The sequence below is a fragment of the Xenopus laevis genome, chromosome 5S, assembly GCF_017654675.1.
Source record: "Xenopus laevis strain J_2021 chromosome 5S, Xenopus_laevis_v10.1, whole genome shotgun sequence".
Classification (NCBI taxonomy): Eukaryota; Metazoa; Chordata; class Amphibia; order Anura; family Pipidae; genus Xenopus; species Xenopus laevis.
In genome coordinates, this window is record NC_054380.1 from 33,873,146 (window position 1) to 34,017,324 (window position 144,179).

Below are 144,179 nucleotides of genomic sequence, written 5' to 3' on the forward strand. Positions count from 1 at the left end.
GGTGAGTTTAGCACCAGTGATGGAATAATAACCTCTGCTTCCCATGCAATCATTTTTCAGTTTGCTTTACATGTTCTATGGAGAAACTAAGCTTCCTCTTAGTCACAACAATGCCTGATGTTTCCATGGTAACACTAGGGATGTTTTTCAGCAATATTAATATATACAGTGTAACCAGTAGAAAAAAGTGTTGGCATCTTGAATGGCTTGTGCATCTAGAACATTGGAGCCCTGAATGAATTACTTGGCATAATAATTACACTTGTAGACATCTTTAGGAAAGCTTTACTCTGGACAATTCACAGTGCAGCTTTATACTGTATATCAAATACAAACAGTATGCTTTTGTTATAAAGCTTTCACTCCTCTTCACTGCCCACAAACTGTCATAGTTACAGTATAAGACTGTTGATTAACTCTTGTACATTATTGTCACTGTTCTGCAGCCATCATACTGAGAATAATGTTTATTATGTCATTTAAAATGAGGGCACAATGGTGTCAATATAGTGTATACCTACCAAGATTGAACAACGCCTATTTTTAAGATGATTTTATCCATCTGTTTGTGTCCATCTTTAACTGTAGGACTGTAATTTTTCCCAGGACTAATTATTTTCTATGATGAAAATCGAATTCTTTATATTCATTCCATTCATCATTTAAAGGGGCGGTTCAACTTTAAGTTAACTTTTACTATGTTATTAAGTGGCCAATTCTAAGCAACTTTTCAAATTCTTCTTAAATATTTTTTTTTAAAGTTTTAAAGGAGAATGAAACCCTCATAAAGTTAAAAGCCCCCATCCACTACCCTCCACTGGCCCCCTCCCTATAGTGTTCTGCTATAAAAAAAAAAGTGTCCCGGGCAGAAACACTGACTTATATATGCAGAGTATCGCAGCAGAGATTATTAGTTTCATGTTTGGTAACTTCGGATTTGTTTGTAAAGTGACCGCTGCCACTTGAGCATTTGGCGAATGCACAGTTGGAGCCAGTCCGTAGTGGTGGCAACCAAAGAGAATAAAGAGAATTTGTAAGATACCAAAGCTACCAAAGATGTCGTCCCTGAGCTTCGCTGCGCTACTCTGTATAGATATATGTTCAGTGTTGCTGCCTAGGACACTTTTTCTAGTAGAACACTATGCGGGGAGGAAGCAGGGAAGGTGGCCAGTGGAGGGTGGTGAATGGGGGCTTTTAACTGTAGGGGGGTTTACTTCTCCTTTACTGAATTGCCTTCTTCTTCTGATTCTTGTTAGCTCTCAATTGTGGTCACTGACCCCATCCAAAAACAAATGCTCAGTAAAGCTACAAATGTATTATTACTGCTACTTTTGATTACTCGTGTTTCTTTCTAGGGCCTCTCATATTCATAGTTTAGATTATCAATGCATGGTTGCTGATAAAATTGCAAACTGAAGAGCTGCTGAATAAAAAGCTAAATAACATGAAAAAATGAAAAACAGTTGCAAATTGTCTCACTATCTAGATACGGGCATATATATATATAGTTTATGTGAGTGTATAGAGGGGTCACTGTGAGCTTGTATATATGTATGCATGCTGGGTTTAATTTGGAGGGGTTGAACTTGATGGACTGTGGTCTTTTTTCAACCCAACTTATCTAGGTACTATGTAACTAGGCACATCATTAACTCAACTTAAGTCAAACCATTTAAGTCCCAAGAACATGAAATCACGGGTATGCCTTACATTTTTGCATGCTGCAGGTACCCTGATTTTCTTTTGGTATTGTGGGTGACATGCAATTTCGCCCAGGGGAGCAAAAGCTAATAATTATTTAAAAAATCCCCAAATGCCTTGAAACAAAGACATAGCGTACAAAGGTTAAATGCTGGTAATGCATACCGGCTACAGGCTCATTTGATTTGCTTGTTTTATCTCCCAAATTTGCAGCTTAAGCCTTGTGACACTATGCACAAGCCGCTGGAATGTGCTTTTGACATCAGAATGTTTTGAAAGTAAGTTAGCCAGATTGTATTCAGCACTGCCGGAGCAACACAATGTGTTCTACTTATGATGTAGCAGCTTATTACCAGATAATAAAATATGTCTTTACTGTGGTTCCAGTATAAAACCAAACCTTGGTCATAGCGATTGTACTTGGAACAAGGAGAATGCAAATCAGCCTCTGCCTTTTGCTTGTCAACAGCTGCTTGGAATCTTTATCCCTGTCGTCTCTAATGGAGCAGTCTTAATCATGTCATCTACAGATTCCTGCAAATCGAGGCCAAGAAAAATAAAAGCAAATTACCACTGCTTATCAAATTTCTGACAATGAGGAAAAAATGTCAGCCATGCCTTGAATTTGTGGAATGTGCACATTAGCCTATTTTCACTTGTTATATTTCAATCTCATCTCATTCCAGAGATCACAGCCCCAGCTATTTCATGGCATTTAATATGAAGCAAAGAAAATGAAGGCGGATCTTAATAATCTGCCTTCATTTTCTCTCAGGCTCAAGTAGTGTCTCTACTGCTTCTCTCTTTTGTTGCTGCCGTAAAGAGATGCAAGACAGCCAGAATACACAGTGACTATAAAGGTTTTAATCCAAAAAAATCATCGTTGTTTATAGGTGGCCAAACACAGGCAGATTTAAGCTTCCGATTCGAGTCTTAAAAGAGATATTAACACCAGAAATTATAACTTTTTTACATCTATCATAACATTGTACCTGAAGAATAATTATTTAGGGTCAGTATCACTGTAAGACTGAATATATGGGGCCCTCTGCCAGGCCTCCCCGGGGGATATCTGGCCAAAAAAGTCCAGATCTTGATCAGGCAGGCTTGATTTTCTGTCGGAGAAAGGACAGCATCACGTTTCCACTAGGGTTGCCACCTTTTCTGAGAAGAAAAATACCGGCCTTCCTACATATTTATCTTGTTTCCCTATTAATAACATTGGGATCAGCCATCTTTTTACCGGCCAGGCCAGCAAAATACCAGCCAGGTGGCAACCCTAGTTATCACATCCCCCACCCAAGGTAGGCCTGTAGGAGGAAAGAGGAGGAATCTTATAGTGTATGGCCACCTTTACTCCTGTGGTAGTCTCTTTACTGCTCTTTTTCCTTTTGTTCCTTGAATATTTCCAATGACCCCTAAGGGGCAGATTTATTAAGTGTCGAATTGAAAATTCAAATTTAAATTTTCAAAAAAAATTGTTCAAACTCGGTTCGAGTTTTTTTTAAAAAAAATGTAATTTGATTTTCAAGATTTATCATGCTATCATACTTTATCATACTTTTTCAAGATTTATCAACAAGAATTCAAATTTGACTATAAACCTGCAGAATTACTGTTTAAGTCAATGGGAGAGGTCCAGGGATCAATTTGGAGATGTTTGCAGCCTTCCTGACATTTGAGTTTTTTTCGGAGAAAAAAATTGAATCGAGTTTAATAATTAATAAAATTAATACATTTGATTTTATTAAATAAATGAATAAAGTTGAATTTGAATTCATTAGCATTTAAGGGAGTTTACAAAAAACGAAAAATGAAATTTGACCCTTGATAAATGTGCCTCTAGGTGTTGCAAGCAAGAGCACACTGAGCATGTGCAGAGTCACTGACACTTAAAGGAGAACTAAAGTTTATCTAAAGAAGTAGGGTAGAAATGTTGGACATTATACTTTTGGCTTCTCTACCAACCCAAGGCAACCACAACCCTTTAGCAATAAAGATCTGTGTCTCCAGCTCCTCATCTTCACCTAGAATGAGGCCATTGTATAATAAAATCATTATGGCTCTGTTCAAGCTTGAAATTATTAATTATTTCTGTGACCAATTTGTCAAATGTTTGAGAAAGTCACTTCTAGTAATATTTATATAAGACAGCCAAAGCACAGAGATAATAAATGAAGCTCTTTTCTGTTCAATCATTCAATATTTTCACAGCTCATTTTACAGCGTAGATGCTATTTTAAGACCTGTTGAAGGTCACCCACTCAGCTTCATGCATGAAAATAAGAAACAAAAATAATAAAAGAAAAAAAAATCTTCAGGCCCAAAGAGAGGGAGTCAGAAAGACTGTGGCTCTGTAGGTTAATGTCAACTAACCTACAAAAAATAGTATTACTCATAAGAACATTTTGGAAACGGTTTGTTCTCTAGGGTTTTACACACCTAGCAGAATGTCTAGGTCCTTCTGTCATCCAGCATTCTAAAGTCACATGCTTTTTAGGGTTCCAATTTAGTTCAGCAAGGAACTAAAATGTGGCTGAACCTGAATCCTCCCAAAAAAGGCTCTGATTTGTCTGAATCCCAAAAAGGATCTGGGATTCTGGGCATCCCTAATATTTACAGAGGTGCTATATTGTACTAAAGCGTGTTATCAGCAATTTGTTCTAATTATTCTAACACAAGTTAGAAAATAAAAGGAAAAAGCCCGATTGGTTGCAATGGTACAACGGTACAGAATTTAGCACCCATGTCTGTAAACCTGCATCTCTTGCTGTCTGAAGCCCTGCACTACACTGACCATAGACCAGCTATATGTGTATCTAAGTGTTTCACAAAGGAGTGTAGCGCAAGTTTTCTAATGCACTGCTGCAGTTACTGAGCAGTTTAAAATCAACCTTTAGTATGATAGAGAGAAGAGAATGATATTCTGAGTAGGGATGCACCGAATCCACTTTTTTGGATTCAGCCGAACCACCGAATCCTTCTTGAAAGATTCGGCCGAATATCGAACCGAATCCTAATTTGCATATGCAAATTAATGGTGGGAAGGGGAAAACATTTTTTACTTCCTTATTTTGTGACAAAAAGTTATGCGATTTCCTTCCCTGCCCCTAATTTGCATATGCAAATTAGGATTCGGTTCGATATTCGGCCGAATCTTTTAAGAAGGATTCGGGGGTTCGGCCGAATCCAAAAAAGTGGATTCGGTGCATCCCTTCTCAGAATAGGGAATGCACCAGGCAGAAGGATTCGGCCGTATCCGAATCCTGCTGAAAAAGGCCGAATCCTGGCCGAATCCCAAACCGAATCCTGGATTCGGTGCATCCCTAATTCTGAGACAATTGGTTAATTGGTTTTTATTATTTGGTTTTTTTTTAAAAAATTTTGCCTCTTGTTCAACTCTTTCGTTTGGCATTTCAACATACTGTATATCTAGTTTCTAGAGTCTAAATTACCCTAGCAACCAGGCAATGATTTGAATGAGAGAATGAATTGGAGAGGGTCTGAATAGAAAGATAAGTCATGAAAAGTAACAATACCAAAATTTTTGCGGCTGCTGTGTCAGTGACCCGATTTAAAAGCTGTAAAAAGTTAGAAGAACAAGAAGAAGAAGGCAAATAATTCAAAAACTACACCAAATTAAAAAAAAAGACCAATTGAAAAGTTGCTAGGAATGAGCAATTCTATAAAATACTAAAAGTTAAAGGGGTGGTACACCTTTAAGTTAAATTTTAGTATGTTATAAAATGGCTAGTTCTAAGCAACTTTTCTATTGGTCGTCATTATTTATTTTTTTATAATTTTATCATTATTTGCCTTTTTCTTTTAACACTTTCCAGCTTTCAAATGGGCGTCGCTGACCCCATCTAAAAAAACAAATGCTCTGTAAGGCTACAAATGTATTGTTATTGCTAATTTTAATTTCTAGTAAGGTCCTCCCCTATTCACATTCCAGTCAATTATTCAAATCAATGCATGGTTGCTAGGGTAATTTGGACCCTAGCTATCAGATTGCTTAAAATGCAAACTAGTGAGCTGATAAATAAAAAGCTAAATAACTCAAAAACTTTAAATGATAAAAAATGAAAACCAATTGCAAATTGGATCAGAAAATCACTCTCTACATCATAGCAAAAGTTAAGTCAAAGTTGAACAACCCCTTTAACTTAAAGGTGAACTACCTATCCAAGATCACACATTTTTATATTGTATTTAGATCTATTGGTCAATAAACTCTAAGACCAGAGAAGAATCTTTTGTGTGGCTTTAAATGAGTAGTTCACCTTTAAGTTAACTTGTTATTGTTACTATTCATAACTTATGTTTCTATTCACACCATCTCCAATTCATATTTTATATTCAAACTACTGCCTGGTTGCTAGGGTACTTTAGACCCTAGAAACCAAATAGATGCTGAAATGCCAAACTGGAGAATTGAACAAGGGGCTAAATAATTTAAAAAACCACAAATATTAAAAAATGAAAACCAACTTCAGATTGTCTCAGACTATCACTCTCTTCCCTATACTAAAAATAATTTTAAGGCGAACAACCCCCTTTAATGCATTGCAGTATTTTAATGACAGTTCATGCTTTGCATTTTAATATTATGTATATGCTTTATCCATGGCAGCGGAAGAAAACCTCTACAGAACTGTATACAGAAAATGAACACATGAGCGAGCATGCGATGAGAATACGCTAGGTGTGACTTAGCCCTTAAAGACTTTAAAGAAAGACGCTTTAGAACACATTCCGTGCATAAGTGCTAACTAAAAAAAGCCTTGTTTTATTTGGAAGCAGGTGAGTCTTTAAATAGCTCTGTGGGTTTACAAAACGTATGAAATAAATGCTAACACATGCCAAGAAAACAAAAATGTGCTTACATTCCACATATATTTCCTGTAATCAACTTTTATGCATCCCCTTTTCTAAAGTTCTACATTAACAGGGAAATAAACCTTCCATAGCAATGTTTCCCCACCCAAAAGTTGCTGATAACATTCCTAGCTTTTTCTCTATGTATATTTCACTCTGTATTTTTGGTTAGATAGGGTCATAGACAAAGGCATTAAACTAGGGATGTACTTAATCCAGGACTCGCTTCGGGATTCTGCCTTTTTCAGCAGGATTCGGATTCGGCTGAATCCTTCTGTCCGGCCGAACCGAATCTGAATCCGAATTTGCATATGCAAATTAGGGACGGGGAGGGAAATCGTTTGACTTTTTGTCACAAAACAAGGAAGTTAAAAATGTTTTCCCCTTCCCACCCCGATTCAGATTCAGTTTGGTATTCGGCCAAATCTTTTGCGAAGGACTCGGGGGTTCGGCCGAATCCAAAATAGTGGATTCGGTGCATCCCTACATTAAACCATTTCTTCCTGGCTCTGAACAGCTAAACACATCATATTTTAGCTTCTGGAGATCATTACAGTGGAATACAGGTGTTGGACCTGTTATCTAGAATGTTTGGGGTTTTCCGGATAATGGGTCTTCCCGTGATTTGAATCTCCATGTATTAAGTCTACTTAAAATCTTTTAAACATTAATTAAACCAGATAGAATTGTTCTGCATCCAATAGGGAATAATTATATGTTATTTGGGATCAAGTTCTAGGTACTGTCCGGTTTAGGGAGGCTTTATGTCCACGTTTAGACTTTGTTAGGTAGGGGGTTCGAACGAATACGGGCGCACATTGGGTAGTGCTCAGCAGCTGTACCGGGAGGGAAGCTTTGTGGGTGAAGGGGTGGTTGATGAACCGGAGCTTTTTTCTGGGTGAAAGATACTTCATTTACGGCACTATCGCCACTCTTATTTTTTATCTAGCCAGATCGCTGGGAGGGGTAAACGGAGGGTGAAGGGGTGGTGGTTTGATTGGGGTCCGTCAGTGAACCAACGAATAACGGGACAGATGTGTCTGATACCCACCTCTCTCTATGTGATTAGTTAATGATCCTCATTTCTACCCCGTTATCATTCTAATACTCCATTACTGACCTAACAGGTCGGTTCTATACCTACCCCAAGACCTACACATTTGGCACAACCCATTGTCAGTAGGTTCATCCCCCTGTTACTAACTATATTTTAATAGTTCTTGGACCTACCACAATATTTTTTATCAGTTTCTATTAATAGTTAAGTTGTATTTGGTTCCTTGAGTCATCCGATTTTTTGATGGGGCGGTGCAATCTTTAGGGTTAGCTTTTTCCTCATTTCGTTACTTTTCCTATAACCCTGCCCACCATCCACTGCGGTGCTCCCTAATCTATATTTATTCCCACTTTTAACAATACTTTTTATATTTTTACAAGTGCCACATCATATTCAGCATATGCATTTAACAAAATCCACTTGTCTTATGTTTCTATGAATATCTCCATTCATCATCAATTTGTTTACTTAATGTAACATCTGTCACACACACTTTAACTGACCACACATTTGCACTTATTTCAGTGCTTTATAGGCATTCTTCATTTTGGCACTTTTTACTCAACATCGCCACCTTCTGCTTACTTAGGACACAATCGATAACCTGTAAATGAGAGATGCAAAAGTAAGAAGCAGATTTATTATGTGGTGTAAAAAACAGAGGAATAATTTGCTGTTTAAAAAAAGGTGTAAAAAATAAAACACCACTTTATAAATTCCCCATTTATATTATGCAGCTTTATCAACTATTTTTTTTTTCTTCTTTTTTTAGAATTTCATTTTGTACAGCAAACCAGAGGGCGCCGGGCCAACTGCAAAAAAATGTATGGCTGGGCCCAGGCCCTGGAGTGCAGATCAATCGCTCCTGTACCGGAACCCTCCCCCACGTTCACGTACTCAATGCTTATACCTGGTCTTTTTTCTATTGCATACCTCCCAACATTTTGAAAACAGAAAGAGGGATAAAAAGTTTTGCTGGCAGCGTGGTGAAAATTTTTGACCATTCCCATTTTATGGCCACACCCCCTAATTGCCTTGACCAGTTTACCAAATTTGGCAGATTATGGAAAGTTTGATCGCATTTCTGGGGGTTTTAAGGTCAGGTTTTATGTGTTATTGCAGTTTTGCTAATGAAGGTGAATTTCCCTTTAAGCTGCAAGTTTCCCCAAGAGACTTGCTTATCTTAAATAGTTACAATTGTTTCTGTGCTTATCTTAAATTGTAACAAATGTGTCTAGCTGCACCTGCTACATATTCTGGGCTCTCTGCCAAAAGCCAATTAAGTTTTAGAATTATTTTTCTGGCTGTTCAGTGCAGGAGATTAAAGAGAAAGTTGGGACATTTCAGTAACAATCCAGGACTGCCAGTTGAGCTGTCAAAATCGGGACTGTCCTGCGAAAAATGGAACAGTTGGGAGGTATGCTATTGTGCTAACTAGAGGAAGTAGACTGCGGTTCAAGCTCCCCTGTTCCCCGGGCTCCCCATCCAACATGAGGGTCTACTTCCGCTGTAAGTAAGCCACTGTTACAAGATCTTATACAGGATTCAGCATCAATAACATTTATAGCACAGCACAAAAGTAGAATACAGAAATTGTTCAAATAGCATCTACATAGTCTGCAATGCTTCACAGAGATAATACATAATGTATTGCCCCAGTGAAGCTTACAATCTAAGTTTTTATCACCTTTACACACTATGGTCAGGAGCCAGTTAAGATGCCTGTATGTTTTTGGAGACTGGGAGGAAAATAAAGTGCCCAGAGCATACTCACAAGTACAGGGAGATCATACAAACAGTGAGCTAAGTTCTCTGGGCCCACTGCAGGTGTGACGGGAAATTGTGGGTTAGCTGCGCACGTGAAAAACTGTCCCCTGTATGGAGGAAACAGAGCTATCTCTCCCTCCACAGTATCTGCTTCTCCTATAGTTACACCCCTGCATACAACTCCTTGCAGATAGTGCTGGAATGGTCAACAGTTGCAGGTTTTGCCATATACAAGTATGGGACCTGCTATCCAGAATGTTTGGAACCTGGGGTTTTCCAGATAATGGATCTTTTCATATTTTGGATTTTCATACCTTAAATCTACTAGAATATCATGTAAACATTACATAAACCCAATAGACTGGTTTTGCTTCTGATATGGTTTAATTATATCTTAATTTGGATCAAGTACAAGCTACTGTCTGGATTAAAATGGAGTCTATGGGAGACAGCCTTTCTGCAATTCTGAGCTTTCTGGAGTGACATGGATTTGTAAGCAATGAGCTTTGAGGGGGGGAGGCATGGGTCACATCCACTAGAAAAGAATAGCAACACTAGGGTTTATGTAGGGATAGTGACATATTCCTGTTATTAAAGGGTATCTATGGCAAAAATAAAAATGTAATATAAACGTCATCATACTGAATTAAGAAGTTTTCTAAATATAATCAATTAAATATTCCCTATAATATATCTTATGGGGGGGGGGTCCTTTTGCCTAGAGCTTGCCCTATTAAAATCCCCAGACATCATGTCTCTACATGCAGAATTTGTGCAAAAGGCAGTTATTTTGTTTAGATTTTGTTTAACTGGAATCAGTGAGCTCTAATACATCTGCTAGGAGCCCCCCTATAAGATATATTGGATCTAACTGTCAATGATTATCTGACACCCATTTTCTATGTTTTTCTAATATTGAAGTGTAAAATGTCATTTTTCACCTTCTGAAGCAGCTCTGGGAGGGGGGGTCGCCGACCCTGTAAACAGTTCTTAATTGATACATTTCTTAATTTTGTCCCTGCTGAGCAGAATCTCTGGGTTTCATTACAGGCAGCTGTTAGAATTGATACAATAGTTGCTAATACTCCAGAGATGCGGGAACAGTTTAGAGTCTGCACCTGTATTACTAAGCTGCCAGACAAACACCAGAGACAGGAACATTCGACTTTAAACTTAGATTTTGGAAAAACAGTAAAAAATAAATAATGGCAAGCTATTACAAAAAAGTCTTTATTTCTGGGGAACAATCTAAAGACAACTGAATTGAAAAAAGTGTTTGGAAGGTGAACAACGCCTTTTAAGATTCGTAATGTAATAAAAGCTTAATAAAAAATATTACATTTCAGACAAATTTTTATTTGCAAAGTTTTGCTTTTTGTGAACTTATTTAATTTCCTCCTTAGTACATTGATTATGGGTGAGTCCAGAGGAACTCTTGTTTTTACTGTATGTATACATTTTGTGGACACAACTTCCTCATAAGTTTAAAATTTAGCTGCGGGCAAAATTTCCCCCGTTTTTTTTGCTATAATCTATGAAATCTACCTATCCATCTGTCTGGCACTTGAAATGCACATTGCAGGTAAATCATTAACCATACTCCATAAGTTTTGATTTTCCATAACTATTGCGCATACAAATTTGATATATGAAGTATATACTGTAAGAATTTCTGTTTGGCTGTGTTCAAGCTTTGTGCCATTCTTTGCTTTATTGCAATAACAGTTAAGCAATTAGGCATCAATTATGCCGTTATTTAAACCTTTACATTTCGGCACTGGTTTTAGTAATGAGACTGGCTGCGTTTCCAGAGGTAACCAGAATCTTCCATTTAATGTCCTTTTTGAGCAAATATTGGTACGTTTCTGTAAGAAGATATCAGTGAAATCATGTCTTTATTACATCCAGTCTCGGGAAATTATGTTTTATAGGGCAATTCTGATATAATAGGGTCATTGTTCTTGTAAACTGGAGATGAATGCACTTTAAACTGAGCGTGCAGTCGTCTATTCTGTGTTCCGGCCAACCAGGGATCTGAACAGTGAATATGAGAATGGACTCATGAGATGCAGGTATTTAACATAGAACTTGCCTTTACTAATTTTCCTTTCTAGAATATTTATTACAGTTATTAAGTCATTTGAATGGCGGGGTCACCTTTAAGTTAACTTTTAGTATTGGCCTTCACTTTTTCTTATTGCTTTCTTTATAGCTTTCAAATGGGGGTCACTGGCCTCATCTAAAAACAAATGCACTGTAGGGCTACAAATGTATTGTTATGGCTACTTTTTTTTACTCATTCCGGCCCTCTCCTATTCATACTCCAGTCTGTTATTCATTTTAATGCATGGTTTCTTGGCTGTAGCAACCATGTTGCTGAAATTGCAATTGCAAATCAAACATGATGTGTTTGTCAGACCAGGCAGAAGAGCTCAAACTGTGAAAGATGCTGTGAGATGTAGTTTGAGTGCTGCAGGATGCCTGTGTCAGTTACTGTAATTTGCAAAGGGGCTTGTCACACATTTACGGGAGAACAAAATACAATGGCACTTTCTACTTTACAGTTAGTTGTATTCTTATATACTATTCCTTCTTACTCTAGAACCTGTAAGTCGGTGAGTAGGTGGTGCAGCCCCAAAATACATTCAGAAATGTACACCTGTGTAACGCTTTCTTGGCCTATTCTGCCAATTAGGAGTTAAGGGTGACCAGCTAGGTAGTGAGCATGGGTTACATTGCGAATCCTCACCCAGGGCAGAGCCTTCGCCAAATGGAAGCTTCCCCTTTAAACTGTAGTTGAACTACAACTCACAGGCATATAAGTGCAAATATAGAATAATGGACGCCAGGAGGTTCTTTAAAAAGGTAAAACAGGAGCACAGATTTATGACCACAGGTTTACTTACAAATATACTGAGGACACAGCAGGTGGAATCACTTTGGACAGTACAAGGTTCACAGTCAAACAGGTGCGACTCCCAAAGGATATTGCAGATGGGTTTACATCAATTCCCAGTTTAACCGACGTTGCACAGTGAGGGGATCGGGATCGATCAGGTAGGGTACAGGTAGTCCTTTGCTCACCTAGATGCCTATCAACTGAGTTCCCTGCTCTAAAGGCAAACAGGCCTTGTGGGAAGCTACTTCCTCCTACAATCCTCGTTGGAGCGACAACTGCTCTTTCTGCTACACCTCTCTGTCTTACTCTCCTAGAGATTCTATAACAAGTTCTTACTATATTAGCTGGTCCTCGATCACGGGGTTACTTGGTCCCCGATATCAGGTCCCTCTGGAGTAAATGCTTACTGGGGCCTATGGTGATCCCAGGCTCAATGGGGATTCACCTAGCAGCAGCACCAGGAGCCAAAGAGGAAGAGGACACTCCCAGCACAACACTATATAGCAGTGTGGCAGGGGAGTGTCATTACACTTTTTGTCCAATAGGTGTGGGTGTTACACTTTACCAGTTACAAGGGCGTGGCCCAATAACAAGGGAAAAGAGAACTACATACAAAAGGTTGGGGATTAACTCTATAGGGATAGGATATCCTATAGGTCCCTACACCTGGAACAAGCTATTGTGAAGCTTTTTGCTCAGCAGGATTTAACATAGCAGATGTGTCCCTTGTTGACCTGTGTTGAACTTTAATTCACAAATAAAATGTGCTCCATTTCTGTCTGCACTCACATCGCATCCACTATTTTGGATTCGGCCGAACCCCCAAATCCTTTGCGAAAGATTCAGCCGAATACCGAACCAAATCCGAATCCTAATTTGCATATGCAAATTAGGGGTGGGAAGGGGAAAACATTTTTTACTTCCTTGTTTTGTGACAAAAAGTCACACAATTTCCCTTCCCGCCCCTAATTTGCATATGCAATTTCGGATTCGGTTCGGCAGGGCAGAAGGATTCGGCCGAATCCGAATCCTGCTGAAAAAGGCTGAATCCTTGCCGAATCCCGAACCGAATCCTGGATTCGGTGCATCCCTAATTCAGGTGTCTGAATACTTTTGGTAAAATAGTAGTGATGAGCAAATCTGTCCCATTTTGCTTAACCAAAACAATTCGCATTAAAGTCAGTTTTTCTTAAGGCAACTTTTTGTCCAAGTGCATTAAAGTCAATAGGAGTTTTTTCTCGAGTTTTTCTCACTCCAAATGCATTAAAGTCAATGGGTGTTTTTTGCTTGTGGTAAATTTTTTTGTCTTGTAAGATTTTTTTTTTTTGGCAATTTTTTTTCTCTGCAAATTTTTGTCTCAGTTGCACAAAAAAAGTTTGGAATTTTGCGGCAAATCCATACCTGGTGAAAAAATGTACTTATATCCCTTATGCAGAGTCCTGTTGTATACATCTAAATATTGGGAAGGGGTTTGTTACAGTGAGAGCTGTGAAGATGTGGAATTCTCTCTGTGAATCAGTCGTACAGGCTGATACATTAGATAGCTTTAAGAAGGGGTTGGATAGCTTTTTAGCAAGTGAGGGAATACAGGGTTATGGAAGATAGCTCATAGTACAAGTTGATCCAGGGACTGGTCTATTTGCCATCTTGGAGTCAGGAAGGAATTTTTCCCCCTCCGAGGAGAGGCTTCAGAATTAAAAATACTGCTATATTTAGTTACTGAAGAAATAACCAGAGTTATTGAGAAGAAGTAAATATTCTGTAAATTTAACTGTTTGGTATTAGGATAATTTATGTGCACGTTATTTGAACATTTTATTTCTAATGCATGGTCTTTTTACCTAGATAATGTCATCCCAGCCCTCTCTAGCACATTATTAATGTCAACATGCTCTTATAGGTGCAAAAGCTGTTGCTAGTTTTTATTCCTATTAAATATGTTAAATGCTCTGCATGTCTTTATTACTTTGGTCCTATATAAAGTATAATTATACAGCGGGATGCTAGTATATATACAGTATATATATATATATATATATATATATATATATATATATATATATATATATATATATAAATATATATAGATATAGATATAGATATAGATATAGATATAGATATAGATATAGATATAGATATAGATATAGATATATAGATATAGATATAAATATATATGAAGTACAGGTGCCATTTGTACCTGCTATATCTTGCACTGGTACTCACACACCCATACCCATATTGGTTTGTTGTCTTTTGGCAGCCCCTAGTGGCAAAATAGAATACAATATTTCTATGTCCTTTAACTTTCACCCATTGATAAATACGCTTCTAAAAATCCCATCGGGATGATTAAAAATTGGGCAAGTTTTTGTATGGATGACACTTTGATAAACCTGCCCCGAAAAGTCGAATTATGTGTATATTCATTACTTCTGAATAGTCTGGTAAACTGGTTTATGGTATCACCACTGAAAAGAAGAGACAGGATACAGGTTATATGATAAATACAGTACAGATATGGGACCTGTTATCCAGAATGCTTGGGACCTGGGGTTTTCTGGATATTTGAAAATCATGAAAACATTTAATAAATCCAACAGTCTGGTTTTCCTTCCCATAAGGATTAAGTATATCTTAGTTTGGATCAAGTACAAGGTACTATTATAATATTAAAAAGAAAAGGGAAATCATTTTTAAATATTTGGATTATTTGGATAAAATGAAGTCTATGGGAGATTCTGTAATTTGGAGTTTTCTGGATAATGGGCTGTTGGATAACGGATCCCATACCTGTATAATGATGATTTCCTGTTATTCAATCCAATTATTATACTGGTGTCTTTTATGTAAATTAAGGTTGACTGTTGACTTTAAATTTAAATTTGGCAGTGCATTAGCTCTTATAGTACACAAGCAGTTGTTTTGGACACAGAAAACATTATATAAGAAACTGTGTGCAATTTTTTTTTTTTTTTGTTTCAATATTTCTTTATTGCAGAAATTCAATATTTACAACTCAGTGCAGTGATAAGAAAGAGAAAAAAAAAAAGCTGTGTGCAATTTTTAGTTGTATTCATATTTTCTTTGCTGCTGTTTTTCTGATTGGTGTCTGGCTCCTAAGGTAGAAAGCCCAGCTTATAACTTTTTCATAATTATGTGCAAAAAAGACCATTCAATTGTATATGATAATAATAGGTTAATGTTTCTCAGACTATAACTAAATACAAATAATTATTATCCCTAATTATATTTGCTGTATTTTTACAGTTATAGAATTATCCAGAATAGTTAGGACCTGTAGTTTCTAGATATGGGATCTTTCTATAGTTTGGATCACCATACCTTAAGTTGTCTAAAGATCATTTAAACATTAAACGATCCCAACAGGATTGCTTTGCCTCATAGTTTTTTAATTATTTGCATTCTTCCTCTGCCATTTTCTTTAGCCCCAACTAAAAGACTCCAATGGAATTCGAAAAACAAGTTTTCCCCTGAACAAAATTTTTTTGAGGGCCGACATTTTTTTTCTAAGCGAAACTTGGCAAAAATTTGGCTCATCGCTATTATTAACATCTTCAAATAGTTCAAGGGACTATTTACCATTAACTTCTACATGAACTCGGCAGGTTTTAAGTGTAGAATAGTCGAATTAGAGGGTCAGGTGTACATTCTAATTCAAATTCGAGTTCGTGATTTTAAATTTGAATTTGTGTGTTTTGACCAAACACAAAATTTCGAAAAAATTCGAATTTACCATTCAAACCTTAGTGAAAATTCCCTTAAAAGTTATTTAAAGATGAACAGCCGTTTACCTTAGTTACCTTACTGTATTGTGTCAATATGTACTTGGGGAAAAGGAGAAATACCCTCGCACACTCTGGCCGTCCGAATAAATGCGAATCCCAGGTGCTTGGCAGAAGAGGAATTGGCAGCCTCAAATTCGTCATAAAAGAAGGAAACGCCGGCACATCATGGGTAATGCTAACAGGAAGAACCTTGCTCGCTAATTGCAGATGCAATGTTTCGGCTAACAAAGGGGTTGCATTCAAACTTGAGTGCATTTGCAAATGCTCTCCTGATAACTAGAATTCTTTAACATGGGAAGGATGCTGGAAACTTTCAGCAGTAGTTTCTGTATTCTATTGTCTTTCAAACATACAATTCTAGGAGATCCTCTTTAATATGCTCCGAACACCAGTCTGTGCAAAATGTTTAGCTTTTCAAAATTCTAATTTTCATCCCAATATTTTAAAAATAATCTTTTTTTTTCTTCCCAGTTTGGGCAAACATTCTATTTATAATTCCAAAAGCCTAAACTAATCATGCACATGCTGAGCAGAACAAACTCCAAAGCTACAAGCGATCCCTGCCAATTAGCTGGTGTTAGTGATGTGTGATACTTTCATTTGACTGAGCTCCTCTATGCTCGCATGCAATGGCCATAATACAATAAGGCTAATGAGCTCTTTGCGTGCAAGCTTGTTATAAGAGGCAAGAAGTAATCGCAGTAAAGTTGTCATGTGCCCAAATCAGCTTGAATTCAGGGAATGCTGGCACCTCATGTTGGGCAGGCTAGTATGAAGGCACGCCAAGTTCCATTTGTAAGAATTTTAATTAGCAATAAGCAGCATAAAATCAATTAAGCTGGTGAAAGTTTACAAGTGCTACTGTTTGGGATTTAAAGTTGAGGCCTGTTAGTGTAGGCTCCAGTCCAAACAGAGGATTAGCCCCCTGGCGACATGTTATCTACAAAACTTTTGGTCAGGCCCGTAATCCTATTAACAAAATCCTAGGAAATATTAAGAATGCATTTATACTGAATATGGGAAATCTATTAAAGCATTTTGGGACTAACGTGGTTTTAGCAGCTTAAAGACCCCTGCAAAAAAAGAGAAACTTAACAGCTAATTTACATATATATTAATCCATCTTGATCTTTGTCCTGTAGATCCTCAGCATCACTGCTCAGAATGCTATAACTTGGCATTAGGGGAATGCTGGGAGATGCTTTTCAGAGATAACTGGAGTCACATGTAAAATACACCTGAATACGCCTTTTATAATCTGTTCATAATGTAATAAAGTTCATAATTAGAGCTGATACACAAAAACGTGTTTGTTTGATTATGCCTCCATTTTTTCCCCAGATCCGGCCACCTAAGAGAAAGAGCAATCATGGTGGACCTCAGCCTCTAGCTGATACAGTCATCAACATTAACAGGATCTTTCACTCAGCTTGATCAATAATACAAGAACAGGGGAGAATAGTAAAAATTATGATTGGGGAGGATACCAATCAGGAAGACCTTTCTTGGCCACTTTCTTCTCTGCATTTTAATCTAGGTCTACATCTGGCTTCACACATGGCACACAAATGTTGCATTTCTTTCAAAGCAGAGAAATCACATGCACCTTAGCATCTCCTTCCCCAAACCCCACCCCAGTTCACCTTCTTGTACAGCAGCCAATGACCTGGTTCTATACAAGTATTAAAACATCATTTTTAATGGTGTTGGAACACAACCACCAACAGTTTTTGTTACTGGATGTCAACTTTGGACTGTGGGTAACCAGGGGGAATCCACCAAATATTGTGGACATGGCCTATTGAGATAGCCTGTTGGCATCACTGCACATGTCCACAGGCCCTACTTATGTCATTGAATGCTTACTTTGTGAGATGGGGAAAGTTCTAAAAGACATGGAAATTGCATATAGTAGGAAGAAGGGGCTATAATCGGGTAACTCCCAAAAAAACACAGGGTCTAAGGTACTCATACTGTGGATGCCCTTAAATTCGAGCATGGGCCTTCAATTATACACACATAATGTATCCTTTTTTTCATATTGCACCAGCTGAAAAATAAAATTTCCTGGCAAAATTTATGAAACTTCGGCACATATGTAGTTATTTCTGCATCATACTGTTATATATGTTTCCTGCAGCAACTATGCCATCTACTGGATAACTAGTAGTAAATATCATTCAGAAACCAATCCTAAAAAGAACGGTGTGTGTTGTATTAGCATGAATTGCCACTCAGGTCTGTAACACATACAGATTTTTATTTTCTTTAAAGAATTTATTATTTTCCCCCGAACAAAATTATATTATTATATATCTGCACTGCTGGGCCTGGGTCCGGTCAGGACCGGTGCACAGTACCTGCGGGGAGAAGATTAGGTGGCCAGACAAGGCAAGGCATGTGCGTGACTGATCAATATAGCACTTGGCAGTTTTGCTTTGACCCATCCCCATTGTCTGTACATCCCAACCATCCAAGAATAAATGCACAATAAAATTCATAACTTGAAAATGATCAATGTCATAAGACAGTGGAAGCACTTGTGTATATAAGTGGAGGGGTAACAGGGAAAATATATCCAGTATTATAGACTTGTGAACAGTAAGGTGCACTTACCAATACTAGCTCAAGCCCTAGACCTTCAGCTTAGGGAGGTAATGTCATACATATTCTATTCACAAAAACTGGACTTCACTCCAAAAGTGATGCAAATAAAAATTGTTTTATTACTCATCACTTTTGGAGTGAAGTCCAATTTTTGTGCTGGCTTACAAGTGAATAGAATATGTAGTGGTAGCACTTGGTCATATATTATCATGATAAAGGCATGCAGGGAGCTGTAGTTCTGCAATGTCAGGGTTGTATTCTTAATGCAATATTGTTCAATAAACTCTCCCTAGCCCATGACAGTGTACTATAGTAAAGTTAAAATGACACAGTGCTGGTATTTGGCTTTCACAATTCTCTTTCATCTATAGTTAAGATTTGGGTCAGCAGAATTTTCATTGGGGAATTGTTTTCCATGTGTATTTGAGTTTTTCAGTAACTTCTATACAGAATGAAGGGGTGCAGCGGGACAGATTGGTTATTGGTTGCAGCCCTGCTCCACACTTGCTCTCAGCTTAGACAGAAAAAGGAAAACCAGGAACCAAAACAGCAGGAATGCCCTTAACCAAAATGTCGACAAAAGCTGGTTACAACATTCCTCCCTTTTTAGCAAAAAGTAGACAGTATATAAAATATGAAGGAGAAAGCGGCAAAATTCTGCACACCAGACACCGGACTGTACGTTTTAAAATTGCTACTCTTTATTCAATCCATATTAAAACACGCTGCTGGCTTGACGCGTTTTGGACACAGCTGCCCTTAATAATAAGCATGAACAAGAACATGGTAAGAACATTGTTTAAATAGTATACACTGACAGTGACCTCCGGTGGTGGAATTTGGTAATGAATTCCTTAATGAATGGATAACTATAGTATACAAATGCATCTATCTACTCAGCAGGTTACTAATCAGAAACAAAATTACAATAAAAATATTTTAAACAGAAAAGGAAAAGTAAATATAAAAAGAGTCAACATATAGCTGGGCAAATGACTAAAGTTTCAATTCATATAAAGTGAGAAATATCAAATCTTTTGTTCAAACCATGCAGACTACGTGTATGTAGAGTCACGGGTATTTAGGAGGCATAGTGGGTCTCCCCCTCTTAAAGGGGTATATACTTTTTCAACCACCTTTACTCCTAAATCCAAAACACCCCTTCTACTACAAGAATGAAAGTGTTTATCAATTGGAGATTTATTATCGCCTTTTTCTATTGCATTTAAATGCTCTCGAATCCTATCTTTAAGAGGGCGAGTTGTACGACCAACGTATTGTTTGGAACATGATTTACATTCTAATAGATATACCACATGGCTACTACAGCAATTGTTATACATGCTATTCTTGAATGCTTTCTTTGTGACATTCGATTTAAATTCGTAACTAGCAGATATAACTTTACGGGGCAGATTTATCAAGGGTCGAATTTCGAGGGTTAAATAAACCCTCAAATTCGACCCTCGAAGTTAAATCCTTCAAATTCGAATATCGAATTCGTAGGATTTATCGATTTATTCGATCGAATAAAAAATCATTCAATCGAACGATAAAATCCTTCGAATCGAGCGATTCTAACGATTTTAATCGATAGAAAAGTGCTGGGGAAGGTCCCCATAGGCTAACATTACAACTCGGTAGGTTTAAAGTGGCGAGTATGAAATCGAAATATTTTTTAAAGAGACAGTACTTCAACTATGGAATGGTTGAATGGTCGAATGATTTTTACTTTGAATCGTTCGATTCAATAGAATTTGACCAATTCGATGGTCGAAGTACCCAAAAAAATACTTCGAAATTCGAGCTTAGTTAATCTGCCCCTAAATTGTCTTGCAGGGATATTTCCCACATTTGTAAGTACCTTTCATAGACATCCAATCGCTGAGAAAAGGAAGAAGCAGGACTGGAGACCATGCTAGGTAATAGCTTCCTACCCAAAGTGGGAGATCTCCTGGAAATTTCATTTTCATTGAATTCCAGACTATATTCTATATTCTGTACTGAAATAAATTGAGTTATTTTGGTCTTTTTGATTACTGTCTTTTTTCTGTATTTTGGTCTTTTTGATTACTGTTTTTTTTCTCTTGCAAATTGAACTTGAATTTTTGGATTTATTTTTGCACCTATAAAGAGACTCATTCTATCCCGTGATCTTGCTTTAAAATAGGCCGATTCTACTATATCAGTGATCCCCAACCAGTAGCTTGTGGGCAACATGTTGCTCTCCAACCCCTTGGGATTAGGGATGTAGCGAACCGCCGATAATGTGTTCGCGAACGCCGTTCGCGAACACCGGCAAAAAATGCGAACAGTTCGCGAACAGTTCGCGAACTTCGAACATCCGAAAATCGTTCGATTCGAACGATCGAAGGATTTTAATCGTTCGATCGAACGATTTTCGTTCGAATCGAACGAAAATCGTTCGATTTTAGCGACCGAATGGTCGAACGATTTTGACGCGAACGCCTATCGGCGAACATCGCGCGACGTTCGCGAACTTGCGGCGGACGCGAACAGCCGATGTTCGCGCGAACAAGTTCGCCGCAGAACAGTCCGCGACATCCCTACTTGGGATACTGTCATGGGAAAAAAGATTCTTTCAAAAAGCATCAGTTAATAGTGCTGCTCCGGCACTTCTGCTTACTTCTGCTTTGGAGCCTATGATTAAGTATCTGAGTGATGTGAAACGCGTAAGGCTGTATTTTTGTGTACTGAAATAAAAGCTACTTATGATTTGACAAGTCTGCCTGGAAGATCGGTCTTTGCAAGTGCCTGCTCTTTTTCTTGATACAGTGATCCGCTCCCTAAGCTGAGGGTTCAGGGCAGTGCAACTGGACCTCTTCTCACAACTGGTGAGTTTTATTGAAACCTGAGAACTTTCTATTTATATATTACTACTATCAACAAGTGTGTATTGTCTATATGGGATAATGTTACTAGCTGTCATTTCTATTTCCTCAAAACAAGTCATTTTGTTTAGAATTATGTGGTAGTAAATAAAAAAGCTGCTCCCTTCTATTTACTGACCAACTGTTGCAATCACTAATTTAAAATCGCATCCAAGTCAGACGTACATAGAGGTCCCTTTGGGGGGGGGTGATGATGGAATTAAGTTAAACAATTAAGCTAATGTAAAACACTTCTTAAGGGTTAAATTCTGTTCTTTCTCCTAAGTGTTTGTACATGATCTGAATGATCTGTATTCTGTGGTTGGATATCCAGTCGCCAAGTAACTATTTTCTTCTTTATACCACACCTATGTCATTTCATATTTGCCAGTATCACATATGGTCCTAACTTTTTTCCTTCCTTTCATTTGTGGTATTCTAGTGATCTATTTGTAAAGCTGCATACACCTTACATGGTTTTGTCTATTTTTTAGACTTGACAATTTTTGTATTGCACTATACTCTTAGGGCTTTAGCATACGGGCAGATTCGGGGGGATTTAGTCGCCCGGCAACTAATCGCCTGCTAAAATGAAAAAATGATTGCGACAATGCACTTGTGGCGTATTAGTTTTCCAAAGTCGCCCAAAATTGCCTCACGAGCGCCGCGAGTGCGTTGCCGCAGTCGTGTTTTTCATTTAGCGGGCTGAAGGCAGTTCGGGGAGATTGCCACCCCAAAGAAGAGGCGATTAGTCGCCAGGTGACTAAATCATTCACTCAATTAATACTCCCTACCTAACTGAATGGAACTATACAACACCAATGCAGAATATAATAGTATAAAAAGTAATAAAACAACCTGTTTTAATAAAAAGACACCGTATTTGTTAACCTTGTAATATTGGAAATAATATTGTAGGAAAGATATTCTTAAGAAGTTACTCCTGCAATAGAAAATTGTAATGGAGATGCATACCTGTTTTTTTTTTGGGGTTACTTAGCTTCTTCGAAACGTAATCAGGTCTCCATAGTAAAAGGTTAACACTGTTTTAGCCACTTCTACCTCAGAAACTGAGTAAACAGTTTCTGCTTCACGAACATAGGTACTATTTCGCACAAGTGCAGTTGCAGTGGTTATAGTAAGCAATGAGCAAGTAATATTGAACCGTTTACCCAAACTATAATATAATAAATAATATAATAAATTATAAAATAAACACATAAAATGACACTTAATTAATTTCTACTGTTTGCTCCTTTGTACTTGAAAAGCCATCATTTGGCTCTGTGACAATAACTCTTTTTTTGTACCATCTCTGGAGTTAATATTATTATAACAGATATTTATAGAGCGTTGGCATAATCCACAGTGTTGTTTAAATTCAGATTAAACATGGGGAGGCTCATTTATCAAAGGTCGAATTTCAAATTCAAGTGAATTTATTTCAATTCGAATATAATTCGACTGGGAGGTTATTTAATTTAAATGGTTCCAACCCGAAAATTCAAATCGTATTAGATTTGTACGATCGAGTCTTTCTCCCGAAAAGAACTCAAATGTCAGTTTGGCTATTAACATCTACATATGGATCAACTGACCTCAGCCATTAACTTGTAAATGAACTCGGCAGGTTTTAGGTGGCAACTATTCGAATTAGGACTGTTTCCATGGTCGAGGTGTGATAAATTTTACATTCTAATTTACATTTGAATAGGGGGATTACATTTCGAATGTGTGAATCTTGACACTCGAAAATTCGAATTTACTATTCGACCCTTGATAAGTCTGCCCCTAGATGTTACACAGCAGCGCTACCATTAGAAATTATTTGGCCCCGTACAACAAATTTTTTGGGGACCCCTGGGCCCTGCACCCTGGCCCCCAAGCCCTATCCCAGATCCCGCCCCCCTCTACATCACAGTTAAAAGACCACACAGACATCAGCGCTAAAAAAGGTAACCCCACCACACACAAGTTATAAAAAGCTATTGGTGACCAGGGCCCCCCCTATAAGTTAAAAAAAAAATAATTGGCGCCAGGGCCCCCCTTACAAGTTAAAAAGAAATTGAGGCCCCAAAGAATATTTTTTAAAAAAACATTGGCAGCAGGGGCCTAAAGAGTATTAAAATAATACATTGGTGGCCAGGGGATTAAAAAAAAAAACACAGTGGTGTTCAGAGCAATTGAACTTCAGGACTTCAACTTTGTCTCCTTTCATGGCTCTGGTTCTTTTCACCACTTCAGGACTTCAATTTTGTCTGTTTTTGTGACTTCAGGTCTTCGGGACTTTGGCTTTGGCTATTTTCGTGGCTTCGGGTTGTAATGTCAGTGAACACGTCAATAATGCCTATTACTGTATGTACCCACAATGATAAACACACCGATTAATGTTGTGGCCTTTGGCATTTATGTTATGCTTTAATTTGACTTTATCACAGAGACAATTAATCTACAATTAATCAACATGTTTCCTTGTATGGCATGCAGGCAATATAGCACAGACTATATCAGAAATACAGGTCTATGATCTGCCACAGCTTGGGCTATGGGTACCCTTGCTGAACTATATGTAAGTGACTCCATATTCCATAATTGCAGTATTATTGATAGATTTAGTAGCCAGACTGAGAACAGCGATAAATGAAGGCACATATAAAATCTGATACTATCTGTACACTGTATTAACCGTGTTAAAGGGTAAGTCAACCCCAAAATAAAATTTGCCTAATAAAAGAAAACATAATGTGATTAGCGCCGGTGTTTTTTTTTTCATTTTAGCCGGCGCAGAGTCAGGGAAGGCGTTTGGTGAGATTGGTCGCTGCAAAGACGAGGCGATTAGTCGCCAGGTGACCAAATCTCCCCAAAACGCCCAGTGTGGCTTTACCCTTAAACAATCGTTTCAAGATAATCATGGTCTCATTATAACAAAAAAACTTTTAAAAATCATCTATGGCCAGCTTTAGACATCAAGGCTGAGAATAGAAAGGGACAAACACTGCTTTCAATAGCAATACATATACAATTAAAACCATAGAAAATATGTAATGAATGTTTATTGCGAAGTTGCTTAGAATAATGTTTGCTTTTATTAGGCAAATGTCTATCTTGGGGTTGACTAGCCGTTTAATGACAATAAGACAATTTTTTTGTAAATCATAAAAACTTTACACTTTAGCAGGGGTGATATATGTGAGGGCAGAGCTGCGGTGTAATAATACTAAAGTTAATATCGTGAGAGTGTTTGGTAAATAAAATCAAGTGGAAACATTTTATTCAGAATTTTATCAATATTATGTTACACCAGGATATTATTAAAGAGTTATGTTTCTGTTGTTTTTAGGATTCCATATACATATATATATATACTGTATATATATATATATATATGATAATACTAGTACAGGTATGGGCTCCATTATCCAGAAAGCTCCAAATTATGGGAAAAGATTTCCTCTGTCTTTGTAAGAATTAAACACTACCTTGTACTTGTTCCTAACAAAGATGTAATTAATCCTTATTGCAGGCAAAACAATCCTATTGGGATTCATGTTTAAATAATTTTAGTAGATTATGGTATAGAAATCCAAATTCCAGAAACACCCCTTAACCCGGAAACCCCCCGCATTCTGCAATGAAAAAATTTGCACCAGTTAAACATCTTACAGATGCAAAATTATTATATATTTAAACCCCCTAAATTGCAAGGGTTTTTCACACACACACATTAAACCCTGTAATTATTTCTTGGTAATGGCAAATAGTACAGAGTCTCTTTGCGCTTCCTGCTGGGCACTGTGCATCAGAGACACAAATGAAATTGTAGCTGTAATCATTATTTTATATATCATTTATGTTGTACATGATAACAAGGCTACATTGCAAAGAAAAACTATTGAACCATTAACTAGGACTTCAAAGAATGAAATACTTTAATGTGCACAGATTGTATTCCTAGAGTTGTTTATGGGAAATACAGTAAATGCTGGTGGAGCAATGTAATGTAAAGAGCAGCTCATGAGAGCCTTAACACTGCCATGTGAATCAGCATGCTGGGTACATAACATGAAATGTTTGTAGGCCACAAAGAAATTTTGGCCAACTTTACTGCAAGGCAAAGCTCTAAGCTCTAAGCTCTTTATACCTTCAAAAATTACTTTTATTATTATCTGTTTTTAATATAACGCCAACACATTTCCGCGGTGCTTTACAGAGATTATTCATCAGTCCCTGCCCCAGTGGAACTTGCAGTCTAAGGTCCCTATCACATTCACACACACTAGGGTCAATTATATAATGATCCGTTTAAGCTGCATTTCTGAAATGTGGCAGGAAACCAGAGTAACCAGAGGAAACTCAAACAGAGAGAACATACAAAATCTTAAAATAATATATTGTACATACAAAATATCTGCGGTTTCCAGAAACTGCTTCTGATGTAGGAGCCATGTTATCTCTTGGAGAGGACAGGGGCGTATTTATATTAAGGCACCCGAGGGCCTGTGCCTAAGGCGTCAGGTTTTGGGGGGGCGGCCCTCGGGTGCCTATAAATTTATTTTTTAAATAAAAAAAAAAAGGTTCCTCAGCTTCTGCCACTGATTTCCATTGGAAATCCATTGACAGAGCTGGGGGGTGGATGGTGAGGGGTTAGGGTGCACGGCATAGGGGCCCTTGCTGGGACTACTAAAGCATATTTGTTGGGTGCAGCTCTAGTCTCAGTCTCTATAGACAAGTGACAATATGCTGTGGCAATAGGCTGCAAGCTTCAAGGGATACTATACCTTTCTATGTCTATTAAAGCCTCTGCCTGGTTGCTAGGGAGGTAGAACATTTAAAACAGGAAATCTATTCCAATTCAAACATAAAGAGCTGTAAAAGAGTAAAGTGAAAAAAACATATCCCCAACAGAATACTACTGTCTGCCTCAGTGATTCAATAACTGTATCTCTCTAGCCACTGCTAAACTACAATTCCCAGCATTCAAAGCCAGAACCAGTAGCAGAGTTGTAGCTGAGAGGAGATCTCAGCAGGACCTTCATTCATTGGGCATGGGAGAGTCCAGTCAGGGACCAATGAGTTCTGATGGTGGTCCAGGAGGTACAAAGGGGTACAACTACAAGGAAGGGGACAATCAATGATGGGGCCTTGAAAATGGTTTCTGGTGGCAGCTCGGCCCCTTCCCAAACTACTAAAACTTGTGGGTGCCAAAGTACCCAAAATCTGCCTGTGTGCCATTGCTAAGGGGAGTGAGACAACAAGAGAACTTGCTGTCCCACTGATTCTAAAAATGTGTTTATCGAGCTGTGCCTTAACTATAATTCCCAGCACCCCCTGTGGCTGACTTGTAGTTATAGAATATAGTGTGTTTGGTATTCCTTGTTATCTTGTTACAGCTTTTGAAGTGTTGGACCATTTACTCAGCTGCTCTTAAGCTGTTAATGTCAATGCCATTTTCCAACTGCCATTGGCCAACTGTCCCACTCATCACTTATCCTAGTGGCCTCAGCATTAGATTAGATGATGGGTAAGGGAGGACCTGAGAAGAAAGACAAGTAGCACAAACCAGAACAATAGTTACATGCCTAGAATTAGGGTGCCTTGTGTTATGGGTGCAGGGGCACTGATCAGAGCTTGACTGGTTATGAAAAGCCCCAGTGGCCCATTACTTACCTGGGCCTCTAATGGGAACCAGTGTCTTCTGCCCCTATAACACCCTGCCAGTAACATACAGCTTTACAGTAATGGTACAGAGGGGGATTTGGGATGTTTTGTCCCCATGTGATTTCCAGTTCAGTGTATGGTCAACCAAATGCTCATTCCCAAATGATCACTCCTGTTCATTTCTAGATTCAATTTAATTGAGCCCTGGTGAAAGCAATTGGCATAGAAATGAATGAGGGTGATTCCAATGTTCATTTTCCTATTAGTTTGTGCATTGTGCCACCAGGACCCAACCTTGGTTAGCAGGGGTGTCTAGGGCCCTTGATTGCACCAATAAATTCTGCCTTTCCCAATCAGCTCCTTCATTCTATTAAACTTGCTGCTGATTGGTGTTACTGGCTATTTATGAGGCACAACTATATTCAGTAGCGCGGTATTGAGCTATTAAGGGAAATCCAGTATATACAGATATATACTGTATGGCAGAGAGGGTTCAGTTCACAATCTCTTCTCTCTCTTTCTTTCCCCATAAAGTGAAATACGAGCGATTCCTAGTGATTCTCAGCGATTCCTAGTGATTCTCAGCGATTCCCAGGAGCAGAAGGAGATAAAGAAGAAACACAAAAGTCTTTTTAAAGACTATCAACATTCATCAGGAGCAGAAGAACAACTTGCCCAACCCATTGTGGGTTATTTGGAGGAAGGCAAGGGTCCTGCATTTTCCCACTCAGGGACACCATCAGGGGGGGACAGGGGGGACAAGTGTCCCGGGCATGAAGGGGGGCCCAGCAGTGCTGCACTTTTGAAAGAGCCAGGCCCCCCCCATTTTTTAATTGTAAGGGTGGCCCTGGCACCAATGCTTTTTTAAAAAAAAAACTAATAAGGGGGCCCTGACCATGAATAGCTTTTTATAACTTGTGTGTGGGGGGTTACTTTTTTCGGCGCTGATGTCTGTGTGTTCTTTTAACTGTGATGTGGAGTGGGTGGGATCTGGGGTGGGGCTCGGGCGTAAGTGTGGGTCCCCGAAAATGTTGTTGTATGGGGCCCCGTGATTTCTAATGCTGGCCCTGTTCCCATCTGTAATATGTATTACACAGTAGATGAGGCTGAAAAAAGACACATGTCCATCAAGGTCTACCTTTTTGTGTAACTGCTGATCCAGAGGAAAGTAGGGCCCTGACAGAAATAATGAGCTGATTTGTGCTGATTTGTGGACCAAATAAAATGGGATGGTATTGTGTTAAAATGGGGACATGGGGAGCTGGTGGGGAGGGGCATTCTATATACATAAGTAAGCATTTGTTTCTAATTGGAACCATAGTAAAACCATAGTTTCAGAATGAAAAAGGGCTCTTATTAAATAATGTGTAAATATGGTGCTGTTATTACCCCTGCTCTTTATTGTGTTTATTTGGGGGTCTTACATCTTTACGTTAACTCTAACCATCTCAAATCTCTATTTTATATTACAGGAACATTAAAGATGGGCATGAGTGCAAGTAGCAGGCTTTACTACCAGTGGCGCTATGAAAAGGTAAAGGTGCTCACAGCTAATTTCCTCGTTTTATTTTCTGACTGCTGAGAAAGGTATCCAAGGGGTTAAAGGAGGGGCTAACCCAATGCTAAACATGGCATATCTTCTGTGTAAATACAATGAAACAGAAATTTGACAGGGTTTAGCATGGTGTGTGCCCTGACCTCAATGTTTTCTTGCTTCTTACATTTTTTCTAGCACTCACGGTGGATCTCGTCTGATCTGGACATCTTTGAGATCAGGGATTTTGAGGATCCACTCGCGGGCCCTTATCTCGAGTGCATCAGGGACAAGATCACCTGACATCAGGTTTGCACTTTATTATCTGTGGATGGCCAAGGACTGTGTGAAGATTACAAAGTGGTGGAAATTACACCTTAAGAACGAGTTCTAGCAGGACTACAGATACATCAAAGCCCACCTGAATCACCTCTACAAAGACCTAGAGAAGATCAATAAGGCCATACTGATTAAGAACAATGAGAGATATTCAGGTGCAGTATATAATCCATCCTTTTCTCTCCCCCACTTGGTCAATCATTTAATTTTGCTTAATCACCTGATTTGTGCTTAATATGCTCCTATCCGGAATCCGGAAACCCATTATCCAAAAAGCTACGAATTACGGAAAATCCACCTCCATAGACTTCATTTTATTCAACGAATTTTTTAAAAATGATTTCCTTTTTCTCTGTAATAATAAAACAGTTTCATGTACTTGATTCAAACTAAGATATAGTTATTGGAAGCAAAACCATCCTATTGGGTTTATTTAATGTTTACATGATTTTCTAGTAGACTTGAGGTAGGAAGATCTAAATTACAGAAAGATCCGTTATCCAGAAAACCCCAGGTCCCAAGCATTCTGGATAACAAGTCCCATACCTGTATAAGGATTTTACAGGGATATCACTTGCTAAGGTAAAAAAATACATAGTCTGAGTTATCTTGTTTGGTTTTACAGATGGTCCTCGGAACAACTCACAAACGGCACATGATACCAGCACCACCAGCAGTTTCCTTGGTACCAAATACCGATGCACCACAGTCTAGGCACCACATCCTCAGGAAACAGCAGTAAGTATAGTGCATCTCAATTCCACCAGTGATGCCCCCCTTTCACCCACTGCACTTTCACCAGCGGTGCTTTCAGCCACCATAATTCCACCAGTGGTTCCTCCCCTTTATCCAAAATATGGTGTTATACACAGGAACTCCTTTAAGCCACTTGGTAGACCCTGCATTCCTTTTCATTCCATCCCTCAGACTGCAAATGCTGGGGTCTGCAGGCTGGCCAGGGTCCAATGGAATGGAAAGGAATGCAGCATTCATCGTGCGGCTTAAATGTGCCCATGTTTATGCTGCCATATTCCCTTCTCTTTCTCATCCTTTCACCGCTGTCCCTTACCATATTCCCCCTCCCTCTCCGCTTTGCTTGATTCAATGTGGCGCATTGATCGTGGGAGCAAATCCGATCGCCTTTAAGGGGTCCCTCTAGTGAAGGAAATTTGCTTTTCAGAGGTTTTTTGCCTTCCTTGCGATCAAAAAGCGCAGTTTATCTAATTATTAATAAAGCTGTGGATTACACAGATTAACCACAAAGTCATTGTGTGTATTTTTATTGTGGGTATTGGGCTAGGGATTTGGCAGGGATAACATATAGAGGGGGAGGGAGAGAAGTTAGAATAAGGCTCTTATAGAGCAGGAAATGGTCGCATTGGTTATATTTCTCCTTGGTTCCTAACAATGAAACTGAAACAACTTATAACTGCTGTGTCAGTCCTACTATCCTCCATGGGATTTATGGGAACCTATGTAATACTGAGAGCCAATAAACATCCTTCCCAAATCTCACCCTAACTGGCCTTTGGACAACTCTTCCCTTTGGGCCTTTGGAAAAGGGCTGGCCCCACAGTTTAGAAGGGCCCTGATGGTCTGTGTTGGTTTAAGGAAGCCATGGAAATTGAATATTTAGAGAGAAAACCAGTTACATGCAGATCTGCAACCAAATTCTGTTTTAAAATCATCATCTCATGCTCTTTTACCTTAGTTGGCTAACATTCCCTGGAATTAGGAAGGAACCTTCTAAAACCTTCAGTAGATGATAACAAAGGCAAGTTATACTGGGTTGCAGCTGGATTAGGTGGGATATTTATATAGACTTGACACTGCCCAGCCTTTATCACACCCATTTGTTAGTGTAAGAAGGTATAATCTATAGAGGTTTTATGAAACAGTGCATTACACAATTCCCTCTGTAAAAAGCTGATAAAGCAACAGGGTAATACTGAGACTGTGGGTGGTTAAATGACAGCAAGACCAGCAGTTTAGACATACAGTATGAATGAGGGTATTGTAGATAAAGGGATCATGCAGGCAATTGGTTGGTGGAAGTGATGTCATGCGCACAGTGTAGGGGGCGTGTTTAGGTCAGGTGCCTAGGGTGGCATCGGACTATAATACAGCCCTAGGAGAGAAACAAATTATCTGAAATTAAATGTTAGCACCTGAAAAAATTCAATATCATGAAATCTTTACGAGTAGTAAAGGGAACCAACAGCACTGCTTGTGGTATTTATTTCAGAACATGGAATAGTACATTAGCTCTGATCTCTGTTTGCAAGTGATATCAATTGTTAATGTGGCTACACTTTCGAACAAGTTAAGCCTATTGTGTGTATGTCAGAGCACTGGAATGAGATATCTGTACTTGGATTCTTTCTGGCACATCTAGATAAATACACCAAAAGGGATTCTATACACTTACATATTACAGCAGAGTTCTAGTAAGCCCAGAGGAATGCCCAAGATGACAGTTTTATGATATTTCTCTTCACCAAAATGCACCATTTCGGGGGCCCCTAACTACTCAAAAGTGCTGCACATTATACTTCATGTTTGTAACTCAACACAATACCTTTAAAAAAAAAAAAGAAATATACTAATTTTGGAGATACAATCTAGGCGGTTTTTATTGTGCAGCATAGTGGGATGTCTACGCAGTTACTTTATGAAACAACATTGCAGTGAGTTGGGACAAAGTGTATCATTTACATTATATAAATACTTTGCCCCTATCTGTGGACGCCCATGTTCCCTTTGGAAGAAAGTTTAAATCCTCAAAAGATATGAAAGATCTTTTCACACAATCCTAGGCACACGAAAATCATATGCGAAAGATAACAGAAATTGCATAAGTTGCAAGAAATTTTAACAAAATTTGGTAAAAACTAAAATAACATTCAAGGGGCAGAGTTACTAACATAGGTAACAAGAAATTCAACTTGCTCCCCTTTTGACTGTTGCTGCAAAATATATTTGATTCCCATCTATTTGATGTCATTGATATGAACATTACACTTGGTTTTGGCTTTCCGAATTTTGTCAGGAACCAACTTGGCAATGGGAATTTCTTCTTTATGACACGGAGCAGCAATGTGATTTTTTTTCCCTTTGGCTGTCTTTGTGCTGAATTCAGCCTGTCTGTTAATATAAAATGATGCTGTGAATCTTGGCTTAGCAACAGCTGGAGGTCTGCAGGTTTACTTTCCCCGTTTGAGCTGCAGATGGAAAAGCAAACTCACAGCAAGCAGTCCTTTTCAATTATCGTGCAGGCGGCTCCATCTGTTGATCACTGCACCGGCCCCAATTCTCTGGGGAAACAGCGGCTTCGAATGGAATTATAAAAATCATGGCAGTTTTCGCACAGCTTTGTTAAACATACACTATATAAAGTAAAATAGCATTTTTTAAGACCATGTGTAAAATCCCCATTATACATTTTTGTATGTATTTTGTATATCAGAAAGTTTCACAAAAAACCGTGAAGATCGAAAAGTTTCCCCAAAAAAAAGCAGAACGTTTCGCGAAAAAATTGTGGAAATTGGAAATTGACGAAACAGCTGCTCGCGTCAATTTTGACGCTGGTGTTAGTCAATGGGCGTCCAAATAGTGTTGACACATGGCGATTTTGACGAGAGCGACTTATCGGACGCACATCCAGAATTTTTGGACTTCGTCTGTGAATTTTCATGGGAGATTCATGAATTTATTCGCCGGCAGCAAAACGTGTAAATTTGCCGCAAATTCGTGCCAGGCGAATTTATTCACCCATCACTACATATGGGGGTTTGAGAGTTATAATACAGTGTTGTGAGTGTTGGATGGGTAATTATGGTACTGTAACAAATACAAAGGGGGGTTGTGGGAGCACTCACATTGCTAAGTAGAAATGTATATAAGTATAAGTGCTACTGACATAACCAAATGGGTCAGTGCACATTCCCTGGCCCCCAGGGGTTTTTAGTTACAAAGTTATGATCATAAAGTTGATAAGCCACCATACCACGTCAAGGTAAACCCCACACGGTGGTCCCTAACTTGTTTACCTCCGGTCATAGTATTGAGGATCCTGTGCCTCTCTGCATAATAGCATTAGTTGAAGTAGAAGTCTGCTGAACCTTGGTTTCTGTCTGAGGGCTAAATCCTCCCCCGCTGTTAGCTTACAGCTTTTAAGAGAGAAAAAAAGTATAATATGAATATGTGAAGACAAAGTAAAATTAAATATATAAGTGTATATATATGTATATGTGTTAGTACAGGTAAAATAAGAAAAAATATGAATGTAAACTAAAATAAGTAAAGGACGAATTAAATAAGTGTAGTAATAGGTATAGTGGATATAAATGAGTGTCAGTAGTGTGATTTGGCGCAGTTAAAAACATAAAGCCACATACTGGAGGGGGAGGATAGATCCTTTACACTGAAACCAAGGTTCAACAGACACTGATTACACAGAATGCTACTATGCAGTAAGACTTTTTATACTATGGCCGAAAGGCAAATAAGTTAGGGACCGCCATATAGGGTTTACCTTGACGTGGTATGGTGGCTTTTCAACTTTATGATCATAACTTTGTAACTAAAAACCCCTGTTTTATAACCTTTTGAGACAGAGGACCAGGGAATGTGCATTTAAACTAACACTTCCATTATACTTAAATAAACTATTACTTAGCCTTTAGAGTGCTTCCACACCTCCTATTTTGTACATTGCAACTATGGTACTGCTCAGCCAGTGTCTTCATCATCATCTAAAAGTTAACTTTTACTTAGGTTCGATTGAAAAGAAAAACATAGTGACAACCATTCAGTTTCTGAAGAGGCTAAAGAAGTGAATAAAGATGATAGTGTTAACAAAACCCATTGGTTTGATTCATTGGTTGCTCTTTCCGTGAGCCTTGTAGTTACTGAAGATGTGATTTTCAAATGTAAAAATAGCCATGTCCTCTTTGCCCTTGTAAAGCATTTGTGTAATCAGAGATTTGTTCATGGACACTTTCTGCATAGTCAAGATATATTTTTTAGAACCTATATGTAAGTTGTACAGAAGATTGTACTTAGTTATGAAGGTTTTTTTTTAGTGCTTTGGAACTCAATGAATTCCTGATCTTTTCTGTGATTCCAATTACCATACCGTGTCCACTAAAACACTTCTAATCACTAAAACCAACAGGGTTGTTTTGCCTCCAATATGGATTAATGCAGCTTTGGTTCAAGTACAAGATACTGTTTTATGATTACATGGAAATCATTTTTTAAAAATTAGAATAATTGGCTTAAAATGTGCTCTATGGGAAATGTGTTATATGTAGTGGATCCAACGCACTCATGCTCTCACCAGTGCACTCTATGGGAATTCCATACCTGTACAGGTATGGGACCTGTTATCCAAAATGCTCGAGACCTGGGGCTCTCCAGATAATGGATCTTTCTATAATTTAGATCTTCATACCTTTATTCTACTAGAAAATCATTTATACATTAAATAAACCCAATAGGCTGGTTTTGCTTCCAATAAGGATTAATTATATCTAAGTTTGGATCAAGTACAAGGTACTGTTTTATTATTACAGAGGAAAAGGAAATCATTTTTAAAAATTTGGATTGTTTGGATCAAATGCAGTCTATGGGAGATGACCTTTCCGTAGTTCAGAGCTTTCTGGATAACGGGTTTCCGGATAACAGATCCCATACCTGTACTACAAATTCATGCTGCTGCCCTTCATTCATAGTCAAACTTGATGTCTAGATTTAAGTGTCAACATTGATCAACTGATTATCACTGCTGCCTTGCAGTGCCAGGCTCCATATTTCCCTGCCTAAATATGCTGCAATATATAAAATAAAATCCAATTATGCAATGCTTTTTATTATCTCAAAGCTTGATAATAATAATAATAATATGCATAGGAAAAAAAGGTTTGATTTTTTTTTTTTTGCATCTAAGTGTGAGACCTGTTATCCAGAATGCTTGCGACCTGGGTTTTTCCAGATAATGGGTCGTTTCATAATTTGGATCTCCATGCCTTCAATTCACTCAAAAATCATTTAAAGGTTAAATAAATCCAATAGGATTGTTTTGTCTCCAATAAGGGTTAATCATATCTTAGTTTGGATCAAGTAAAGCTTCTGTTTTATTATTACAGAGAAAAAGGAAATACGTTTTAAAAACTGTAATCATTTGGATAAAATGGAGTCTATGGCGGACGGCCTTCCCATAATTATTTTGTGGTTTGAAAAAATTGTTTGAAAAAAAAACTGTTACTTTTTTTATGTATTTTAAGGAAAGCAGTGCATTTTTGTTTGTTTAAATTTGCAATTCTAATGAACTGTGCCAATGATTATAGCGTAGGCTGCACACAATCCAGTTTTTTTTAAAGCGCAGCTGTTAAAGCTTGCAGTGTATTTGCATATATTACCGTCTTATCTCCTTGTCCACATGTCTCCAAGCCTATTATTAAGGGCCGTTATTCAGACTCTTCAGTATAAAGATGATAAATAACACCTTTAATATTTCTGGCCTTGAGTTAACTTTCAAGTTCACAAAAGCAGCTTATTAGCCATTCTTAAAGGGAAATAGTAGATGAAATTGGTTTATGCGTACCCACTGTTTTCCACTGTATTATTGCTTTGAGCAGGGACATTCACATGCAGTTCTGCAGCTTACAACTCCCGGCATCCCTTCTGTTGAGGATTCTGGAATTTGTAGTTCAACAACAGCTGCAGGCCTACTTCAAATGTACCTTGAAAGCAATGCCAAGGGAGGCAAGGTGGTTGCTTCTTTCAAAATGCTTGTTTGGGTTGTCTACAGCTACTCCAGTTTCTGTCCATACTCCACAAAACATAGAGGATAGTTAACTGCTTTCTAATATTATTGACCATAGCATGGGAATGTGATACACCTTTAATTGCAAGAATAGTAGCAACAATCCTCACTGCAAAGACTGTTTCATAGAGTACTAGCTGGGGTGTCTAGCATTGCTACACATTTAAAATAACTGAATCATTTGCACTGCTGAGTAGTTCTCCACTACTATGGACTGCTGCAGTGTCTATGGGCAGATTTCGGACAGTGCTCAGTCCTATCAGGGAAACCAATCAGGTTTGCAGGCAAATGCACTGTACAGCCAAGTTCAGCACCTTCGAAATCCCCGAGTTTAGGTGGAGCAGGGGTGAAATGGGAATACATTACAAGATGGAGAGTCTTGTGATTGGTTAGCCTGTATTCATGTTTAGTAGTGAATAGGCAGTGACTAGAGAACATGAATCAGAACAGCACTGCTAAACTAAAAAGGCATAAAATGTATTTAAACTCAATTTTAAAATAGGTTTAATATATATTTTTTCATTTAGTGCCTCTTTAAATATTACTAGTGAACTCCCGACGGAACAGATGCCCCAGGGAACATATAGAATACTGTAAAACGGTTGCCTAGATCTCAGACTTGGAAGTGCTCATTGCTTATTTAGCAAGAAAAGTCATTCATATTCTTGTAAAAATCTCAGATTTTTGTCAGTAAAATGATATTTTTTTTTTTATAATTGTACACTTCATTGGTTTTGGAAAGTTGTTATTTTAAAGATTATCCTCATTTGCATTTAGACAATATAAGCGTCTGGAACATTTTCTGGTTCCGATGAAATAATAGAAACATGCAGAGTATAAAGGAGTTATAAAACCGTGGATGATTAAATATGAAACAGACACTTGTTAAAATCATTCCAAGCCATTTCAGGAAAGCAACACACTGGCTTAATGATGTAGAGACACCTAACTTGTCTGTGATTCACGCATTGCCTTTTGACTTCAATTGTGCCTCATTCTAAGGTAATGCTGCACTAACACTCTCCCTAATGCTTAATTGAGTGCAGATCATAGTCCATTATGGTAGTGCATAGCAGCCTTCAGGCACAAACTGTGCCGCTATGAGACAATCTAAAGCAAAATGATCTTGTTTGCTCTGCCCTAGTTTTCAATAACTCATCCGGGTAAGTGCCTTTTTTAAGGAGGTTCACCAAAGCATCTCAGATATATTTGTTTAGAACAAGATTTCTCTCCTAATCACATAGCCCATTTAAAGCAAACCTAAAATAAATGTAGCAAATCTGTTTCATTCACAAGTATCCCCAGGAGCACTTTAGCTTTTAGACATGGGAAGAAATAGCCTAATTCTTTGACACCTTAGGATATATCATGTCTGTTTATTAAAGATCTTTCAAATCAAATATCTGTGTTAATGTTTATTGGGGGAAATGGTACCATATTGGTGCTGGGTGTCACCTAGCAACTTATTTTCTCTTATAGTTCTTTGAATGGAGTGTCGAATATACGGTGCTGGAACTTGTAGATTGATTATTGATTTTACATTGCTGACATTAAAAGGGATTGATAGATAGACAGACAGACAGATAGATAGATAAAGTAGACAGATCAATAGATATAGGAGATACAGTAGATACAGTAGATAGATCAATACAGTATATGATAGATAGATTAAATTGATGCAGTAGATAGAGTAGATAGATAGATAGATAGATGATAGATAGATAGATAGATGATAGATAGATAGATAGCAGCATACTTCTTGTACCAGAGGTAGTTCCCAGTACAGGTTGTTGTTAAGATGAGTTTGTGTTAAATAAACCAGAAAATTATTGAACAACAAATTAACAATCATTTGAATGCACTGGTTTCCTTAATCATCCTATCACAAAATGTTTTGCACAAAGTTGAAGTAATGCACTTTTGCCACTTTAACTCAGTCTTTCTAGTCTGAATTAATGTAAGCAAACATGGTGGCACAATGGTCCCCACCAATTAGCCCTGAAACCAGAATGCTTACAGACTCATAAGACCATAAGACAAGATGAATTTTCATCTCGGAAGGCTCTGCCACACTTCAAGCAACTTTGTCAGATGTTAATTCACAGCGCATACGCTAATTCATTAAAAATTAAGTCGCAGCAGGCGAACGTGGGTGGAAATTCGTCAGCTCGAGCATTTCATAGCGAACTCTTGCTATCGTTACTTTCTGCCTAGTGAAACTCAGTTAACACACTTACCCTTAGGTCAATGTGAATAGGGTAGGCACATATAGATCATATGGACAAAAGAAACAGCTTACGGAGCAAAGCTGATACACTGAAACGTCCATTTTTTAACATGGATTATTAAAGTATATATTTTTAATACTCTACTCCTGATGCTCCGTAAAATGTTTCTTTTGTCCATGGAATTGGTCCGCCTGGGGGACGGAAACAACGTGTAGCAAGGAGGTGAGTGTGTTGAGAGGAATGTGATGCTCCCCGTATTTGGATGTTTAAAAACATATAGATCATATATATGTCTTTATTTGTGATGTTGGTGAAATTGCTTGAAATGGTCACTTATTAAAAATGTTCAAGGAAACAAAAAATAAAGACAAAAAAGATCCTCTATTGTCCTAGACATGAGCCACAAATGTGGCATGACCTTCAAAGGGTTAAAAAAAATTATATATATATATATTTAACAGTTACAACTTTATAACATAATCCCACTTTAAAATATGAAAAAATGCCAGCGTTTTGTCTTTTCTTTATGACTGTTTGGCATACAGGATATGAAGTCACTGACGTAAGATTGTTGAGGATGTAGCTTCATCAGTTCGCCAGTTCTTCATCAGGAGTAATGATCATTCGCCTGGAGAAAGGGGCGCAAAACGTTGTTAGCGCTGAGTTCTTTCGCTAGCAAATTGTCCTCTACTCCTGTTAGTAAATTGGCGATGTCCCTGCAGATTGTCTATTTGGCAAATTTTCGCTAGCGACGGCCAATTCAGCCTTTAGTAAATTTGCCCCACAGTGTCAGACTGGCCCACCAGGATACCAGGAAAACTCCCGTGTTAGTAGGCTCTTCTGCTCATCCAACCATTTGCCTTATATGCCTATACACCAGCAATTGCCCCATTTCTATATAAGAATAAAGAGAAGAAATGGAGGGAGGGACTGATGATAATATTTAAGGAGAAGTGATTAAAAGAATAAGGAAAGTGAATGACAAATGAAGAAAAAATAGTTTGGAGAATGGGACTGAGGCTAAAGGTTTTCTGTTGGGCCCCAGGCATCCCAGTCCGACACTGAGGACTCATTTAAATATATACAAAAGTGTTTATACAAGGTGCAAGGGAGCCCTGGAATTATCACTTGCCTTGATGAAGTTTTGCGTCCACAGTTGCTGCTTCGTATATTAGGCCTACATATGCATTAATCAAATCAAGATATAACAGTGCCAATTTACCAACACTGATCTCATTTGAATATGCAAATTGCTGCATTATTGGAACAAATATATTGAGATTTGGGTGCAGTTTGGCACCTTGCATTTCTCTTCCTAAATTAACCCTATACCTTCTTATACAGACTTTTCAAAAAGATCCAAAAGTATACATAAACAGATAAAAATCATAGTCCTTATTCTGTAGTGTTTAGCATTGCTGCACTAGTGTGACTCCATTTACGACACTATGTGCAAGGAGTTTCAATGTTCTCCATGTGGGTTTCCTGTCACAACATACTGGAAGATTAATTGGCCATAGTATGAGAATGTAATAGGGACTTTAGACTGTAAACTCCACTGGGGAAGGTAATAATGTAAAGCATAAAAACTGGAAATTGAGTAAGGCTTTTGTGACTGTGACAGTCTATTAATGACAAGTTAACATTGGGAAGGTAGAGCATAGCCTCAGCTACATTGCATGTTCTAGATGCCATTTAAGCTTAAAGCGACACTATACACCCAAAATGAATACTTAAAGGAAAACTATACCCCCGAAATGAATACTTAAGCAACAGACTTTTTTATATCAAATTAATAGAAGAATTTTACCAAACTGGTATATATATTTAAGTAAATATTGCTTTTACATGTCTTGACTTGAACTACCATTTTTTGTGCTGCCTAAGAGATCACCCTTCACCATGAAGCAGGGTTTTCTCTCATTAGGGTTGCCACCCTGGTTGCCAGGGTCTGCCTGGTTTTCCTTATTTGGAAAACCGGGCATGATCTCTCCTTATTGACATGGTGATCAGCCAATCGCCCATACAACATAACACGCCCCTCCCGCAACATCACTGATCCGCATCCATGATGTCATTGCCCCTACCCTGCACAGTGGACCGCACAAAGGTGGCAGCCCTTTACTCTCCTATTCATATTCCATTCATATTAATGCACGATTGATAGGGTAAATTGGACTCTAGCTACCAGATTGCTGAACTGCAAACTGGAGAATAAAAAACTAAATTGCACAAAAACCACAAATATTAAAAAATTAAAACTAATTGCTAATTATCTCAGAATTTCAATCTCTACATCATACTAATTTAAAGGTGCACATCCCCTTTAAACGTGCGGCTCCAACCTATTCGCACTCTGCAACCACTCCACACAAATCATTTTGTGCCATATGAATAACACAAAAGTGAAAGACATGTCCATGCTATTTTATTTCGGTCCGGGATTCGGCCAGGATTTTGCCTTTTTTAGCAGGATTCGGATTCGGCTGAATCCTTCTGCCCGGACCGAACCGGGACCGAATCCGAACCCTAATTTGCATATGCAAATTAGGGGTGGGGAGGAAAATCGCGTGACTTTTCGTCACAAAACAAGGAAGGAAAATGTTTTTCCCCTTCCCACCCTTAACTTGCATATGCAAATTAGGGTTCGGATTCGGTTCGGTATTCGGCTGAATCTTCCACAAAGGATTCGGGGGTCGGCCGAATCCAAAATAGTGGATTCAGTGCATCCCTAATTAATACATGGCTTGGTACGAATGTTTGTGCCACACAAAAAAAGCTGATTGAAACTTGGATAAAGCACAGCATTTGCCAAACAGCGTTATCCTTTTTTTTACACGGAACTAAAACAAAAAGGAAATATAAAATGTAGTCAGTTACTGGGCAGAAAACCGGTTTATTTTTAATGCAAAGTTGCACTCTGAGCAAGTAAAAATGGTATAAATCAGTACTGACTTGGTTAAAATAATCACGTTCCTAAATGCTGAATAACGGAAACCAGTTAACAGGCACAGAAACCTCAGTTCCTTAGCTGAACTACAATGTTAGTAATGGCACAACAGGGATAACAGAATCGGCAAGGGAAAGGCAGAAGAAGATGCTATTATGGAACAAGCAGTCCAGAGAGTTCAAATGTGGGGGGGGGGGGGGGTTTGCAGAGTTAGAAGAATCAGGTTTAGGAGTAACAACATATTGGTTTTATTTTCTCCAGGTTCATCTCACAAGTGATGCGTTTTTTTTAAATTAATTAATTTATTTTTTGTCTGTTGCAAGTAAACAACAAGCAAAGGGATCAGAAACTGCAACAAACACTGTTCCTTTACAGGCATTTTTCTTCCTCTTACACTGAGACATACATATGTTGCATAAATAATGATTGGTTAAAGCACTTGAACTTGCACAGTTTTTCCATGCTTGGACCAGTTTATCCCCATGAAAGTGGAGTCACTTTTTTCTTGTGCGAGATCCGGGGGTCTGGTTTGCTGAGGAACGCATGTGGGCTATAAGGGCGAAGAAAAGGTCCTACAGTGGTTCAATGTAAGGCCACTGCATGACGTACAAGAGTTAGCTTTAATATTGGGATGCTATGTAACCATTCCAGTAGTGATTTGTTAAAACGTTCAATATTTGTGCTTACGAAATGGATTTATAGATTCTATTCATCCATAGAGCAACTGGAGTGCGCAGAAAAGCTTGTGGTTGACAACAAAGTCATGAACCCTGCAGTCATTAATCATACACACGAGTCTCTGGCAAACTTTAGATGCAAAATCTTGGTCCTGCTGATAAAGGGGTAGGCTGTACAGAGACACCCTGCTGCCACGATCAAGCCCAGACTGCACCAAGCACAAAATAAAGACCAGCTGTATCCATGTTCAACATCACTGGGAAGCCCATAAATAAATTTTGGCTGGCGATTCAGCTCATAAGCGACACTGGCTGCATAAGTACATAAGGAGATTGTACAAAATATTCCTGAAAATAAACCAGAGAGAGAGAGAGAGAGAGAGAGAGAGAGAGAGAGAGAGAGAGAGAGAGAGAGAGAGAGAGAGAGAGAGAGAGAGAGAGAGAGAGAGAGAGAGAGAGAGAGAGGGGGGGGGAGAGGAAGGGCGTTATTAATGTGAGGGAATAAAAAGAACTGATACTGTTGCTTTATTTCCAGATAATTGGTCCCACTAGGCAGCAGATGGTTTTTAGTTAAAGTAAAAAAATAACAGAAATCTCTGCTGTTGCAATGTAATGATCTGTCTGAATACGAAAGACATATTTTCTGTTATTCATGTAAAAAGGTCACAAGAGATTCTTTGGAGGAATTTCATTTCAGGTTAATGTTTTACATCCCTTATTTGGTAAATATTGTTCCATCATAATGGCTTTTTTATAGAGTGGCCTAGTGCCATGAGGGCGGTACAAGGGGTACTCCAGTCAGGGGATTCTGCATTTTATAGGATAATTTATTCGACAGGGGCCATTTCGCTGTCATTCTGCGTTTTGCGAATTTTTTGCCAGTTTTGCGAATTTCGTGGGAAATTCACGAAGTTCATGGTGAAGCAAAACGGGACAAATTTGCCCATCACTAGTGTGGAAAGGATCCCAGCAAACAGTGATACCTACCCAGTTCCCCATCCGCCCACTCCCTGCCTTCCACCCACCCACCCACTCCCAGCCTTCCAACCACCCACCCACTCCCTGCCTTCCACCCGCCCACTCCCTGCCTTCCACCTGCCCACTCCCTGCCTTGCACCCGACCCACTCCCTGCCTTCCATCAGCATCTCCAAGACACCTATGTCCTCCCTCTCAGGTAGGCTCCCCTGTTCCCCAGATGTCCTCCATGACTGCGGGGTTTGCTTCATCTATAGTTACACCAATAAAACCAATGTTTTTCCCCACTACAAAAACAGGAGTAATGGAGTTGTAGGTCATCAAGCAGGTGGGCCTATCAGAATACAAACCACCTGTATTCAAGGGGGTAGCTACATCATATTTATTTACTTGGTTACCTATATCAGCCCCTGTAACTAGTGTCCATTCATTTATTTGGGGCTATTTGAAATATTCTTTCAGGTTACCTGTCATGAGAAAGAGAAGTCCAGCCACGTGCTGTGTAAGGCTCTCTTCCCAGAAAAAGCTGATTGCTGCCACAATGCATCCACACAGGAGAACAGCTGCTGCCATGCCCAGGAATCCTGCCGTTATTCTTCTTAAATCTGTGTAACCAGAAATATAAATACAAATAATAAATTGCTTCCATTGAAAATAACTCCATACCTGTCAGAAATTGAGGGCATTCTTGACCATGCCCTTCTAACCCTGTGCTGAATCAGCCTAACCCCAACCTCCAACCCTTTTAGCCAGAAATAAATCATGTACAGGTATAGGACCTGTTATGCAGAATGCTCAGGACCTGAGATTTCCCAGATGAAGGGTCTTTCCATAATTTGGATCTCCATTAAGTCCATGAAAAAATCAGTTTAGTTAGGATCCTAGCAGGGAATTGGCCACCTAGAGCAGGGGAGGGGTTAATATTTAAGAGTAGGGAGAGCCTTACCATGCCCCCTTTTTCCATATCAGGACCCCGTAACACTGACCTGAGCCCACAAAACCCCTCCCCACCCCCTTGGTTGATGATATGTGCCATAGGCTAAAGGTGTTTAAATGAGGACATATTTGACCCCTGTGTCAACAAAAGAACCAAAGTGGGGCCATGCAAATCAGTCAGCAGAGAACCACATAATCAGCTGAATGTAGTCCTTGCCTGATGGATCTCTGCCTTCCTTACTGATACCGGATAAAGTTTGATTTACACATTGTTACGTTGGGTCATTTTAATACAATGGGTTGGACATTACAGAATTCCCAACCTTCTTGCACAGCCAGTTTTACTGCAGCCTTGAGACCCTGCATGTCCCTGTGTAGCCTGTCTGGCCACTTGGCTCATGTATCTGATTTAAACTATTGATGTTTCTTTGTAATTTGCTTTATGCAAAACCATGAAAACAAGCCTTCAAGGGAAGAATGTGTTAACATGTCATCAATATTTATACATACGGAAACACAGATTTATACATTCTCCATTTACATTCTCCATTTTTTGCTTTTTCCACTTTTTGCTTTTTCCACCATTTTTCTGGCATGATTAATTTTACACAGTTTGATAAATAGTCTCCTAAATGTGGCATGAATCTAGTACTGCCCACACCTCAAGGAACATCAAAGAAACCACCCCATGAAGGTGCTCTAAGCACTTCCATTGTCTAAAGAAAAATCTGCGAAAAGATACAGTAAAGCTTCCTTATAAAAAGGATTCATTGAAATGACACAATTCCTAAGTATCAACTTTATCTTCCTATTCCCCCATTAGGGAGCTCTATACTGCTTAATAAGCAAGGAAACAGATAAGACTGGTCACTTTTGGTACAGACTGTAACATTCAATCAATGCAATCCTTCCCGCATGCCAGTCAGCTGGCACATGGCCAAAGTGGATGCTGATGTTCCTTGTAGATCCTGTAGAGCCAATCTGATAGTTATCTGAACCCTTCACTGAGGATCAATACTATACTGCCAGTACAATATCAAGTCATGTGGCTGAGCCCTGGCTGATACTGTATATAGTGCTCCAGCTATACTATGTATAGTGCTCCAACTATACTGTGTATTGTGTTCCAGTTATGCTATGTATTGTGCTCCAGGTATTCTATGTATTGTGCTACAGTTTTGCTTTGTATTGTGCTCCAGCTATACTGTGTATTATGTTCCAGTTATGCTATGTATTGTGCTCCAGCTATTCTATGTATTGTGCTCCAATTTTGCTTTGTATTGTGCTCCAGCTATACTGTGTATTGTGTTCCAGTTATGCTATGTATTGTGCTCCAGCTTTACTATGTATTGTGCTCCAGTTTTGCTTTGTATTGTGCTCCAGTTATACTATGTATTGTGCTCCAGCTATACTATGTATTGTGCTCCAGCTATACTATGTATTGTGCTACAGCTATACTGTGTATTGTGCTCAGCTATACTGTGTATTGTGTTCCAGTTATGCTATGTATTGTGCTCCAGCTATACTATGTATTGTGCTCCAGTTTTGCTCTGTATTGTGCTCCAGTTATACTATGTATTGTGCTCCAGCTATATTATGTATTGTGCTCCAGCTATACTATGTATTGTGCTACAGCTATACCGTGTATTGTGTTCCAGTTTTGCTTTGTAGTATGCTCCAGCTATACTGTGTATTGTGTTCCAGTTATGCTTTGTTTTGTGATCCAGCTATACTGTGTATTGTGTTCCAGTTATACGTTGTATTGTGCTCCAGCTATACTGTGTATTGTGTTCCAGTTATGCTTTGTATTGTGCTCCAGCTATACTGTGTATTGTGTCCCAGTTATACTTTGTATTATGCTCCAGCTATACTATAAATTGTGCTCCTGCTATACTATGTATTAGGCTCCATTGATGCTGTGTATTGCGCTCTAGCTATAATGTGTATTGTGCTCAGCTATTCTATGTATTGTGCTCCACTGATGCTGTGTATTGTGCTCCAGCTAAATTGTGTATTGTGCTCCAGCTATACTATATATGCACCACAAGCACTTTCAGTCTGACTTGCCTGTAGATCAGACTTTGCTAAAGAGCTTCACTGATGAGAAAGTCTGAAAGTAAAGGATAACTCATCCTATCTACATTAAGCTGCAGCTCGATTGGCTCTGTATTTCCGGACACTTCTTTGTTATGGGCTGTGCATCAAATCTGATACAGGAAGCTTTTTTATCTTGACAATTATCTAATTAAAAGACCTGATTTATTTGAAATACTTTTTCTTTTACAAATTGCTACAAAAATAAATGTGCCAGGGGGTTGCCAGCCTAACAATTAATAGAGAATTCTGTGCAGGTGCCTATAAAAGCATTCTGTTTTAGTATTGTTCTTTATGTACTTTCATTAAACAAAGTATTCATCCTGGCGATAACTCAACTCAGCAACGTAACCCACAATAGCAGAAAGGACATATTAGATCTGTGATCCCTTTTGCCTAAGAGTAGGCCCTAAAGGGGGTTGTAAACATAATTCTAAGCAAATGTTCCATATACATGAATTCGTTTTACAGATATATTGAAAATGTAATTGCTGTTGCAGCAGTATGGCTATTCTTCCACCCAAATCTCCAATTCCCACAATTACCTGAATGCTTTTTCTTCACAGCTCTGTTGGCTTCTGTTACATTGTTTCCATAGCAGGGTATACATTAGAAATGGGAAGAGATATGATTACTCCACTGTCATCTCCTTACAATTTTATTTCCCTTTCTCAGCTCTCAGTATCTTGTTATTCCTATTTCCTTTATTAATTCTAATATATAAAGTAGGGATGCACCGAATCCAGGATTTGGTTCGGGATTCAGGCAGGATTCTGCCTTTTCCAGCAGGATTCGGATTCGGCAGAATCCTTCTGCCCGGCCGATTTGAATCCTTATTTGCATATGACTTTTTATCACAAAACAAGGAAGTAAAAAATGTTTTCCCTTTCCACCCCTAATTTGCATATGCAAATTAGGATTTGGTTCGGTATTCAGCCGAATCTTTCATGAAGGTTTCGGGGATTCGGCCGAATACAAAATAGTGGATTAGGTGTATCCCTAATATACAGTAATTTATGAGATTCCCCCCCCCCATTTTTTCAGTACCTCAATTTCACAATTTCCCAGATTTTATTTATTTATTTAATAAATTAATATGATTTCATTTTACAGTCCCTTCATATTCTAATGCATTCCAGTGGCAGCATTTATTGGGCTTTAAGAATGTTTTCCCCACATTGTACATCATAATTTTGTCCTATTTGCCTTAAAAAAAAACAGTTTTCCCCTGTGAATGTGACATTTAAACGTTTTTTTTTTTTATAGTTTTCACCGTTATTACAGAAAAATCCTGATTTTACACACCCCCATTTTACAGTTTATGAGATTTATAGTCCTGCAACAATTGAGTAAATTGTGGTAGTGCAATGCAGCAGTGTTAATCTCCTTTAATCTGTTTATATAATGAATTTGAAACACATTGGGGGGAATGTAATAAAAATCGCTAACGGAAAAACTATTCGCAATGCGAAAAGTTATGCCTTTGCGCGAACAAATTTTGCTTTGTGCGAATTTAATATAGCTTTTGCGAGCCCGGAAAATGTTTAGCGACCACTTCCGACAATGAAACACCGTTTGCGAATTTTATAGTTTGCGCCAATGCGCAGTCAATGTAATAAAACTTCTTACTGAAAAAGTCATTATGTTTGCTCCAAAAGATTACGACACCTTCAAGCGCTTCTTATGAGTGCGCAATTAAAATTCGCAATGCGCAATTAAAATTCGCAATGCAATAACCGTTTAAGGAACAATATTACATTGCGAGATGTGGATTTTTAGTCTTATTGGTGCGAATTGTTTTGCTCTTTGCGACTTTTATTACATTCCCCTGATTACCTGTACTACCTGGTGGTCTATTTGTCTCACTGTCTACACTTGACTGAAAATTAATTTACCGAGCAACTAAACATCTTGTGATATTGTTCTGCTTACAGAATTAAGTTTCCTTGGCAAATCAGAGACATCACAAGGCAAAATAATTCATTGCAAAAGTGCTTAAAGGAGTGCTTTAATTTGTTTAGAGGATTTACGTTCATTTAAAGGCTAAGATTGGGCACAGCTGAATACTAAAGATTCAGCCAATACTGAAACTTGTTAAAAGTGCTGAACTTTAGCCAAATCTATTTATAACAGAGATGTGCTACTGTCACTTTTACAATGGCTGCTGCCGATATGCAACATTTTGGAAGATTAAAAACCTACAAAATGAAGAAAATTCTCCTTCTGCCGTATGGCAAACTCCTTAAGCATAACATCATCAAACAGCATAAAGTCCTTCTGTCATTCTTCAAATCAAATGAAATGTATTAGCAAAGGACAATGTTCTCAGATTGTTCAGGTGCTGTGATGACATCACAGGTTGACAGTTGCACACACAGATATTAAGAACATGCTTGAAGGACTGGATCAAAGGGATGAGCATGGGGAGAGGATTTTTGATGTTCCCAGGTTTGCATTACATTTCCATAGTTATGCGAGAGCTGTACCTACCTCCTGTGTACAATATCATTATAGAAATGTATGGTAGATTAAGGAAATTGGAAACATTTTGATTTTTGCCTCCAAATATTATACGTTGTAATACAGAATAAACGCCTTGATTAGTAAATTACTTTCTTATGGGGTTCCACTTCTGAACTTTGCCATGCAAGGTTCTCAAGCCTTCTCTTAATTCAGAATAATTTGTGCTCTATAGTGTAGGGCAGACTGGGCATTAGTGAATCAACAGCAATTTAAATGCCACCACTGAATCAGTTGACATAGTGTTTGACACTGCAGCTCTTAGGATGGTGGCCCACAGGGAGATTAGACGGCAAGCGATAAATCTTTGCTACTGTGGGCGATTAATCTCCCCAAAATGCCTTCCCATCAGCAAGAATTTCAATTGCCGGTAGGATGGCATGTGTGTCGCCTTATTTTTCAAAATCACCGAAAGTTGCTCACAAGGGACCTGTGCCACCACCCTTATACTCACTCACACTTCCAACACCATCTTTTATAGAACACCATGGCAGCAGACTACCAGCAACACCCCCATCCTTAATGTACACTCTTCTGTCATAAAGACTTTACATAAACACAGAATTTCTGTAAAAAATATGTTAAAGATCTAAGACGTTGTATTTTATTGAAGGTTATTAAAGGGATTCTGTCATGATTTTTATGATGTCGATTTTATTTCTGAATTATACTGTTTACACTGCAAATAATTCACTCTACAATATAAAATTTAATTTCTGAACCAGCAAGTGTATTTTTTTAAATTTATATTGGTGTGTAGGCAGCCATCTCAGGTCATTTTGCCTGGTCATGTGCTTTCAGAAAGAGCCAGCACTTTAGGATGGAACTGCTTTCTGGCAGGCTGTTGTTTCTCCTACTCAATGTAACTGAATGTGTCACAGTGGGACCTTGATTTTACTATTGAGTGCTGTTCTTAGATCTACCAGGCAGCTGTTATCTTGTGTTAGGGAGCTGCTATCTGGTTACCTTCCCATTGTTCTGTTGTTAAGATACTGGAAGAGAGGGGGGGGTGATATCACTATAACTTGCAGTACAACAGTAAAGAGTGACTGAAGTTTATCAGAGGACAAGTCACATGACTAGAGGCAGCTGGGAAACTGTCAATATGTCTAGCCCCATGTCAGATTTCAAAATTAAATATAAAACATTTTGAAAAACTAATTTCAGTGCAGAATTTTGCTGGAGCAGCACTATTAGCTGATACGTTTTTTAAAAAAACATGTTTTTCATGACAGTATCCCTTTAAAATGTCAATTTTCTGCCCCAGGTGGTACATGGATACAAGTATTGTAGCAGCATCTAGTGCAGGAGTCCCCAACCTTTTTTACCCATGAGCCACATTCAAAAGTAAAAAGAGTTGGAGAGCAACACAAGCATGAAACAAGTTCCTGTGGGTGCCAAATAAGGGCTGTGATTGGCTGTTTGGTAGCCCCCTATGTGGGTTGGCAGCCTACCAGAGGCTCTGTTTGGCAGTACACATGGTTTTTATGCTTTGAGGCTACTGGGAGAAGCATCCAATGGGTTGGTGAGCAACATGTTGTTCACAAGGATTTGGTTGGGGATCAGCAATCTAGTGATATTTATGTACCACCTGACAATTTTAGAGAAGCTCATATGTGTAGTTGTCTCATATTGTCTACATTAAGCAAGTTTTCCCACTCCTTTCCATTGCCCTTTCAACTGCTATTTGATTGGATCTACTTACGTAAAAGGTGCCACTCATCTTGCTGAATTGCCCTGGTCAAGTTGAATGGGATGTTGCGCAGGCGAATCGGATGTGAGAAGTGGTACTTGATCGCTGTGCATTTCTGGGCAATCCCTTCAATAAAACAAAAGAGAAAGCATCTGAGCCAGGGTTTCTGGGTACAAAAACAGGACAGAATGGTTCAGAACTATACTTGGTCCTCGTTAGACATGCAGCTTGAACTGATTGACACTGATTAATTAATACTTCACTAAAAAACGAGCAAAGCCAATGGCTGTAATAACAGGATGTTAAATGCTTTTTATAGACTGGCTTCCTTGTTAATCACGGCAAGATGTACAAACCAGCAGCCAACTGTGCATTGTGTTTGTCTAATGATAGAAAAGCCTCTGCTGTTATTACTGTCTGCTCAAAAATATATCCAGCATTACAGCAATAGAACTGCACTGAAAGCACACAGCTTCGCTTGATCACGGATTCTACTCCCTTTATTTAATGACACACACTGCATGGTCTTTAAATAAGGTTCATATATTGTACATCATTTAGAATTTTTGTTATTTGTTTCCCCTTACCTAGATAATGATTAAGTGTATAGTTTACTGAATGCCCCAAAAATGCCTTACTTGCAGACTGGCATAGCTATTTCCAGGAACAGACATTCTTCTTGCCTTTGTCAATACATTTTAAATATAATTTTAATGATAGGTACCATCAACAGCAAAAATAAATTGTACTGTTCCCTTGGATGGAAAAAAACTATACATCTTTCTTAAAAGTTGGGCTCATAATCCATTCAGAGAGATACAATGAAAGCAGATGAGAATAGTGCTAAACCAGAGAGTTCCATATTCATGTCCAACAGGTCATGACATCATACAACACTCAACTGAGTATTTGGTAAGGGGTTCATAACATAACAGAAGGGCTATGGTATCTTGTAAACCAATCAGCCTCAGACAATGGCTGCTAAGGTAGGTTAAAATATAATGCTTAGCCTTTATATAAAACTGGGTCAACAGAACAAATGCAAATTAAAGGTGAAGGAATAAAGTAGAAAAGGTAGTATGCTTGGAGAGGCCTTTCTCCCCCACACTAGCGATGTTGGTCCCATCCCTCTTGACCCCCTCCAACACAAAAAAGCTAAGTGGGGTGGGAACAGCATCGGCTAAGGGCCGAAGCACCTATGTCAACAAATGTTTATCTTATTTAGCTCTGTGTTTGACAGGTCTCTAATTTGGAATTTCAGCAGATATTGGTCATTAGGCTTTGATTTACCCTAGAAACCAGGCAGTGGTTTGAATAAGAGACTTGATTGAATATGAATAGAAGAAGTCTGAATAGAAATATAAGTGATATAAAGAAACAAAAACAATACAATTGTAAATGCACAGAGCAATCATTTTTGGTAGTCAGTGCCAGGGTCACCCATGCAAAAGACTGAAAAGGATAAGACGAAGGTACTGAATAATTCTAAAACAATTTAAAAAAAAAAGAAGATCCTCAGAAAAGCTGCTAAGAACTCGACATTTTATACTAAAGTTAAACTGCAATACTGTTTAGGACTAGGTAATATATAATTCAGACACAGTACGGGTAAAGGATCCCTTATCCGGAAACCCGATATCCAGAAAGCTCCGAATTACGGAATGGCCATCTCTCATAGACTCCATTTTATCCAAATAATCCAAATTTTTAAAAATGATTTCCTTTTTCTCTGTAATAATAAAACAATAGCTTGTACTTGATCCCAACTAAGATATAATTGATCCTTATTGGAAGCAGAACCAGCCTATTGAGTTTATTTAATGTTTAAATTAATTTCTAGTAGACTTAAGGCATGAAGACCCAAATTATGGAAAGATACGTTATCCGGAAAACCCCAGGTCCCGAGCATTCTGGATAACAGGTCCCATACCTGTATTATGGTATTGCTATCTGTACAGGCCCAGGGTATGTATATTTTTATTTATATAGCACTTCTCTATATACAGAGCTGTACATTTATATAATACATTAATAGTACCAACAGGAAGGCAAGGAACATTGAAATAAAAAATCTTATACACACAATGACATAGGATAACGTGTCATGAGAAACAGTAGAAAGGAGGTCCCTTATGTCTGGAGCTTACAATCTAAGCAGGTTGGTAATTTACTGGCCCGTAAGTGGCAAGACTAGACCAGATACTTTTCTTATGCTCTAGAGCAGTGATCCCCAACCAGTAGCTCGTGTTGCTCTCAGGGTTCTCAAAGCAGGTGCTTATTTTAGAATTCCAGGTTTGGAGACAAGTTTTGGTTGTATAAAAACCAAGTATAGTGTCAAGCAGAGCCTCCTGTAGGCTGCCATTCTACATAGGGGCTAACAAATAGCCAGTCACAGCCCTTATCTGGCACCCCAAGGGACTTTTTTGTGATTGTGTTGCTCTCCAACCTTTTTAACATTTGAATGTGGCTCACGGGTAAAAAAAAGGTAGGGGACCCCTGCATCTAAAATGTTTGCTTTCAAAGAGGCAGATGAAAAGTTCCTTCAGGGATGGAATTTCACATCTAGAGAACAAGAAGAAAGTGTTAAAGGAAACGTAAACCTTTAAAGGGGAACTTTCGCAAAAATGAAAATGTAATATTAGCTTCATCAGACCGAAATGAGAAATGTTCTAAATATCATCAATTAAAATGTGTGTACAGTTTTAGAAATACTCAGGTTAGTCTTCACTTTCCCCCTCTCAGCATCTGTTTCTCTTCATTCTCTCTTAATGCCGGAGTCATTAGTCTGATATTTATTTACAGTTAGTTAATACATCTTTCATGGAAAACTATACTAAAACTATGCTAAAACACACTTAGAGGCACATTTATCAAGGGTCGAATTTCGAGGGTTAATAAAAATCTTGAATTCGACCCACGAAGTTAAATCCTTCGAATTCGAATATCGAATTCGAAGGATTTAGCGCAAATCCTTCGATCAAACGATAAAATCCTTTGAATCAAACGATTCGACCGATTTTAAGTGATCGATCGAAGGATTTTTCTTCTATCAAAAAAATTTAAGAAAAGTGCTGGGGAAGGTCCCCATAGGCCAACATTGTACCTCGGTATTGCCACATTTTTACACACAAAAAATGTGGCAATAGAATGAAATTTGTACCAGTAGTGCCACCTCCTGGTCAGTTGTTTTAGAACTGTGATCTGGTCAATGGAATGTCTCAGAAGAAGGAAAGAGAATTGTTCTGATGTTGCTCTCTCTTTAGGAGCGATCATTTTCTCATGTCTTTCCTGAGCACAACAGCATCAAAATAGTTATGTTTCAATCTTCTGTCCAGTAGGTGGCAGCAAGGAACCAATCTTCTGATTATGTTTATCAGATACTGGTTGTGTTGGATTTTCACAGTTTTTATTTCTAAGTTTTAATCTGAATGTTTTGTTAAGAGAATGCCATCTAAATGTTTGAATGGGACAACAAACAGATTCAATTAGTGTAAACATATATAGTATAAAATCCACTTGTCAATACAGAACTTCTGTCCCTTGCAGATTTTAACTTAAAGCCCATAATGGTTTTAGATGAAGCAGAAGCATTCAACGGATCGCAGAGGACTGAATAGAAAATGTGGATCCTGACTTGGTTCCTGCATTAACTGAACTGAACAGAGGCACATGATTTAGTAAACTTTCCAATTAATCTCACACATTGTAAGGGGTCCATTTACTAGCAATCAAATTGCTGTTTTTTCCACGAATTAAGAAAAATGTATGGTTTTCCTATTTTTCTAAAAAGTTTATTAAGTGTAAATGTTACGTTTGGTATCCCAAACCCAGAACCAAGATGAAGGTTCTGGGCAGGCCATGCGACTGGAGTAATGGGGTAAGAGCTGAGCCTAGTAGAGGAAAGGCTGGGGTCAATAATAGTCAGTCAGCATGGTACAGAGTCAGGAACCAGATGCATAGTCAGAAAACGGGCAGAGGTCAATTCAGGCAGCGATACAACAGTGGTCAAGGAAGCGCGCAGCCGGCACGCATTTCAGATTCAAGCAGTGTGCGAGAGGGAGGCCACCGCCCCCGAGTTACTATTCCAATAAAAACTACAAAAGCCTTTAAAGGAGAACTAAAGCTTAACTAAAGAAGTAGGTAAAAATGTTGTACATTATGTTTTGTGCTTCTGTACCAGCCCAAGGCAACCACAGCCCTTTAGCTGTGATCTATGTCTCCAAAGATGACCCAGTAGCTCCCCATCTTCTTTTCTGCTGATTCACTGCACATGCTCTGTGCTGCTGTCACATACTGAGCTTAGGGACCCACTCACAATAAACAGTACAAATAGAATAGAAATGTCACAATATAAGGCTGATTAGTAATTAATATGGATAATTACTACATGGCAGCACAGAAACCAGTGCAATTAGCATTAGAATTTAATAATCAGCCCTGTAGCATCAGTTTATATTACAGGCCAACCTCATTTTTTGCTTGATAATTTGCGACGACCCCTAAGCTTAGCTTCTCAACAGCTGCTCAGAGCCCACTGAGCATGTGACTGACGCAGACACTTTCCAAGATGGTGACCTTCTGTTTGAAGTCCTGGATCATTGCTGCTTTTGACAAGCTGAAACTTTAGGCTGGTGCAATAAGTTCAGTATATAAAATGTGCCATTTTTAGCCATATTCATTTCTAGGGTTTACTCTTTAATGGCAAATAGGAGGTGCACTCAGAATTATAGCATTATAGAGTTTTTCTACAAATTGTCCGAAAACCTCTAAATTTTAGAGGTTTCCGTGGTATTCATATTTTTCTCAGATCGTCCAGTGCTTTTATCGTTCATACCTTTTATAATTGGAGGCAGTGTTGGACTGGGACACCCAAAAACCTTAGACCAGGGGCCCACCATAAAACCTTAGACCATGGGCCCACTCTCAGTACTAATATTCTTCATCTCCTCTATTCTCCTTGTCTGTTTTCTTTATACTATAATCAATTATTCCATCTATTTAGCCTCTTTGTCCTCATAGAAATAGGGAATGGCCATGAATAGACCAAGGGGTAAATTTATCAAAGAGTGAAGTTCCGCCACTAGAGTGAAATTCCGCAGCTCTCAATTCATTTCTATGGGATTTTGAAAGGCGTATTTATCAATGGGTGAAAGTGAAAGTTCACCCTTTGATGAATACGCCTTTAAAAATCCCATAGAAATGAATGGGGAGTGGCGGCATTTCACTCTAGTGGCGGAACTTCACTATTAACTTCACTCTTTGATAAAAATACCCACAAAAGTTTAGCAGCATGAGGGCCCACTGACACCTGGGCCCACCGGGAGTTTTCCTGGTATCCCGGTGGGCCAGTCCGACACTGATTGGAGGGTTTAATTCATTCAATGACAATTGTGGTTTTAGAGAATGTGAGTTTAGTCAAAAACCTCTAAAACCACTAAAAACTGACCTTGAATAAATAACACTCTAAAGTCAATGTAATGAGAGTTATAAATCTGATCATAATGGCAAATGAAATTAATGCTAAATTAATTGCTTCTAGCTGAGTGAATGTGTTATTACCTATATCATTATCAAAGTCAAGTGTTTTATTTGGAAGACCATGATTCCAATATATTTACACATACACATAAATATAAAACGGGGGGGTCCATGATTTCAATAGGAATATAATTGCAACTACAGTTCTCATATGTATTATAGTCCACATTTTAGACCAGAACCAGAACCAGAACCAGTACTGGAGCTCTCTGGAATTCTTTTCCTTTTTAATAGTTTTTATTTGAATTTTCAATTGATACAAAGCGGAGATCAAAAAGTAATTGATATATTTTGCATTACAGATATCCACTTAAAACATCAGCTCTGTGTTTCTGGGTTGGCAGAACCGAGGAAAAAAAGTTTTTCAGTTACTGTATGTCTAACATAATAGCCAGAATACTACTTCCTGCTTTGCAGCTCTCTTGGTTTACACTGATTGGTTACCAGGCAGTAACCAATCAGTGACTTGAGGGGGGGCACATGGGACACAACTGTTGCTTTTGAATCAGAGTTGAATGCTGAGGATCAATTGCAAACTCACTGAATAGTTATGTCCCATGTGGCCCGCCTTCAAGTCGCTGACTCAGAGTTGGAGAGCTGCAAAGCAGGAAGTAGTGTTCTGGCTATTATGCTAGACATCCGGTCACTCCATTTCTTTGGGGGCGACGAACCTCCCCGAACTGCCTCCCGCAGGCTAGAATGTAAATCGCTGGCGGAATGGCACTCGGAGAGCTTCGTTTTCCAAAGTCGCCCAAAGTTTCCTCGTGAGGCTGACTTCTGAAAACGAAGCGATCCGAGTGCCATCCAACCGGCGATTTACATTCTAGCCGGCGGGAAGGCGGGGGAAGGCAGTCTTCGGAGATTAGTAGCCCCAAAGAAGAGGAGATTTGTGGCCGGACGACTAATTTCCCGGAATATGAGCGTGTGCCCTGACCCTAAAGAGGCAGATTTATTAAAATGTGAGATTAGAACTCACCACAGAAAAACTCATGCACTTTCTTTTCATTCCTATGGGATTTTTAGAATTTGATAAATACACTTCCAAAAATCCCATAGGTATGAATTGAACGTGGGTGAGTTTTTATTTATTTCTTAAAATCTGAACTCACAGTTTGATAAATCTGCCCCTTAGAGTCAGCTGAAGAGCTAGTGATGAGTTTAATATATTTTATGTTACAGACCCAAGGGTCCTTCCTATGGTGAAGTTTCCAGAAAACTGTATTATGGGGCCCTCGTTGGGTTTAAAGTTTGATTATTGTTGCCCATTGAGATGAATCAGCTATTAGTTTGAATAGTGACCTCCCATTTAGAAAATGAAAGCAAATTCCTGACTGATGTTTTGCTGAAGTCTAACACATTGAGCCTTCTCTATTTAAGATATCTCTGCAAAACAAGATCCCCTTTTATAGAATTACAGAGATGAGCAATGGAACACATGACTTTAAGTTAACAGCTAAAACCAATGAGAATATAGACAACATCAAAAAGGAGGTCAAAGTGACCAACTGTGAGCCGCAAACGCAGGGAGTATCTCTAGACTCCACATCCACTAAACGAAACAATACCGTCCTGTTTTCTTGATAGAGCAGTAAATGGGGATCTGCTACAAATGACCCAAATGTGCATTTTGCACAGATTTATACAGCACACACTGCTTTCCTAAACCATTGTAAAAGGTAGATGTCAGCTCACAGCTGGTTTATTGCTAAGCAATAGCAGCCACTTGAACTGATATGAGCTGTGGGAGCTGAGAGGTAAATATATACCAAGTCCCATGGGAAGCTTGGCTCTGTTATTAGACTGCTGAAGAAAACTTCTCTCTCTCCTGCCTGCTATTAATGTTACACTTCTCCTAAAGATAGAGAGGGATGAGTAGGAATGAAGGCCCAGAGCTTGGCTATAAAACAACAGTATGTGACAGGAGGTGTCACTCTGAGAAGTACTTCTGAAGGAGCCATAATAAGATGATAAAAGGATTTCTATGGGGGGCTATTCATTGGGTACTTAAAAGGACAAGGAATACAGGTGGGGTGGCAACCAAGGCCTGGATTTGTAGAAAGGCCACCAAGGCCCGGGCCTAGGGCGGCAGGATTTTAGGGGGCGGCATGAAGCCCAACTACACCCACATTGGTTCAGAAAGTCTGAGGCTGATCATGAGATACAACCGTTTTTTCAATTTCCTATTTACCAATTCCCCAGTGCTCCCAACCTGATGATGAAAATTTGAGCATGTGCACAAATGAAGGAGAGGGAACAGGGGTGACAAACGACAGCAGGCCTATGGGCACCAGCTATGTAAATTCGACCCTGGGCAACCCTCGTGTATTTTACAATCGTTTTTTTTCCTGTATCAGTTACATTTTTTTATACAGAGGAGCACTAGCCTGGCCACCCCCAGTGTATTAACTTTTCCTTGTCCTTAGAGGGAAACTAAAGCTAAGCAAAGAAGTAGTGTAGAAATGCTGTACATTATGTTTTGAGATTCTGTACCCAAGGCAACCACAGCCCTTTAGCAGTAAAGATCTGTGTCTCCAAAGATGCCCCAGTAGCTCCCCATCTTCTTTTCTGCTGATTCACTGCACATGCTCTGTGCTGCTGTCACTTACTGAGCTTAGGGACCCACTCACAATATACAGTACACATAGAATAGAAATGTCACAATATAAGGTTGATTAGTAATTAATACAGATTATCATTACGTGACAACTCAGAATCTGGTGCAATTAGCATCAGAATGTAATAACTAACCCTGTAGCTTTAGCTTCTATGACAAGTGAACCTCATTTATTTTCTGTTTGAAGATTTGCGACGTCACTTAGGGGCCGATTCACTAACTTCGAGTGAATGATTCGAAGTAAAAAAACTTCGAATTTCGAAGTGTTTTTTGGGCTACTTCGACCATCGAATGGGCTACTACGACCTTCGACTACGACTTCGAATCGAACTAAAAATCGTTCGACCATTCGACCATTCGATAGTCGAAGTACTGTCTCTTTAAGAAAAAACTTCGACCCCCTAGTTCGCCATCTAAAAGCTACCGAACTCAAGTTAGCCTATGGGGAAGGTCCCCATAGGCTTGGCTAACTTTTTTTGATCGAAGGATATTCCTTCGATCGTTGGATTTAAATCCTTCGAATCGTTCGATACGAAGGATTGTATCGTTCGATCGAAGGAATAATCCTTTGATCGTTCGATCGCACTATTTGCGCTAAAATCCTTCGACTTCCCAGTCCAATATCGAGGGTTAATTAACCCTCGATATTCGACCCTTTGTGAATCGGCCCCTTAATCTTAGTTTCTCAACAGCTGCTCAGAACACACCAAGCATGTGAGTGTTAATGACACGCCTACCAAAATCTAAAATGGTGTCTCCTTGTGCACTACTTTGATGGCCCGAATTATTACTGTTGTACTAAAACTTTAAACTGGTGCAGTAAGCATTTCTGTCCATGTTTGGACTTATGCATAGAGGCGAAGCAGGCAATTACTTTCCATTCAGCACTTACTAGATATCACTGCTCTCCCCACATTCCCCCGTTCTCTTTATCATTTAATTATGTAACCAGGGCATGGGGATGGAGATCAGGTCCCCCATTCTGGTGCATAAACAAGATTCTGAGTTGATTCACGGCTTGCCTTAATAACAGTGTCCACAAAATGGCTCCTGCCTGCTTGCTATAAATATGAATTCAAAGATCGAACAAAACACAATTCAAATAATTTATATAGCGTAATTTAAGTATATTTTGCTTGACTAATGTCATAAAATAGTATTTGGAATAATTTTTTTGGGGTGACAGGTCCCCTTTAACCAAATTTCTTAAACCAGGAGCCTTGCATACACAGACACCCACCCCAACTCTTGGGAGCTTCCCCTGGATGGCGAAAAACGTCAGATTTTAAGAAGCATATATTATTTTTTTCCACCATATTAAATAGCAAGTTCAAATAGAGTGACATATGTCTTCCTTCCTTGCCCAACCAGGATGGTGCTATCAGGAAGTTCAGGATAGCACTTATTTTGGCCTCCGCTGTCCCAAAACAGCCCAATTTCACAAACTTTACTCTTTTTACTCCAGCTCAATTAATATCATACCAATGGAGCTAGAAAACACATGCAGCACAATAAAATCCCAAACCAAAAATTGCACTGGTTTTATACTAATTCTCAGACTGAGCTTTTAAAATCCCGTAGGATAGCAATAAATGAAAGTTGTGCCTTAATAAAAGGGACCAAACAGATGTTGCAGCTCTGCAGTTGCTTGATCTCAGTTCCCAGCATGCAATGAATTAGTAATTTACAAAATAGCAGCTCCCAGAGCTGATCTGCAGATGTTCTGCGTCAGTAACTTGTTAAGGAATACTAGTTATTGCCCCAAAGGCCCGGGAGACAAGTACAGGAAGAGTTACATGTACTCAGAATAAAAAGTACAGAAACTATACATAAACTTTGAAATTTAATATAATCTTGGGTTTTCCAGACTATTCCAAAACATTATCTAGTGTTAAAAGATGCTGGGAGTGGCATATCAAAAGAGCATTTAAGGGTTTCTCCGAATTTGTTTGACTTCTCTAAATGCAACGCAACACTTCTGTGAATAGAAGGGGAACTAAAGACTAAAAATGTTTAGCTGATGTTCAAGCATTCTGTACCAGGCCAAGCTCACCATACCCTGGAGACCTATTGTGTTCAGTTTTCAAGAGCTTTAAAGTCACAAACTTTGAATTAGGTTAAGCTAAACACCTAGGCTTTGTCTGAATCCTGCAAAAAGTTCTGCTTAATTTGTGCACCCTAGGGAACTCAAACTATCTGCATGACTTTCCTTGCCACCTTTCACAAGTACAAAACCAGATACTGTATAACCCCATTATAGGTTAAGGCACTCTGTGAGTTGTAGTCCAGGGTTGTAATGCTCAATAACGTGTTTCCCTAGTTCTCTAGAGTTGGCAGCTCCATTAAAATGCAAAACGATTCTTTAATGCGGATATAAACGTGGCTCCATGTTATTTTTTCCCTACAACTAGAGCTGTCCTTTAGCCCCATGCTTAATTACTGATAGAAGAGGCCAGTAGTACAACAATTTTAGTATTCATATACATATACACTCCCTCCAAAAACTTAATGCAGCACTTTGTGCTTTGCGGTGTTTGGTGGCACCACATGTATGAGTACAAGATGAACTGACACTCTGGAAGTGCTTTCTGGCTTTGTGCCACATAATATCAGAGATGTGTTGGCAGTGGGAGCAGAATCACAAGCTCAATGCATGAAGGGGCAAGTTGGAACTACGGAGAGCACACGCAGTTCACCAAAACACCAAAACACCTCAGGAATGCTCTACTATGGTGCATCAGGAAAGCTCCTACAATAACACTTTTCTCTAAGCTCCTTGAAAACCACCTTCCTCTGCAGCAACATGCCCTTATTAGTGATGGCATGATACCCATGGATCGGGCAAGTTGGGGCCAACCTCAGCACACCATTTGCTGACCAGGTTCGGGCTGAGCTCTTTTGCTTGCTCTGCCCACTCACGATCCAACACTGACAACTTTATAGGCATGCATATAACTTATTATAACTAAGTACACCTTGTAAAGCATTTTGTACAATTGTGGTGCTATAGAAATACATTCATACAAATACACACACACAATATGCAGCTAGTAGCTCCACAATAGAGGGCTTATTTATTACCATTTTACAAAGTGCAAATTTAGCATAATTGTTGGCCTTGCAATAGTTCCAGCCCCGCTTGTTGAATCTGATGTTTTATTCCTAGCGTTTTTTAAATGAAATGTAGGTTGTGTTAGGGTCAGTGTGGATGTTCCACAGCATGCCGTGGCAAGAATGAAGCAAATCTGAGCTCGGCACTAGAATATAGACGTATATATAGGTACAAGCACATTTGTGAATTGGATTTTATTAGCTGCAGTTCTGAACTCAGTCAGTTTTGTGCCCATGAATCATAAATGAGTCTAGATGTGTATTTTACATTGAGGGTGACTGAGGGTGCCAGGGATCATGTTGCCTTCCTGCAAATGCAAAACAGTCAGCTTATAAGCACTAAAAACCTAGATCCTCATATTTATTTAATCAAAAAGATATTCAAAATTAATGCTTTTTCTAACTTTTACTGCAGAGCAGATGATCTCACCATGTAATTAAATTCACAGAATCAATGTATGAATTCCTCTACTTAACTGTTTGTAAGAAATTGTCATGAATATTGTATGGCAGTTGTAAAATTCACAAAGGAAATTCCTTTTTGAATTATTAACTTGAAAATTCATATGAAAAGGGAAAAAAATTCTCTGTTTGCTTAGGATTTTTTTGAGTTTGCCGCTTTCAGTATTCATTTTATGAATGCTAGTTATTCAATAATTTCATTATAATGATAGCTAATTAGGACAATTAGTTATTAATATGTGCCCAGCTCTATGTGAATGTGAATCCTGGGCAAAAATAAAGCGTCAAATATGTATGTAAGAATGTATTACTATCATTTTTTGGTGCCGTTCTTTCTTGTCATTATGTCTTCCTCCTTGTTATACGGGTATAAAATCTGTTATCAGAATACCCATTACCCAGAAAGCTCTGAATTACAAGATGGTGGTCACTCACAGACTCCATTTTATCCAATAATCCATTTTTTTTTTTTTAAAAAAAAGAATTCTTTTTCCTCTATAATAATAAAATAGTACTTTGATCCAAACTAAGATACAATTAATCCTTATGGAATCAAAATTATTTTGCCATTGGGTTTATTTAATGTTGAAATTATTTTCTAGTAGACTTAAGGTATCAAGAACCAAATTACAGAAAGATCCATTATCCTCAGGTCCAAAGCATTCTGGATAACAGGTTCTATTTACCTGTATTGCAATTGATCCTTCCTGTTCTTTACTTGTGCTTTTGTTGTAATGTGTACTCTTCCAAATCCTCTCTGTGTTTGGGCTCCTGCACATCAGCGGCTCTTTGACCTTGTTTGTTCCCTAAGGCCTGCCTATACCTAACCTACTTCTGCTTTCCAACTGCCTGGTGTGATCCCAATGTGATTTTAACCTTTCCTGCTTCCTAAGCCCAACTGCTTATTAGCTCTACTCTAAGTACAGTATCTGAGTTGCTAATGTTCTGATTTGCTTGCAACCCAACGAAATTTGCAGCAAGCGCCACAAGAGCTCCTGAAGGACTGTCCCAACTGAATCAGGGGCATTTGGTCATATGGAATTGGATGCTGTTGTGTGTTTTCGTTCTTCTTTTATTATGCCTTTCTGTCTCAATGTAAGAGATCAAATATTTATTTTTTATAAAAACTTCTTCTATAGTAAAAGTAGGATTAGAGAATGTTCTTTTCCAGTGCAACTTCCATCTTTCAATCCTTCTTGACAGCCCCTTACGAGAGAAGTTGATTATACACCTTGTATTGTGTTCCGTTACTCTCCAGCATGATGAATGGCTGGGAATTAACCGTGTATGTTACCTTTCATGTTTAAAACACATTAGGCACCATTTATCATATACTACAGAGGAAGGTGACTTTCAGATAAGTTAACTGAATGCCACCATTGCAGCTAGTCTCTGAGGAACACACTTTTCAGCAGTAGCTCAGTAATACAAAGTACCCACAGCTCTCATAAAGAGTAATGCTTGTATATACCTCCTCCCATTACATTTGCTTATTACTGTACCCTGTTCTCCATAACTGTATCAATTGTACATTTATATTAGATAATTGAGCTTAACAATACAAATTAAACAAACAGCTCTGTCATAGAACTGCTTACGGCTAAATCTAATTTGGAATGGATAAAGCACATTTCTCCAAAGCTTGTTGTTGTTATCAAAGGCATCCCTTGTACCAACTGCAGTACCAAATTTCTAAAGAACTGCTATACTGTACATGTACCTCCCCGAGAAAAGTACTCCAGGCTGGTTTGTCTTTTCTATGTCCCTGTGTCATTTCATATACAGGTATGGGATCTGTTATCTAGAAACATGTTATCCAGAGAGCTCTGAATTACTGAAAGGCCTGCATTTTATCCAAATAATCCAATTATTTTTGTAATAATAAAACAGTACTTTGTACTTGAGCCAAACTAAGATTGAATTAATCCTTATTGGAAGCAAAACCAGCCTATTGAGTTTATTTAATGTTAAGAGGATTTTCTAGTAGATTTAAGGTATAAAGATCCAAATTACAGAAAGAGTTGTAATCCAGAAAACCCCAGGTCCAGAGCATTCTGGATAACAGATCCCATACCTGTACTGATATTTAACCTGTATGCAGCACCCAGTAACACCTCACATCCTACTCATTTTACTGAATATTGAGTAGCTTAGCATATGTGAATATGCTATATGTGTATATGCTATGTGTGCAGAAGGCTGATGTCCTTGTATTGCCCATTGAAATGTGCATTGCTGAGTGTATATCCATGTGTGTGCATTATATTTCCCATGTACTGCAACTTTCGAGGGTTAGATGGAGGCATTTCCCAAGCAGAGGTTGTTTACAGGATATACGTATATTGATGAATCTCAGATCTAGTCTAGAAATTCCTGCACTATAAGGAATGGATTTTTAATGAACATTTTTTTAATAAGAAGATCGATTTGATGGCAGGGCCAGAAGAAATTAATGCCTTTTGCCAAAGTAATATTTTAGATCAGGGATCCCCAATCTTTTGAACCCATGAGCAACATTCAGATGAAAAAGGAGTTGGGGACTGGAGCAACACTAGCATGAAAAATGTTCTTGGGGTGCCAAATAATTGCTGTGATTGGCCCTATGTTGATTGTCAACCTACATTGAGGCTCTGTTTGGCAGTACACCTGGTTTTTATGCACCAAAACTTGCCTCCAAGCCTGGAATTCAAAAATAAGCTCCTACTTTGAAGCCACTGAGAGCAACAAACAAAGGGGTTGGAGAGCAACATGTTGCTCACAAGCTACTGGTTGGGGATCACTGTTTTAGATGATTACCATTTAACGCCATGATTTCTAAATAAGCTTATGGTAGTAAAGCAGCAGAATTGTACTAAGATCTCACCATGTAGCCAAGATCTGCTAATAGACAGCATTTTATTTTCTTCTTCTGTAAGAGAAAGTGCCATGTTGGTCACTGATTCCACTTACTTTTTGGAGTGTTTTTCTGGAGGTCTGGAAACAGAGCATCAGTCAATTAGCATTGGGCTTCCTTATGTTCTGTTAGTTTTAATCTAACAAGGGCTGAAGGTCTCCAGTGAATCTGAGGCTTCCATAATGCCTACATCCTTAGATCTGCCCAGCACCAAAATCAAAATCATGCTTTTATGACAACTTACATCCAGTGCATGGCAATGGCAAACCCCTTACTGGATACCAGTCAGCTGAGGTTTTATTACACCTGATACAGATTGCCCTGGATATGTCGGAGTTACATTCATAACAAAGGAGAAGAGCTACCGGGCATGCTAATGGGCTGACCCAGTCAGTGTTTCAAACGAGATACATCAGACATGACTGCATATGAAAAAATTCTGATTCCCCTTTGTATTTATAATGGAATTATGGAGAAGGTACATCCCAAAAACCATATTTATCTAATCTTTAAGGGTGGCAGGCAAGTACATTAGATATGCTCCTTTATTTGAGTCCCCTGAGCACCTCTGAGTTCCTCAGAAAAAGCTGAATGATTGATTAGATTTTGCTATTAGATCTAATGGTATTCATAACCTTTACCCAGATGTTCAGAATCAGAACACAGGAACTAGGGCTCTTCAGAATAGCGTGGTGGTGCACACATACGCTTTGTTTACAGATTATTTTGGCAAAGTCTCAAGCACTGGGGAAAATGTCACTTATCATGAATGGAATTCTGCTTTCACAAAAAGAGCTGCCAGCTCAACCTGTACTTATTTTAAATAATTTAATGGTTTTCTGCCGCCAATTCAACATATTTCTCCTAATCGAAGCCTGTGGTTCAAGAAGTTCATTGCTGGTCATTGTGTCATTCAGAGCAACAGCCCAAAAAGAGAATATGACTGCAAGGTTGAAAGGAGATTGAAGCAGGATACTAAGTGAATAGATTTGATTTAAGGGCCCTTTAGGCCACAGCAGAAAATTTGGTTGACATCATTATCACCCGCACAATGCGTCGCTTGCCCTTCAGCAGAGCAATACCTATAATTAAATCTTATTCCGAATATTAAAATATATTCTGCTGTTTCAATTGCCACTGCATTAACCCATTTTAACTGCTTGATGGTGTGAGATGTCTACAATACATTCTGCTCATTATGGAGGTATGCGGAAGAAGAGCAATTGAAAGAAAATGTATGTACCATTCGTCATATTTCCTGACACTTTGTCTTGCCACAGAGATTCATTTGTCATTTAAAAAGATTTTTTCAGTTTTATTCCACTCCTTCTCCAGATAACAGTAATAAATGATGTAAGGAAACAGAGATTTGTTTTAAACACTACATGCATTCCAGAAAATATGTATCCATTTGTTGTGATTTTCCTTACTAAGATTTAATCTGTACCAAATGATCTGGGGTGGTTCCTGCATAGAGTTGTCACCTTTATACAGGGCAAATACTGACTGTGATGGTTACAATACTTGTAACTGCTCAATTTCATAAACAGGAACCTTCCTTGCAAGGAACCATCATGATAATTAATTATATCTGCTGCACTGATATCTACAAGAGTAACTAACCTCTGGGTACAGTCAACAAAAGGTACAATATTAGAGCAAATAAACCAAGATATTGTACTGTATTCTTGCACATTATACTGATAGATCAGTCCAGATAGGATAATGGTTATAATTCTAAAACAAGATGAAAAGCTAGTAACCTTACTCATTCTTCCAGGAGCAATTGCTTGGTGCAGAACTGTACAGGGTATGGCACAGCAATGCTCTCTGAGGAAGGGCATGCTTAATAAGTTTAATCTTAAAGGTCCAATAAGACATTTGCTTTGTGGAAACTGCATCATTTCTAGAACACTTCTAGCCAGTAGGGCTAAATAGACAATCTATCTAGATGTATTAACAAACACAGTACAGTACAAGAATAGTCTAGTCCAGCAGCTAAACCACACATATCTATAAATACTTTGCATTCAGAGTTGGACTGGTCTGGGCTTGGTCTCCTTGGGCACATCATAGGTCCCAACACACAGACACATTTATCAAAGGTCAAAGTAAAAATTCGAATTTAGAGCTAGTTTTTGTGTACTCCGACTAAGGAATAGTCCAAATTCGAATCAAATTTGAAAAAAAATTCTAATTTTTAAATGTATCATGTACTGTCTCTTTAAAAATTAGACTTCGACCATTCACCATCTAAAACCTTCCAAATTGCTGTTTTAGCCTTATGGGGGACCTCCTAGAACCTATTTGGAGTCAATTGATGGACTTTTAGAAAAAGTTGTTTTTGGGAAATACTTTGAATCTAATTTGATTGAATGCACTATTACTTCGATTCGTACAATTCAAATTCAATCAAAAACTGACCTATTCAATCGAAAACTGACCTATTCGGCCAAAAAAAAAAAAAAACTTCAACTAAATTTCGAAGTAAATTTTGAATTTCGAAGTTTTTCATTCCAGGAGATTCTCTGGTACTCATACAGACATATATATATATATATATATATATATATATATATATATATATATATATATATATATATATATATATATATAAATCTTTGTTAAGCGCCAGCACTCTGTTTAGATAGCCTTCGGGGTGCACGGTCAACTTCTCAAACATACAGTTTAGTTTAGGAATGAATCATCCCAGAACCAGACCAGCACTTCCCTTTGTGAAAATTCTCCAAATTTTATTTAGATACACATATCTAAATAAAATTTGGAGAATTTTAACAAAGGGAAGAGCTGGTCCTGGGATGATTCATTCCTAAACTAAACTGTATGTTTGAGAAGTTGACCGTGCACCCCGAAGGCTATCTGGCGCTTAACAAAGATTTATATATATATATATATATATATATATATATATATATATATATATATATATATATATATATATATATATAATACACAAAAGCCCTGAATATCTTGTAAATTATATCCTTATAAACAGTGAGTTCTGATGTCATCAGTTATAAACAGTGAGTTCTGATGTCATTTCTGTCACATGACTCACTGAAATTTGTGTATTATAATAAATAAAGTACCCACAGTTGTAAAATATTAGGATATTAGAAGTTACCTAGGAGTTTCTGCCTTTGGCCTCGTGTTTTTATATGGTCATGACAAAATACAAGATGGGGAGCTCCTGTGCACAACTGTAATGGCATGAATACACATACAGAGATGCTGCTGCTGGTACTTTAGGTTCATTATATAAATTACAGCATTTCTAACATTTTTTAGTTTTTTAAGGTTGAGTTCTTCTGGATGCTTTGTTTTGTTTTACTGAAATAATAATAATGCAAATTGTTGAAGAACCTAATGTGAATATTTTGTAGACTGGGACATTTAGAATCTTGATACACATATATTGTGTGTGTACATTTACATTAGTGATTGTTTTTCTATGACTTGGTAGAGTGGTCGGCAGACAGAATGACACCAAATATATTTTGGCTGTAACATCTCAGCTAGTGATATGCAATAAGACAGGCTCTGATTTCAAACCAAACCAGCATAAGTGGAATGAAGAAACCAGATATGCTGCCAGTTTCCACAAAGGGCCAAGTCTCCATTCTGCAGCACAGATTCTCTCTACATTTGTATTTCAGAGGGGGAGGTTAAAGTGACAAGACTCAAACAAATGACTTCAGATTACTAATATTTTTATAAATGAGAATAATTTAATACAATGTTGAGTAAAAGAGTGTAGTGTTAAAAAGCAAACACAATTTCTCTTTGATATTGTTTATCTGTTTGAGGGGAGAAGATTAATTCATGGAGGCATATATATACTGCCTCCTTCTCCAAATAAAAGAAGAACAGGGCCCGCCTCACCCCTGCACAGTGTTACACCAGAATTGTGATCCCTTTAGAAATACTGACCCACACATGCAGAATAGCACAGTGGAGCACAGGGGCGCCATGTTCACTAGCTTCGGCTTCTTCCGGATCCTCTTCTTGCTATCTGGTAATTTACGGAGCTTTCCGGCTCCAACTGAGCATGCACCATATATGGACATGTCGGTGCTCGCTTAACGAAGAAGCTGAGGCTGACGAATATGTCGCCCCTGTGCTCCACCGCGCTGTTCTGCATGTGCAGGTCAGTATTTCTAAAGGGGACACAATTCTGGTGTAACAGTGTGCAGGGGGGAGGCCAGTGGGGACTTTTGACTGTGGGGGGTTTAGTTCTCCTTTAAGCAGTATTGAAGTGATGGCTGCTGTAAATAACCCTAGGTACTGTTTTATTACTACTGAGAAAAAGGAGATTATTTGCTTAAAATATACTTTAAGGGAGATGGCCCTCCCGTAATTTGGAGCTCTCTGTAGTACAAAAGCAGTTACACTATATACAAATAAAAATAAACAAAATATATATATATATATATATATATATATATATATATACATACGTACAATAAAGAAATGAGGGCAGTTTCTGAAACTTGCAACTATCTGAACTTGTTAAGCTCACTCGTAGCTTCTGGCTAAAAACCCGTGGCTAAATGCCCTGAATGACTAAAGCTAGGCATGACCACAATGTGGGGCTCAGTAATCTGTAGTTAGAACCTAACAAGAGTCATGGCAACAATTCAGAAGCCATTTTTTGCTCTATAGGGATTTAGCTAGAATGTTCTAATATAAGATGTGATCCCAGGCAATGTTGTTACGCTCTGGTCATACTCCTCTCAGCTAAGACTTTTTATACTTACCGCCCTACTATCTCAGCTATCTTAATCCAATTTCTGCTCACAAATAATGTTTTTATTCCATTACACTGCATTTAAGAGACTGAATGTTGGGCAGATCTAATCGCTAGAGAGTACAAGCAGTTTAGGAAATGTATTAATATAGATGTAGCAACAGAGATCTCTTTTGCAATGAGAAATGCAAGAAAACTTACTTTGGCAAATATATTACATATAACAGTTGAAATATATACAAATGTTTCGCCCTAGGCAGGTGCCTCTTCTGTCTACCCCTAGTTTCCTAGTTTCGTTCCTGAGCATACCGTCTAATGTAGCTGCTTTGACTTGCCTACAGGTTGGTATGGTTGAAAGTTCTAAAAAGTTCTAAAAGAGAAATAAATAAATGTTACTCTTAATAGGTATCCTCCGTAAAACTGCAACAATCTATTAGCAACCCTCCCTTTTATGCTCACGCTACAGCACAAATGATCTGAAGTCAAGGAGAACTGTGTCATAAAGATTCACCAAAAATGTAAAATATACATCACAGAACAGAAGCCCCTGAAGTCCTGCATTACTTCTGGCTAAATATACATAATGCATTATGGAATAAAATCTATGTAACTGCATATCAAATCACATTGTTAAAGAAGCAGTCCCTTTACGAGTGTTACACTCAGTTGTCTACATCAGTCTGATCTGTCGCATACTAATTACAGTACGGGATATTAAATAGACTGTCATGAGTGCCACATAAATTTAGGGCAATCAATATAGAAACTGTCTGACACTGTGATCACGTGTTATACTTCAAAGAAGGAGGCTTCAATCCATGTACCACAAGGTGACTTTTTCTAGGTTTATGGCAAGTCAAACATCTAATTTTAGACATGATGGTCTATATCCGAGACTTCTCAAAATAAAATAAGAGAATAAAGATCAAACTAATGCACTGCTATTTCCTCTACCAGCACAAAGAACACTCAAATCAAACCCACATTAAAACTAATTTCCCAAGTAAAGCGAAATTCATATTTTGCCCCATGGCCCCCTAGGACCTTTTGTCATTCAGCTCAGGCTTTGTGATCAGCAAGGTAAAATATCATCATATTGATTAAATGCTTATCCCCAAAGCTTAGTGCAATGTGATTTCCCATTCTGCTCTTTAATTCAATGCAGACAAGGCAACGCTTCCACAATATTTGTTTATTAAGGCACGTGACTAATTATACCCCAAAAAAGGGAAGAAAGAGCATGTCTGTCAGACCAGCTTCTTGTTGGTAAAGCCTGGGAGATCATTGAATCTCCTTGCCAGCTTTTTTCTTTTCTTTTAATGGGGGCTTTTTCATAAACACAATATGGTGGGGTAACATGTCTTCCCTTTAATTTCATGCTGGTGCTCTCATCAGATGTACCATACATTTTCCTGATAACTTTTTCAAAGGTTGCTTACTATCAAAAGACTGGTACGGTATTAAAAATTACACAAGACTGGTAGGTTATTAATGATGGCATAAGACTGGTTCATTATTAATGATAACACAAGACTGGTAGGGTATTAATGATGACACATGACTGGTAGGGTATTAATGATGGTACAAGACTGGTAGGGTATTAATGATAGCACAAAACTGGTTGGCTATTAATAATGACACAAGACTGGTAGGGTATTAATGATGGCACAAGACTGGTAGGGTATTAATGATGACACAAGACTGGTAGGGTATTAATGATGTTACGACTGGTATGGTATTACTGATGACACAAGACTGGTTGGGTATTAAAAATGCCACAAGACTGGTAGGGTATTATTAATGACACAAGACTGGTAGGGTATTAATGATGACACAAGACTGGCTGGGTATTAATAATGCCACAAGACTGGTTAGGGATTATTAATGACACAAGACTGGTAGGGTATTAATGATGGCATAAGACTGGTATGTTATTAATGATGACACACGACTGGTAGAGTATTAATGATGACATAAGACTGGTAGGGTATTAATGATGGCACAAGACTGGTACATTATTAATGATGACACACAACTGGTTGGGTATTAATAATGCCACAAGACTGGTAGGGTATTAATGATGACACAAGACTAGTTGGGTATTAATGATGACACAAGACTGGTAGGGTATTAATGATGGCAAATGACTGGTAGGGTATTAATGATGGCACAAAACTGGTTGGCTATTAATGATGACACAAGACTAGTTGGGTATTAATGATGACACAAGACTAGAAGGGTATTAATGATGGCACATGACTGGTAGGGTATTAATGATGACACAAGACTGGTTGGGTATTAATAATGCCACAAGACTGGTAGGGTATTAATAATGACACAAGACGAGTAGGGTATTAATGATGGCACAAGACTGGTACGTTATTAATGATGACACACAAATGGTTGTGTATTAACAATGCCACACGACTGGTAGGGTATTAATGATGACACAAGACTGGTAGGGTATTAATGATAGCACAAAACTGGTTGGCTATTAATAATGACACAAGACTGGTAGGGTATTAATGATGGCACAAGACTGGTAGGATATTGATGATGACACAACTGGTATGGTATTAATGATGACACAAGACTGGCTGGGTATTAATAATGCCACAAGACTGGTTAGGTATTATTAATGACACAAGACTGGTAGGGTATTAATGATGGCATAAGACTGGTATGTTATTAATGATGACACACGACTAGTAGAGTATTAATGATGACATAAGACTGGTAGGGTATTAATGATGGCACAAGACTGGTACATTATTAATGATGACACACAACTGGTTGGGTATTAATAATGCCACAAGACTGGTAGGGTATTAATGATGACACAAGACTAGTTGGGTATTAATGATGACACAAGACTGGTAGGGTATTAATGATGGCAAATGACTGGTAGGGTATTAATGATGGCACAAAACTGGTTGGCTATTAATGATGACACAAGACTAGTTGGGTATTAATGATGACACAAGACTAGAAGGGTATTAATGATGGCACATGACTGGTAGGGTATTAATGATGACACAAGACTGGTTGGGTATTAATGATGACACAAGACTGGTTGGGTATTAATAATGCCACAAGACTGGTAGGGTATTAATGACACAAGACGAGTAGGGTATTAATGATGGCACAAGACTGGTACGTTATTAATGATGACACACAAATGGTTGTGTATTAACAATGCCACAAGACTGGTAGGGTATTAATGATGACACAAGACTGGTAGGGTATTAATGATAGCACAAAACTGGTTGGCTATTAATAATGACACAAGACTGGTAGGGTATTAATGATGGCACAAGACTGGTAGGATATTGATGATGACACAAGACTGGTTGGGTATTAATGATGACACAAGACTGGTAGAGTATTAATGATGACACGACTGGTATGGTATTAATGATGACACAAGACTGGTATGGTATTATTAATGACACAAGACTGGTATGGTATTAATGATGGCACAAGACTGGTTGGGTATTAATAATGCCACAAGACTGGTTGGGTATTAATAATGCCACAAGACTGGTAGGGTATTATTAATGACACAAGACTGGTATGGTATTAATGATGGCACAAGACTGGTTGGGTATTAATAATGCCACAAGATTGGTAGGGTATTAATAATGACACAAGACAGGTATGTTATTAATAATGGCACAAGACTGGTACGTTATTAATGATGACACACGACTGGTTGGGTATTGATAATGCCACAAGACTGGTAGGGTATTAATGATGACACAAGACTGGTAGGGTATTAATGACGACACAAGACTGGTAGGGTATTAATGACGACACAAGACTGGTAGGGTATTAATGATGACACAAGACTGGTAGGGTATTAATGACGGCACAAGACTGGTAGGGCATTAATGATGGCACAATCCCATCTATGGGATGATTTGAAACAGGCTGTTCATGCTCGGCAGCATCAAATTTAACTGAACTGGAGAGATTTTGTATGGACGAATGGTCAAAAATACTTCCATCCAGAATCCAGACACTCATCAAAGGCGTCTAGAGGCTGTTACATTTGCAAAAGTAGGCTCAACTAAGTATTGATGTAATATCTCTGTTGGGGTGCACAAATTTATGCACCGGTCTAATTTTGTTATGGTGCATATTTTCTGTTAATCCAAAAACTTTATGTCACTGCTGAAATACTACTGTTTCCATAAGGCATGTTATATATTAAAAGGAAGTTGCTACTTTGAAAGCTCAGCCAATGATAAACAAACTGCAAAGAATTAAGAGGGGTTACCAAACTTTTCATATTACTGTAAATAAAGGCAAACAAAGGGAAAATGGCATATGTTTAGAAGTAAAAGTCTGCCTATGTTATGCAAATTCAGCTTTTCTGATTCTACAGTTTGTAAGCTTTATCAGCTACAGGCTGTTTTAAGCAAACAGAAGAAGTGATACCGGGAGCTAGCAATTACATATTTGTTTTACACACAGCTGCCTCATACTTCTTTATTCTTGGCTCCAAATGTTAGAACATTAGACTGCTCCCAATGAGATTCTGTTATATCAGATAGGGCCACGGTCTGCTGCTTTGTCACCAATGCGGGTCTAGCATGAGTGACCATATTCTTGCTTTAACTCTTACCCAACTCTTTAGGAAGGTCAAATGATGCTACACATTCAAACTGAAAGAAGAAGGCAAAATATATATACCAACAGTTAAATGTGGTGTATTTGCTCCAGTTATTTCACCTTACAATAAAAAACCCCATTGCTACATTATTAATATTTTCTAAACTGCTCCAACGCTCTAGCGATTGCATCTGTCCAGTGTTCAGTGTGTTAAATGCATCCTGAGGCATTATAACCATTACTTGTGAGCAGAAATTGGATTTTCACAGCTAAGATATTAGGACAGTCGATATGAAAGTAGTAGCTGAGTGGATTATGATCAAACACTGCCTGGGATCATTACACCTTATATGAAAACATTCTTGGTGAATCCCCATAAATCTACATGGCCTCTAATTGACAATGCCCAGGCCTAAGTTATATAATTAAGTCATATAATTAAGCTGTGTAATTAATCAGGGGTAGTTCACTTTTAAATTAGCTTTAAGTATGAAGCCTCACAGAGCAATAGATTTTTAGCTGCTGGGGTAATTGATTCCCATTTGAAAAGTGGATAGTGGTAGACAAAGAAAAAAAATCATTCTAAAATTTGAAGGATTTTTGCTTAGAATAGAACACTCTATAGCACACTAAACAGAAAATTAAAAGTAATTTACCCCTACAAGATCCAAGTTAATCCAAAAAGGTTGGGACACTGTGTAAAATGTAAATAAAAAGGGGATGATTTGCAAATCATTTAACTCCTAAATTTAATTGCAAACAGTACAAAGACTAAATATCAATTGTTGAAATTTATTGTTTTCTGAAAAATATACAGTACAGTATGCTTGTTTTGAGCAACATTTTTTTTAATGGGGATGGGGCAGCAAAAAAATGGAAAAGTTGTATAATGCTTACTAAAAACAATGGAAAACTCTCCAGTTGTTTGACAAATAGTGATGGGCAAATCTGACCCATTTCACTTCGTCAAAATTTCGTAAAAGGGCAAAAAAAGAATGAGCAGTTTTTTTATGCGACATGCAACATTTCATTGTGGGAATACTGATGAATCAAACATTTTAATTTTTTTTGGAAATCATAGATGCCAGGTCTAGGGATGTAGAACATGTTCGCGAACTTCCGGACAAAAATGCGAACGGTTCGCGAACGTCGCAAACCCCATAGACTTCAATGGGAAGGCGAATTTTAAAAGCTAGAAAAGACATTTCTGGCCAGAAAAATGATTTTAAAGTTGTTTAAAGGGTGCAACGACCTGGACAGTGGCATGCCAGAAGGGGATCAAGGGCAAAAATGTTTCTGAAAAATACATTGTTGACACAGCGCTGCGTTTTGTGCTGTAAAGGGCAGAAATCACACTACGTCACTCAGGTGATGTTTCTGGACACGGAATGTGAAAAAGCTCACACAGCTAGGTGGCACTTGGTTAAAGACAGGGCAAACAATGCCTGCAAGGGCAACGTATACAGTAGTGGATAAAGAATATATTATTGCTGCTGTAAAAACATCACTCAGGTGATGTTTCTGGACACGGAATGTGAAAAAGCTGACACAGCTAGGTGGCACTTGGTTAAAGACTGGGCAAACAATGCCTGCAAAGGCAACGTATACAGTAGTGGATACGGAATATATTATTGCTGCTGTAAAAACATCACTCAGGTGATGTTTACGGACACGGAATTATTATTGTTATTATTTAGACAGAATGTGAAAAAGCTCACACAGCTAGGTGGCCGTTGTTTGAAGAACACACTGGGCAAATAATGCCTGCAAGTGCACTACTATTGGTGCACTACTATGAAGAACAGCAAACAGCACTGGACACGTTAAAGAACAGTGAGATAAGTAAAATAAAAAAATATATATATATATTAAAAAAAAAAAATTACTCTGGTTGGTGCTGAACTACTAGGAGCAGCACACCAGTCCCACTCCCCACCCCAACACAGCTAGACTAATAGCACTGGGCTCTTATAGTAGCAACTAGCAAAGTAAAAAAACAAAAAAGAAAATAAAAGCAGTCCTTACAAGGACTATTGGGTTACAGGCAGCAGTCAGCAGATGAGAGATCAGCAGCAGTGCCCACAGCAGCTACACACAGAGCACTGCAGTAGAAGGTAGATTACTAGCCAGCAAAGCTACCTAACCTAAAATGTCCCTCAAATCCCTGCAGAGTTCTGTCCCTACAATACAGAGCAGTATCAAGTAGATTACTAGCCAGCAAAGTTACTATCAACTGTCCCTCAAATCACTAACAGCTCTCTCCCTACACTAGCTCTTCCAAGCACACACAGGCAGAATGAAAAAACGCTGCAGGGCTTCAGTTTATATATGGAAGGGGGGGGGTGGTCCAGGAGGGAGAGCTTCCTGATTGGCTGCCATGTATCTGCTGGTCTGGGGTGAGAGGTCAAAAATAAGCGCCAGCTAAGGCGAACCCAAATTGGCGAACGTCGCGCGACGTTCGCGAACATTCGGCGGACGCGAACACCCGATGTTCGCGCGAACTAGTTCGCGGGCGAACAGTCCGCGACATCCCTAGCCAGGTCCTATTGACGGAAGAGAAAAAGAACCTTCAGGCTGTTACTTCCAACTACTTCCAACAGTTCCATGAAAATTATCTCAGGTGGGGGGGGGGCTGGCTGCACACCCTGCACCGAGCCCCGAAGCATATAGTTAAATTACTGTCAGCATTTGCCATGTTGTATTTGTACTATTTGCAGTTAAACATAGGCTTTAAATGATTTGCAAATCAGCCATTTCTCTTTTTTATTTACATTTTACACAGTGTCCCAACTTTTTTGGAAATGGGGCTGTAGTTTAAAACAAGAAAAATTAAACAAAAGCAAAATGTAAATTTCCTACACCAAGCTAAAAGTACATTTTAGGGTGAACTACCCCTAAAAAACATTGTGGTAGTACAGCTATGGGATCTGTTATCTGAAGCCCATAATACAGAAAGCTCCAAATTATGGAAAGGCCGTCACTCAGACTCAATTTTATCCAAATAATCCAAGTTTTTTTTAAACGATTTCCTTTTCTCTGTAATTATAAAACTGTACCTTGTACATGATCCAAACTAAGATATAATTATTCCTTATTGGAAGCAAAACAAGCCTATCGGGTTAATTTAACGTGTACAAGATTTTTCTAAGTGTGATTTACCTGTCCCTGTCTAGGTGTGATTTACCTGTCCCTGACCTTGCCTAGTTTGCTGCCTGCTTGGTACTGCTCTGCCTAATTGGTGTTGACCCGGCCTGTCCCACGGCTGCACTCCTAGTTTCCCGTTCTTCCTGCTAAAGTTTGGTTCCCTTGCCTGTCCAGAACTCTTTTCCTGGTATCTGGTAACAGAGGGCTCCTCCAGAAGTGAAGGCTGCGGTTATATGCAGAAACGTAAGCCGAGGCGGGACCTTGGGGTTTGTTCTGGGTCTGGGATACCATAAGTAAGAATTTTATTCCTAATACTAAAAGTGTATTTTTTTTAGTTGTAATATTGGTGTGGAGGCAGCCATCTCAAGTCATTTTGCCTGATCATGTGCTTTCAGAAAGAGCCAGCACTTTAGGATGGAACTGCTCTCTGGCCGGCTGTTTCTCCTACTCAATGTAACTGAAGGAGTCACAGTGGGACCTGGATTTTTACTATTGAGAGCTGTTCTTATATCTACCAGGGAGCTGTTAAATGGTTACCTTTTCATTGTTCTGCTGATGGGCTGCTGGGGGGGTTGGGGGGAGGGGGTTGGGGGTTGGGGTGATATCACTCCAACTTGCAGTACAGCAGTAAAGAGTGACTGAAGTTTATCAGAGCACAAGTCACATGACTGGGGACACCTAGGAAACTGACAATATGTCTAGTCCCATGCCAGATTTCAAGATTAAATATTAAAAAATCAGTTTGCTCTTTTGAAAAAATGTATTTCAGTGCAGAAGTCTTCCCATGACAGTATCCCTTTAAAAAAGAAACTGAATTAATATTTTGTATTTTTACCCAAACCCATCAGAATACTTTAACTGGAATTAGATGTTGTGATATAAAAAGCCTAACAAAGGATTACTAGTTAATTATTCATTGGTTCACACTTCACTGATACTCTTTCCAGGCACAGCATATAATAGAAGGCGGCAAACCTGAGAAGAAACTACAGTCTCATTTTTAATTTTTCAAAATGTAAAAAGAATCAACAAAGGATTCTCCATTTAACATCGGTTTTTTCATGAGTTTTAATCTCACGCTATGGTCCTTACACAAGCCAAGTTAATGTCACGTGGGTTTGCGCCTCTGTGACTGGGACATGAGCTGCTATGAGCTTCTATTGACCACAGGAGCCCTACAGTAACCTGTATTCATCCTTTATATATAATACAAAGCAAACTGTGACTGTTCTCACAAGTCACTCATCCTTCCTATAATGATGCCTACTGCAGTCCCACATACTGAGTGCCTTTTATCCAAAATATTTCCAATTTGACACACCGTTGTCTTTTGGAAGCTTTATCTTTGCCTTATGCTTTCTATCCTTACCTCTGGTATGGGTACAGGTATGGAATCCGTTATCCAGAACCCGTTATCCAGAAAGCTCCGAATTACGGAAAGGTCGTCTCCCATTGACTCCATTTTATCCAAATAATCAAAATTTTAAATAATGATTTCCTTTTTCTCTGTAATAATAAAACAGTACACTGTACTTGATCCAAACGAAGATATAATTAATCCTTACTGGAGGCAAAATCAGCCTATTGGATTTATTTAATGTTTACACGACTGTCTAGTAGACTCAGGCCCGGATTTGTGGAAAGGCCACCTAGGCCGGGTGGCAGGATTTTAGGGAGGCGGCATGCTGCCCAACCACACCCACATTGGTTCAAAAACACGGGGGGATGCGCTGGAGATACAATCATTTTTTAAATTTCCCATGCTCCAATCCCCATTGCTCCAGTCTAGATGATGAAAGGGGAGGGGACAGGGGGCAACGAACGGCAGTGGGCCTAGGGGTGCCCACTATGTAAATCCGGCCCTGAGTTGACTCAAGGTATGAAAACCCAAATTATGGAAAGATCCATTCTCTGGAATACCTCAGGTCCAGAGCATTCTGGATAACAGGTCCCATTCCATACATTCAAACAGAGTTAATTTAAACAGAGTTAAGAGTCAGGGCACATAGGGAAGATTAGTCACCCGGCGACAAATCTCCTCTTCTTCGGGGCGACTAATCTCCTCGAACTGCCTCCCCAAAATTTAAATCGCCAGCAGGATGGCACTCGGTGCGATTCGTTTTCTGGCGACTTCGGAAAACGAATCGATCCGTGTGCTATCCCGCCTGCGATTTACATTTTAGCCGGTGGGAAGGCAGGGGAGGCAGTTCTGGGAGATTAGTCGCCCTGAAGAGAGATTTGTCGCCAAGCAACTAATCTCCCCGAATCTGCCTGTGTGCCCTGACCCTAACAGACTAACTTTAACATTAGCATTAAGCATGAAAAGATCACTATCATTTATAGACCAACTAATGTGTCTAATGTGAGCTAAATGGATACACTATTGATTTCAAAGCAATCAAATTCTAATTAAATATTTGTAGTGATCCCTGGATTCACTGGGCAAAGTCAGAATAACAAGTTGTCATTTTTTTTTAATGCTCCCATATGGAATTTCTAAAACTTTAGTAATAATATAAATAAGAGCAGTTTGATTACATGGCAAAAGATTCAATGTATGTTTTCTCCTGTTTCTCAAATATAACAGAAGGCTACCGGCAATCCACTGAGCTAAATACAAACTGAAATGACTAACTGCTATAATTGCTTGTGACCATGGAAGAAAAATAAGGCGAGTTATCATTAAATGCGCCTTTTACTCCAATGACGTTTTCAGTAATATCTCTCTGTTGTTAAATGTTAAGTCTCAGGCAGAAGAAAATGCCTGCAATTTATCAATGATTTCAAAAGAGTTTGCACCTAAATTGCAGCCAATTATTTAACTAAATGGGATTTCTTAGCCGAGCGCTGCCTAGCTGGTGAGATAGGTTATCTGATGTTCAAAAAAAATCCACAGCCGCAAACAAAACCAATTATATTGTTGAATTGTTGGAGAAAAAAACAGGAATTATAGCTGTGAAATGTGTTAAAAAAGCCTCAGAAAATGCAGAAGAATGCAATTCCACAGAGAGAATATTGGTTTTTGAAATAGTTCTTTCAAGGTGTCAAATTTTTATACATAGATCAAGCAATTAATATTGCCAGTCATGCATTACAGGTAAAAAGAAGAGGCTACACACATGGTTCTTCAAGGTAAGGGCAGCGAGCCTGTGGAATGCTCTGTTTGGTTGTTGATGTGATGGCTAAATCCATTAAAGGAGAACTAAAGATAAACTAAAGAGATTGGGCAGAAATATTGTACATTATGTTTTGGTTTTCTGTACAAGGCCAAGGCAATCACAGGCCTTTAGTAGAAAATATGTGTCACCAAAGATGCCCCAGTAGCTCCCTATCTTCTTTTCTGCTGATTCACTGCACATGCTCTGTGTTACTGTCACTTACTGAGCTTAGGGACCCACTCACAATATACAGTACACATAGAAATGTCACAATATAAGGCTGATTAGTAATTAATACAGATAATTACTACATGGCAGCACAGAAACCAGTGCAATTAGCATCAGAATTTAATATTTAGCCCTGTAGCTACAGGGCCAGAACTAGGGGTATGCAGAGCAGGAGGCACAAGGCATGCACCTTTTCTGCCTCTCCTAACCCATAGTCCGGTCCCAACTACGGCCGGAGTGTGCTATGCGGTCTGTCCCTTTCGCGCCACATCTTTGTTTCACGCTTGCACAATCGCAGGTTTTTGCACATGCATGCTCTCATATTGGGCACTTCGACTGGCCAGGCTGCCTAGGGAGCAGGCTGACCCGGCACTGCCTGTAGCACAAGCTTATATTACTGGCCAACCTCATTTTCTGCTTCATAAATTGCGACAACCCCTAAGTTTAGCTTCTCAACAGTTGCTCAGAGTCCACTGAGCATGTGAGTGTCGCAGACACTTTCCAAGATGGTGATCTCACGTGACAAGTTTGAAGTCCTGGATCATTGCTGCTATTGAGAAGCTGAAATTTTAGGCTGGTGCAATAAGTTCAGTATATAAAATATGGCATTTTTAGCCATATTCATTTTTAGGGTTTAGTTCTCCTTTAATGCCTTTAAAACTAGCATTATATCCAGTCTATCAGTCAGTGGTGTGTATGTAAATGTATGTGTGTGGATACTGTATATGTGGGTGTATATATGTTTGTGTAATATAGGGAATAATATAGCCCATTGAAAAAAATATTAGGATATTAGAGGTCATCAAGGTATGAATCTGCAGGCCAAGTGCTATTATATAGGTAATAGAACAACTCCGAGTTGACATCCAATATTCTCACCTCTGCATGTTGATGGGATGGCTGATTCCATCAATGACTTTAAGACTAGAATTATAACAGGGCTACAGTGATCTCAAGGTTGTCTACAGTGTTGTGTCTGTAAATGTATGTTTGTGTATATATTGTGTATCTGTGTATGTATATGTGTGTGTGTGTGTGACATAAGGAATAATGTATCCCCATTGTAAAATATAAGGATATTAGAGGTTACCAAGTCAATCCATACCATATATGTACATATCACACCATGGGGGAAATTCACTAACGGGTGAAAATTCGCCGACAGCTTAGCCGCCTTCGCCAGGCGCAACTTTGCACAGACAACGCTAATTCACTAAGTTGCGAAGTTTCGTCAATGGTGCCAAACGCTTGCGAAGTTGCACTAGCATTACTACGGCAGGCATAGTGAAGTTGCGCAAGCGTTAGATAATTTGCATACGGCGGGTAGTTAAATTACAATGGACGTATATGTTACAGCAAATACATTACACTACACAAGGCCAGCGAACCTTATTAAATAAAATAGAGGTGTTATATTGCCCTACACATGTCCCCACTGTATAGTTTATGTGCCATATGTAAGGAAATGTAGGGGGGAAGCCGGGTACCCTAAAAAATAATTACGCACCTTTGCACCCTGAAAAAAGGAAAAGACGCCAGCATTTTTTGGGACTTAAATTTTCAACAAAATTTCAAGTAAGTCCTATCTACTCCATTGCACTTCGCCTGGTCTGAGGTGGCGAAGGCAAGTCTGGTGATAGAGGTAACGGTCAGTAAAATCAAACTCAACTTAGTGAATTTGCGTAGTAATTCTCTTTCGCCAAAGCAAAAATTCGACTGGCTTTAAGAGTGCGAATTTGCCCCAGAGTCTATCTCCTTCGCTAGCGAAATTACGCCAGCGCCCGTTAGTAAATCGGTGAAGTGCTGAAATGACGTCAGCGTTAGCCAACTCGCCCTTTAGTAAATTTCCCCCATATTTGTACCATATAAAGGCACAAATCCACAGGCCAAGTATTTTTATACAGGTCATGGAACTCCGAGGGGACATCTTATATCCTTATATTTCACAAAAAAACTGCATGTCATATCTTATAATACCCAAAATTAAGGTGGTCACACGACACAAATTATATCACTAAGCACCTATTTTAACAATTGCATTTTGGATATCATGTCTTTTGCTTATTATATTTGTGTGTGTGTCATATATGTGTGTGTGTTTGTGTGTTAATATCCTATACTGATTGAAGCAGTAGCTTTCAGACAGGATCAAAAATATTTTGCCAACACTATGTATTTGCTTTGGCACTGGAAGCTTTCAGAGAGAATCTGCTATAAAGCATATTTGTCTAGACATTTATAAGCTTTGCACATGCATCATGAACTGTCAGATGACTGGCAGCTTCTCATGAATACATATACCTTGTGCCATCTACACATGAAATGCACCTGATTTTGTCTTTTAAAAACTTTTTAATGGTGAATGTATTCTCTGCAGGCCATTTTCTTATTTTGGCATACTGAATTCAAGCTTGATTAGAAGCACAAGGAAACCCACTCAACAATAAAACAATCCATTTACCCTTATACACCAGCAGATTAAACAGAAGACTATGCCTCATTTAGTGTTGTTATTAAAGGAAGGTTTATCATTAAATGCAACTGCCTGTGTTTTTTGTGCTGGGAGTTGAGTTAATAGTTTAGTATATTTATGAGAGGCAACATTTATAATAGCTCCTCACAAGAAAGAGGGGTAGTCGGACGGCTGCTGCTGTCTAGGAAAGGAGATGTTCATATTGCTAAAACCTTGGCTTCTCTCCATGGTGCTGAAATATTAAAGATACCAAGATTCATTTATATTCTCGTCTGCCAAGACCTCAGTGGAGATGAAGAGTGTTGCACTGTTCTTTTTAAAGGGGGAGCACACTCTGAGACCTTCCCTTTACTGTCTGGGAAACTGCGTTCAACTGACATCTTATGTGAAATGCGCTCAGGGAACAGAACTATAGGTATAATGGAGCAGAACAAGGGCCTGCTGTGAGCTGGATGTAAACGTGCGGCAAGGTATCTAAATCTGTATAGGTCTGCGTAAAAAGGTAGACACTTGCACTTTATACTTCTCATGTCTTTTTGCTAGAGATTCTTTGTAGTACGGGATGCATTTGTGATGTCTCAAGTGAGATACTCCCAAAAGGAAAGGAGTTCAGCAATACATTACTTTCCAAAGTGAATATTTCACAGATGTTCCAATGTGATTAGCAAGGAGTTCAACAAGAAGAACAACTCAGGACGTCACCTGAGCAATCAATCTGATATATCTGATGCTGCTCTACAAAACACTCTTTGAAAGCGTTCTCAAAATCTTTCTCAGAAACCAGGCCCAGTATTCAGGCAAAACCAATTCTTCTGATCAGTGCCTCTCAATCTCCACTCCTCTTTCATGCTTCACTTCTCTCTCGCTCTGCTTTATACCAAGTCCCAACTCACTTCTTGCCCAATGTAACCCCTTAGAGCCCATTACTCTTACAATTTGGCGGATTTATTTTGCTCTTATTCCCGGCAGTGCACATTGGGACCATCATGAAAATTGGCATCAATGTCAGAGTGTCCCAACTATTTTTTAAATTTCTATATTTTCAAGATTGTGGCATTCATATTCTATGCTAGTTCGTATCCTACTCTTGGGATGTATGTGTAACTCTACTCGTGCATATTTTATCAGCATTCACTGCCTTTTTCCTTTTTATGTTACAGTCAGATCACAAAGCCAGGGTCACCTTATGAAACAAAATATATTTAATTATACATATTTATATTACATTATATATATTCATCTACAACAGCCCCAGGGATGGCACAGCCTCTTGTAGTTGGCTGTGTTAGCTCTGGTAAACTATGGACAGTTGCACAGAGGAGGACAATTACAAAGGAAAGTCAATGAACTTTTATTTTATGTAATCTCATTCTAAATTGATGCTAGTTAGCTTTGTCTCTTTTTTCAAACACTGCATTGTCCATTAAAAAGGGCTAAAGCAGCAGTCCTGGGAATAAGAATATATTCCCTGTATCCCACATAGAGCTGTAAAATCATAATAATGACATTTAATTATAATGATTTTGTGATGCTTCCTGCAAAATGGAAGTCTAAACAACACTGGACTCTGGATAATTATTAGGTTGCAATTGAAGAAAGAGTGTAATTTGCCTGATCTATAACATGCATATCTGCAGAAAGGGGTTTCAGTGAAGAGTGATTGCAGTAGGCACAGCTAAATATATCTTAGTTGTATAAAGACTGTCATTACATGTATTTAGTAGGGGTATCTAAATTATAACTCTCTAAATGTTGGTGCACTAAGGTTCCCCCGCATGTCCAGTCTTGAATATGATTCATCATCTGCTGGAAAGCAATGGTTGGTTTCCTCTGATCTAGCCAATGATTTTGTTTGAAACTGCTCTTTGTCTAACAATGTGTTCTGATATTTTTTTTCTTTTTAAAGAAAGCAGAACAATGACCACTGATTGTGGTAACAAAGCCGTGGTAAATGCCCAACCATTTTCTTTAATCATCATTGTTACTACAAATGGCACACAGTGAACTAATGTGCTAGGGAAGTTGAAATACAGTACCATCTACAGGAAATATAAAAAATATATCAATTATTGCAGGTTGGAAATCTGTCCAGAATCTGTCCAGAATTGAATGTATATTGATTGGACTGGTATGAGTACTTGTGTATCTCAATATTAGCTGATCGCCCAGACTAAGCCTCCTGCTGAACAATAGTATTTGTGCATTTATTAGCTAATATAATGTTCCATGTGTGCGGTCACATTAGCTCTAGATATATGTGATCAGCAGTCAGGTCAGATGACCTAAGCACTGGTGGCCAACTTAAACAGCAGGGTCCCAGAATAGCAAGTTGCTCAAAGCAAAGAGCAGTACTTCCAAACATATTTCATCAGCACTCCGATATAGTAAAAAATTCAATTTATTTGTGCAACAATCGAAGCATTTTTTCAGGCTTAACCAGCCCTTTATCAAGCTTAGTAAGCTTAGTAAGCTTGATAAAGGGCTGGTTGAGCCCGAAACTTGCTTCACTTGTTGCACAAATAAATAGAATTTTCACTATATCGGAGTTCTGCTGAAATATGTTTGGAAGTATATATTGGACATGAGCAGACAGAGTCACAGTCGGCACCCAATGCTACAAAAAGTGGTCAGGATTGTGTAGCACTACTTTGTGTGTTTGTCAAAGCAAAGAGCAGGTTATATCAACTGATATTTCTGAAAATGTTTTATTAGTGATATTAAGCTTGTGCTCTCCAGCCCTTTTTCCTAAACTGGGCTGCCCAAATATTATGCGACTCCTTTAAAGCAGGGAACCTTTTTTACCCAAGAACCCCATTCAAATTGAAATAAAAGTTGGAGAGTAACACAAACATGCAAAAATGCCATGGAGTGCAAGTTATGGGCTGTGATTGAGTATTGGTTGGCCCTAAGTGGACTGGCAGCCTACAGGAGACTCTGTTTGACAGTACATCTGTTTTTATGCAACCTAAACATTCCTCCAAGCTTGGAATTCAAAAATAAGCTCCTGCTTTGGGAGCAACATCCAAATGGTTTGGAAGCAACATGTAACTTGTGAGCCACTGGTTGGAGATCACTGCTGTTAAGTAAAAAAGATATACCATATTTTGCACAGTCTATCTTATTTACCCAATTTTTATTTTTACACTGAACAATTCCTTTAAAGCTGCAAGGACTATTGTACATTATATATTTATATATTTATATATATATATAATACACAAAAGCCATGAATATCTTGTAAATTATATCCTTATAAACGGTGAGTTCTGATGTCATCAGTTATAAACGGTGAGTTCTGATGTCATTTCTGTCACATGACTCACTGAAACTTGTGTATTATAATAAACTAGACATTAAGCCCGTTAAATTAACGGGCGCTAGAACATATCCGTGGGCAGGGCCGGACTGGGAGTAAAAAGCAGCCCGGGCAAACAAATCAAAGCAGCCCACATGTAAAGACTCAATGGACTTTTTATTCAGCAGATCTCCATTTGCAGTTTTAGCAATCTGGTTGCTATGGTCCACATTACCCTAGCAACCAGACACTGTTTTGAATAAGAGTCTGGAATATGAATAGGAGAGGAGCAGAATAGAACAATATAAGGCATAGGCAAGCCAACAAATACCCAGAATAAAAAATGAAGGCATAAAACAAAGAATTTAATAAAATAAAAACTGTAACTAATTATTGTACAATAACAGGTGGAGGTGTGAGGGAAGTACCAGACCAGAAAATATCATCAGACAATTAACATGCTATGCTGTATATTATCCATGAATTATGAATGATTCATGGATATTACAGCAGGAGAAAGTCATGTTACAGGGGGTGAGGTAAGGAGAGGAGTCTCTGACTGAGTCTTTGACCCTAACTTACTACTGGAAGATATTATGGAGGCCCAGAGCTGGAGGGAGGCTTGGGTGCAGCAGGTGCTGACTGGAGAAAAAGACTAGTTGACCGAATGCCGAATAGCCTATCCAAAGAGCTGGTGGTGGATGCTGCAGCCAGCCAGGCTAGTATGAGACCGGCGAGCAGCTGGTGCCTGATGGTGCGGTACACTTTCTTTGACCGGTCCTTCCTGACTGAGCGCGCCTGGGGGAGGCTGGTACTGGTAACGCATGGGGCCTGCGTCGCATCATCACGGGTCAAATCCTGCGCACGTGTGTGCAGCGCAAGCACGTATATATGAGAATGGACTGTTCCATGTGGAAAATTAAAGAGGTGGACACTGCTTTGAGCAAGTAGGTGGAGGATTATTATTGCAGGGCAGCTTTGCAGTCGGGTGCGGGGCCCCCAGTGGCATGAGTTTCTTATGATCAGGAGCGGCCCAAATGAACACAATATAGATGCGGCCCCGCGGGCATTTGCCCGAACGGACAGGTTACGAGTCCGGGCATGTCCGTGGGGCACATGCGCAGTAGCGCAATCCCACGGACACAGGGACTGGACGCAGAGACACTTCATCTTTATTATATAGGATAAAGTACCCCCCCTTCGGCCTCGTATTTTTATATGGTCATGAAACTCCTCGGTAACTTATAATATCCTTATATTTTACAAGAGGGGGTACTTTATTCACTATATATATATATATATATATATATATATATATATATATATATATATATATATATATATATATGTTGATTTAACATAAAAAAATCAATAAAAATGTCACCATGAACTACACTGTTCAACATCTGTATGCTTAAGATGTACTTAAGAGCGCTTAAACCTGCACTCCCCTGTTTTCCATTTAAAGCAGGAACGCAGCCAACTCTTCCTTATGGGCGCATACTGATATAGACCCATATAATTGCCAAATGCCTTCAAATGAATGAGATGCATTCCTTCGTCAATCCCCTGCACTTGAGTGCTTATAAATGGAACACTGGGGAGCGCAGGTTTAAGTGCTTGTATGTACAAGTCCTAAAGCAAATTTAATCAATTTAGGGAGGTCACCGCCCTGTGCTGTTCAAGTCACTTTGGTATAGAACAGCAACAACCCCTATATTTTTGTTTTCTATTCACTGAAAGTAACAGTAAAAACTTCATAACTTGGCCTTTCCTATAAGAAGTACTTGGTCATAAAAAAAGTATCTCTGAATATAACTCTCTAATCTAGAGCAAACTGAAGCACAATAAACTTTTAAAGAAATGAGTTTACAAGAATCTTCAAAGGCCTTAACATATTTTGAAAATCATATGTTTCCTTAAAGAGAAGTTCAGGCAACCTGCATCCAACATAAATTGATTCTGCTACAGATTTGATTCCACAGAGATGATCACATTCATCATTCTCCGTTGCTCTTGCAAATAAAATAGAAAAGATACAGAAACTTCAACTATGGACACGTTTCTTCCAATATCTATTGGGTTTTCCTGAATATACTACAATGAAAGACTAATAAAGAGGACAAGCCGATTTTTTATCAGCAGAGCAGATACGGTAAAGGTAAAAGACAAAGATTAACATGCTCTGTATTGGTCTACTGAAAAGTTGGTGCTGTTGAATTGTTAATTCCTGCATGCTATTGCATAAACAGCTCAGGGGTGATGGAGCTGAACTGTAACATCTCAAATCGAAGACCCTGTTGTATTTAGGCCTCATGTTATGATGCTGAATATCACAGACTGTTCTTGATTACCCATTGTCTTGTGAATGCTATTGTTAACATTTTCTATGTCTTAAGTCCTGCTGCACTGACAGATTAAGCTTGATCTGTATCTTAGCCCCTAACTAAGGCATGTCATGAGCTTGATGCTAGAATTATCTTGGCAAGAACAGGACAGGCTAGCAGGGTCTCTGCACACACACACAATGACCTTTGAAGTGAGGAAACCCAAAGGGAATTATGTCTCAGTATATATATATCACTGGGTATGGCTCTGTCTCACTTTGTTAATTTCTCTCGAATGTTCTGTCTTGTTCCACGAATCTGGGTCACTGTGTGTCTGTCTCAGTGTGTTAGTATGTCTGTGTGCAAGCATGCCCCTATGTCGTTGTATGTTACGCTTGTCATTTGCAAATAGGAATAACACCCACTCCTTCCTACTGCTAACGCTCCGAAATCTCTCGAATGGGCAAGGCAGTGGGCGTAAATGACATTTCTCTTGCTGTCATAAGGTGGACTACTGCAAGAGAAAATATAGACAGAGGCAGCTGATGGATAAGCACTGCAAGGAAAGATTGTATAAAAGAAAACCACAATGTACATGAAAACAAAATGGATATTTCCGGTGTAAGAAATATCTTGCAGAGGTTTTCATGATTTTTACACTTAATAAATCTAGAGTGTTTTAAGTTTTATAGAAAATACCAAAAAAGAAAAACATTTTTTATAGAAAACATATGATTTGTGAAAAAAATAGAAGTTCGAATTTTCATGAATGGATTCCCTAAGTGTAGCCTCACAGAAATGAGAGCAGTTAGCATCCCTACACAAATACAATCCCTACAAACCTTCTTCTTTGTAGGTATTCATTGAAAATGGTACCAGTAAATCTCCTCATTGTCATACATTGGAATTCTAACAAGAAGAAAATACCCATTATATTCCACCAACATTCTGGGAACTATATTTCAAGCAACAACATTTTTGCTGACAGTTTGTGTAAGTGTTGTTATTGTTAAGTGAAGAGTTGTGGAAGCAGTTGGAGAACTTTTCCTGATGTTGTAAACCACAATAGAAATGCCATTATTTCAACAAGATTTCAACTACCTAAACTAGTACAGGTATGGGACCTGAATGCTTGAAACCTGGGGTTTTCCTGATAACAGATCTGTAATTTGAATCTTCATACCTTACGTCTACTGGAAAATCAAGTAATTATCAAATAAATCCATTAGGCTGGTTTTGCCTCCAATAAGGATTAATTATATCTTAGTTTGATATAAATTTATTATTACAGAGAAAAAGGAAATTGTTTTTAAAAAAATATGGATTATCTGGATAAAATGGTGTCTATGGGAGATGGCCTTTCTGCAATTCAGAGCTTTCTGGATAACGGTTTTCCGGATAAGGAATTCCATATCTGTACTTCCGTCCGATTAATTTAAGTTCATTACTCTGCCTTAGGAAATAATTGAATTTCTCTAGGTTCGAGGTGACAAACACATTTCTGTGATATTTTAGTAAAATTAGGTGACACCAACCACTGTGAACATTTAGCACAACTGTGTAGTTTTGTTTTTAAAATTGCCTATATGCTGTGCTATATATTTTTATTTAGTGGCTCCAATAAACCAGGATTTTACCTTAATCTTCACTCTTCACCATTGAGACTATCTTGGTTTTCAATCATTTTTCACTAAAGTCTCCCGTGCTTATAGTTAAAAGCCAGATATCACTATTGAAATTATTTTTAAGCATCATCAATACAAGTAATGACTCTCTACAATGGGACTATAATATAATTTTATAAATATATTATATTTATAATTGTAAATATTATAATTTCATTTAAAAAAATTCAAATTTTTTCACTTTAGAAAAAAAAGTGAAGGCCCTATTCCTTGAAATAAATTAACCTCTGTATTCACACCTACGTTATCATGTTAATGGACTTGAAGCACCTTCACAGCTCTAGAAAAAACCTAGACAAATCTAGCATTACACTTTCTGAACTTGGAGGCCGTAAAGCAGTTATTTTCCTAAAACATGCAAACCATTTCATCTTCCAGGCTGAAACTACCTACATGCCATAATTCAACACTCTTTTTGGTCTAACTGAGATGCTGATCATCTTATCAGGTAATAAAGTATCTAATATGGGGGACAGGGTTTCATCCAGAATGGTTGGGACCTGGGGTTTCCCAGATTAGTGGTTTTCCATAAATTATAAGACTTTTAAAAAAGTAAAGCCAATAGGATTATTTTGCCACCAATATGGGTTTGTGCAGCTTAGTTACCATTAATTTCAATATAATGCTTTATTATTAGAGAAAAAAATTAAATTTTTTTAAAAAAAATTTAATTATTGTGTGAGATGGCTTTCTGGTCATTTGGAGCTTTCTGGGTATTGTGTTTTTGCATAAGAAATTCCAAGGTTTTATCGCTACTGCAGGGTAGATTTGTTGCTTGAAACTATCTTTTCCCCATGCCCATATTCAGGACGCAACGTTGCCTTAATCAGGTTTCATTCTGATCACTCACAATTTTTGTTGTACTTGAGGTTAAGTAATTTCTGGACTGTCAGTTACGACTTTGCAACAACCTTTAGAACTGCTGAACATGTCAATATGTGTGCGTGCTTATGTGATGGGGACTTTCAATTACACTACAGCCGTTTACTGGGAATATTTTATAGACGTTAGCAGGACTTGTTTATGCTCTTCTGAGGTTAAAAGCAAACCAATTATATAGCTAAATCCATAAATAACATAAGCATTACCAAATCTGTATGTTAATATTTGTAATAGAGATTGCTATGTCATAATGTAAATATAATTATCTAAAGATTTTAGAAAGGACAATGTCGTCTTAATAACCTACTGTGTCTACATCATCAAAAGAGATTCCCATGTGACATTTTCCGCAAAACTAAACACTATACAGGTACGTGACCTGTTATCCAGAATACTCGGGAACTGGGGGTTTATGAATAATGGATCTTTCTGTAATTTGGATCTTCATACCTTACATCTACTCGAAAATCATGTAAACATTAACTAAACCCAATAGGCTGGTTTTGCTTCCAATAAGGATTAATTATATCTTAGATTGGATCATGTACAAGGTACTGTTTTTTTACTACAGAGAAAAAGGAAATAATTTTTCGAAATTTGGATTATTCGGATAAAATGGAGTCTGTGGAAAACAGACTTTTCGTAATTCTGATTTTTATGGATAATGGGTTTCCAGATAACAGATCCCATGACCTGTACAGTCATCCAAAATAACCAAAAATGGTATTCTCCTTCTCTCGTCCAGTTTCAGTATCTGTACTGAGCCATTCTGCATTCGAGACGGTTGCTGGATGTAGAAGTGACTCTAATTACTAAACCCGTTAATTCTGGTTCTGGTATGTGACTGCTATGCTAGTGTGAGTCTATGAATATTCATTTGGATCCGTATTTTGAAATGTGTTAGCTCTAAATAAATTGCAGATGGTTGTTAAGCAATTTGATTGCATATTATAAACTGACACAACAGGAAAATTCACAATACGTTTTGATTTTAATTCCTCAATGAACTGGAGCATTCTATTAAAAGTCAGCGTTTGCTGCAGCCCCGGATGTCTCTTTGTAATGTCAATGCAATGAAGTACTTTTTGGGGGGTTTTTTATGTTCCATGAGCTCTCTTCTTTAACTACAATTTACTCTCCTCCTGTTGATGAAAGACAACCAACTAAAATCTGTAGCTCTACTTAGAATATTTTTATTATTATTGATATACTGCTGCTGCTTTGGAATGCACTAGATTAATATGGCACAGATGCTTTAATTGACTCTTATTGGCAAGCTGCAACTACCACAACTCCTTTGTGCTTCAAAGAGGTAGCAGCATAAAATGATTACTACAAAATAAAAAGCCATTGCTTCAACCGCCCTAAGACTTGGGCACTTGGAACACCACTGGTTATGAATAAATGACTTGTCTGTGCACCATCTCTCCCTGCTATACCTGCGATCCCACAGTCACAGTCCCTTCCCAGAGTCTATTAACCCTATTGCCACATGCACTTAGTCTGGCTACTCTACTCACATCCCACTGCCCTTTCCAGAGGCTATTATCCCCACTGTTACTATAAGAACCATCTACCCTGCTATACTTGCTATCTTAAAGTCACAATGTCCACTGCTACTGTAATAACTATCTCTCCCTACCTAGTGCTGCTCCTTTGTTGTACTCAGGGCACCTGCTCACAGTCCCTTTTAAAACAGCTCTCCTATGGAATCCAACATAGAGCTTCCCAACTGCAGTGGAACTTAGTCCTCCAACAGTCAGGCCCCTGTATTGTGCGTTCATAAAGTAGACGTAACAAACAGCATAAAATGATTACTACAAAATAAAAAGACATTGCTTCAACTACCCTGAGATTTGGGCACTTGGAACACCACTGGTTATGAATAAATGACTGGTCTGTGCACCATCTCTCCCTACTATACCTGCTATCCCACAGTCACAGTCCCTTCCCAGAGTCTGTCTGACCAGTGGGCCCCGGCCCAGACCCCCTCCCCCGATCTGCTGCCCCCCCCGAAATAACAAATAATGGCAGCACGCGCCGGACCTTGTGTATGCGCACAGCGTTTGTGCACCATGCTGGATTTTGTGCATGCGCACTGCTCCGGAGTTTGCGCATGTGTCCCAGAGTTGGTGCATGCACGCGGGGGGTTCCCAGAGGTTTGGAACCCAGTGGGCCCCCCAATGTCCAGTCTGACCCTGACTACAGGCACCATCTCTCCCTACTACCTGTTATCTCCCAGCTACATACTGTACATCTCCAGAGGATATTATCTCAGAGCTACATACATCTCCAGAGGATATTATCCCTATTGTCGCAATGTTATTAATAGGGAAAAAAGATAAATATATAGGAAGGCCGGTATTTTTTTCCAGAAAAGGTGGCAACCCTACTCACATCCCACTGCCCTTTCCAAAGGCTATTAACCCCACTGCTACTATAAGAACTATCTACCCTGCTACCCTGCTATACCTGTTATTCTACAGCCACAATGCCCACTGCTACTGTAAGAACCATCTCTCCCTACCTAGTGCTGCTCCTTTGTTGTACTCAGGGCACCTGATCACAGTCCCTTTAAAAACAGCTCTACTTTGGAATCCAACATGGAGCCTCCCAACTGCAGTGGAATTTAGTCCTCCAACAGTCAGGCCCCTGTATTGCATGTTCATAAATTTCTTTTTTATATTAATGGCAGTGCAATATGTTGCTGTGAAACCCAGGAAGCTGTGCAAATCATTAAAGGAATATATATATTATACATTTACCAAATGTTACAGTCTTACATTTCCTTTACTCCATGAGACAAGTCACACTGGTCATATTTTTGCAGTTCTTCACAGTCAATGAGTGGAGTGACTTTAGCTCATCATTCATTAACTCCCCAGTGATGAGGGGTTAAAGGGGGTCTGATCATACATTCTTCTATATACGTTTGTGTTGCAGAGTGAGATAAAATAATATGGTCCCTTGGGCTACTGCACACAGTACATGAATATACATGGAAGATTTTATACATACAGTATATTCTGCTCCTTTAATTGTATCTGTGAAGAACAGAGACTACAGCTATTCTTGCCCTTGTTAGTTTCAACTGCTCCTTTCACACTGCAACATATTGCTTCCCAGCTGCATATCTATATATATTTCACTATTTGTAGTATATATCTAATTGTTTTTATTTCTTCTTTTTGTGGCCATCGTAAATTCCTTTTGTTGGGAGCTATGCTAGGGAGATCCCTGGGAAACACTGAACAATATTTTTGTTTCTACATTTCAAGTGCTTAGAGGCATAGGCATAGAATCATTCCATATACTCCTATGATTGACAGTTTTATACTTCACTTGGTAGCATTCCTATTTTATAAAACAGGTGTACCTAAAGATTTGGAATGAGGGCCTAAAAAAAATTGGGATGATGGAATATAGAATACAGGTATGGGTCCGTTATCCAGAAACCCATTAACCAGAAAGCTCAAAATTATAGTCTCCCATAGACTCCATTTTATACAAATAATTCAATTTTTTTTAAATGATTTCCTTTTTCTCTGTAATAAAACAGTAGCTTGTACTTGATCCAAACTAAAATATAATTAGTCATTATTGGAAGCAAAAACAGCCAATTGAGATTATTTAATGTTTACATGATTTTCTAATAAACTTAAGGTAGAAAGATCCAAATTACAAAAAGATCTGTTATCCCACAAAAACCCAGGTCTTGAACATTCTAGATGACAGGTCCCATATCTGTTTTTATTCGTTACTTTGTTTTTATTTGTAAATAAAACTGCTATTAGAAAGCAATATCTGTATATCTCTTTCTATTCTCTGCCCTGGTGGCTCTGACTTTTGAAACAATGAAGCAGATTGAACAGATGAGATGCATGCAGGGCTGTCAGAGTCAGAGCCAGCAGTGAAGAAAGCGTCTGGGATTGGTTTCAATATTAATTACAATAATAAACAACATAGTTAATGAATGTCGAGTTGCTTAGAATGACTTTTTTTTCCATTAACCAAAATCTTTTTGGGGGGGTTTACATCCCCTTTAAATAATGTGAAAATGAGTGAGGTACACAGGGTTCAAGTGAATGTGTGCCAGGTGGAACTGGCTCTATATGCACTTACTGAAATGATTTACAAACACTATTAGTTGTGTGAGATTACAGGGCAGGAATAGCATCTGGCACAACAGCAGTCGGTGTTCCAGTACCATGCAGCTAGTCATAAGGGCTGAGTGAAAGCCAAGTATCATTCCCTAAGTCTCCTCCATCTGCCAGATCCTTCTGAATCCCAGTCATATTAACTTCATGTTCACCAGCTTCCCCTGCACACGCTTCATAAAGAAGATCAGGGGTGCCCAAAAGGTAGATCGGGATCTACCAGTAGACATTTAGCTGGTGATCAGTAGACAAGACATTGTCAACAAACAGGGTCGGACTGGGGGGCCCACCGGGACTAATGTCCGGGGCCCCTCTGACCCCCCCGCCCCTCTACTATAACACGCCGAGCACGCATGCATGAAGGTGCCGCTCGGAGCCTGAATAAATAGCTGCCGCGCGCATGCGCGGCGCCTAAAAAAAATTCCGAATCTGATCGGGAGAGGGGACTGGCACGGCAGGGGCCCATTAAGGGTCAGGCCCACCGGGTTTTTTCCCAGTGTCCCGCCGGGCCAGTCCGACACTGTCAAAAAACAGCTGGTCTAAATCTCGCTCCTATTTCATGCTTTTCATTCAGATAATTATAGCATTAAGGTTACATAAGAAATAGTTGTTTGTTAAATATAGCTATATACATTTTCTCATGAATCAATTTAAACATTTAAGTAAAATTTTCTATGGAACAGAATGCTAACAATTATTTTATGGATGTAGATCATAATGGGACAACATCACTAAAAGCAGACCTCACAACAGTAAAGTACGGGCACTCCTGGACTAGAGACCTGCCGATTATATGCATCAAGTATGAAGCAAAGGTGTAGGGTACAAATCGACACTACATATAGGGTTGCCACCTGGCCGGTATTTTACTGCTCAGTGAAAATGATGCTTGATGCCAATGTTATTAATAGGAAAAAACGGCAGGAATATAGGATAGGGTGTTTTTTTCCAGAAAAGGTGGCAACCCTTACTACATATCAATCCCTAATTTTTGTTTATATCTTCATTTCAAATATAATTATATATATTGCTTGCCAAAACGTCTTTATCCAGGATTTCAGACTGCATTTCACAATCCCAGTTATTATATGCAAGTCTCAATGCATTTACTATTACAGTTATATATTAATGACAAGGAGTGAAGGGACAGATAGATATCCCCCATTCCCTGTGTAGAAGAGACAACAGCAGCAGGATTTGCCTTGAGTCAGGGCCAGAACAGGAGCAAGATTTGCCCCCAATCTGATAACCATTCCTCTAATTGCAAAAGCAGTTAATGCCAGGAATGTGCCTAGGACACAAAACTTGGGAGCACCAAGCACATTCCCCATAATCCAGTCTAGCCCTAGTCCACCACTGAGGAATGGTTAAGCGGGTACCTCTCTCTCCTCGTTGCGCACGCGCGCCTTTTTTGCGCACGGCTGCGCGAGGTGCGACGTGGTCGGCCGGGTTGCTTGGGACGCCCAGTCGTCATTGGCCGGCACTGGACTCATTTATAAAGTATAATATCTACTTGTGATGAACTGTACAGGCAGGGGGCAGCAAGTGTTCCAGCAAGTGTGGCAGAATCCCCTCACCTAAAGCTGGTGGTAAAAGTTGTATTATTAGCCCCAAGCACCGGCTCCATCCCCAAACTCCCCAAATTGCCCCAAGCAGTAAAGCAGCGCCATGTCCCCCTGCCAGTGAGTAAGTGATGCCCCTGACTTGCCCCAGTGCCCACCTTTGATGATGAGGCTGTCAATGTCCTTGTCGATGCCCATTATGTAGCATTTTCTCCAGAGGCCGGAGTAGGTAGAAAAGAGGGGTCGCCCGCAGTCCGACTCCAACACCCCCAGTCCCAAGAGGGACCTCCAGTTCTCCAGCAGATCCTCCGGCTCCCTGACCCCCCCAGCCGGAGCAGGAGAGAGCAGCCCCAGCCTGCGAGTGTTGGAGGGGTCGCCGCGGAAGGGCAGCTGGTAGAGCGGCATGAGCCTGTTCTTCTGCTCCGTGGGGTCGGAGTTGCCCTGACTGTCGCACATCTCCTTGTGTTTGCGGGTGTCCGTCTCGTACCAGTGGTCGGTGAAGATGGCAGTGACGAGGAGGAGCAGCGAGCAGATACTCAGAGTCAGGCTGACAGCAGTGACCAAGCCGCGGCTCTCCATGGCTCCTCATTCAGCGACAGCGACAACATCACAGCGACAGCATCGCGGCAGCGGCTGGTACGGGCGATCGGCTTCTATAGAGGCAACAGCTCACTCCCCTGCTCGCAGCCCTTGTACCCATACAGACACCCCTTCTGCTTCTGCTGCTGCTGGAATCACCCGGACACACGGGCTGCTCCTTCCCTGTATCCCCAATGCTTCATCGTGTCACATCTGCCCTTCAGTCTGATCCCAGCCCCGAGCAAGTGGACAGCAACAGCAGCAGCAGACAAGACGCTGGGGGTTGTGTTGGCACAGCTCAGTCTATTGTATTCCTTCCTCTGGAGCTGAGAGAGGAGACTGCAGGGGCAGCTTTCTATAGACACAGTCTCACCTCTCTCCCTCCTTTCCTGTATCTCTTTCCCTCTCCTGCATGCTCCACCTTCCCCTGCTCCTCAGCCTGTCTCACTTACACATGGAGCACCAGCTGGCACTGGCACTTACAGTATTTGGAGCCTGGAACATCTTTTTATTTCCACTGTGTATCTGTGACATTTGGGGATTTTGCCAGTCTCCCTTCCTTACTTCAGCAGTATTGACTTTCCCTTTGCTTCCCAACTCAGCATCTCTCTCTCTCTCTAATCTATTATTCCATCTATTTAGCCTCTTTGTTCTCATAGAAATAGGGAATGGCCATAAAATAGGCCAGATTTTTAGCAGCACAAGGGCCCACTGACACCTGGGCCCACCAGGAGTTTTCCGGGTATCCCGGTGGGCCAGTCCGACACTGGTCACTATATCAAGGATGATGCTGTCTGTAATATAGGAGCTTGTGCCCCCCCCAGCTGTTGCTAGAGGCCTGGACTGGGATTCAAAATATATGGACGAATCTGTCCCATTTCGCCTCGCTGAATAATTTTGACGCACAACAATTTTTGACGCAAGCGACAATTTTATACGCACAAATATATTGTCCAAATGCAAGTCATTAGGCATCCGAATAATTTTGACGCACAGCAATTTTGACGCACAGCAATTTTGACGCGCAACAATTTTGTTTTTGTCATTGACAATTTTTTTTCTGTTGCTGCCAATTTTTTGCAACTGAATTTTCAATGCAGTTTCAGAAAAATATTCACAGGTGGCAAAATACGGAAATTCACAGAGAATCCATGCCTGGCGAATTTATTCGCCCATCGCTACTAACAGCCCAATAAATAGTGACTGTCTATGGCCAGGGTGCCGAAAAGGGATCTACCAGTAGACCTTTAGCTGGTGATCAGTAGATCTCAAGACACTGCCATTAAACAGCTTGTCTATATCACCCTCCTGTTGCATGCTTTTCATTCAGATATTTGTGTTAAAGTTACATAAGAAATAGATGTTTAAATATAACAATATACATTTTCTCATAAATGAATATTTAAGTTATATATTACATGGAACAGAATGCTAGCAATGCTTTTATGGATGTAGATCATAATGGGACAACAAGTCCCCCCACATTAGGAAAGTATGGGCACTCCTGGCCTATGGCTAGTGATGGACAAATTTGTCTCATTTCGCTTTGCCGTAAAATTTGTGAAAAACTAAAGTTGACACCTGCGTAAATTTTGACGCCAGCGTTAAAGTCAATGGACGTCTGAATAACAGTTTTGACGAGATTGACTTTTCCGGCACGCATCCAAAAATTTTTGCCGCCGGCGAATCTTTGCAGCAGATTCGCTAATTTATTCGCCCACGTAGAAACTCGGAAATGATTCGCGCCTGCCGAATTTATTCGCTCATCACTACCTATGGCATCTTACAGCAGCCCCTCTGGCATTTCCTAGAATCTAAAGTAGGGATGCACCGAATCCAGGATTCGGTTTGGGATTCGGCCTTTTTTCAGCAGGATTCTGATTCGGCTGAATCCTTCTGTCAGGCCGAACTGAATCCGAATCCTAATTTGCATATGCAAATTAGGGGCAGGGAGGGAAATCGGATGACTTTTTGTCACAAAACAAGGAAGTAAAAAATGTTTTCCCCTTTCCACCCCTTTCGGTATTCGGCCGAATCTTTCGCAAAGGATTCAGGGGTTTGGCCGAATCCAAAAAAGTGGATTCGGTGCATCCCTAATCTAAAGATTGCCTGTCTCGGCCCGTGTTGTTGTACTACAACTCCCATACAGTGGAGGCATGGTGGGAGACGTAGTTCAGCAGTAGCTGGAGTCAGGGAGGTGGGTATCTCTGATGTAATCAGTTTTATACAAAGGGAATCAAGAGTTGGAGGGATATTTATACCTGCTAAGTGAATGAATAATGCAGTCAGATCAATGGCAATAATGATCTACTCCCCACAGCCTGTGTCCTTTGCAGCCCCTGAGCTGTCTCATACAAGGTCACCAGAGCAATGAGAGCATGCACTGCAAAGGCACTTTTTAATTTAGTGCTCAGATCAAGCGCTTGGTCACTTCTCTCAGTCGTCTCATCTACAGCCGCTTGTGTTATTATGATCAATTATTTATGTGCAATCGGAGAAACATATTCTAATGTACCATGTAAACAAATATGTGCAGCTTCCTGCTAAAATGCATGTTCATTGCGCTCCCACCCTTATTTCAGTTACACTGAAACCAGTCAAGTGAGTGCAAAGATTGTCACTATCAGGACTGGGATGCCAGGGGCCCACCGGAAAACCTTACACAGTGGACCCACTTTCCAACCTCTCTCAACCTCTTTATTCTTCTAGTCTTTTATATCTACTTACTATATTTTTCCATTATTAAGCATTTTTCCCCATAAATGCTGATGCTAATTGCATTGGTTTTTGTGCTGCCATGTAGTGATTATCTGTATTAATTACTAATCAGCCTTTATATTGTGACATTTCTATTCTATGTGTACTGTATATTGTGAGTCAGTCCCTAAGCTCAGTAAGTGACAGCAGCACAGAGCATGTGCAGGGAATCAACAGAAAAGAAGATGGGGAGCTACTGGGGCATCTTTGGAGACATCGATCTTTACTGCTAAAGGGCTGTGGTTTCCTTGGGCTGGTACAAAACCCCAAAACATAATTCATCACAGCCGGATGAAGGGGCTCACTGGCGGACACAACAATCCAGCGCTGTTACTGCCTGGCTATCGAAAGACATATTTCCCTCAATCAGCCAAAAGTAAAGTAAAGAGGAACCACAACACTATATCTCCACTTCACTTCCTGCTTTTCCAAACATTCAGCCCAAATCAGTCCATTTGATCCTCAGGTTGGTTGATTACCTTTAGTCTTAGTCAATATAGATTTGTCAACAATGATTAAATGATTAAAGGACTGGGAAGGCCACAGTCTCCATTATGAAAATGTATTCATAAACTAAAGAGTTTGACAAGAGGTTTGGATTGGTCGTCCCCTTCTTTAAAGTAATGTTGTCATCAACAAATATTAAAATATATTTCTTTTTGCTCTGCTCATATAGAGTAGTGGCACCTCAGAAGGTGAAAACAAGCAAGACTGTAACAAGCAATAACAGTACATAGAAAATAGGGCCAATAACGTAAAATGGTTAATTTATGCAGTGTCTGACTGGGGTGTCTGGGGCTCACCAGGACTGGTACCTCAGGGGCCCCCAACCCAGAAATTCATTCAACAGGCTGCCAGCCTTAACCAGCCTTAAAGGGGACCTGTCACCTTACAAAATAATTTCTTAATGCTATTTTATGATTTAGTCAAGCAAAATAAACTTTACTTGCACTTTCAAAATTATTTAAATCTTGTTTTTTTTGTCTTGGAATTCACAATCACAGCAAGTAGGCGGCAGCCATTTTGTTAACACTTTTATTAAGGCAAGCTTTGCATCATGCCAAAATATTGTTTATGTGCCAGAATGGGGAACCTGATGCCCATGCCCATTTACTGGCTACACAAGTAGATGGTGAGGAGGAAGGGAGAATGTGAGGAGTGCAATGACATATAGGAAGTGCTGAATGGAAAGTGAAAGTAATTTCCTGCCCCGCCTTTATGTCTAAGGCATAGAGGCGGGGCAAGCAATATTTGATTGACAGCTGAGACTTTTAAACAAGTTTAAAACAGGTATGGATGGTTTAAAAAAAAAAAAAAAAAAAAAAGAATTTGGATTTTTTGTTTAATTTAAAGAGGAGTTTTGTTCTATAGATTTTTATGTCTGGGTGACGGGTCCCCTTTAACCTGCTGTCCCCGTGCACACAAGTGCTGTACCTTTACTTTGTACTTTGTGGTTTACAGTCGTTGTGAGTGGGGGGACGGTGGAGCTGTACAAGAACTGGGGCCCGCCATGCTTTTTTCAAGTGTCCTGCTGGCCTAGTCCAAACCTGCATTTTTTAAATGCAACCACAGTGTACAAAGTGCAACTCTAGACACAATTTACCATGTTTTTACCCATATTGCAGTATTTTTTTTGCCACTTTTTTTTTCAGCGTATTTGTTGCAGGGTGCATTTTTCTGTGCAAAGTTGTGCCTGTGCATTTTTACAAATCAGTGTGCAGATGACATCACTTCAGGGTGGCGGTAACCCCCATCAATAGGTGCACTTGCATTCAAGTTATCATACAGACACAATGGTGCAAGTAACTTTAATGAATGGTGTCAAAACTCCAGATGCCTGTGTACCATGTAAAAATTATTTCTCCTCTGCTGGAAGTTATTTTCAGAGTTTATGGATTTTGCCTTCCTCTAGAAGCTATGTGGGAAACACGTACCTCCCAACTGTCCCGTTTTGAGTGGGACAGTCCCTCTTTTGACAGCTCAACCCGCAGACCAGGATTTGTACTGATATGTCCCAGTCTCTCTTTTATCTGCTGCACTGAACTGCCAGAAAAAGATACAACTTTTTTTTTTTTAACTTAATTGACTCTTGGCAGAGAGCCCAGAACACATACTTAACATACTTTTGTAACCATTTTAGATAAGATAAGACCTAAGACACACAATTTAATGGGCAATTCACCTTCATTAGCAAAACTGTAAAATGGACATGGTCATTAAGGGACAAGGCCACAAAATGGGCATGGTCAAAAAAAATTGCTACGATCTGCGCAGCGAATCTTTATGTCCCTCTTTCTGTTTCCAGAATGTTGGAAGTATGGAAACATGTTATGGAGCAGCTAAATTTCATGGATATACATCCTCTTTTAACCCTAAACTACTACAATTTGTTACAATATTTGCATAAGAGCTCAGTAAAGAGAACTGATAAAATATGTTCTACCTGTCGCACATAAACAGGTTAAACAAACTTGTACATTAACTTCTTTTTTTTAGAGTCACTTATTACAGAGTATTACAGTAAATTTCCATTCAGTGTCGGACTGGGACAGGAAAAAACCCAGTGGGCCCCAACCCTCATGGACCCCACGGACCCAGGCCTGCACCCCTGCCAGAATTAGCAACAACTAGTTTTTAAGAGGAGTAGGGGGAAGTCCAAGGTATAGACTGGCTGGTGGTGCATTGGGGGGGGGGATGGGCAGACGGGCGGTGCATTGGGGGCTGGTGGACTAGTGGTGCATGGGGTGGGCTTGCGGTGCATTGGGTTCAGTACATTGGGTAGGTGGGAGGACACGTGCAGGAGAGTTTGCCATGGGGGTAGGTGGAGTGGGTCCATATGGTTGGGGCCTGGTGGGCCCAGGACCCCCAGTCTGACCCTGCTTCCATTTATAATTTATGTCTGAGAGCAAATGAAAAACAGATGGAATAGAGGCTGTCATCAAACAGACCTCACACATATAGGAGAAAGACCTTTTCTTCTGCTCTCAGTGACCACATTTCAACTGTACCAATTACAGCCTTATCAATGAGGCTCATTTTTAACATATAGTAGGTGTATGTTGTCTCTTTTATAGACAGATTAGCAAAGTATTACAACTATCACATGTAGAGATCTGCCACAAATTAGAGAACGTAAGCAGGTTTAACTGAGAAAATCAATGTGTCTAATTGTCATCCATCTCCAGATGATGTCAGGATTTACATGATGAGCTCACATTTTCTACCAACTACAACACACTCTAATAGTAGGCCCGGGTTATAACTTTAAATAGAATTTTTCTACGGTGAGAGTGTTTTCACTATTTATTACATTTAACCAGTCATACATCTATTGTTTAAGTGTTTGTTTTTCTGTCTGGTGATAAAAGATCTCTTGGCAGTTTGGTTCCTAAGTTACAAGTGTTTATGTTATTCATGTCATTCCACAGGTCTTACATTATTCATCAGCCACTTCTGTTTGTCAATGGGCCTGATAGCCTCTAACATTGTCTGATGAATTTATGGACTGCAGTTATAATAGAAAAAGATGCTGGGTAGATATTGCCTGCAACTATAGAGTCCTTGATTGATGTGTGGTTGCTTTCCATGTTTCCTCCGACAATTGTTTTTTTCCAATAACCGGGAAACATACATATATACTTGATAAAAGCAAATATCACCCTTTGATATGAACCAATTTCACACACTTACCCACTTGTCTTAGTGCAGCCATATAAGAGAAGGGTGCAAAAAATGTAAAATCAGGCAGAAAAACAAACACTTAAATGTAAACGAGGCAGTCGAGGAAATTTTCAGTATATCTTGACCCTTATCATTTTTGCTTCCGTCCAATGAAGCATATAATCAAAAAATAGCGTTATGGTAAATGAAAGGGTTTCACGCAGAAGATTGCTGCAAAATAATTCAGTGCTTTATTTGTGTCACGACATGTTTCGAGCTGAGCTCTTTTTCAAGTGATAACATATTGCTTTCTCCACAATGGTTTTAAACATTAAACTCCACCCTTCATTAGTGGTAACCATGCTCAAGGTGCATTAACCCCACCTCCCCGTGTATATAGAACAATTCAAACAAGGCAACTGCCTCTGAGGAATTTTAAAGGCCTAGCCTAATAAAAACAAATAACAACAGTTCCAAGGATTTCCGCATCAGAGTTCATCGACAGATCATCTCCAGTATAGTGTAGTATTGTCCATAGGGATCTATACGCAGAATCCATATAAGATATAAATATAGAAAAGTTAAAATGGTAGAAAAATTAGAAAAGTTAGAAAAATTCACCCCCGGCACTGCTCCCAAGCCTGCCCAGAGCTCATAGAATGCTTCACAAAAGGCTATATCTTTAGCTTTACTTTTCAATGTCATTTTAACACTACAATTATTATAGTATTTCAATTAGCTGCCAAAAATTACTCTTACCCTTATGTAGAAAAAGTTCACAATTTACTCACAACTTTTCTGCTATTTCTATGGCAGCATTTACTATCTAAGGAAAGAAGGAGAGAAAAAAATTTAGAGGAAGTAAGTGCATTTCAAAGTTCAAGTATAGATTTACAAAAAACTGGAGATACTCCAGTGTTCATTTAAACCCTCTGGTTGCATACTGTTTAACTTCCTAATCCATTTTGTTTCCTGTTGCAGCAGTAATCTAGTAATACTACCACCTCTCACTGGTTTTCGCAAAACAAATACCACGAGGATTAAGACTGGATATTCAACCAAATTTGTGTGCCGAAGACCCGCTTCTCATTCAAAGATGGCAGGAGATTTGCAACAAATGCAGTCTTGATCTTATGGTACTTACCATTGAACGCTTGCAAGTTAAACAAAATACTGTTGGCCTGGAAATAGCCGACCTACGAGAGAAGGTAATAACCAGCAAAGGCTCAATCCAGGCAGAATCAATCTTCTCGGAACATAAGGAACCACTACGGCTTCACAAAGAGAAAGTGGCAGCAAGAAAGGCTCGGAAGCTGGAAAGAGATGCACTGGATTACCTACATGAACGCGTCTACACGTGGCAACAGGAGGATAGGAAAGGCCAGCGCATAAAGGGTAGAAGCTGGAGAAATGGTCAGCGCAGCGGCAGATCTGTACAACGGTCGTCCGACTTCCCTCATTTCAGCGCTAATTTAGGCAACAGGGATCCGTCGGTAGACTCCGGTGAAACTTCGTCGGGCTCCTCACGAGATCGAGGGACGGGTTCAAGTCACCCGCCTGCAACATACAAGGGCCCTTACGCGACTGCCAGCCAACCTCAAGGTCCTTCCGCTTTTTTAGATCAAAGACCGCGAAGGAATCCTCGAGACCCGATTGCCAGGGAGGACTACCCTTATCGAAGCAAAAAGAAGAGGTAACAAATTTAGTTATTAACATTTCCTCGTATAAACTTTCTCCTGAGGAACTATCGTTGTTAAACCGAGGTTTGGGATTCGTTCCCTCCTATGGGTTAGACTTTTTGAACTGGGAAATTGAATTTCAGAAATTTCTGAGGTCGTTAAAATTAAAAATGTGTTTTCAGGATGTAACCCCAATTCAAAGTACAACTGCAAGTACCTTCAAGAAAAAGAGTACTTTTATACCCCCATTACATAATGACGCCCTGTCTGCTTTTGAAAAGGTAGTACTCACGGAAGTTAAGAAAATAAATGAAAATTCTAGCCCAAACCATTTTAAATCTAACTTGTCGTACAAAGAAAGACAAGCTTTGAATAAATTACAAAAAGTTGAGTCAATAACCATTAAAAAAGCAGACAAAGGTGGCAGTATCGTTATTATGAATAAAGATATGTATATTGGGGAAGCTGAACGTCAGTTGAATATACCAGGCCATTATAAACTAATTAGTAAAGACCCGGTTTTTGATATTCAAAGAGAGATTGAATTAATGGCCATTGAAGCTTTACAAAATGGTCTTATTACACCTGAAACTAAAGAATATTTAATAGTGGATCACCCTCGAGTACCAGTAATGTATTTGTTGCCAAAAATCCACAAATCCCTAACTAATCCACTGGGTCGTCCTATCGTCTCAGGTATAGGTTCTGTTTTAGAACCCCTATCTAAATTTGTGGATCATTACCTGCAACCACTGGCAACTAAAATCCCTTGTTGTTTAAAAGATACCAATGATTTATTACATACTTTATCCTCTATAAAATCTGTGGACCCTGACTGCAATCTATGTAGTATAGATATTGTAAGTCTATACACTTCAATACCCCAAGATGAAGGGTTACGTTATATTGAAGAGTATTTACTTGAAACAGACCTTTCGCATAATATGGTCTACTTTCTTATTGACTGCCTAACTCTGATACTAAAGCGGAATTATTTCAGGTTTATGGGCAAATTTTATTGGCAATGCCAAGGCACATCAATGGGGGCGGCGGTCGCCCCCTCATTTGCCAATCTGGTTGTACACAGATTGGAAAGCGAATTTTTCCTGACAAAAAGCTACAAAAAACATATGTTACTATATGCTCGCTATATGGATGATATACTGATTTTATGGAAAGGGGATTTATCTGTATTCCATACAATGGTTGAACGGGCAAATGAAAGACATTCCACCATTAAATTTACGACAGAAGTGTCTAATATCACTCTTAACTTTTTGGATGTGAAACTAACATTGCAAAACGGTAACATTGTAACAGAACTGTACCGAAAGGTCACTGACCGTAACAGTTTGCTACATTCTTCTAGTTTTCACAATCCAAAATGTATCAATGCAATACCTAAGGGACAATTTTTAAGAGCCAGAAGAATAGCCTCAGATGATACCAAATACTGGGAAGCAGCTGGCCCCCTTATTGATAGATTTAAAGAGAAGGGTTACAAAACAAATCTTCTCATGAATACAGCAAAAGAAGTGGGTGCCCTATCTAGGGATGATTTGCTCACACAGAAAACTAAAACAAAAGCTCAAATTAGAACTCCTTTTGTTAGTAAGTACTCTCAAACTAGTGGCCAGATAGAAAAAGTAATTAAACGATTCTGGCCCATTTTACAACAAGATAAAACTTTAAGGCAAATTTGTACAAATACCCCTATGTTCTGCTATACTAGGGGGCAGACATTAAGGGACAAGCTTTGCCCAGCGGAAACCAGAAAAGAGATAAAAACTACTTCGATTTTCCAGGGTAAACCAAAGAAAGGGACTTTCCCTTGTCTCAGTTGTATTTGCTGTTCAGCTATTATTAAAGGGGAAGTAGTCTATCACCCGAGCAATGGAAAAAAGCTTCAGCTTTATGATTATGCAACCTGTGAGACACCCTGTGTAATTTATCTCCTAAAATGCCCTTGCGGGAAGGTGTATATAGGGCAGACTTCACGCCCTGTAAAAGAAAGGATAAAAGAGCACAAATCGGATATCCGCAACTTTAAAGTAGGTACCCAGACAGATACTTCTGTATCGCGTCATTTTTCTTTATTAAAACATAGCCCTGCCCAGCTTAAGTGGCAAGTGCTGGAGGTGGTGCGAAAACCAGTGAGAGGTGGTAGTATTACTAGATTACTGCTGCAACAGGAAACAAAATGGATTAGGAAGTTAAACAGTATGCAACCAGAGGGTTTAAATGAACACTGGAGTATCTCCAGTTTTTTGTAAATCTATACTTGAACTTTGAAATGCACTTACTTCCTCTAAATTTTTTTCTCTCCTTCTTTCCTTAGATAGTAAATGCTGCCATAGAAATAGCAGAAAAGTTGTGAGTAAATTGTGAACTTTTTCTACATAAGGGTAAGAGTAATTTTTGGCAGCTAATTGAAATACTATAATAATTGTAGTGTTAAAATGACATTGAAAAGTAAAGCTAAAGATATAGCCTTTTGTGAAGCATTCTATGAGCTCTGGGCAGGCTTGGGAGCAGTGCCGGGGGTGAATTTTTCTAACTTTTCTAATTTTTCTACCATTTTAACTTTTCTATATTTATATCTTATATGGATTCTGCGTATAGATCCCTATGGACAATACTACACTATACTGGAGATGATCTGTCGATGAACTCTGATGCGGAAATCCTTGGAACTGTTGTTATTTGTTTTTATTAGGCTAGGCCTTTAAAATTCCTCAGAGGCAGTTGCCTTGTTTGAATTGTTCTATATACACGGGGAGGTGGGGTTAATGCACCTTGAGCATGGTTACCACTAATGAAGGGTGGAGTTTAATGTTTAAAACCATTGTGGAGAAAGCAATATGTTATCACTTGAAAAAGAGCTCAGCTCGAAACATGTCGTGACACAAATAAAGCACTGAATTATTTTGCAGCAATCTTCTGCGTGAAACCCTTTCATTTACCATAACGCTATTTTTTAAACACTTAAATGTGTTAAAACCACTAACATCTCAAATATTCCAAGGTAATAAGCATAGAAATATTTTTTGAAACATATGTATTTTACTCTGTTTCAGGAAAGGTTTAATTCCTTAACACATCATAGTGACACTTCCCTACACACAGATCTCCACATCGACACCCTACTACATACTTCCCAACTGTCCCGTTTTACGCAGGACAGACACAATTTTGACAGCTCAACCCTCAGTCCCGGATTGTAACTGAAATGTCCAGGATTTCTCTTTGATCTCCTGCACTGAACAGCCAGAAAAAGATACAAAGTCTCTAAAACTTAATTGGCTTTGGGCAGAGAGCCCAGACTATGTGGCAGGTGCAGTTGAATACTTTTGTAACAAATTAAGATAAGCAAAGAAGCAATTATAACAATTTAAGATAGGCAGATCTCTTTGGGAAACTGTGCAGCTTAAAGGGCAATTCACCTTCATTAGCATAACTGTAATAACACATAAAAACCACATAAATTTGTTCAAAATTATATAACCAGACAAATTTAATTTCAAAACATTTTTGCGACAAACCTTTTTGCCCCTCTTTCTATTTCCTAAATGTTGGGAGGTATGCTCTATCATACTGACACCCCACTAACACAGACTCTATCACACTGACACCCCACTAACATAGACTCTATGACACTGACACCCCACTAACATAGACTCTATCACACTGACATCCCACTAACACAGGCTCTATCACACTGATACCCCACTAACACAGGCTCTATCACACTGATACCCCACTAACACAGGCTTTATCACACTGACACCCCACTAACACAGGCTCTATCACACTGACACCCCACTAACACAGGCTCTATCACACTGACACCCCACTAACACAGGCTCTATCACACTGACACCCCACTAACACAGGCTCTATCACACTGATTACAGCAAAGAGGCACCAACCGGATGAGGACCACATCAACTAGCTGATGCAGTCCTCGATCGCCAGAAAAATCAAACCTCCCCGATCAATATCTATTGATATCTATCGGGGAGACCCCTCGGAAGGACCAATCTGCCCGTGTATGGCCAGCTTAACACACACTCTATCACACTGACACCCCACTAACAGGCTCTATCACACTGACACACTCCACTAACACAGGCACTTCACTGTAACACTCTAACACATATTTATAAATTAATCCCTTTTCTCTGCAATAATAAAACAGTAGCTTGCATGTGATTCAAATTAAGATATAATTAATTCTTATTGGACGCAAAACAATTCTATTGGGTTTTATGTCTAAATTATTTTTTATTAGATTTAAGGTATGGATATCCAAATTACAGAAAGACCCCTTATCCAAATAATGCCAGGTTCTCAGCAGGTCCCATACCTGTATAGAGTTTCACCAATAAATTATTGCCACTATCTTATACTGTATATACCCACAGCAGCGTATATAAACGTTTCAGTTATCATTTATAGAGATTAATTAGGTTGGTGATATTATGGTGTAAAATACAGGAAAACAAAATTTGAAATAGTGTAAGAGAATCATTGAAAACATACTGACATTAGTGGGGCCAAAATAAAAACTTAAAATGGGTATAAATCCCGGAAGGTAAATTCATATTTTGATTTTTAGAATTTTTCTGTATGCATTTTACTTTTCACATATTCTTTTGTACAGTACCTAGCATTCTCACAACTATTCTATTTATCTTCAGCAAAGAAACGGAATAAAACAGGGATTTAATTGCACCTGGAAGAAACCTCATTCCAAGAATTACTGAAATCGCCATAGTGCTGCTTCATCAATATCTGATTGCTGCTTTCACTTGGGCGTATTGGAAATCAGATCAGCCAGTTCCAGTTCTTAAAACAAAAGATACTGCTATTAGAATAACAAGCTAATTTATCTGGTAAAATAATGATAAAACAAAAAGGAAGTGAAAGGAAACCATATACGCCATATACTTTTCCACTGACCCTTATACTGTACAATGTAATTTCTTTCATTTGGTTTGTACAGGTATAGGATCCCTTATCCGGAAACCCGATATCCAGAAAGCTCCGAATTACGGAATGGCCATCTCCCATAGACTCCATTTTATTCAAATAATCAAAATTTTTAAAAATGATTTCCTTTTTGTCTGTAATAATAAAACAATAGCTTGTACTTGATCTCAACTAAGATATAATTAATCCTTATTGGAAGCAAAACCAGCCTATTGAGTTTATTTAATATTTAAATTAATTTCTAGATTTAAGGCATGAAGACCCAAATTACGGAAAGATCCGTTATCCGGAAAACCCCAGGTCCCGAGCATTCTGGATAACAGGTCCCATTCCTGTACATTATTTCCCAGTAAATGATACACATGGGCATCACAGCAGATCTGAAGCAAATTTGCTTGATCAGGGCATTGTCACTTTAGATAAAGTAACACAGTGTTCCACTGCCTGAGTCCACACAAATTTAAATGTGTCTATTAGTTTTATTTCTAGGCAAACAGAAGATCAGATTGTGATCATATGATGAGTCAATGTTTGCAGACGCTGAAATCATTAATAAACACCTGAAATATCGCTGCACGGGCAGCAATGAGAATAAAGAGGAAACAGATCATTAAAATGGACTTGATTATTCTAAAAGAAAATTAAATCACAGGTTTATAGAGGTCGTATTCATTTCAGTTGGAAATATAAAATATGTTACTAGAAAATGCTGTTTTAATATTAATTGTTTCCTACGCAGCTATACCAACGCACGGCAGAAGCTTTCCATATTTATTCTTGGTGCTGAACATGATTGGTTGAGATATATATTTATGTATATGGTTTGTCAGTATGTTTATGAACTGGATCATTTGAAAATTGTAAAAATTGCATTCTGATGGGCTGCAATAATTGCAAATTAATGATCTTTTAAATTAAATGCAATCACTGCAGCCTTCCTAATCTGTATTATCTAGACGAGTCTCTGATTTATCACTTAATCTGATACTTTTTGCTTATACCCAACATTATGTTATTACTGAGTAGAGTATCTGACATTTCTGATTTTATCCCCCTTTGTCCTCTCCATAAGCAAACCTAAAACCTGTGCTTTTGGCTTATGTTATTCTATTCTGTCAATGTAGCACAATGTTCAGACCCCTGCTGGTAGTAAAAGAAATTATCTGGTGCTTACAGTATTTAGGGACAATAGGGTACATTTATTAAAGCCCCAAACCACAGACTAAAGCTGGCCATAGACGCAAAGATCCGATCGTACGAATCGTGGATTCGTACGATTTTCGGACCGTGTGTGGAGAGTCCCGACATTTTTCGTCTGTCGGAGATCGGTCGTTTGGTCGATCGGACAGGTTAGAAAATTTCTGTCGCCTGCCGATAATATCTCTGCGTGTATTGCCAATCGTACGATTTTCAGAGGGAGACTGTCACTAGTGTTGTCAGACATAAGTATCGTACGATTGCTGTCAGGGGCAGAACATTGGGTGATCTGTTCTTATTTGATCGGAATGGTAAGGACTTTGATCTGAATGGTTAGTGGAGGGTCGGGAGATGGGAAAGTCCGATCGTACGTTGATTCGTACGATCGGATCTTTGCGTCTATGGCCAGCTTTAGAGCATGTGTATAGTTGAGCTCTATTCCTTGTGCAGAGTGCAGTAAGTATTTGACAAAAGGGGATGAAATATCAGAAATGTCAGATACTCCATTTAATAATTAAAGAATGTTGGATTGCACTGATTGCATTTAATTACAAAAGATTATTATTTTGCAATTATTGCAGCCACTTGATTCATGTTCTCATAATACAATTAAAGGGGGAGTTCACCTTTAAATTGACTTTTAGTATGTTATAGAATGGCCAATTCTAGTCAATTGGTATTCATTGTTTATCTTTTATAATGTATTTATTATTTATTTTTCTTTTCTGACTCCAGCTTTTGGATGAGGGTCCCAATCTAAAAAAACAAATGCTTTGTAAGGTGCAAATGTATTGTTTTTGTTTCTTTTTATTATTAATTTTTCTATGCAGGCCCTTTCCTATCCATATAATACTCTCTTATTCAAATCAGTATATGGTTGCTAGGGTCATTTGGATCCTAGCAACCAGATAGCAGATATTGCAAAGTGGAGAGCTGCTGAATAAAAAGCCAAATAACCCAATAACTACAAGTAATAAAAAATGAAAACCGATTGCATATTATAATATTTTACAACAGGGGGTACATTATTATTTAAATATCCACATATATCAGTGAGTCCTGTGACAAAAATTACATCACTAAATAACAATTATTTTTTCATGGATTTTTTTGTATTATCATACAGGCAGGTTAAATGGCTCCTGATAAAATTGCTGCTACTGTGCAAATGTGGTAGGGACCTTAGATTGTAAGCTTCACGGGGGCAGGGAATTATGGAAATTATGTATTTGTAAAAAATGGAAATGTGTCAGTACTATATGAAACCAGGAAATCTATATATAATGTATATAACTGAAGAAAATGTGTTTAAGAAATATGTACCCCTTACCTTAGAGCCCCAAGACCATTCAGTAAATAGCCTTAAAGGGCAATTATGAATATATTTCTCACAAAGCATGTGGCAAAAAAAGTCTGTGAAATGATTTGTAATTTAACTATAAACTCAAGAGCTATAAGTATGGCTTTTAATGTGATTGCTTGATTGCTGACTTGGAAATCAATTCTCTCTTATTTCTTTCTTTTTCTAATCTAAATTCTTAATTTCCAGGAAGAAATGCCCTTAGGGGTTTGCCGGCTCACAGTTCCAAAAGCAAAGTTTAACTGTGCACGCTGCCATTGCAGCAGATGTGAGGTTTTCCTTCCTGAAGAATGACAGCTCCATGCTGGTAGTGAAAATTGCATGATGGTTTGCCACGTGCTCTAATTGCTTGATATTAAAATGAAGCCTAATTAGAAAGCTGTCAGATGTATATGCTGCTGTGTGCAGTGCCAGTGCCATTCACTGCTTTTTTCACTTCTCAGAGAAAGTTTAAATATTGTAATGTACTGGACTCCACAAGACTACATGGCCAATAAAATGGATTTTTCTCTCAGTGGAAAATTAAATGCATGCTGAGACTCTTTTGATTATGTTCCTTTTGTATTTATCAAAATGTTCAGGGAGTTGTAAAGACTGAAAATAATAAGGCTGGAAATGTTGCATCTTATGTGTTCTTCCTACTGCGCCAACCCAGAGGCCTATCAGCCCTATTATATTAAAGATATGTGTTTGCAACATCACCCCCCAACTTCATGATCTTGTTAGTGTTAATTACACTGCACATGCTCAATGTGCTTCAGCAACTGTAGAGCAGCTAAGCTTAAAGGAAAAACACACCCTTAATAAGAAAAAACCCTACCCTACATAGACCCCCCTCCCTCTTCCCCCCCAGCCTAGCTGCCCCCCTGGGCAAATGCCCCTAATTTTTGACTTTCCCCTCCGTGCAGATTGTGTCCAGCGGAGTTCACAGGCGCCATCTTCTTCTCTTTGGTAATATTCGGAATGAGACCGTTGAAGTGGCACATGTAACTGCGCATGCGCCGAAACTCACGTTCTCATTCCGCAGACTACCGAAGCAGCTGAAGATGGCACCGGTGAACTCCGCTGAACAGAATCTGCACAGAGGGGTAGGTAAAGAGTTAGGGGCATTTGTTTTGGGGGGCAGCTAGGCTGGGGGGGAGGGGGGCTATGTAGGGTAGGGGGTAGGGTTTTTTTTTATTAAGGGTTTGTTTCTCCTTTAAAGAGTTGTCAAGCATGGTTACCCAAAACCCAGAATGAGAACCAAGTTTCCGGCCACAGCTCGCACTTCTGCCTGTAACAGCCGCCTTTCGCTTCGGGAGGAGTCTTCCACTACATGGATGTTGCTAGGTCTTAAAGTGAAAAAACCTAGGTTCAGTTTCTTGCCAGGCAAGGGAGGCTATTAGCAAACAGAACCTATGCTGGGCAATGATGTTCAGTCCGTGCAGAACTGGATTTGTGGCGAGGCTACAAGGGCCCGGGCCAGGGCAAAAAAATAGGGCTGCTTCATGAGGAGCTGTGCATCCCCAGTTCAACGGTGTGTGTGTGCACATGCATGCTTGCGTATGGGGGAGGGGGGTAGTCTGGGCTAGGACCGCATGACCCGGTGATTGGACCACGAGGCTTGGGGCGCCTGCCACAGAAATCCGTCCCTGAGTCTGTGGTCCCTTTAAATAGTTGAACTTCAAACCCGGGTCCTGTGATCGTCCCCGCCACCTCCCCTCTGAACCACAGGTACCTTTAGAGGAGCATTATAAATCATAAGATCATTAGCACAAATGGTGGTTTTGTATGTCAGAGGCATAAGGCTAGGGCCACATGGGGCCAAAATCAGCCAGTTGAAATCTGCAGGCCAATTTCAGTCCTTTCTGCGAGCAGTATCGCCCTTTTGCTTTTGTGTCGGAACCCTTGAGTCAATTCCATTGTAAACAGTGTGTGTTTGCGCCAGGGTCAGATTGGACCATTGGTGGCCTACCGGGTTCCAAATTTCTGGCGCACCTCATGTGTGAATGGCAGCTGTATTCTGTTTTTTAGAGGGGGCCAGCTGATCGGGGAGCAAGTCTGGGCCGGCGGGGGCCCATGAGGTCCGGGGCCCATCGGGTTTTTTCCCGGTGTCCTGCTGGCCCAGTCTGACCCTGGTTCACACCGGAGCCACCACAGCAGGGGCTGAAATCATCCTGTAGATTTCAATAGGTTTATTTTAACCCCATGTGGTACTAATTTTAAGCTTTGGCGGGCCAAGTCAGCCAGGTTTCCTAAGCAACCCCCTTCTCATGCACATACAAACAAATAATTTGGGGAGATGTGGTGGGGGGAAACAAGAGCCCAGACTAGGGGTGGGCGACAGAAGAGGTACATACCTGGTGCCCCTCCACCTTTGCACACTAGACACATGCCACTTCTGCCTACCCTTAGTTGTGGCCCTCACATAAAGGGTTTGATTCATTAGAAGTCTGTATTTTAACATTCTTAAATGGTAATGTCAGTAAACCTCTATGGGATCATTTACAATCACAAGTGCAGTAAGCAAAATGCAGTTTCCAGAGCAATTGCCACTTTCCCCCCCACAATGTAGAGTTTTTTCCCCCAGAATTCCAGCACTGTTGTGGTCTCCAAGGGGAGTTGCATCTAGCAAAGTTGGCTTGAAATTAGCACAGTTACACTGTTATACAAATGAAATGAAATTGTGTTGAAAATGTGTTGACTGGTCTGTGTTATTTGGCATGTGAGTGACGTCTGCATTCTGTGATTTAGGCGCAACTGCACTGTCACGATTGACACAGGCCATTGTGCGAAGCCTGGAGCCACTACCTGGTGGAGGTAGTTCAGGGTGTATTCAAATCATTGCTACTATGTAAGGTGCAGAATAACTCACAATCAGCCATGCAACATCAGTACCTTCTACAGGTTGTAAAGAAATCCTGGCTGTTTGTAGCAGAGTTGTAGAACTTTGAACCTTGAAGTTGATGGGCTGCAGTTTAGCAATAAATCAGATATTGACCATTTATTTATAAGAATTCAAAGATTTATTTGACAGATGATACATTGCTTTCTGCTCAGTACATTGTGTAATGATCCATAGGTTCTGATGACTGATAGTAGCCCTCAGGAGACTAATCACAGGCTACACCTGAGTGGAGAAGAAAGTAAGAAAGCTACATGATCTCTTTAGTCATTTTTCTTTAGCCCTGTTCTGCTGTGGTACACAAGGAGTGCATCACAAGGTACAGAGTCGAGCTAGTGAATATATTATTGCTGTAATGATATTCCTGTAGCAGGCTTTTGCTTGCCTCCAATTTTTCCAAAAGTAGTACTTGTGAGTAATGCTTCATTGAAGAGGTATCTTTTATTCCCTTCCTTCTGTTACTCCTTGGGGCAAAGTGGCGAAAATACAATCCAGAAATACAATCCGCAGGGACATCTCCAATTTACTAACAGGCGTAGAGGACAATTCGATATCGAAAGAGCGTAACGCTAACAAGTTTCACGCCCTTTCGCCAAGGCGGATTTTCACTCAGGCCAATGATCGTTACTCCACAAATTCACTAAAGTGCAAATTTTCCATTACATTACCCCTTTCGTCAGAGTCTGCTGATAAGATGAATCTTCATCCTCCTCAATCTTATGTCAGTGACATCATATCCTGTATGCCAACCTGAATAAATAAGTTGGATGTGGACTAGCTCATAGCACATGTCATGTCAATGTGAGTGCAGTCTGGGCCAAAAGCACCAGTAATGAAATATAGAAGGCCTGGAGAAAGATATAAGAAACTCCTCTAAGTTTGCTCATAACCCATGCAGTGACCTTTGTTTAAAGGGCTGTATATCCCCCGTTTCAACATAAGTTCAAAAAATATGGCTTATACTGAACATAAGTTTTGCCTATTATTTTAATCACAAAAAATCTACTGCATAAAACAAATCTGTAGTCTACTCCATGTTTGAGAAATAATCACATGACAAGAACGTAGATGAACCCTCTACTAACCAAACAGTCACAACAAAGGGTTTTATACTGGTGATCTAATCAACTAAAAAGAACCAAACAAGGAAGCTTTAGTTTCCCTGCTTGTCCTGTTTAGCTTAAGAAATGCAAAAACGATACATTATCTGTAATTAAATCAATGGGCAAAAAGCATGGTCAACAGTCCTGTTCATTGAAAAGATATTAAAGAGTGTTATAATGCTCCTTTAACATAGATCTATCAAACTGTCAGACAAACCTCAATTGTGACGCCTGAGTGGACCCTTTGTTCCCAATGCATGGCAATAGATACTGCTAGTTATTTACAGAGCCTAATGAATAAAGTACATTTATGCACTTATGAGAAGGTAAAAAACTGTAATCCATTCGTTTCTAGGTCCAACTTTTTTCAAATGAAGGGATGTAAATAGGATGGGTTTACCATCCATTACTACAGGAGGACTCAATCTTACTAAAGGAGAAGGAAAGGTAAAATTGCTGGGGCTGCCAAGCAGTCAGAAAGGTGCATGTATGGTACAGAAATCTTTGAAAAAGTTTTGTACTACACATCCAAGTCTAACAGGACAAGACTACAAATAATTGTGGCATGGTGCTCAGCAAACAGTACCCCTGGCTGATGTTTTGTTTTGTTTTTTTACAAAAGAAGCACCACCAATTAAGCAACTAAAATCTAGAAGGTTGCAACTGTCAGTTGCAGTTGTTGGTGTGATGCTTAAAGTTGAGACTATAAACTAGATCTTGTGATGACAAACTCGTAACATTCCAGCATCCACAAAAGGTGAATGCTGTAGGACCTTGAGACTGCCAAAAATGTAATGCTCTTGGAGCATGAAACATAAGGCTGTGGAGACACTGACTCAAATATTTTTTTTCTTTTTAACTATATTTTCTTTGTGGCTTGTGTAGATCTTTGCGAGCACACCAGCTTTTTGTACTTTTATAGATTTCCTCTCCCTTGGCAGAAGGTCTGGAGCTCATGAACCTGGACCATACTTCATTCCTGTTGAGTTTAATATTGAGAACCTCTGCCTGTGTCTGACATATTTATAGAATTGATGTGCCATGAGTCTGACACTCTTGTCTGAGACCATCTCTACTGTACTGATTAATCTGGCTTGACAGCACTTACAGGCTTCTTCAGCCAAAGCAACTACTGTAATCTTGAAAAGTGGGCTACACGGATACAGCACAAAGTCCTCATTCTCGGAATGAGGTTACTGACTCGTGTCTGGAATAATGAGAAGAAATTTACAGATCACAGTTGCTCTCTCTTTATTGCCCTGTGAGTAAGTTTACAACACTGAAAGGTTTTCTCTCATATTTCTTGCAAGTGAATTATTCCATTACTGGTAAAATAGAATGTCGAATTTTTTATATTTTGCTATGTAACGTTGTTCATGTACTGTATATGTAATATGCCCATATGAAAGATATAACAAGCAGATCCATGCAAGCTCAAAAACATTTCGGTGTCTTGATATAATTAAATATATTTTATTATTTTTAATATTGAAAAAAATATTTTAAATAGATTTAATTTTTAATTTATTTTTTAATAGTTTTTTTTAATTTTGCTTTATTTAAGTGAGACTATTTATAAGTGGATGATGATTACTGGAATACTATGATTATACAGCACAAATGTAGTTCCAAGGCATGTGTGATTTTTCTATTATGACAGACTTTAGTGAGAAGAAGTCTGAGATTTCTAATTTTTGTATCCCCGAAGTCACTGATGAATAATTCAGTTCTATATGCAGCTCTATGGCTTATGTTTAGTTGGCAATGATATGCATACTGTATATAACAAACTGCTTTGATGTTTTATTAAATATTCAATAAAGATAAATGCTTTACGAAATATTTCATTTGTTGTCAGCGATAGGGTGATTTTACACCTGTAGGCCACTCTCTGTGCAGTGTTTTGTTGTATAATGCAGAGTGATGGAACTGCATGCATTGAAAGTACTGTTTCTATTTTTGCAGATGATACTAAATTGTGCAGAACTATAGGTTCTATGCAGGATGCTGCCACTTTGCAGAGTGATTTGTCTAAACTGGAAAACTGGGCAGCAAACTGGAAAATGAGGTTCAATGTAGATAAATGCAAGGTTATGCACTTTGGCAAAAATAATATAAATGCAAGTTATACACTAAATGGCAGTGTGTTGGGAGTTTCCTTAAATGTGAAGGATCTAGGGGTCTTTGTAGATAACACGTTGTCTAATTCTGGGCAGTGTCATTCTGTGGCTGCTAAAGCAAATAAAGTTCTGTCTTGCATAAAAAAGGGCATTGACTCAAGGGATGAAAACATAATTCTGCCTCTTTATAGGTCCCTGGTGAGGCCTCATCTGGAGTATGCAGTGTAGTTTTGGACTTCAGTCCTTAAGAGGGATATAAATGAGCTGGAGAGAGTGCAGAGACTAAGTGCAACTAAATTGGTTAGAGGGATGGAAGACTTAAATTATGAGGGTAGACTGTCAAGGTTGGGGTTGTTTTCTCTGGAAAAAAGCCGCTTGCGAGGGGACATGATTACACTTTACAAGTACATTAGAGGACATAATAGACAAATGGCAGGGGATCTTTTTACCCATAAAGTGGATCACCGTACCAGAGGCCACCCCTTCAGACTAGAAGAAAAGAACTTTCATTTGAAGCAACGTAGAGGGTTCTTCACAGTCAGGACAGTGAGGTTGTGGAATGCACTGCCGGGTGATGTTGTGATGCTGATTCAGTTAATGCCTTTAAGAATGGCTTGGATGATTTTTTGGACAGACAAAATATCAAAGGCTATTGTGATACTAAGCTCTATAGTTAGTATAGGTATGGGTATATAGAATTTAATTAAAATTAGGGAGGGGTATGTGTATGGATGCTGGGTTTTCATTTGGAGGTGTTGAGCTTGATGGACTTTGTCTTTTTTCAACCCAATTTAACTATGTAACTATGTAACTATGTCTGTTGTTTTTAGCAAGCATTTGGTCAGCAAAGCTACATAAATACTTATGTCCTGTGCTAATGCACGCCAAGGGATATTTTTGATAAGACCCTCATCTTTAGTGGCTGGATCAGTGACAGACGCTTCTTCCTAACAAACACTAGTGTACAGGTGAGGGAATTGGGTAGAAATACAAGAAAATTCGATATGGCTGGAAGCCACTATTTTTCCTCTGGTTGTCATGTTAGACATAGAAACCAGAAGAAAATAATAAGAAATATTGTCCCCTGGCTTAATTATATTAGGTGCAAATGTGGTGGGCCTATTGATGCTGAGCACAAACTGAACCCTGGAGCTACTGCCTGGTAGCTCCAAGTTTCCACTGCATCAAAAGGAACAACAGCACCCAATTCAGTATAGAAGGCAGGAACAACTATGTAGCGCTGAGCAAAACTATATAGACGTGCCATGTAGTGCTGAGCACATAGAGCACATTTTGATGAAAGTGGTTTTACATGCAACTGACTGCAAGAAAATTGCTGAGGACCTTAATTGCACTATATATAAATGAGCCCTACTGTGTCCTATGCTTCTATGCTCTTCTCAGGGCTGGAACTAGGGGTATTCAGAGTAGGCGCCGGCCTAGGGAGCCATCATGGGGGGGGGAATTTTTTGGTTTGCTTGACCTTTAATAGTTTTTCCATTTTATAAACTGCCTGTTCTAGCCCATGATTCATACTGTGGGCAGAAACATGCTGTCTGTAAGCTGTGGAGTAGTTGTTACAATTTGTAACATCAGTGTTTAGTCCCTCCTTCCCTGCCAGGATTTCAAGTGATGCAGAAAGAGAAGAACTGTTAAACAGCTGGATTTCAGCAAAGAAAATGACATTTATTCATACTTTTTGAAGAAACAGGTAAATGTAATGGATATATTAGGGGTTATGTAATATGTGGGTCTCTTTATCAAATTTTGGTTAGGAAGCCGGAGTTCCCCTTTAAGTCTACTAGAAAATAATGCAAATATTCAATAAATCCAACAGGCTTGTTTTGTTTGCAATAAGGATTCATTATATTTTCATTTTGATCAAGTACAGAGTACTGTTTTATTATTACAGAGAAAAAGGAAATCATTTTTAAAAATTTGGATTATTTGGATAACAAGGAGTCTATGAGAGTAGGCCTTCTGAACTTTTTGGATAACGGGTTTCAAGATAACACATACCATACCTGTATATGTATATACATATAACATTGATACTGTCTTCTGCCAAAAAAACGTTAAAATTACAGTGTCGCAGAAACTGGGTGAGTAACAAGCCTGGAGAAGAACTGACCTCTGCTACTGGATATAAACAAATAATGTTTTCAGATGGAATTATATTTTCAAATAACTTTTGAAAATACTGAATATTTTTAATTAATGCATACTGGAAAGTTGCTTAGAATTCCATCTTTTTTCACTAGGCAAAATAGTTTTGGGTGGAAATTCTTTTTTTTCTTCGTACAAAGTTGATGTAGAAATATGGAAATGTCCTATTGACAAACAAGAGGTTTGCTTTTTTCTGTAATTTGTATTTGCCTTCATTTGATTCCTAGCATCAAACTCATAAAAGATTAATTCCACTCTGATCAATGAGAGGCTGAGACAAAGCAGAAACATAATACAAAAAACAAGGAAACAGAGGGGATAAAGTTTCATAACAGCCAAATTAACAGTTGCTAGTGTGGCAGTGCTGTTATTGTCCAATGTGAGAAGGACACATAGTATATAAATTTAATTGCACAATATTTTATTAATATCTTACAAAAATAACATTTTATCCAAACTATAACTAGAAACCATGTGTCCTATTTTTGCTTTTTTGTGGCCCATTTTACAAATCAAACATATAGCAATGCCTTATTTAAGAGCCAGAACACAAAAAAATCGCCTGGTTTATTATAAAGGCCCAACCTCATATTTAAGGGAGAACAAAACCCTAAAAAACAAATATGGGTAGAAATGCCATATTTTATATACTGAACTTAGTGCACCAGCCTAAAGGTTTAAAATCTCTATAACAATAATGATCCAGGTCTTCACAGTTGTCATAAAAGCTTACGATCTTGGATTTTGTCAGTGACATGCACTTGGTCAGTGGGCTCTGGGAAGCTGTTGAAAAGCTAAATTCAGGGATTGTCACAAATCATCAAGCAGAAAATGAGGTTTGCTTGTCATATAAGCTGATGCTACAGGGTTGATTATTAAATTCTGATGCTAATTGTGCTGGTTTTAGAGCTGCCATGTACTAATAATCTGAATTAATTACTATTCAGCCTTGTATTGTGACTTTCTTATTCTATATGCGCTAGAACCCCCACTTTATGTTTTTCAGGGGACCAGGAAAAAATTATGTGACGTTCTGGAAAATGTAAAATCATGGGAATGTGTTAAAGCAACTTATTCTTCGAGTACTCAAAGGATATAAGCACAGGAGTCTGTTTTACTTTGAGATACAATATTTACTGTTAATAACATTCAAAAAGGACAACATTTTTTGGGAACATTATGTAAAAGCTGCAATGAATTATAATTGGGTGGAACCACAAAAAGACATTGTAAAATGGTGAAAAACTTAAAATCAGGATAATTAAAATTGAGTTTTCACTGTATGTTGTCAGGGAGTCAAGTCCCTAAACTCAGGTAAGGGACAGCAGCCTACTGCAATTAAATAGAAATATGTTTAGCTTTAAACCTTACTTGAGGCTCGGGAAATGTTTAGTTCCATGAATATATTGGGCAGCAAATACATAATCACCCCAAATCTCGCCCTTAAAGGGGTTGTTCACCTTTGAGTTAACTTTCAGTATTATGTAGAGAGTGATATTCTGAGATAATCTGCAATTGGTTTTCTGTTTTTATTATTTGTGGATTTTTAGTTAGTTCGCTTTTTATTCAGCAGCTCTCCAGTTTACAATTTCAACAATCTGGTTGCTGGGGTCCAAATTACCATAGCAACCATGGTTTGAATAAAAGACTGGAAAATGACTAGGAGATGACCTGATTTGAAAGATGAGTAATAAAAAGTAGCAATAACAATACAGTTGTTGCCTTACAGAGCATTTGTTTTTAGATGAGGTCAGTGACCCCTATTTGAAAGCTGGAAAGAGTCAGAAGATAAGAACAAATAATTCAAAAACAATAAATAATGAAGATCAATTGAAATGTTGCTTAGAATTGGCCATTCTATAACACACTAAAAGTTAACTTATGGGTGAAGCACCCCTTTAATGACCTTCAAGTAGGATATTTAGGTGTATCTAAGAAAGCATGTGGCTCTTATCCCCAAATCTCAATCTAATTGGGCATTCAGGGGTATCTAGGAGAGCAAATTACCACTCTGCATTATTCTCACCTTACCTAGCCTTCAGGCTGAACTTGCCACCCCTCCAGCACCCCATGGGGGGCCAGGCACACAGTTTTGGGGAACACTGCTTTATTGGATAATCTTATGGGTGCAGAGAGGATAACTGAAACAAAGATGTAATGGTCAGCATCTGTTTGATTTTTATGCCCACAGAAAATCATTGGCCAAGAAGGTAAGAGCAGACTATGAACAAGGTTATTCAAACTGGTACATTCACCTTTTGATCATACAGAAAATTTATTTTGACCAATTTCTGCAGTCAAAGTGAACTATTCTTTTCATTTCAAACCACAAATGTTCAATCAGATTGAGGTCTGGGGACTGCAAAAGCCTGTCAAGGATATCGATTTTGTGTTCACGCAAGCATTTCTTTGTATTGATGCATGCTCAGGAACATTGTCATGCTGGGAATTTGGAATTTATTTTTCCTTCAGATCCAAGAAAGTCAATAGCAGTAGTAGATGGTCTTTGCTTTTCAAACCCTTCAGTTTGATGCTATAGAACCTGGTATACCCATAATGGGGAAAATGGCATGGAAATCATGGGTCACCAAGTAACTGGCTACATGTATGGTTTATGGGCTAATGAACATGAATCTTTTTCACTGCTGCCATGTTTCTAATCCCTATTTCCTTCTATACACTTGAATGGGAAGTGTGTGGCATTTGTTTAGTAACACTTTCACAAAAATGTATTGTTTGCAAATAGTACACAACAAATAAACACTTTTCTCAACCACTTTTGTTTATATTTACTGCATTCCTTAAATTTAAAATGTACACACAAACAAGTTTTGTTTCCCCCCCTGTCATGTTTCCATTAGCAGTTCTGTAAGTAAGGTCTCAGACTCTGTAAACAGTTGGTACATTGTTTGTTTGGTTCTCAGTAGCCGCAGCATCACCTCTACTAAGCACCCCTGACTTTAACTTACCTTCAAAGTAACATGAAGGGGCAAATCGAATATCTAAAATTCGAACTAATATTACCGACCCTAAATCTCAAATCAAGTTTTTTCGGCAAAAAAACTTGAAGGTCAGGAAGGCTAGTAACATGTTCAAATTGGTCCATGGACCTCTCCCATTGACTTATACAAGAACTCGGCAGGTTTAGGTGGCGAATAGTCGAATTCGAGTTTTTTGTTTTTTTTCCGAAGGCCAACGTTTGGTAAATCTCGAAATCCGAATTCAAATTAAAATTTGAATCGAGTTTGATTATTCACAATTGGAATTTGAGAGTTTTGACCATAAAAAATTCAAAATTCTAATTCAAATCTGTGATAATTGAGACAATTTGCAATTATTTAGCTTATTGCTCAGCAGCTCTCCAGCTTGGAATGTCATTTATTTCATTGCTAAGGTCCAATATATTAATATTATAATATTATATTTATATTAATATATTAATATAAATATATTTATTAAAGTCTGAATGCAAAAAACTCCAAAAAATTCAATTTATTTTTACTATAAAATCCACATTTTTAGTGCAAAGTTATATAGTGGGAGTGGTCCCTGTCCTATTTGGAATTTTCTGTGGTCTGCGCTGAATTTAGCCCAAAAATCCAACTATTTCTGAAGTTTCGAGCAATAATCCAAAAGATTTGGGGTTTTTGGGAAAAAGCTGTTTGGTCTGACTTTTTTTTTATTTAAAAATTCGGATTTTGATAAATAAGGCCCTGGGAGATGAGTAGGAGAGGGCCTGAACAGAAAGTTAAATGATAAAAGTAACAATAGAATAAAATTGTAGGCTCACAAGTCAATATTTATTTGGCTGCCCCATTTGGAAAAAAGCAAAAGAAAATGGCAAATCTGTAAATAAAAAATTACACAAAGAGAGAGAGCAAGGGCCCTAACAGACAAGGAGATTAGTCAGCCCATGATTAATCTTCTCTAGCGCGGGCGCAACAATAAATTTAATCGATGGTGGGAAAAATACAAATTATTTTGGCTTTCCGAAGTCGCACAAAGTTGTCTCTCAAGGAAACTTGGGGTGACTATGAAATGCTGAAGTGATTTGCATGCTTTAAAGCTGAAAAGAATCAGAAATAGAAGGCAAATCATTAATTATAAAATAGGAAAACTGAAGATCATAATGAAGTTGTTAATAATTGACCTTTCTATAACATACTAAAGGTTACCTTGAAGGGGAACTAGCCCTTTAAGAATCTAAGATTATAGGGCTGATGGAAACCATCAAAACATTACCTGAAAGTGAGATTTCTTCCGTTATAGAAATTATACTACAAAACCAGTTATTAAACAGTTTTGATGCACAATGCACTGGTGTCTATGTCTTTATCAAAAAGTTTCATATAAGACACTGTTGCTTAGAGATGGAAATGTTTACATGGGGCCAAGTAAACTGATGCAGTGAATTTTAAAGGGATACTGTCATGGGAAATTTTTTTTTTAAAAAAATCGGTTAATAGAGCTGCTCCAGCAGAATTCTGCACTGAAATCCATTTCTCAAAAGAGCAAACAGATTTTTTTATATTCAATTTTGAAATCTGACATGGGGCTAGACATATTGTCAATTTCCCAGCTGCCCCAAGTCATGTGACTTGTGCTCTGATAAACTTCAATCACTCTTTACTGCTGTACTGCAAGTTGGAGTGATATCACCTCCCTCCCTCCCCCCCCCAGCAGCCAAACAAAAGAACAATGGGAAGGTAACCAGATAACAGCTCCCTAACACAAGATAACAGCTGCCTGGTAGATCTAAGAACAACACTCAATAGTAAAAACCCATGTCCCACTGAGACACATTCAGTTACATTGAGAAGGAAAAACAGCAGCCTGCCAGAAAGCATTTCTCTCCTAAAGTGCAGGCACAAGTCACATGACCAGGGGCAGCTGGGAAATTGACAAAATGTCTAGCCCCATGTCAGATTTCAAAATTGAATATAAAAAAAATCAGTTTGCTCTTTTGAGAAATGGATATCAGTGCAGAATTCTGCTGGAGAAGCACTATTAACTGATTCATTTTGAAAAAAAAACATGTTTTCTGATGACAGTATCCCTTTAAACTATGTAATTATATAAACTCTGAACCTCTGTTTCTTATGTTATATATAAAACACAACCTTAATAAACCTTGTGATAAAATACTACTCCGCATCAGATTTAGTTAAATAATTAATAAATCCCAGTATGTTACAATAATAGTACTTATGTTGTTCCATATCTTTTTAGTTCACGATAAAGAATAATTGCCAAACAGACTTATAATAGAAAAAGGGGTGGATAGAACATGAGTGTATCCTTTTATTTTCAAAGCTAGATAGTAGCTCAAATGTTAAAAGCAGAACCAAATGGAGGTGACAGAGCAGAAAAAATCATGTTAAAAATACAGACATCAAAGAGAAATGGCACTGCTGGAAATCCGGGTGCAGAGGACTTATCCGGTTGCTGAAGGCTTACATACCAAAATAGACCAAAAATGTCCTGCACTTCTTATCAGCTTCATTGTTAAAACCACATAGCAAAAATATAAAAGTGAAGTTTAAGAGCTTCATCTCAGGATGAAAATAATTATACACAAGCAAATTGTTATAATCTGGTTCCGTCATAAATAGATTTGTTAAAATTTTGCCATCTCTCATATATACCTAAAATATATGTCTAAATATTTTCACTGTTCTAAGTCATACACCATGGTGAATTGTATAGTAGGTACACAAGCTTTGAAACACATCCAACGTCACCCTCCCAGTCCCAGACAACCAAACAGTTGTCTATATAGCGCCCCTAATGTTAACCAAAATCTTGAAATAATGAATTTAAGTACACAGTTGCCTCCTCAAAACATTTCATATAAATATTGGCGTACGTTGGGGTGATGTTGAATCCTATCGCCATGCCCTGCAGTTGCATGTTCCAATGACATGAAAAAAAGTTAAAAAGTACCAATTGCAACAAATGCAATAACAGTTTTAGAGTAGTTAAGAGCACTCACGGGTATTGTGACAAAAAACTTTTATTGGAGCATTACAATCTACCCCACATCAACGCATTTCGGTTCTCTCTGAACCATCGTCAGGAACCGAAACGCGTTGATGTGGGGTAGATTGTAATGCTCCAATAAAAGTTTTTTGTCACAATACCAGTGAGTGCTCTTAACTACTCTATATGCTCTTTGCAGAAGAAGCACCCGGGATATGACTAATTAATGGTGAGTGCCAGTCCAACAAAATGACTATATATATATATATATATATATATATATATATATATATATATATATATATATATATATATATATATATATATTTCCAAGGCAATGAAAATGCCTTGGAGATGCAAAAATCTATAATTTTCAAAGCCTAACAGCTTTTAATAAATAAATAAATAAAACATGAAAATCTCAAATTGCAAAAACTCTTGAATTTTGCTAGGACAGCTCCAATTGACGTCTTAACATGCTAGCCAGCTTTTTTATTAGCCAAATTCATACATCAAGTTTTTTTACATTTTTGTGCTATTGAGTTTCCGAAACTCAATCACTGCAAAAACTCAAATAGACATGGGGTCCCCAACCTTTTTTTTTTAAAATGTAAATAGAGTTGGGGAGCAACACAAGCATGAAAAAGTCCCTTGGGGTGCCAAATAAGGGCTGTGATTGGCCCCTATGTGGACTGGCAGCCTACAAGAAACTCTACTTGGCACTATACTTAGTTTTTATGCAATTAAAAATTGCCTCCAAGCCTGGAATTCAAAAGTTAGCACCTGGTTTGAGGCCACTGGGAGCAACAGTCAAAGGGTTGAAGAGCAACATATTGCTCACGAGCTACTAGTTGGGGATCGGATCACTGTATTAGACCCGTCAATCTAGCAAAATTCAAGATCAAGAAGAAAAAAAGCATGAGAGCAAGTGATGTTTCGTGTTTAGTTTCTACAGCTTTATCTTGTTTAAGAAAAAACGAACCAAATTGTAGAGTCTGCATTTTATCGCCAAAACGAAGTTGTACGCTAGCAAGCATTGTATTGTTCCATTCATCTGCAATGAGGCTGAAAATCTTGAATGTTTTAATAAAATGGAAAAAAAAATGTCTTTAATAAATCCTGAAGTGGAAGTAAATTTCCATTCGAGTCAATGCCCATTGTCTCTAACAACTTGTATTTTCCCATATATTTATGAGGGATGCACCGAATCCAGGATTCGGTTCGGGATTCGGCCAGGATTCAGCCTTTTTTATCAGGATTCAGGTATTCGGCCGAATCTTTTGCAAAGGATTCGGGGGTTCGGCTGAATCCAATATAGTGGATTCGGTGCATCCCTAATATTTATATGGAATTTGATATCTGGAAACCCGAAAGCTCAGAATTACAGAAAGTCCATCTCCCATAGACTCCATTTTATCAAAATAATCCAAATTTTAGAAGCAAAACCAGCCTTTTGGGTTTATTTAATGTTTACATGATTTTCTAGTAGACTTAAGGTATGAAGATCCAAATTACAGAAAGATCCTTTATCCGAAAACCCCAGGTCCCGAGCATTCTGGATAATGGTCCCATACCTGTATATAGACAGACAGACAGACAGACAGACAGACAGACAGACAGACAGACAGACAGACAGACAGATAGATAGATAGATAGATAGATAGATAGATAGATAGATAGATAGATAGATATTTTCAAGGCTTTGAAAATAATTTTGCCTTTTAGGAAAGAAATCAGGTTCAGAATGTATTATTGTACTATGTCTCTATCTGAAAAAAGGAATGTGAATATACCACACCTCTCACCTTTCTTATGACTCTAGTGCACTGGTGGTGCAGATCGGTCTCTTTCCCACAGAATGTGATTTGGGAAAAAAATAGGGTAACTGCATTAACCCCTCATATTGGGCAAAGAATGTAACACATTTATTTGTGGTCACATTGAATTGGAATATTGATTTGGACTATGGACTTTGTAAGGGGCCCAAAGGCTCAGCCAGGAGTTGCGGACCAAGGAGGAAGCACTAGTCCCGCACAGTTCGAGGTATCCAAGGGGTTAAGAGAAAAGCAAAGTCAAGTCCAGGCAAAATGGTCAGTTCAGGCAGCAAGGGTTCAATGCACGATAAACAGGCAAGGTGAGGATCAGAATCAATAGAATAAAGCAATATAGCGCACCCAGGAGCTCACGAGGTACAACCTATAATAGGGCAATGTCAGTAGTGTCCTAGCATCTTAAATAGGCCTCCTTTGGTGCCAAAACGGACATGATGACTTCATGACTTTGGCATTGTGACACTGCATCCATTCTGACGCTGTGACTCTTCAGACGCTGGCGAAATGACCGAGTGGGATCCCTGGGCGCCACCATCTTGGAGAGACAGGTAGAGACAGAGGATGCCGGACCGGAGCGGCAGTCAGTATACCTTACAGACTTTAAGCCTCTTTATGGACTTTGAGTGTCAAGCTTCTTTTTGGACTTACACTGGACCTTGGAGGATGATGGGTAATAGGGTGGGACGATGTATGCCTTAAATGTTGTGGTAGCACTAATGTTTGTAACAAAGGCAGGGTTGAACCCCTGGAAAACGGATGCACAGGTGGTCACAATAATTACCTGCAGTAAATATGGTATTGTGGCGACTCTCTTAAAAACTCTACTCTATCTGAAAAAGGCACATCAAATTCAAAAGACTTTTCTGCAGCAGGAATCAGGGGCGGATTTCTGTACTTGGCGCCCCTGGGCCGCCAGGTCCTATCGCTTGCTGCTTTCACGCACCCCTGCAAGCAGGGCCAGATTTCTGTACTTGTACTCGCGCCAGGTCCTAGCGCCTGATGCTTTCATGCTCTCTGCGCGAGTGCATACGGCTAATCGCTGGGGAGCTGTGGCTCCCCAATGCTAACTGGAATGCGTCAGGCCGGCATGCCGTCCCAGAAAATATACCCGCCCTAGGCCCGGGCCTATGTGGCCTTGCCACAAATCCAGGGCCTGGCAGGAATAATATTTACACATGGTGTGGACTCAAGAACTTTAAAACAATTATTTTAATATAAAATAGAAGTTCAAGAACTTTAAAACATTTATTTTAACATTAAATAGAAGTACAGTCCCAGTAGTGATGGCTTACGTGTTTATTCAAAAGCAAAGTGCCATTCTGCTGATTCCTACAGAGAGCAGAATTATCCAGTAAAGTTTCAGCCCCATGTTTGCTCCCTGTACCTTGTGGGGTCCTTCTGAATTACTTCTATCCTCCTCCTCCTCATGTTACCCTCCGGAGTACTTTAAAAACTAGACAAAAAGGAGGTCATACCTACTACTACTGTAGTTTATAATACTGGAGATTTTAGGGGGCTATGTAATAGAAAACACAAAATTTGCCCAGGAGCAGTAACTCATAGCAACCAATCACAGGTAGCATTTACTGGTCACCATTAACATCTTATTCGTTGATATTAGAGATGGGAGAATAAATTCGCCAGACAATTCACTGGCAAAAAATCTGCTGCATCAAAAAAATAATTGATGCAAAATTATTCGGACGCCCATCAACTGTATTGCATTTGGTCAAAATAGTCACGCGTATAAAATTGTCGCCAACGTAAAAATTGACACACGTCAAAATTATTTTGATGCCCATTGACGTCAATGTGTTTCACAAATTTTTCGCCGTTTCGCGAATTTCATTGTAAATTCACACATTTTTTGGCGAAGCAGAACGGCACAGATTTGCCCTTTCACTAGTTGCAATAGGTTATTGCACCTGGGCAAACTTAATGCCTTTTATTGCATATGGGGGTTAGTCCATTATCCAAGTCAGGCTATTTTACTCTCCCACTATACATTAAAAAAATAGGCAAAGCATGATCAATTGATATGCTTAAATAATATATACATAAAGACAAAAACAAATAAAATGTCATTATATTTATTACTTACAATTATCACGCTATGTATCCCTTCCTCTTTGGGGAATAACAGAGCTATTTTTATACTCTGAAAGAAATAAACTCTCTCTTTAGTTAGAGAAAACTCATTACTTGAATTGTAATCATACTCTGGGAATAAATAATCTCTAGGTTATTTTTTTATTTCCAGAGTATGATTACAATTAAAAAAAAAACTACTATTTCTTCAAGTGAAGAGAGTAAATAAGGCAGAAAATAAGCCCATTTGGAAACTTTCAAATATAGGCATTCATAAGAATAATTCTCCGTATCTACAATCCCAGTAATTAAATCCTGGATACTGTATAATGTGATTTACTGCTACAAGCAAGTGCCGTTGCTGCTGTGCCGTAGCATCAACATGTAGCATTCACGCTCAAATATTGGGTAATTTCCCAGAAATAAAATTAATTTAGCTCTCGTATATACACAGTCTTGGTGAGATATCAGAAGCATGTTTGTATTCACAGTGCAGATAAACATGCAAACCCAGTGAAAAGATTAGTACTTTAGTCATTTGTGACAATGTTTTTGTTCAAGGGCAGTCTCTTGTATTTGAAAGCGAAGTATCTGAAAATGAATGGTTCTGATGTCCTGTATGCAGTTTGACTGTGGATAAGGTGCAGCAGAGCACATTGGCATACACCCATTGTTAGTGATTGCCATTTAATACAGGTATTGGATTTTATTTCTTATTATTTTTCTGGTTTCTACAGTATGTCTAACATGACAGCAAGATAATAAATAGCTGTTTCCAGCCATATCTTATTTTCTTGTACAGTTTTGGAATCCATTATCCAGAAACCCATTGTCCAGAAGCTGAGAAGGCCATCTCCCATAGACTCCAATTTATCCAATTTTTTTTAATGATTTCCTTTTTCTCTGTAATAATAAAACAGTACCTTGTACTTGAGCTTAAAGCTGGCCATAGACGCAACGATCCGATCATACAAATCATGGATTCGTACGACCATGTGTGGAGAGTCCCGACATTTTTCGTCCGGTGGAGATCGGTCGTTTGCTCGATCGGACAGGTTAGAAAATTTCTGTCGGCTGCGGGTAATATCTCTGCGTGTATTGCCGATGATTTTCAGTGGGAGACTGTCACCAGCTTTGTCTATCGTAAGATTGCTGTCAGGGGCAGAACATCGGCTGATCTGTTCTTTAACTACTTTATTCGATCAGAATGGTAAGACTTTGATCTGAATGGTTAGTGGAGGGTCGGGAGATGCGAAAGTCCGATCGTACGTTAATTCGTATGATCGGATCTTTGCGTCTATGGCCAGCTTAAGTAAGATATGATGGAGGCAAAACAAACCTATTGAGTTTATATAACGTTTACATGATTTTCTAGTAGACTTAAAGGGATAGTGTCATTGGAAAACATATTTTTTTTTTCAAAATGAATCAGTTAATAGTGCTGCTCCAGTAGACTTCTGCACTGAAATCCATTTTCCAAAAGATCAAATGGATTTTGTTTATATTTAATATTGAAACCTGACATGGGGCTAGACATATTGTCAGTTTCAAGGTGCCCCCAGTTATGTGACTTGTGCTCTTATAAACTTCAGTTACTCTTTACTGTTGCACTGCAAGTTGGAGTGACATCAACCCCCTCCCCCAGCAGCCCATCAGCCGAACAATGGGAAAGTAACCAGATAAAAGCTCCCTGGTAGATATAAGAACAGCACTCAATAGTAAAATCCATGTCCCACTGCAGCTCCTACACATGAACCCACTGTATAGTTAATGTTCCATATGTTAGAAAATGTATGAGGGAAGCCGGTTACCCAAAAAAAAAAATTAAGGACTTTTGCAGGCTATCACTCTGAAAAAAGGAAAAGATGCCAGCATTTTTTGGACTTTTTCGAGGAAGATCTATGCGCTCCAGTGCACTTGGCCTGGTCTGAGCTGGCAAAGGCAAGTCTGGCGAAAGAGGTAAAATCCGCATTTCATTGAATTTGAGGAGATACGTCCATTCAACAGAGCAAATTGTCACCTGGCGATAGAGTGCAATGACCAATAGCGTCTACCTCTTTCGCTAGCGAGGTGACGCCTGCTCCTGTTAGTAAATTGTCGATGTCCCTGCGGGCGGTAAGGCTAGCAAATTGCCCCTAGCGTTAGCCACTTCGCCCTCCAGTAAATCTGCCCCTATAAGGCTTAGAGGCCTATTTATCAAAGTTTAAATTAAAATTAATACTGATTTTCTTAAAAATCTGAATTTGGAAGACAATTCTGGGTGTTTTATTTATCAGTTCCTTGCTTGTCCATAGTATGAGCTGCTACATGCTTAAAGTGGACCTGTCATCCAGACATAAAAAGCTGTATAGTATAAGTCCTTTCCAAATTAGACATGAAACCCAAATTATTATTATTTCATTAAAACATCCATAAATGTTATAAATGCATTTAAAGATTTCAGCTGCCTGCTCCTCCTCTATGCCTTAGGCACTTTCAATTCTGCATTTCCTGCATTTCCTGTTGCTGCACTCCCCACATTCCCCTCCCTGTTCACAGTCTATAATTATGTAACCAATGCAAAGGCATGAGCATCAGGCCCCCCATTCTGGTGCATAAACCAGAAGATTTTGAGGTGTTACAATGTCTAAATAACAGTGTCCACAAAATGGCTGCTGCCTGCTTGCTGTGGTGGTGAATTCCATGGCTGACTGCAGTGACGTAACTAGAGGGAGGCGGGCCCTGGCGCGGGACGCGCTGCCAGGCCCCCCGCCCCCCTCCGTACACCCGGAACCGCCCGGGAATAGTGGCGCGAGAGCTGCCGGGGGGCCCTGAGGGAGTGCGGGCCCTGGCCCAATAGCACCCCCTGCTCCCCCAGTAGTTACGCCACTGGCTGACTGCAACCAAGATTTAAATAATTTATATAGTGTAAGTAAAGTTTATTTTGATTAACAGGCACAATAGATAAGAATTTGGAATTATTTGTTAGTGTGACAGGTCCCCTTTAAATGTGCCAGGATGAAGCAAAAATTGATGGACTGGAAAAAATTAAGTCCTTTAACCAGGTTAATTTATATCTTAGTCCTCTTACTTTGTCATACCAAACATACTGAAGTTTTTGTCATAGCGGAGATGCTAGAGAGTCATGCCATTACCATGCAGTCTGAACAAGGACTATAGCCTCGGTTTTGTACCCACCAATGAAGCATGCTGAGACCTCTGTTTCCATAACAACTGAATTTCATAGGTTTCTTGCTTATTAACCATGCTTATTGAGAGTTATGTCTAGTGTTTTATTAAAGGGGATCTGTCACCTTAAGAAATAATTCCAAATTCTATTTTATGATGTTAGTCAAGAAAAATAAACTTCACTTGCACTTTAAAAATTATTTAAATTTTGTTTTTGTCTTGGAATTCACACAGCAAGTAGGCCGCAGTCATTTTGTTAACACTGTTATAAAGGCAAGCTTTGCATCATGCCAAAATATTGTTTATGTGCCAGAACAGGGCACCTGCTACCCATACCCATTCACTGGCTATACAATTAGAGTGAGGGAGAATGTGAGGAGTGCAATGACATATAGGAAGTGCAGAATGGAAAGTGAAAGTAATTTATTTTTTTTATTAAAACATCCATACCTGTTATAAACTTGTTTAAAAGTCTCCGCTGTCAATCATATAATGCCTGACCCTGACTGTGCCATTTATCTAAACTAATATAGTGCAGTAGTTAAAGGGGACCTGTCACCCAGACATACAATTCTATATAATAAAAGTGTTTTTTTAAATTAAACATGAAATCCAAATTCTTTTTTTTATTAAAACATCCATACCTGTTATAAACTTGTTTAAAAGTCTCAGCTGTCAGCAGGCATTATATGATTGACAGCTGAGACTTTTAAACAAGTTTATAACAGGTATGGATGTTTTAATAAAAAAAAGAATTTGGATTTCATGTTTAATTTAAAAAAACACTTTTATTATATAGAATTGTATGTCTGGGTGACAGGTCCCCTTTAACTACTGCACTATATTAGTTTAGATAAATGGCACAGTCAGGGTCAGACTGGGGGGCCCGGAGCCCACCGGGACTACTGTCCAGGGCCCCCTCCGACCCCCCGGCCCCCCTACCGTAATGCGATTGTCGCGCCTGCTTGAAAGGTGTCGATCGGCGTGCCTGCTTGAAAGGCGCTACCCGGCGCTCCTGTATGAATAGAGCTGCGCGGCCCATAAATATATTTTTTTTTATAAATAAAACAAAAGGTCGGGAGAGGGGTCTCGCCCGGCAGAGGCTCACCGGGTCTTTTCCCAGTTTCCCACCAGGCCAGTCCGACACTGGGCACAGTAATAATGTACATGCATGGTTTAGTATATAGTTCTTCCAATATTTTCAAATACATTTTAAAATGTCAAATGAAGAATTGGTATAAAAATGTATTAAATTTTGTGGTGGATACTGTAATTAAACCACAAAAATAAGATCTATTATCCAGAAGTGTTTTAGTTAGTGAATTCAATTATTTGTAATTAAAATGGGATAAAATTATTGTTAAATAAAATATAAACCAAATGTAAACATCAGAATAAATGTAGGCAATTGGTGGCCTATAGCAGGCTGCCGTGCGATTTCGTTGTTAAAAACATCATATGAAGACTAAAATCAATTGGCTGCATTTGACAATGCGCTAACAAAAAAAAAATGAAAAGAATCTGCAGAAACAGAGGCCACAGGTTTTGAGTCATGGCAAACTTTAAGATAACTTACAGGGACATAAATTATTATTATTAGAAACTCAGCCCTGTCATCTTAATACCACATAGTAGAATGTTGTTATGGCACAGCCCTGCATGGTAGATATACTATTAACTTAGTTCTAATGTATTTACAACCAAGAGACACGTGATGAATACATTTATAAATAACTAGGCACATAGATGCATTTCAGATCTATTTTAGGAGCCTCCATATTAAAAAGTGCTCCAGGGAACCAATCTGACATTTGATGACCGCAGCCACAAGCCAGAGAGAAAATGATCAAAGAAAAAGCAAGAATCAATCCTACAGTCCCTTACCACATTTATTGGTTGTGATGATGGACTCAGCTTTCCAAATAAGCCCTATGAATATTTAATACCGTTCCCATATAAGAAATGGTGTTATAGCAAAACACCAACAGACATCTCTTCATTCACTGGTATGTTTTCCACTTGTCAACCTACAACAACATTAGTATAAATGTATAATTTCCATAACACGCATGCAAAATGTATCTTTTTTGTGTATGCTTCTTACTCCGGGTGCAAAATTGATGCTATGTGTTCACAGAGAAGGGCAGAATATGTGCCAATTATGTATTTTCACTAAAAAATTGGCATAATTATATGTGGTTTTGCTCCATTTTCCTTGATTAGTCTTGACATCTCTGATACCTGGCACTTCACATTGCATTTTGTCACGCTCAAAATATTGTTTTAAATATATCTATAGCACACTTGGACCTCACATCCCTCATTCCTTTTTTTCGTGCCAATGATTTTCTTTGTCATTGGTTTTTGTTGAAATTTTAAAATTAAACACATAGGGGCAGATTTACTAAGGTTCGAGTGAATTTTCGAAGTACAAAAAGTTTGAATTTCAAAGTAATTTTTCGGAGACTTTGACCATCGAATAGGATACTACGACTTTGAATTTACTTCGACTTTGATTCGAAGTAAAAATCGTTCGAATATTCGACCATTCGATAATTAAAGTATTGTCTCTTTAAAAAAACTTCGCCAAATCAAACTTTTTCTAAGTCTTTACACATCAAATAAAAATCGTTCGATTGTACGCTAAAATCGTTTAGTCGTTTGAACAAATGATTTTTATTCGATCGTAGGATTGCCAAATTCCGTGAAAAAACTTCGAATTCAATATTTGAATTTTAAGTTTTTCAATTCGATGGTCGAATTTCGAAGTTTTTTGTACTTCGAAATTCGACCCTTGATAAATCTGCCCCATAATATATCAAGACAGAATATAAAAGGTCAGGAAAAAGAAAATACTCCAGATACAATATACAAACTTTCTTTTTCTCTCAGCTTTGAACCTAGAAATTCACATCTCATGCACATGGCCAATAGTTATAAAATGAACACCTACTATCAGTGCCGGGCCAACGCGGGCAGGCGCCCTAGGCAGCCTGGCCCGGCAAAGCGGCCAATACACGAGTGCGCATGCGCGAAAAGACACATGTGCGCATGCGCACTTTAGTTTTTCACGCATGCGCACTAGTATTTTTTGCGCAAACGTCGGTCAGAGCAGGGACCGGACTAGGGGATAGCAGAGGCAGAGAAGGTGCGTGCCTGGCGCCCCTCCAGCTTTGCGCCCTAGGCACGTGCCTACTCTGCCTACCCCTAGTTCCGGCCCTGCCTACTATTGTTTGTAATTCTTTATATTCATCTTTTGAAAAGGCATTGTGTGAAATTCTCCATGCTCCCTCAGAGATCACCTGACCAGGAATAATGCAGATTTAACTGCAACAGGAAGAAGTGTGGGAGTAAAAGACAGGACTTTGTCCATTTATTGGCTCATGTGACCTGACAGGTATCTGTGGCCTTGGATTGTTTGTGTGCTGGGCTGCCCTCTGAGGGTATAGGGGGTGCAGTCGTACCATGCTCAGACCAAAAGGGCCCCCCAGCTGTGCTGCATTTTCTAAATTAGCCGGGCCCCCCTTGACAGCATGCACGCTGAACCAGAAGCGCCAAAGACCCAAAGTGACAAAGACCCAAAGTGGCAAAGCTGCAAAAAGACCAGAAGCCACAAAAGGAGCCACAGCTTAAGCCCCGAAGCCACAAAAAGACCAGAAGCCACAAAAAATGCTAAAGCCCGAAGCCACGAAAAGAACCGAAACCACGAAAGTATCCAAAGCTGAAGTCACGAAAAGACACAAAGCCACAAAAACTGACGCTGAAGCCCCAAAGCCGCAAAAATACTCAAACCCACGAAAGGAGCCAAAGCTGATGACCCAAAGCCTCGAAGTAGCCAAAGCTGAAGGTCCAAAGTCACAAAAAGACATGAAAAGAACAGAAGCCAAAAAAGACGAAGATGAAGCTGTGAAGCCTCAAAAAGATCAAAGTTCCTTGTATCCAAAAGATAGCTGTCCCAAAGGCTTACTTTTCAGTAAAAAATTTCTTTATTTAAATTATCATTAAAAATATTTGGTTACATTCAGTCCCCCCAGGCCCACCTTACGCGTTTCGCACCTTCCGGTGCTTAGTCATAGGTGTATCTGTAGACCACACAACCTCTGCGGGATTTATAGGAGGAGATCAGTTGAGCCTCTTGGAGAGGAGAGAAGTATTCTGGATATTCCATCTGAGCACGCGCTTGCCCTTAGGACTTAATCATGAATTTGATGTTACTTGTTATACGTGAAAAGGCTAATATTGATATCTAGTTTAAAAAGGGAGCAATTGACGGTCTAGGAACAACAAATGCAAAGGAAGTGAGTGGTACTGATGTTTGGTTATTATACTAATTTTGTGAGATATACTATTATACATACTTAAGGATTGAATTTATAAATAGTGACTATTGTATATACATAGCAATTGGATTTATAAATATACACACAAGTAAAATATTAAGAAATTAAACCCCATTTGGGCATGGTTGAACAGTAATTAACACAATAGGGTTAATCCCTCAAAGATTCTGATTGGTTTTAAACAAAGTGGGAGGGACTGATAGGGTATAAATCCCGCAGAGGTTGTGTGGTCTACAGATACACCTATGACTAAGCACCGGAAGGTGCGAAACGCGTAAGGTGGGCCTGGGGGGACTGAATGTAACCAAATATTTTTAATGATAATTTAAATAAAGAAATTTTTTACTGAAAAGTAAGCCTTTGGGACAGCTATCTTTTGGATACAAGGAACTTTGATATATGTGTCGCCTGTGAACTGGGGCGAGTACCTAAGGCTTCACCAGATGTAAATCAGAGGTGGATTCCCAATTTTGATATATTAAGCCTCAAAAAGACCCAACACCACAAAAGGAGCCAAGGCTGAAGCACTGGAAATACCAAAAGCCACAAAAACAGCAGACGAAAACCAAAGAAGCTGTTATTGCCGAAGACAACGAAGAAGAACCGAAGGTAAGTTCCACTGAATACCAATGTGTTTTTTTTATTATACCCCTGGCCACCAATGTATTATTTTAATCCTCTGGTCACTAATCATTTTTTTTAATATGTAAGGGGGGCCCCCTGACCACCAATGTTTTTTTTCAACTTGTAAGGGGGGCCCTGACCACCAGTTATTTTATAATTTGCTATGGGGCCCCTGACCACCAATTGTATTTTTAACTTGTATGGGGGGGTTGCCACCAATTTCTTTTTCTATGGGGACCCTGACCACCAATGTTTTTTTTAACTTGTAAGGGGGGGGGGGTGGCCACCAATGGGTTTTTTACTGTAGTGTGGGGGGTCTAGGATGTGACCTGTGGTGGTGGGTGAGGCACAGAAGTTTTTGTTGAAGGGACCCCATGATTTCTGATGGCGGCCCTGTTTGTGTGCACCGTGAAAGTATGGTCCCAGTGGGAGGTCCTTAGTTCTTAAAATGGCAATTTTCTATTTAGGATTACCCAACTGAAAACGTACATAATATATTTTATTAGTATTTTATAGGATGGCTAATTTTAAGCACATTTTAAATTGGTCTACATTTTTTCTTTTTCATAGTTTTTGAATGATTTGCCCTCTTCTTCTGACTCCAGCTTTCAAATGGGGATCAATGACCTCATCTAAAAACAAATGCTCTGTAAGACAACACATTCATGGGGGAATGTAATAAAATATTTGCTATGCGAAAATTTATGCCTCTGTGCGAACAAATTTGCTTTGTGCGAATTTAATATAGCTTTTGAGAACCCAGAAACTGCTTAGCGACCACTTCCAACAATGGGAGAAGGTTTACGAATTTTACAGTTAGCACCAGTGCGCAGTGAATGTAATAAAACTTCTTACTGAAAAAGTTGTTATGTTTGCTTCAAAAGATTACGACACCTTCAAGCACTTAAAAGTGGGCAATATGCAATTAAAATTTGCAATGCGCAATTTAAATTTGCAATGCAATAACAGTTTAAGAAAGAGTATTAGGATTAGGCCACACTGGGCATTTTGGGGAGATTGGGGAGTCAGGGAAGGCGTTTGGGGAGATTGCTCGCCGCAAACACGAGGCGATTAGTTGCCAGGCGACCAATCTCCCTATACGCCTTCCCTGACTCTGTGCCGGCTGCTAATCACACGCAGCGAATCGTTTCCAAAGTCGTCTGAAGTTTCCGCAACTCGGGGCCACTTTGGAAAATGAATTGCCGCATTAGCGCTGGCGTTTTTTCATTTTAGCCAGGGAAGGCGTTTGGGGAGATTACTGTTTTTTTTTATTACTCATTTTTCCAATCAGGCCCTCTCCTATTCATATTCTAGTCTTTTATTTAAATCAGTGCATGGTTGCTAGGGTAATTTAGACTCTAGCAACCATATTGCTGAAAATGACTGGAGAGCTGCTGAATAAAAAGCTAAATAACTCAAAAACTACAAATAATAAATAAAAAACAACTTCAAATTGTAAAATGCAAAATGGTTTTTGATATATTTTTAAATAGCCCTATATTGTAGGTGTAGTTGTCATTAAAATGACTACATTGTTTCAGTGATCTTAATAATTTATATTTATAATATTTTATTCTGACAAGATTTGTAAAAATTTAAAAGGCAGATTTATAGACTTTCTGTTAAATGCTCTGGTTTACCCTTCCTTTGTTTTCTACTATAAAACAAACAACCTAAAGGAAAATAAAGGAAAGGAGAATTAAATACAGAATATATATAAAACACCCACACACACAGACTTTTACTGTATTTCACTTAGGGACATATGTATATTGATATGACTAGTAGATATTTTGTATGTTGAAATTTTAACCTTGAATCACCAATTTCCATATGTGCCACATAAATGGAACATCATTTTGAGTTATATTATCACCTAAGATAGTATCCCATCTACCATGCAACATTTTAATGAACTCTGGCCTATCTGTCAAAATTGAAGGGAAATACCATGGAACATAATATCTGGAAGGGGAGCTTAACTTTACTGCCATGGAAACAGAACATTGGTGAGAAAGTCAATCCTACCAATGCAAGCTGAAATTATATTACTAAGAATATCTATTAAGAAAAAGGGTTTTGGTTAGTTTCACACCTACAGTTTGTACATATGTGAGATTCATTGTAGTCGCTTCACCCTTTTAATTTGTTTTGGATACAAGAAGCTACCTTTTGAGTTAACTTATTATGATAATTGGAACATATACAGAATTTACCCCCATATGTAATAAAAGGCACTAAGTTTGCCCAGGAGCAGTAACCCATAGCAACCAATAAGATGTTTGCTTTTAAACAGATGACCAGTAAATCCTATCTGCTGATTGGGTTACTGGCCTGGGCAAAACTTAGGGGCCCATTCACTAAGTTTGAGTGAAGGAATAGAGGAAAAATAGTTCGGATTTCGAATGTTTTTTTTGGCTACTTCGACCATCGAATTGGCTACTTCGACCTTCGACTACGACCTTCGACTTCGAATCGAACTAAAAATCATTCGACTATTCGATAGTCGAAGTACTGTCTCTTTAAAAATTTCTTCGCCCCCCTAGTTCGCCACCTAAAACCTACCGAGGCCAATGTTAGCCTATGGGGAAGGTCCCCATAGGCTTGCTAACAATTTTATGATTGAAGGATAATCCTTCGATCGATGGATTAAAATCCTTTGAATCGGTCGGTTCGAAGGATTTAATCGTTCGATCAAACGATTATTCCTTCGATCGTTCGATTGAACGAATTGCGCAAAATCCTTCGACTTCGATATTCGAAGTCGAAGGATTTTAATTCGGCAGTCCAATATCGAGGGTTAATTAACCCTCGATATTCGACCCTTGATACATCTGCCCCCTAGTGTTATTTCTTACATTATCTCCAAAGATTCTAAACTCATTTAAAAACTTTGGCTAAAACAATTCTACCCTGATCATCCTGCTCAATTCTAAGAATTTGAATATGTAAAGATTTGATAAAGTGAACCGTTAGTCCGCCCATGCAAAGTCAGAGGTAAAGTGCCACACTCACACAACTCACTGTTTGCAGCCTCGGGTGCACGCTGAACTCCTCTCTGCACAGGTTCTCTACACGTGGATAAACAATTGCAGCAGCACTCCGATATGTGAAAAAAACTTTTTATTCGTGCAACAACGGCAACGTTTCAACGAAACGTTGCCGTTGTTGCACGAATAAAAAGTTTTTTTTCACATATCGGAGTGCTGCTGCAATTGTTAGTCTGCCCATGTTAACCACTGCAAAAATGACTAAATTCCTTTTTTTTAATTAGTAGATGCTAAATCAGGGATTGTGTAACATTGCAATATCTGTTTAATTGTTTTTACTCATTTAAAATGTTATTCCTTTTCACAAAAGAATTTGAACCATTCACATTCCATGATGATGATGTATCATGTCAACTTTGGATTAAAATGTGTAAATGGAAAGATTTTAAAGTTGTTACTAGTAATCCAAGGTCCTTCTACATACCAGAGATGTTCTAAAGTAATCAAGAAGTGAAAGCCACACTTAAAACTTATAGAACAATTTAAAACATATGTACAATGAATCAGTAATGAGAAAAATAAAAAAAATAATAACAATAAGACACGTTTTGTTTTTTCCTTAAAAGGAAAAAAGAGTAGAAAAACTTTCTCACTGAGAATAGTTTCTGAGCAAAGCTCTGCCAAGAAAAAAGCAGAAAAGGAATAAATAAACTTGCAGGGGTCTATAAAATATGAATTATATCATACAGATGTAAGTACATAAGGGTAAGGGCACACTGTAAGATTCGGGGAGATTTAATCGCCCAGCGCTTCGTTTTCCGAAGTCGTCCGATGTTGCCTCAGGAGGCAGTTCAGGGAGATTAGTCACCCGAAGAAAAAGCGGTTTGTCTTTGGGCGACTGATTTCACCCAGTAGCTTCGTGCATGTCCGGACTGAGAATTAAAATAGGCCCTGGAATTTCAGGTACACAGAGGCCCAATCAGCCCACATAGAGGCGCAAACAGCCCCCACCAGCCCACTAAATACTGACTTTCTATGGGACTTTATAGCAGCCCCTCTGGCATTTGCCAGAACCCACAGATTCTGGATCTACAGTATTTCATGTATGTGACAGTTTCCCTTGTTTTGAAATTGTCTTTATGGGGATGCTTAAAATTTGGAAGGAAGTCTTTGGTTTGCTTATCTGTGGGGGATGAGTGACATGTAGGTTCCCCAGGGAAAAATATTTTTAGTTTAGCCAGGTAGCTAAGTTAACATTTTGATTTCAGATTGCACAGAGTGTGACAAAAACCATAAAAAAACAAAAGTCTTGAAATTGAACAGAATTTATTTTCCATTGAAGACTTGAAGTATTATAGTCTTTTCTTAATAATCTAGGAATTCTAGGTTTGGCTGGCATATTTTCTTGGATGAAGTCCAGCAGTTTATAGCAGCATATATTTTTTTCTGTGTGTTTGTTGCAGATTTCTGCTTCCATCATTTCCATGGAATTTGTCTTTTCTTTGTCATTAAGTCTTTTCCTATGTCACCTTGAGATAAAGGGTGAAAGTATTAGTTTTCCATTAAGTTGTAAGACAAACTACGCAAAATATGTAATGTAATATTCTCAATTGTACATCTACATGTTCAGTTAGCAAGGTCAAGCATCAGATCTGTCTTGACTATTTTCGACACATAACAGCCAGATCCACTTGTTTGGGGAGGTTGACA

The 144,179-nt window shown here is 38.8% G+C and overlaps 1 protein-coding gene across 1 annotated transcript; it reads right to left on the reverse strand.

Moving 5' to 3' along the window:
* Positions 1 to 41,368: 41,368 nt before the first annotated feature.
* On the reverse strand, positions 41,369 to 97,849 carry tmem178a.S (transmembrane protein 178A S homeolog). The gene is given in 4 exon segments (NM_001094836.1): positions 41,369 to 42,169; positions 43,265 to 43,402; positions 50,053 to 50,166; positions 97,110 to 97,849. Coding segments are annotated over 4 exon segments (915 nt in total). The 5' UTR covers positions 97,531 to 97,849; the 3' UTR covers positions 41,369 to 41,927.
* Between the last annotated feature and the right edge of the window lie 46,330 nt (positions 97,850 to 144,179).